Source organism: Chelonia mydas, chromosome 22 (genome assembly GCF_015237465.2).
Source record: "Chelonia mydas isolate rCheMyd1 chromosome 22, rCheMyd1.pri.v2, whole genome shotgun sequence".
Lineage (NCBI taxonomy): Eukaryota > Metazoa > Chordata > Testudines > Cheloniidae > Chelonia > Chelonia mydas.
This window is the reverse complement of record NC_051262.2, coordinates 16,751,072-16,895,250: the sequence shown is the minus strand read 5'-3', so window position 1 is coordinate 16,895,250 and position 144,179 is coordinate 16,751,072. Positions and strand designations below refer to the sequence as shown.

The 144,179-nt window shown below is 45.8% G+C and overlaps 2 long non-coding RNA genes across 3 annotated transcripts; both read right to left on the bottom strand.

Annotated features, from left to right (window-relative positions):
• Positions 1-10,249: 10,249 nt before the first annotated feature.
• Positions 10,250-41,733, bottom strand: LOC122463569. 2 transcript variants are annotated; one of them, XR_006287047.1, is made up of 4 exons: positions 41,222-41,730; positions 27,858-28,024; positions 26,571-26,701; positions 10,250-13,513 (listed from the first exon to the last, which is right to left on the bottom strand). It is a non-coding gene; the product is annotated as an uncharacterized LOC122463569 (long non-coding RNA). The 2 variants fall into 2 exon arrangements; XR_006287046.1 differs by lacking the exon at positions 27,858-28,024 and having other exon boundaries at positions 10,283-13,513; positions 41,222-41,733.
• A 27,672-nt stretch (positions 41,734-69,405) lies between these two features.
• Positions 69,406-134,143, bottom strand: LOC122463568. The gene is made up of 3 exons (XR_006287045.1): positions 133,698-134,143; positions 74,680-74,766; positions 69,406-69,475 (listed from the first exon to the last, which is right to left on the bottom strand). It is a non-coding gene; the product is annotated as an uncharacterized LOC122463568 (long non-coding RNA).
• Positions 134,144-144,179: the final 10,036 nt, after the last annotated feature.

Genomic DNA, 144,179 nt, shown 5'->3' with positions numbered 1-144,179 from the left:
GTGCTTCAAGAGTTGCCTTTGCCCCGGTTAATATCTAGTTAAAGTGGAACACTTGTGAGGCAAGAGATCAAGGGGCCAACCCTTCTCAACAAACAGAAAGGGGGTTTGAGCCAGCAGCTCAGCGGGCAAGTAGCCAACCCATAGGGCTACCAAGGGAGTTACAGAGAGCGACAGGCCCAATTCTCAGGTAATATTTACTGAAGGTGGCCCACCTTCAAAAGAGAGGACAGGGGGAGAGCCCACATCCCACTACCTCCTAGCTAGGCACTGAGGCCCTTCGGTTGAGAGAGAAGTGCTCAACTCCCTTCTCAGCAAGAGGAAATGGGAGGAGAACCATCGGCCTACAGAGGGAACTGTGTCAGCCTGAGGCCCAACAACCATTTAATTAAAGTAGAACAGCTTCCACAGGCAAGAGGGAGGCAACCCCTGCCCTTACACTGCAGAACCCCAAAGATTGGGGAACACCCACCAGGGCTGCATTTGCCACCTGTCCAAATCTCTTCTTAGCACAGGCACAAAGGGGATTTGTGGCAGGGTCCCTCACAGCCCTTGTGAGGACCTTAAGCATTGCACTAAAAGCTACACAGAAGGCCTGTGCCTCCTTCCCCCTCTGCTCACATCTGTTTTGTGGGGTCTTCGGCAGGTACGTATCTATCTCACACGCAATGGTTCATGCACCTACGTCACCTTACTCCAGGAGGGGTTCTTGGCTGCAGATCGCAAGTAGATCTAGATCCGGAGCTGCCGAAAAGGGTCAGGGCTTAGCACCACCCCTCTTCTCAGCATCTCCCAGTGGCTAGCTTAGGCAGTTCCATGCCTGTCATTCTTGTTTTTATGTATCCCATTCTTTGGTACCTGTCTCTGCCCCTTCCTCCAAGACAGAGCCCAAGCCCCTAACTCAGGCATTGGGAATCCCATTGTTGTTCCAATGCTTTTCTAGGCATCTAGAAGCCAGGGCAATGGTGAGATTGCCACATCTATACCCCTTTGTGGGTCTGGTCCACATTGCTGAGACAGAGGGGAGCGGAGACAGGGTATACTTGGCCCATATTACTGGCAAAGAGCACTGTCACTGTAAGGGAGCTGAGAAGAGACATGCCACAATCCTATCGCCCTGAGACCAGAGGAGAGGGGTTGCTGAGAGTGGGCATGCTCAGTTCATACCACAGACACATCACTAAGATGTGTAGCTCGAAAGCGTCTCTCTTTCACCAGGAGAAGTTGGTTCAATAAAAGATAGTACCACACCCACCTGTTATATCCTGTTACGTTGCCTCAACCACACTGCAAACAACATAAAATGTGCAGTCAGGTAATACTTGGTCAGAGCCTTATCGTTTGTGCAAAGATGCTGATGCTTCCCACATTCCTCGTTGAGTGACTACTCCATGGCCATGTCATGCCATACATCACGAAAGGGTCTGGCAGTCTGGTATACTGCACCCTATCAACTAGGGCATAATATATATCTGGCTTCTCCTCCTCCAGAAGTCTGGCTTCTGCTGCGTTTTACACAACCCCATCTAGCATAGTTCACATGACCACACTGCAGTTCAAGTGCAATCATCTCTGCCAGTGTCTCAAACTACATGAACTTGTTATCCTCTCTCTTTGCTGCAGTGTATCCATCAGGAGTTGGGCAACATCCATTACATAGTTTTTCTAGAGCAGAAATTTATCTCAACAGTTTTTCCCTTGGGTAACCTAAGTGTCCATGAGCTGGTGGAGTGATTGGGTTCTGTTCTATTCATGACGTCTGCCAGAGAATTCTGTGCTTCCACGCTCTTTTCTCTGTGTGCCTTGTTCACATCTTCAAACGCTTCCGTGCAAGGTCAAGCTTTCTCCAAGATGCGTCTCTTCTCATCTTCTGGGAGAACATGACTGTTCATGGAACTGCCGAGTGCCCTCCACTTCAAGCAATTCATTGCTTCATTCATAGGGTTGTGGATTCTAACTCCAGGGTTATGTGCTTTCCCTCTTAGAGCAAGGCAGATGACTGAAGCACCACAGATGTTGGCTTCTATAAGGAAGTCTTCAAACTCACTTTCCTGTATCACACTGCCTATGTCACCCAAGAAATTCACTGTACGATGCACGCCTCCCATCTCAAAGGGGTCATTGTCAAATTCGGTTTGATTCCTCAACTGTACTTTGCAATAAATTGCTTCATCATACATGACATAAGTCCAGTCTTGGCCCAGAGAGTGGAACATATCTTGAAAATATTTCGTCCTGGTGTATGCTGTATTAACATCAGTTGCCAGTGCAGGAATCATTGCACAATAGCCAATATTCATAAAATATAACATAGCAGACAGAAAAACTTCTCCAATCAGTCCATTCTACAAATAATGACAGATATTTTTATGTATTACATGGTTCAAACATACTCATACTGTCCTGTGACTACAGACTTCTGTCTTACCCGAAAACAAACAAGGATGGGAAAATACACAAAACATATCACCTGGGGCTAAATATTTCTCACACTTTCCAAAACAGCACTATTTTGATTACATAGTTGCATTATCAATTGTATTTAGAAAATTTTGGCTGATTGCGGTGAAAATTAGACTGTTTCTTAGAGTTATGGCCCTTTCAGTGATTTTATGATTTTTCCAGACTGGATGCCCACTAGCATTTGAACATTACATGATACAGAATAACTGACCCACTTCCTGCATCTGCAAACACCCTCGTGATGACCACCATGTAAGCTTAACGTGCTTAGCAATGAATTTTTTCTAGCTGATGTATTACCTTAATTCATTTATAAGACCCCTTTTTGAATCTGGCTAATGAGCAGAGGTTTTTAGATCCTGTCTTCAGTGCCCAGCCAAAATGGGGCAGCAGTAGGGCAAGGTTGGAGCTGGCATGTCTTTACAGGTTGCTTGTAACGCAGTGTAACTCAGTTCATCATATGCCGGGCCGAGCTTTCTGAGACCCGTCAGCAAGAACAGTGGCAAAATGTCTGGTAAATCACGCCTTACGGCCCCTTGTTGAGTGCAGTTATATTTAGTGCATTTATTTATCCATCGTTAAAACATCGTGTGTTTCTGGGTAGCTGGGAATGACAATAAGAAACAGTGCCCAGATCACTGTCATTGGTCCAGCTGTGCAGGCTACAGCTGCATGTTTAACGTGCTATTCTTTATATCTAACCTCTACCCCCATCTCGTGTTTTGACCAAAACAAGGAGGCAAGCAGCTGAAAGGGGGCTTTTCTTCAAAGCAAAATGTTATAGATTTATCAGCTCCACCCCCCTTCTTTCCCTCTCATCTCCTTTTCCAAAGTGACTTGCAAGAAAAGAGATTCTTTTGCTTCTTGATGACCGAGCTGGAGGGCCTGAAAGTTCCCCTCGTGCCCTCAGAAAATCTCCCTTTTCAGTGTTCTAACTTAAAAATAAAGTCTGGTTTTGGTGGCAATCGCCTTGGAGGAGCAGCAAACTGCAACCTGGGGGACTATTTAGAGACCTTTTCTCCCAACTGTTCAAGTAGCATTTCTGTTCAGTACCTATTACAAAAATCCTTTAATTTGTCTGTTCCTTGGATTTCACTTCCTTGCTGCTTATGATGCTATTATCACATAGTGCTTGTCTGTTTCCAGTCAATTTCACTTGGGCTGGATTAGCTGAGCCCTCTGCTCAATGTATCACATGTATCAGACGAAGTGGGTATTCACCCACGAAAGCTCATGCTCCAATACGTCTGTTAGTCTATAAGGTGCCACAGGACTCTTTACTGCTCAATGTAGAGATTCTTATAGGTCAGGAGATCTGTATAGCAGATTAGAAAACACCATACAAAATTTTTTTAGAAAAGCCTATCAGACTGCCTTTACACATCAGTTAAAAAGAGGGATATTACCTCACCCGTCTCCCTTTGTGGACCAGCATCCACACCCTCCAGTTAGCTCATGTCTGTTCAGTTCCCATAAAATACAGCATCCACCCACTTTCCTCAATACTCAGTTATCCATTAGAACCAATCATCTCAGCCCTCCCTCAGAGCTTTTGATTAGAGAATTGCACCATAGCCCCCCCTCAAAGTCTTCCCATCTCTATCTATACTAATAGTTACCTAAAGCTAGGTGCATTTAAAGCACCAGCTGCTCTAAGGGAGAGGTCATGCTTGGTGTATACTCATCATATCTTTAATAATAGCTCTGATTTCAACAGCTATTTGTACTGTCTGGATTATGAAAGTGAAGTAGTGCTGTCCCATCTCACTGCATCCAGGCCTCTGATTGTTGGCTGGATTTTGATCTTTGCAGGTTACAGGCTGTGACAGGGTGTGCACTAGGCAGGAAAGGGTTAATCCCCCATTATGGACGGAGAAAGCCCCGCCCCTCAGACTGTGCTGGGCATGCTCCAAATGCTGTGCTAGTATAAAAGGAGAGCAGCTCAGCTCAATCTGGTTTGTCTGCCGAGAAGGAAGGATACGTGGTGGATGCTGTAGTGCAGGAGCTGGAGATCCTGTGACCTGGACTGAAGACCTGTTGTCCTGTGGACTGCAGCTTCAGGAGCCTGGTAGGAAGTGACCCAGGGAGGGTGGGTGAGTAAGTGAGTGCTATCTCCCACCCATCTAAGGCTAGCACGTTGAGGTTGGATTCCCTACTGACCCAGTGGTGGATCACTCTGCCATTAAGGCACAAGGTTGGGACCCAGTGGAGTCAGGTGGGCCTGGGTCCCCCTACCCTGGCTACCACCCCATCTGGTGGTGGCCCCTGGATCTAGCTGCCAGGCCATGCTGCCCTGTACCTGAAGGCTGTGGTAGGGATTCTGGCCATTGGACCTCATCATGGTGATGCCCAAGACAGTCTGGTAGACTGTAACTGTGGTCTCAACACACCCACTGTCCACCCTGCCAGGAGATGGGGTGTGCATACACTGCCACACAGACCCAAAGATAAATGTTTTGAAATTACAAAAAACAAAAGCTAGTGTTCCTGGAGCAGCCCATAACAGCCACACGTTTTCCCAAGGCACAAAGGGCAGGTAGGCACCCTACTCCACTTTGTGCCTTTGAAAATGCCCCTGGTCTGCACTGTGAGCTTGGATTATTGTCATTTCCTCCCAGGAAATTTTAGTTGAAAAAAGAAAACCATCCCTTGTACAGTTAATTGTAGCTGCATGAGGTTCAGATGAGCAGGCTCTCTCCCATTGGGGTACTGAAGGTGCTCCAGTCTTCTGCAGGGTCTTGTAAATGTGGGTGGGGGGAAACCAGGTGAGATTAGACAGTAAGGAGGAAAGGTGCATTAGTTATAGTTATAATTATTATAGTATACTCTGTGCATTGGGAAAGAGGGGAAGCATGCCATGTTCTGCTGCTATGCCAACACTTTGGTTTTTGATTGTTCTTCCTTTTGTGTGTTGCAAAATCCTCAGCCTGGTTGCTCTCCCTTGCCCTGCCACACCTCACGTCAGCTATTGCTTCTGAGATAAATTCCTCTAATGTGTGTGTTTTTGTTTGTTAAATGCTCCTATATTCTCTTCCACCATCCTCCTGCAAAACAACTGTCATAACCGTAGGGGTAGCCTAAATTCCCCCTTATCTGTATGGGGTTAAGAAGCTCAAGTAACCTGGTTGGCACCTGACCAAAGGAACCAATGGGGACAAAAGATACTTTCAAATCCGGGGTGTGTGTGGTGGGGGTTGTTTTGGGTTCTTTGTTTTCTGTGGCCATTCGCTCTTGGGACTAAGAGGGACAGGACATCAATCCATGTTCTCCAAATCTCCCTGAACAAGTCTCTCATATTTCAAACTTGTAAGAAACAGCCAGGCAAGGCATATTCGTTTACCTTTGTTTTCTCAACTTGTGAATTTTCCCTTTGCTAGAGGGAGGTTTATTTCTGTTTTGTTGTAACTTTGAAATTAAGGCTAGAGGGGGTTCCTCTGTGCTCTTTGCATTTTCTGCTACTCTGTAAGGTTAACTACCAGCCTAAGTTTACAGAGGTGATTCTTTTACCTTTTTCTCTTTAAATAAAATCTTTCTTTTTAAGAACCTGACTGATTTTTTCATTGTTCTAAGACCCAGGGGTTTGGGTCTTTGATCATGTTGTAACTAATTGGTTAGGATATTCTCAACCTCCCCAGGAAAGGGGGTGTATAGGCTTTGGGGAATATTTTGGGGGAAATAGGATGCCAAGTGGTCCTTTCCCTGATTGTTTTTTAAATCACTTGGTGGTGGCAGTGATCCGAAGGCAAGAATGGGATCTGTGTCTTGGAAGTGTTAACCTAAACTGGTAAGAATAAGCTTAGGGGGTCTTTCATGTGGGTCCCCACATCTGTACCCCAGAGTTCAGAGTGGGGAAGGAACCCTGACAACAACATACCAACAAAGTAAACCAACCTTGCATAAATTGTCCCTATTCCTTACTTCTGAGCAGAGACAGCTGTGACTGATTCAAGCAAAATACCTTTCATCTGGTCTACAAAACCCAGGCTAATCTTCACACTGAACCAAAGCGGGTCCTTCCTGATCACATGCTTGCACTGCTAGAGCAGGGACCGTGGATATAATACTTGGGAGCCACTACAAATGCTTTGGAAAGGGCTCTGCCATGGTAGTAAACAGCTGGTGCATCTAATCCATTTTCCAAGCACATTTGCAAGATACATAATTAAGAGCTCTGCTGAGGGGAAAAGTAAAGCAAACCATTAGATTTGTTTTGAACATTACAGCTACTGTAATGCCCACTCAGGACCTTCTTTCAAGGCAGACAATATTAAGGTGATCCTTAAGAAATGGCCCAGGGACTTCCTGTTGATGACTATTAATATTGATGATATTAATTTTGAGTAAATATTTGCAGTTCCAGTTCCCATAGAATTAAGCACAAAGAATGGATCCTGCAGGTTGTTACACCAATTCAGATGATGATTCCTGTGTGTTCCCTCCTCTGATTTCCAGGTCTACTTTTTAATTCTGTTCTGCTGTATACTGGAAAAATAAAGGGCCATCTCCTCAGCTCTGCATTCAGGTGCTTTGCCAATCTCCGCTAGCTGGACCCAGATCTGTCCAGATAATAACATGAATCATAGGACTTCAAGGTGCAGAGCCAAATTCTGTGGTCCGTTACCCTGGTATGTATGCAGAGCAAGTCCAGTGTTTTATCAGTGTAACTGAGGGAAGGAGCCTGCTCACAAGTCACATTTTGGCTGGAGTAGTATCCTCTCAAAAAAAAATATAAGGAAGGAAAACTTCAGAGGAGAGTTTTAGACTGACAGACTGGCATCGTGAGGTGACTCCACCTTCTTCCAGGGTTAGGGACATGCCAACTCAAGAACAAAGGAGGTAGTTTCTCTTCTGACTTGAATGTGTTCACCTGTTTTTCATAGGTAAACAAACATCTGCTGCACACTGAATATTCACTACAGAAAGGCAGGGTGATGCTCCAACTTTGCCTGGCTAAGGGCTGGGCAAGCAAATTACCAGCAACCTAAGCACCCTTACTATTTTATTATTCTCATAGTGCAAGGCAAGTCGCATCACAAAGAACCATAAACACAGCACACGGGAGCCCTTGGCCTGCTATCATCTTCCACATTTCAGTCTTTACACCACCTTAAGAAGCGCATCACACTGCCCCCTGAACCACATGTGCTGTGGGTGCCCTCTGCCCCTGGCACTTGGCATCAGTCCCTGCAAGACTTGCCTCAGCAATCTTCATTCTGCTCATCGACTCACATCTCCCACAAACTCAAGTTTTCTTCGTCTCATCGTCTTGACACTATGTGGTATCACTCTGGTTAGGCGGTAAAACTGGCTGATTAATTCCTCATTAATTGTGCGGTAGATATAGCTCACATGCAGCAACCACCTGTAACATTTCAGTTCAAAGGCAGAAGCATGTAGCAAGATACTGAAGACGAGAGACTGCAGCAATTTCATTTTACATTCGGTTATACCTTTGCTTCTTCAAATGTGGCTGGTGTTGCTAGACCAGCAGTCACAAGTCCAGTTCTAGCTAACTGATGTGTAACATCTCTTGTAGCCATGCTACCCAATATTTGAAGGGCTCAACACACTCCAGTGCCGCCTCCGATTTGGGCAGGGATGGCTTTGCCTTCTCAACAGACTTAGATGTCCCCATAGTTCTAAAAATCTCATGAAAAGATAAACGCTTCTGCTTCCACCCTTCTTTCTAGCAATTTTTGCACCTCTTCTAGTGACAGTCCAGTCAGGTCAATCTCATCGGGGCCTCACTAAAGCTCCATAAATTGACTTCTGTCCTGCTTGTCCTCAAAATAGAGGTGCAGCCTGGGGAGAGAAAGTATGAGGTTTTCCAAAGCACTCAGCTTTGGCCATAGTCTGCTCCCATTAATGAAGCAAGTGAATGATAAACCCCCATTGACCTCAATGGTAGAAGAGAGGCCAATGCTGAGTTTCAGAAAATCCCTGCCGAAAGGTCGCCGAGAAAGATGGGGCAACTAATTTATACATTTCGATCTTCCTTTCAATCTGTAGGCATTGCAAAATCACACACACTCGGTACACATATGTGGTGCTTTGCAGACATACCTAGGTTCTGTGGCTTGGTTGCCTGGCTCAACATGGAGCATCATACCCTGGGGCCTGTACACTTGGCAAGTCCCAACTCTATAATACAGAGGATGCAAACTGCAGGTTGCACCCTAGCTCTCCCAGTGTTTCCGTTTGTCTGCACCCTCCATTGTAGAATATAGTGGCCACCTCTTTTGCAGGGCTAGCCTCACTGGGAGGGAAGCAGTAAGGCTAACAGGCTGTCTTCTTCCTGGGAGAAGGGGGATGAGTCAGGACTTTGGTTTTAATTAGTTAGTTTTTGATTCTCCAAAAGAGGGTAAAATTTTTTTTACCTGCTCTAGTTACAATGAGCATAGCTGCAAGATTCAGGCTGCTTGTCACAGACAGGCCCTTTGATTCTTTGTCCCTCTAGCTTCTGGATTAGCTAACCACAGCCCATGCTGTCTACTATCACCACACAGGGTCTCCCTGACTCCTGGCCTGGATGGCGCACTCATGGAAGGTACTACTGTATAATGCACCTAGCCCAAAAGGAAGAGACCAACTTCCCCATTAAAATACCCTCAGTACGGCTGTGGGGCTGGCTTGTTCCCTTTTACCGCAGAGGGTGCTCTCGGGGATTCCATTCCCAGGTGATAGAACGAGCACTGCAAAGTTTGGCCCCCGGGAGAGGGATACAGGGTAATGCCATTCTGCAAGCCAGGGGAGGCTAACGTGGTTGCTAGCGATAAGGAGCTGCAGCACTCCATGTGGGGATTCCTTCTCTCCCCCTTCCCTGCTAATGCACCAGGGGTAAGTGCACCAAGGAAAACAGCTGAGTCAGCGAAGCCAGAGGCCCCCTGTGTCTGAAGCCTCCTCAGCAAGCCCATTTCTGAAAATCAAAACACCAGGAAAGCTTTGGGGGGGGTAGGGAGACCCAGAATGAGAGCGCGGGAGAGGCTGGGCAATTTACTGCAGCCCCAGGCAGCGGCAGCAGCTAACGGGGCTGACAAGTTGCGGGTGTTGTACATGCCCATTAACTCAAAAAATGCATCGTTACTGCAGCTTCAACGTGTCACAGCTGCACGTGGCACTTCAGCCACGGGGAGACATTGAGCATCTCCCAAAGAAAGCCACTTACCAGCCTGTCAGGAGAAATGACCACTTTTAAAAGGGTATTCAGGGGGAAATATGGGGAACTGACCCGCTGCAGATTACATGTGCAGCATCAAAATTATACTAGGCCTGTAACCTAGGTATACGTGCATGCTGCCAGCACGGCCCCGCTGTAGTTAACAGCGCAAAGGCATCTCCACTGCAACCCCTATTTTCACAGGCTTCCTTACAAATAAAAAAAATTACCCCTTGGAATGAAATGATCCAGGTTTTGCTCTTGGCCCAGAGATGATTTACAGCTATTTGAGTGTGTAGGATGAAAGAGGGAAACATAAAATAGCCTCTCCTGGAGCTGAAAGAGTCCAACCCCAATTTATTCTTTTTGAAACACATCCAGCGACACACAGCTGCACTCTAACACCTCGAAATTAGGCTCAGGCGAATTACCCAGTGAGGGACAGCGCCTGTGCTGGGCTTCAGGAGGAGGGGGCAGGACAACGGGTTAGAGTTAAGAAAACTCAAACCCAAACTGTTGGGGAACATTGTGTGCGAAGCATGTGCAGAAGGAAATGTAGGTAAATTTGGAGATGCACAATGAAGGTTAGATGCAGAGGGGCCTCTGAGGTTTCTACTTGGCAAAATTCCCATTGACCTAAGTAATGGCTGAGGACTTTGACCATTGGCTCTTAAATTATGATGTAGTATTAACAATAACACCCCCTGTTGCTGTACATATGTGTAGACACACACAATTAAGACAGTCCATGCCCCACACAGCTTACATTAGCAGTACAAAGTGAGAGGCTACCAGTGGATACAACAAACCGGGTGGATGGAGCACATGATGTCAAGAGAGCAATCCTGTGACCAGCAGAGTAATAAGGAGAGTTGTGCTGGCTGGGGGTGGGCACACTCCGGAGCTCAGTGTGACTCACACAACCGGGTATGAGGCAGCAGAGGGGCTCTGGGTGGTGCAGGTAACCAAACTGGGGAGTGCAGTAAGACCATTGTCCTTCCCTCCCCTCCATCCAATAGTCAGGCATGGTGGCTGAACCTAGCTTCCATCTTGCCGGACTTATCTCCTGGGCCAAGCAGGAAGAGGTGGTTTAATTAGCTCCTTCTGCAGCAGTAATCTGAGCGTGAATGTGAGGAGGGCAGTAAAACCCCAGCTGTTAGTGTGATGCCAGCTGGTTGGACTCTGCCAGGGCAGTGCTGCAGCGTCTGTTCCTGTGTGCATGCAGGCCTAGATATGCTCCCCACGTGAGCCCCGGGTGCAAATTCAGGAAAATAGGGTTGATTTTGCCTGGTCTTAGCTCCCTGTCTCTCCCACCACCAGCCTTTAAGCCACCCAGTCTTGGCATGGCCTATTTCTTAATAAATGAATCCAGAGCAGAGTCTGCCCCACCAGCTGCTGTGGTCTGTTTGCAGCCTTCTCAGAGGAAGAACTAGGCAAGGAGCGAGGCCCTGGTCACCAGAGGTTGCAGTGAGAACAGCTGGGGAAGGGGCAGGGATGTCTGTGACGGGGGAGACCTTGGGTGCTATCCTTGATCTCAGATAAAACAAAAGCCGCTACCTCCTCCAGTAGCTCGGAGCCATAGGGAACCCAGACTACCTGGGATACATGAAAATGTGCTGGTTACCTGAACCCATATTGGGCTAGAGAGGAGCTCCATGTAAATGTACCTGGCTCAAGTCAAGCCTATAACCAGTGGAAGGTGAGCAAACTTCCCTCCCCCAGCTGTGCCAGTGTTCCTCAGCCTGTCCGAAGACAGCCCCTGTTACTCCCATCGTGCATCTCTGTCCCCTGCACAATGCAAATCAGTTTTGACCTCCAGCACCCCTGGCTATTGCAGGTCTGAGGCCCCCACCCCCACAGCTCTGCCAACGCACCTCAGTGCCTAGCCCAGCTCCCTCCGTCTCTTCCCTTTCTCCCTTTGCTTGTCAGATTCCCTGACAGTAACTCAAGGGCCCTGTGGCTCTGTAGAGGAATCGCATCGCTGTGCTTCCCCTGCAGTGTGTTCTGAGCCTGCCTGACCTGCATGCAGGGAGCTCAGGGCTTTCCTAATTACAGTGCGAGCAAACCCCAGTGGACAACTCCTTTTCCAGCTGCAGTGGGGCAGAGTTAGTGGGGAGTGAGGCCAAGCTGCAGAAATGAGACAGGAGAAAGGGCATGCAGGATATTTTGTGCCTGGCTTAATCGCAGGATTCACCTGTCTGACACTTTTCACACAGCAAAACGCCACTTCCCCACAGTGGCAGAGAGTACGGTCAGCCTGGATCACCGTGCCTGTGCTCCTCAGGCTGACTTGCCTGCTAGCCTTTGCCTTTCACTTCAGTGGCTCCAGAAAGTGGCAGCCCTCTGGGCCATTAAATCTGGGTCATTTTTAGCCAGGGAAAGAACCTACCTCCTTTACATACACATTTCTTGAGAGAGAGGGGACTCAATTCATCACTCAACCCTCACACCTCACCTCCTCCGGGCTTGGCAGCTGTTGGCATTTATTTTTCTAAAACAGAGATGCCTGCCTTTTACCTGTGGCCAGGATGGTATTTTCCAAAGGGGTCCAGGAATCCTCCATCTAGTGTTTATGCCTGGTTAAAGCTCATTAAAGCCTTTGTTAGTGGAGCTGACTGACAAGGAGAGTGGATTAATATTAGAACACCCTGTCAAAAGTGGTGAAAAGGCTGGATTGATTTTATAGGAAGTTTAGTCAGAGCTCTGTGTAAAGGCCTTGGGGGGTTACACTGCAGTGAATCAATCTCCTACATTAGCAAGTCCCTCCAGGAATAGTCAACTTCAGCGTTTATTACAGCCAAGGCTGCATTTCACAGGTATGGCATTCACTTTCTTCTTTTTAAATAATCTGCTGCTTGAAATTGCAGCTGCATAGACTCAGCTGAGATCATGCTACTGGTGGTGATGGCAGACCATGCAAGTTGGGGGTGAAGGGAATAAAAAGCACGACTTGTTTGCTTAGTGCAGGACTTATGCACTGGATGAAGTGTGGGATTTGCTCTGTCTTACCTGATGCTCAACACTTCTGCTATTCCAGCTGGGGCCTTTACATATCCCTGGCAATACTTTTCTCTCCTATCTTGCAGCAGCAAATTGTGATCCCATAAACAGTTCATCCAATGCACTTCAGTCAGCTCCCCGGTTACTGCAGTCTTTGAGCTCGCCATGCACAGCTTTGCCAGTGTACCTGACTCCTGACCTGAAGCACTTCCTGCTATCTCAGTCCTCAAACCGGTGCCACCAGCAATGAAGCTGGCAAGTGGCTTATCCGAGGTCTAGGCAGGTGCAATGTATGGGCTAAATAATCAGCCAGCTTTACTATGACCAGAGGCACAAAGTACCTTTGTTTCCTGTTTACTGGAGTGCCTGGAACCGTGGTGATGTCACCTGTGGTCATTTGCCAGTGACTGGCAGTGATAGGCAACTTCCCAAACTTCTCTCACCTGAGATTTCACTGGGGTTTTCTGTGCTTGTTTTTCTTACATTTTGGTTTTGTGAGGGTTTTTTTCTGCTCCAGAAATGCGCCACATCCAGCTCCAATAGGCACCAAGGGCTTTCAATTGCTGGTTGAAAGGAAAATAGTTTCTGCTTTTCAAAGTCTTGTCTCCCCCGCCACACAGCATCCGTGGGTTAGACTGCCTTCCACATGGCTGCTCAGACACAGACAGTTGTTTGTCAATCCTCTTGATACTAGTTGTGAGCCCTCTCTTGTGTACCAAGGTTCCCCGCTTCTGATGTTTCTGCTTAGAGATGCAATTTGCAAAAGGGCAGGTTGTCATGTTTCCTTTTTTCTCTTGGTGGAAACCAAACCTTGGGGCCTACTTTTTATTTTGGGGTCATCTCATAATTTACCTTGATAGCTCTCATCCTGGTATCCAGGTGTAGTAAGATGAGTCCCTGAAACATAAACCCTTGTATCAGAGGCCTGGAATGAGGCCTGCAGCCTGAACTAAAGTAATGGTCAAGACGTTGCTAACATAAAGCAAAAGTTATGTTATGAGCCAGAGGCAGGCCCTGCTCACAGAAGTTGGCAAGAAGGCAGCTGCTAAAAGCACATATACACATATAAGCACTAATAAGATAAGCATGTGCCAGGATGGCACCAGAACATCCCGGTATGAACACATCCCACAGAGATAACAAGGAACAGGCAGACCCATCCTAAAGACAGGGTCAAAGGACAATATGATGGATAGACTTGTTGTTTTGAACCAACCTGTACCAGGGGAGAGGCAGCACCCTAATGCGTAGGGGGGCTCTACCTCAATGTATCAGGAGTGATGTGTAACCTATTTGTACTTGTGTATAAGAATGTATCCCTGAATGAAGGGGTATTTGTGGCACCTTAGAGACAAACATTTATTTGAGCATAAGCTTTTGTGAGCTACAGCTCACCTCATCAGATGCATTCAGTGGAAAATACAGTGGGGAGATTTATATACATAGAGAAACAATGGGTGTTACCATACACACTGTAACGAGAGTGATCACTTAAGGTGAGCTATTACCAGCAGGAGAGCGGGGGGGTGGGGGGGGACCTTTTGTAGTGATCAAGGTGGGCCATTTCCAGCAGTTGACAAGAACGTCTGAGGAACAGTGGGGGGAGGGGGGGATAAACATGGGGAAATAGTTTACTTTGTGTAATGACCCATCCACTCCCAGTCTCTATTCAAGCCTAAGTTAATTGTATCCAGTTTGCAAATTAATTCCAATTCAGCAGTCTCTTGTTGGAGTCTGTTTTTGAAGTTTTTGTTGAAGAATTGCAACTTTTAGGTCTGTAGTCAAGTGACCAGAGATTGAAGTGTTCTCTAACTGGTTATTGAATGTTATAATTCTTGATGTCTGATTTGTGTCCATTTATTCTTTTACGTAAAGACTGTCCAGTTTGACCAATTTACATGGCAGAGGGGCATTGCTGGCACATGATGGCATATATCACATTGGTAGATGTGCAGGTGAACGAGCCTCTGATAGTGTGGCTGATGTGATTAGGCCCTATGATGGTGTCCCCTGAATAGATATGTGGGCACAGTTGGCAACGGGCTTTGTTGCAAGGATAGGTTCCTGGGTTAGTGGTTCTGTTGTGTGGTGTGTGGTTGCTGGTGAGTATTTGCTTCAGGTTGTGGGGCTGTGTGTAAGCAAGGACTGGCCTGTCTCCCAAGATCTGAGAGAGTGATGGGTCGTCCTTCAGGATAGGCTGTAGATCTAGGTTGATGATGCGTTGGAGAGGTTTTAGTTGGGGGCTGAAGGTGACGGCTAGTGGCGTTCTATTCTTTTCTTTGTTGGGCCTATCCTGTAGTAGGTGACTTCTGGGTACTCTTCTGGCTCTGTCAATCTGTTTCTTCACTTCAGCAGGTGGGTATTGTAGTTGTAAGAATGCTTGATAGAGAGATCTTGTAGGTGTTTGTCTCCCTCTCTGAGGGGTTGGAGCAAATGCGGTTGTATCGTAGAGCTTGGCTGTAGACAATGGATCGTGTGGTGTGGTCTGGATGAAAGCTGGAGGCATGGCGGTAGGAATAGTGGTCAGTAGGTTTCCGGTATAGGGTGGTGGTTATGTGACCATAGCTTACTAGCACCGTAGTGTCCAGGAAATGGATCTCTTGTGTGGACTGGTCCAGGCTGAGGTTGATGGTGGGATGGAAATTGTTGAAATCGTGGTGGAATTCCTCAAGGACTTCTTTTCCATGGGTCCAGATGATGTCATCAACGTAGCGCAAGTAGAGTAGGGGCGTTAGGGGACGAGAGCTGAGGAAGCGTTGTTCTAAGGCAGCCATAAAAATGTTGGCATCCTGTGGGGCCATGCGGGTACCCATAGCAGTGCTGCTGATTTGAAGGTATACATTGTCCCCAAATGTGAAATAGTTATGGGTGAGGACAAAGTCACAAAGTTCAGCCACCAGGTTTGCTGTGACATTATCAGGGATACTGTTCCTGATGGCTTGTAGTCCATCTTTGTGTGGAATGTTGGTGTAGGGGGGTTCTACATCCATAGTGGCCAGGATGGTGTTTTCAGGAAGATCACCAATGGATTGTAGTTTCCTCAGGAAGTCAGTGGTGTCTCGAAGATAGCTGGGAGTGCTGGTAGCGTAGGGCCTGAGGAGGGAGTCTACAAAGCCAGACAATCCTGCTGTCAGGGTGCCAATGCCTGAGATGATGGGGCATCCAGGATTTCCAGGTTTATGGATCTTGGGTAGCAGATAGAATACCCCAGGTCAGGATTCCAGGGGTGTGTCTGTGCAGATTTGTTCTTGTGCTTTTTCAGGGAGTTTCTTGAGCAAATGGTGTAGTTTCTTTTGGTAACCCTCAGTGGGATCAGAGGGTAATGGCCCACCTGGATTATCACTACAAAAGGCTTTTTCCCCCCTGCTCTCCTGCTGGTAATAGCTCACATTAAGTGATCACTCTCATTAGTGTGTATGGTAACACCCATTGTTTCATGTTCTCTATGTATATAAATCTCCCCATTGTATTTTCCACTGAATGCATCTGATGAAGTGAGCTGTAGTTCACAAAAGCGTATGCTCAAATAAATTTGTTAGTCTCTAAGGTGCCACAAATACTCCTTTTCTTTTTGCGAATACAGACTAACACGGCTGCTACTCTGACACCTATCCCTGAGTGGACGTCTTTGTCTGGCCTAGGGAGCAGTGGCAAATCCCGTCACTGACTGAGCCGGTCCATTGTCAGGGAGCACATACTTACAAGCAGAACTGTAGACATTTGATCCGGGGCACCAGAGACTTTCATTTGACAATAAACCTGGCCGGGTGCCTTTGTATCTTCTTAGAGTCTGTGGGCATTGGGCAGTTTGTTCAAGATCTGCTGTGCCAGCTATCTGTGCAGAGCTAGGATAGCACACAGGGAGAACACACACACACAGCCGACTGGTATCATGGAACAGAGCAGAGCACACACTGGTGGTGTCTGACACCACCAGGTAACAAAAATAATACACGTAGAGAAACATCTTGCATCTGGGGATCTGAGAGCTTTTACCCCATTAATTAAACGAAGTCCCACAATACCCAGGGAGGGAGTTATTGACATCCCTTACGCAGATATGTTAATAGAGAAAGAGGGCCAAGTTCAGAGGTAATGTAGGCTAGACCCCCACTAACCCAGTTAGACCTAATTGCATACACTGATTGACACAGCAGGAAGTGAAAGGGAGACTAAGATGATGTAGGTTACATGCCACCAAGGTGTAAGTTAAAATAGGGTACAGCTTATGTTTGCACACACATTCAGACACCTCCCCCCGTTGTTGGCTTCGCTTGGTATACTCTTCTCTTCTGACATCTTAATGTCTGGATTCACTTACCCTCACTTAACCTCTGTAGGTCAGTTTCCAAGGGGATGGGGATGCATAAGAGCTGGTTTGACTCCCCATGTCCTTCACAACTGAGCACTGTGGATATGAGATGCTAGTGTTGCCTGATCTATTGGTTCAGTATTAATTACTTTGATTATTTAGAATTCCCAATTAACATTCTGAAATTTGGTAGGTTCTTGTCCCTAGATCAGTCCCCAGTGGTACCCAAATTACTGTTCAGCTGGGCATGTCTTTAGCCTATTCAATATATTAACTCATTAGCATATGTCAATTAGTTGTCATAACTACCTGCAGTTAAACATGTGTTGATGTTGTCCTCCAAAAAGACCCTAAAGCTGATACAAACTACCTTCTTGTGGTTACCTGTCAGCACTTGATGCTCAATTTCAACACTTGTGATAATTACAAAACAAGCAAAACAAAATCTTATGACTTAAGGTCATTTTTAGTTTACTTACTTGTGCCAAGCCAGTTCAGCAACTTTAGTCCTACTCAGGCTGTTTGGCTTCATACTTAGGCTAATTGCTTAAGCTACCTCTTACAGGTCTAGGCCTATAGGTCTCTTGTATTTCTGCATTATTATTCTTATCTTCATTTAATAATCAGCACATGGGGTGCACTAGTGCAAGTGAGTGGAGAGTTCTGATTCTGTAGCATTTTACACCCATTTTCCTGCACTTTGCACAGAGCAGGTGAGAACCACACTATGGGGTATAAGCTGCAAGGTGGTAAGTGAGTGATAGTCACCAGATAGTCTAAAGTGGTGGGGTACGGTGTAAGCCAAACAAATTTAGATGCCCTCTAGGCCTATTAGACTCCTTAGACTGACCGCATTTAGAAGATTAAAGATTAAAAGGTAATTATGCTTTGAAAAGCAACTCCGAAATAATGCCTTTTTTACGGACTATGGATCAAATGTGCTCAGTTTGCAAGTAAAAATAATTCTTTTCTTATAGCCAGTGCCCCTGGAAGAGGAGAGTTGGACTGGGCTCTTTTGGGCATCATCACTCGTAATAAAGACCCTGTACTGAAAATCAGTGCACCAGTCTGATAGCGCTGTGCAAGCCAGAATAGAATCCAGCTCACTTACCGGCAATTAGCAGTGGAAGGAAGGTTAGGAAGAGGGGTGTATGAGGCATGTTGACACTTACTTTCCTTAGAATACTTTTGAGAAAAATTGCAAATGTCTCTGCCTACTAAGATCTGTATTTGATTGTATCCCGCTAGCCTTTGTATGTCGCTTTTATTTTTAGATAGCAATTCTCTTCAGACAAGGGATGGGGTCTTGATATGCATTTGCCCAGTGCCTAGCACAGTGGGCTCCCTATCTTGACCAAGGCCTCTGGCCATTATGATCTTAATAAGAATAAGAGGCTCTTCCCGGCTGATAAGTCATTACTACTTTCATCTTCTATGTGTAAAGACTCATTTACTTTACGTTTGTACAGCACCTGCCATGAGGGGATACCACCCTGGTTGAAACCTCTAGACACTAGCACAGTATCAGAGTGTTAAATACGAATGAAGCCAGCAGCTCTGATTTGGAAGACCACAGGGAGCAGCACTGTTGAGTAACAAGGTTACATTTTCACACAGTCACTTCTCTGGACCATAACTATGCTTGAATCAGGATTATAGAAATAGTCAAGAGACCAGCCAGAATCAGAACTCAAGAGTCCTGCCTCCGCTCTGAATAGGAAAATTACACAAGGGGCTGTATCCATCAGCCAGGCAGCCTGAGACTCCATGCACAGTGGAAACGGAAACCACTCAAAAGGCAGTCAGAAAACTAGTACTGAGCTGGTTCCACCTGACCCTAGGCGAGGTCAATGTACAAGTTAACTCTCAGAAGTCACAGCAAGCGACTCAAATCATAAATCCTGCCAGGAATTAGACCAAGTGGCTTTTTCATTCCTCCCCCGTGGTGAAGGACACCTCCATCCCTGGTCTGGCATTGGTTTGGAAGCGACAGAGATGGGAGAGAGATTTAGCAACCACCATGCAGAACAGGCTGGCTCGAAGTGAAGCAAGCTCCCAGGTTAAAAACAGAGCTAGGATCGAGCTGAGGGAGGTGGATGTTTGCTGCTGAAAAGTCACAGAGGAGAGAGAGGGAGCGAGCATGTTCAGGGAGGAATGGGCAGTTCAGGGAGAACTCCCGTAAATGTCACCATCGCTGCTCAGCAGGGGAAAGCCTGGGAAGGTTGGGAGAGGTTCTGGGGTGGAGAAGCCCCAGGCTGCTGGCCCCAGGCTTTGCTGGTGGTGCAGTGATTGGCTGCTTGGTACTGATTTTGGAGGGGGCTGTTGCCATACCATGATCCACTCTTCATGCGCCCAGGCAGTAATTCACAGCCTCATAAATCAAATTAAAGATCAAACTTGTCACACCAGGGTGGCAGCTTGCAGAGCAGATTTAAGGGTGGGGTGAAATCAGATTCAGAAACGAGGAGTCAGACACAGCACGAGGGAGGGATAGAGTGAAATTACAGCAAACAGAGGACAAACAGTCCCTCAGACTATTAGGAGAGTGTTTGTTTTTTATGGGAGGCTCAACGCTGACTGAATCCTCTGTAAACCAAGTACAGAGAGGTTTCAGAGTAACAGCCGTGTTGGTCTGTATTCGCAAAAAGAAAATGAGTACTTGTGGCACCTTAGAGACTAACCAATTTATTTGAGCATAAGCTTTCGTGAGCTACAGCTCACTTCATCCGATGTGTACAGAGAGTTTTTCCTTCTCTGGCCACCTGCCCCTGTGGGTGAGCAGATGCAGATGGGAATGGATTTCATTTACACAACTTCTTGTGACATTATTTGGACCCCATTTTAAAATTTGCCAAGCGCTTGCAGCTCCCCTGGACTTCAGCAGAAGTGATTGGAGCTCAGCACCTCTGAAAGTCAGACCAACGTATCATACATTGCACCCTAAAACAAAGTCACCCAAAATGACTGGTTACTTTTGAACCACTTGGTCTGTCTGTCTGTCAGCAGCCACTCTTGAAAACATGGACAAAATTGCATCTCTCAATGTCTCGCTCTCCTTTTGTCCTCATGCATGTCATATTTGCATGCTGGCTATAACTCCAAGGACATTAATTGGCCAGCTGAAGAAGTTCCAGCTACAGATGAAAAGCTATAAATAAGTATTTTGATATTAAACATCTTTATTAGAAAACATCAATGTTTTATTGGCACGGCTGCTGCCTTCTGGCCATTTGTTTTCCTCCTGGCTCAGCTGTGTCCATTCCCCTCTCCCTCAATCAAGTCAAAAGTCATGTGAAACTACATGGAAGGGCTTTTTCTGCCACTTCCTTTCATTTATTTACTAAATAAAAATAGAACCATAGAAATTTAGGACTGGAAGGGACCTTGATGGGTCATCTAGTCCAGTCCACCCACCCTGTGCTGGGGCAGAATTTAGTATTGTCTAGACCATCCCTGATGACTGTCAAACGTGTTCTAAAAACCTCCAGTGATGGAGATTCCACAACCTCCCTAGGTAATTTGTTGCTGTGCTTAAACTGCCCTGACAGTTAGGGAGTTTTTCCTAATGTCCAACCTAAACCTCCCTTAGTGCAATTTCAGCCCCATTGCTGCTTGTCCTGTTTCTAGTGGATAAGGAGAAAAGTTTATCCTCCTCCTCTGTATAATTACAAAATAGTAGCTCTTGTGCAAACAGAAGGGGAAGGCTCCTCCTAGGAGGTTTAAAATAGCTTCCAAAAAAAAAAAAAATTGCCCCATCTCTGTGAGTCTGAGTGCTGGGAGCTTGGCAGACAGAGCTTATGGGGAGAAAAGACGAAGGGCATGTGTTAGTGTGCTCAATGGCAGCTGGTCAGTCACACCCACAGCCTGGAGAAAGGTCAGTGCTGTGCATGGCCATCTTCCATTTCAGAGACAGATGCATTCCATAGGGTGTGCAGCTGGCAACAAACATGGGGCTGTAAGGTATAATACCGACAGGGACCCACACTGATGCCCTGGGTCCCCCACACCCAAAAGTTGAGGAAGTTTGAATCAGCTTTGTGGCTCAGGCCCATCTCTGCAGCTACAGAAAGCAAAGGGGAGTCTTATGAATGAGCAGTAAATAGCAAATGCCTGTTCACAATGCACAGACCAGCAGGGGTGACTTGGGCACACTTAACAAATGTGCGCTCTTAGACTACCTCTACCAGATGTGCTGGGGTGTGATTCCAGCTTGGGTGCATATCCCCACGTTAGCGGTCACCCAGCTAGTGTGAGTGTACATAGCAGAGCCAGCAATAGTATCCAGGTTTTCTGAATCCCAATCTAGAGTCCTATGCACTAGGCCACACTGCCTCTTTTGGACAAACTTCCGCAAAATAAGTCACCATTAATCCAGAGGGACCCATCCTAAGCAAAAAAGGAGAACTTGGGTTCTGTGATTCATTTAATCCTTGGTCTCTCTTCTGAGACTGACAAAGCTGCAAATTGTGATGGTGCTTTTTCAGATGTGATGTAAGCATTAGTTTATGAGGAACTGCTCATTACACTCAGGATACTGAATACTTGTGATTTATGAGAGCAGAGCTGAGCCTCTGTAGCTCTTCCTGCTACTGGACTGTAGGTGTAAATCAAATCACCTGCAGCACACATTCGTAGATTTGCCCCTGCAGCTAATTTTGAGGGCACACAAGTGTCTGCAAACCATATTCCTGCAAATAAAGGCAGAGATGCTCCAGTCTGTATGCAGCCAGACTCCCCTTAGGGCCAGGTCTCTGAGAAAGGGCTACATAAGTAGCCCAGAATCCAGCGAGAGCACGTCTGCCCCGACTCATATTTTTTTCTGGAGATTAGCCTGAATGGTCCAGTTCTTGTTCCACACGTGAGCTTTGCAGCGATGCTGCTCGTCGTGTGCATGCATCGACTGCGCTAACGCAGCGGGTTTACAAACTGGTCTGTTAAGATTTGCCACGCTGGAGGAAACCAGTTCAGACTGAGGAGGAGGAGGCAGGAAACAGACAGAAAACAGAAACAGTTCACAGCACACCAAGTTGAATTTGAGGGCTCCCCCTCCTCTTATTTGGTCAGTTCAAATTATTTTCCTGCAGCTTGAGATCCTAGATGGTATCCCGCCCACACCCTTAACATTTTGCTGGTCTCCTTTCCATCCTGTCAAGTCCAACCCACCCCTTCTAAAGAGAAAAGAAAAGGAGTATTTGTGGCACCTTAGAGACTAACCAATTTATTTGAGCATCGTCTAAGGTGCCACAAGTACTCCTTTTCTTTTTGCGAATACAGACTAACACGGCTGTTACTCTGAAACCTTCTAAAGAGACAGGATAGAGAGACCAGAGTGGGGGCGGGGGGAGGAAAGAGAACAGATGAATTGACAGGGCAGCAGGGGGTCACCTTATCCAACACCCTTCGCTCCCATCAGTTCATCACATTCACCCCTTGGGACAGAAGTGCCAACCAGCCTGACCTTCAGCAAGATGTGGGGGGAGGGAGGTGCCTGCAGCAGCTGGGTCCTATGAGGGGCGCCCTCCCTCCCACTTACTATAGCAGCAGGGAGAAACCTGAGTGAGACTGAGCCTTTGCCCAGATGCTTCAGGAAACCGGACACAAACCACCTGCTGGACTAAACCACCTTAACAATTTTGTTGAGAACACAACATAAACCCAGCAGTTCAACCCACTAAAATATTTATCCAGGATCTAAAAAATAAACTGATGGTCTCCTCCCCCCCCCCCGAGATGCACACCCCCCCCCTTTTTTTGTGTGTGGCTTCAGAAGCCAGATGCTTTTTATTCCTCCTTGTCCATGGTCATTCCTTTCAGATTTTTGTCCCTGCAACAGAGGCCTCTGCACTTTTCCTTCTCCCCACCCCCCTCACTAATGCTCTTCACTTTAAAATGCTAATAAGCTCCAGTAGTAAAAGGCTTAGAAGTGGTTCTAGAGCGTTTGATCTTTGGCCTGTGATCTGCTTTCATCTTTCAACTTTCAAATGTTACTTTAGATTTACTTTAACCTAGTAACATGCTTGGTATTCATAGGCTTGCACATTTTGTATGGTGTGCACCAAGTCTCCCCAAATTCTAACGAGGCAGGGGAAAGTTAAACTTGTGGCCATTGACTTTTCTGGGTGTATCCATTTATTTATTTTTAACAGCAGCCAGGTTAGAAAAGGGGAGGGTGGAGAGACCCATGCTCAGAACCATCATTGTGAGTGCTCTGCCCCCTGGCTTGCTAGACAAGATTTAAATATCCTACCTCTTCCCCAATGGTGCAGAAATGTTGAATTACTACTTAAGATTTCTTGCTACAGGAGTTGTGCCAGAATGTTTGCCATGTTCATTTCCACAGAACTATGAGTGAGGACTATGGATAGAATCAATCATTGAGACCCCACTGGTAGGGTTCAATTATTTGCAATATGCTGTAGCCTACAAAGGGAGGTTTTTTGCCCCTTGTACTCAGGTGCTTCCAGGAGGTGCAGTCTGGCTTTTCCAGGATAATCAGGGCTATATTTTCCCCAAGTCAGAAGAGAGATGCAGAGGGTGTGGGAATAGCCCTCAAACCAATAATCTCCAGCTGGGATGACCTCACATGGGGGTATCAAAGGTAGGAAGAGAAGACATGCCTCTTTCCCCTATTGTAATTACACTTGTGCAGAAAATGACTTTGAAAACCACCGCTGGTTCAAAAGCTGCTCAGGACTGCCTGGTCTTCAGTTACTGTTGGATGCCTGAGCAGTGGCACAGATGTAATAGCCTGCCAGCCTTTGCTAAGAGGCCAAGGAAGCGAGAACACTAGACAAGTTTCAGACATTAGTGACTATAATAAATCAGAGCAGGAATGATTGGATACTTTGCTAATGGATGCCCCCTCCCACTCATTGCATCCCTGCTCAGGTCACATTGCAGGCACAAAGACTGCCCCCCCAAGGGGAAAGCAAAGGAGGGCTTTGCTGCGTTATGGTCTCCACTGGAAAACGTGCCCATGGAAGGCTAGTGCAGTGAGAGAGCTCCTGTTGGCATCCGAAGGGGAGCAAGGCTAGTTACCAAGCTGTTTGCTGCAGGATGGCCCGCTGCTTGTGGTGCTGGATGATACTCATGAAGTTGGGAGAAGCCTACTCAGAATTAGGAGACAGGCAGACACTGCTGTGTACCTCATGCCGATTGCTCCAGCCACGGAAAATCAACTGCAAACAGGGATATACTCCAAAGACAAGGCCACTTTTCTTTCAGTGCTTCTGGAGACATCCAGCATTGCCAGTTCTCAACACAGGATGTTTTCCACAAAGCCCCAGCTTGTGCCCATAAGGGATTACACATGAAGCTTTTTAATTTTACAAAAGCTTTCGTTTTACAAAACAGGATGTTTGTCAGCTTTGGTGTATGTTTGTACAGCACCTAGCCCAATGGGGTCCTGATCCATGACTCTGGCACCTACACACTATAGAAATACAGAGAATAAGAATAATAGTCCTCGTGCTTGCAGAGAAAAGCTTGAAATTGTGACCCTGAAGCTCAAACTAGAAGGCAAAGAAAAAGAATCCAGTTTTTTTTAAACCCTCAGTATTTTTGAAGATTTGTTCTGGCAGTAATGGGCATCCCACAAGGATGCACCTGGATTTCCTTGCAGGGCTGGTACAGAGTCTGGGGGAGAAGGGACCAGAGCGCAAAACCCGGGGGTTTGGGTGTTGATTGCAATCCAACAGTTGTCGTTTCGGCGCTAATGCATTTTGCAAGGTCTCTCCCTCTCTGCGGGTCAGCTGCCTTTTTGGGAGGCAGACCCAGTGTTGCACCGGTTAATCGTCACAGGGTTTGAGGCCAGAGAATCCCACCCAGCCCTGAGGCCCGTGTTACTGCAGAGAGAGCACGGTGTAAGTCTAGCTCAGGGAGCTGTCTACTCTTCATGTAAATCAAAAACCACTGAGAAAATGCCTTGCTCCCTGCACACAGGGGTGTGCGCACAAAGCGTAACAGGAGTAAAAGGGGAGAGAGGCAGGGTCATGAAGGAGAGAGGGGAACTGGACTCGAAGTGGAGGAGAGGGAAAGGGAAGCAGGTAGGAGGCCGTTGAAGGCTGTCCGAAAGAGCGGATGTAAATGCATGCAAGCAGTAATAGGCTCACTGTAAGTGAACCCTGCGCTCCTCCTGGGAGCTGACATTTTCCCTAGTTTGAACAACATCTGCGCCGCACTGAGCTTCAAGAAAGGTGAATGATGTGCCACTGGCTGCAAGGCTGAGTTTCTGCAGTGCGTTGTCTGAGGAGCAGAAAAGCCCATTGCTGTCAGATCGCATGCACACACAATACACATCTGCCTACACCTACAGATAAACACACATGCACACACAGTTCTCCCCATACACACACCCCCTAGTACTGCTGCAGGGGGAGGGAACATTTCTATATGGGCTAGAGTGATCAGGGAGACTTCTTTTAGCTTCTCCCTAGAGGACCCCAAACCTAGGCCACTCCTGTCCCAAGTAGAAACGTGCTGTTTAATAGTTAAACCCAAATGGCCCAGACAAAGCTGCTTTTCTTTTTTATTCTTTTAATTAAACACCAATTAAGAAGGGAGAGAGGCACTAACCACTTAAACCCACACTACACCCAGGTTGTTTAGTTGGAGCTGTTATGGGCTAATTAGATCCTTAAGTGATCATTTGAAATTCCATATCAAACAATTCATAATCTAGAGCAAAAGGAGAAAAAAACACAACAAAAACTAGACTGCAACAAGAGGAAGGTTCCCTTGCCTGTCTTTGTGTCTGTGCTATTTATAAAACCCCAGACATCGATTGTACTATCTAGGCACAAAAGACAGTTACAAACATAAGCAAAAGAGGCCTCTGCACTTGCTTTTCCTCTAATGTTTATATGCATCCAAAAATCCATCTGGAGATTCCCCTCCCCATTGGGGTAGGGGCATATTTCACTCCTGCTCCCAGCTTTAAATTGCTTCCAGATGACTCAATTATTTTACACATCTGCATGGTAACATGCACAGCATCTCCGCTCTGCAGGGGACAGACCTTGGGCAGCTGTCGGGCAGCTGGAATGTTAGAACCAAAGATCCTGGGTTCTGCCTCCCTGCTGCTTATTAGCTGTGTGAACTGATACTGCCTGGACGCTTGTCCTGACTCTGCAGCTCATCAGAGCCTAGGAATACAGTTCTTTTGTGTGGCTCAGAGGTTCTCTACTACATCTACACATTAACCTGCTCTATACATAGGAGACAGAGCTGGGAAGAAAGCTGTATTTTGTAGAGCTGGTAAAACAAACAAAACTTTCCTCTCCTACACAGAATTCTGAACATTTTGTTCATTTGAAGCTTCTTATTCAAATGTTTGGATTTTTCATGAGAGATTTCTAAGTTAAGTGAAAAACATTTGTTTCATGTCCGTTCAAAACAGGAAATGTTTCAGATTTAATTCAAAAACTGAAATTTTCCATTTCATTTTGGAATTTCCTGTTGAAAGATAAAATGCAAATACATATATAATATAGTAATGCTCCCCCAATGGTTTCCCTGGGGGGAAAAAAAGTTTTTGATAACTCAGTTTTTTAGGTGGGCATTTTTTCAGTGGAAACATTTCAACCAAGCTCTAGTATTCTGTGAAAGGCAGAAACAAGATAATGCGCATTTTTGTGAAATTACCTGCAGCACCTTAAGTGTCAGGGTTTTTTCTTAGTTAGAGCAGGACTCCTGGGTTCAATTCTTGGTTCTGTTCCTCACTCAGCTATGTTGCTTTGGGCGAGTCACTTCACCATAGGATGTCTTAGCTGGATCTTTTGTAAAACAGAGAAAATGATATTCACCAACATGGCAAAGGACTGTGTGGGTTTTAGTAATTTAACTCAGTGTGCTCCTGGCCCATGACTAGGACATCTAGGTACTATGAAAAGGCGTACTTGTGGCACCTTAGAGACTAGCTCTAATAAATTTGTTAGTCTCTAAGGTGCCACAAGTACTCCTGTTCTTTTTTACAGATACAGACTAACACGGCTGCTACTCTGAAATGTAGGTACTATGGTAACGCAAATAAGGATGCTATAATGCATGATGAAGTGTTCTGAGATCCTTGGCTGGAGGTCAGTGCCATACATACCATAACTGCAGTGATGTGACCTCACTGAGCATGACTGGGGAAACTGTAAACCCTGTATTGGTTAAGCTGACTGGCAGCGTATTTCCCTGGAAATGCCCTTCTCTTTTAAAGCCAGGACTTTGCTAGCAATGGTGCTGTAATACACTAAGGCATTGGGGATGGAGATGGGGTTCTTCATTTTGGGGCAAGAATAAATCTTCTGGGTTTCTATGGGCAGGTGCTCTGAGTTAGCCATTTTGGAGCTGAGCTGAGCAATACCAGTGTTTTTCCCTGTTGGCCAATCTCTCAGTAGACTGAGATGGTCCTACAGTAAATTCAGGCCATTTCAACTCCCTATTCAGTCAGACTTCACTCCCCCATCCCTCGCTCCCCCACAGGAAGCAACAGTCATGTGACTGGAGTGGCACAAGGTGTCAGAGTACATGAAGTTCCTTCCTGGGGCAAGGATGGCCCTGGCCATTTTCTGGGACCATTTCAAGCCCATCAAAACTTCATTTACGTTCTCCCTCAAATCACATCTACCATGGGAAAGTGCTGCCCTCCAGCTGAACTCTGAGACTGCACCTCCCCAGGGTCTCTCTCCTGTCACAGCCCAGAGGCCAAGGTAGCTCGGCCACTGGAGCAGGCTTACAACGTTATAGATCAGAACCTGAACGCTCAGGTTTGTGCGCCTTGTCCCCTGTGCTGCAGGAGAGCAGTGTCTGGAGAACAATACATTAATTAGCAGTGGCTGTTCAGCTCTCCCCTGATCAATTCAGCCAGTGCCTCTGATGTCTTAACATTTGACAGGCTATTCTATTCCCCCTCTGCAAGATTGATTAATTATCAATGCCTACCTCTGTGTGGCATGCAAAGGAGGGAGAGGGAGGAAGTGTGTTGTGGGCGAAGGAGATCTGTCTGAAGGGGATTGCCATGCTGTAGCAGATGGACTGGTTTACTGGGAGGTGACTGATGGTGGGGGTGTTCTCTCCTTTTAACTAGCAGAATCTGTCAGGTCCCCTGCCTGGGAGAAAAGGGAAGATGGGTCAGTTTGCCTGAGATAATACACTGTGACCCTAACCAAAGGAGGCCAGTGGCCTGAAGCCTGTTTTTCAGTCACCGGTGCATCTGTACAGCTGCAAGCCACAAGCACAGGCAAATGTCATGACACTTGTACAGAGAACAAACCTGATGCCTCTTAACCCAATGGACTGGCACCTTAGCGCAGCTCCAGATTCATGAGCCTCATTACAGGTGCCAGCCGCTGCAGAGGGACACAGCCGCCATGTTTGTTGTGCCGTACACTGTGAAAGAAAGGCCTGGTTTGCACCCTCACAGCTTGTGCCAACAGCTGTGGAGATGGGGACTAGCTGCAAGTATAAACAAGGCCTAAGAGCAGACTCTGCTTTGGCACTGCTTTTTCAGCAGTAAATCTCAAAGCACTTTACTGAGATGGGCCCCTTGGCCAACCCTAACTGGAGCCCAAAGGTGGGAAGTGATTTGCTCAAGGTCACACATCAGGTCAGTGGCACAGCTGAGCCTAGGACCCGTGTCCAGACTCTCAGCCCACGCTCAAGCCAGCAGAGTGCCAGCATCTCTTTAGCAAGCAAGATCTATTGGGGAAAGGCTGTAGGTGGCATGAAATCATTAGTCAGCATTGACGAGGCTTGTGATTATCACAAGTCTCTCAATCTGGGGCTTTTGTTAAAGACCAGCTCCAGGCATTATAGAATCATAGAAGGTTACAGTTGGAAGGGACCTCAGGAGGTCATCTAGTCCAACCCCCTGCTCAAAGCAGGACCAATCCCCAATTTTTGCCCCAGATCCCTAAATGGCCCCCTCAAGGATTGAACTCACAACCCTGGGTTTAGCAGGCCACTGAGTGCTCAAACCACTGAGATACCATGCTATCCTGTCAGTTTCAACTGTCATTTAAAGTAAAAAGTAAGTTTCTAACCCTTCTGGTTGTGGGGGGAAAAAAACTCTTAAACACAAAAGCTCAGGAACCAAAAGGCAAATCACAAACCCCACATTGTAGTTAAAAAAAAAAAAACAAACAAACGTGACTTTTATAGGTGAGATTGGCAATACTGGCACTGGAAGATGGATTACCAAAGCTTAACAATACCAGTTGGGGGGACTGGAGGAGAACAGGCAGCTCTGATTGCTGGGATACAAATCTTGGATCACGTTCCACGGGCAGCCAGGCTGGTCTCCTTCGCATCAGGATGTTTCAGGGAAGAAAAACCTCCCCTTTTTGTAACCACAGAAAATCCCTTCACCCCTCAGCTTCACAGCCCCCAGCCTGGCTGCAGAAAAACCACCTGGGGCATCCAGTCAAAGCCTACCCTGATATGCCTAACCTTGCCCCTTCTGAGCTGCCAAGGTCCCAGCAACCCCATGACCATGAGGACAGGGCTGTAAGTGCCAGGAGTCTGATCAGTATGCAGTCTTTATTAGTATTGGCTTGAGTATTGATGAGAAAACATTGTTTCAAACTTCAGACCTCATTTGCCTGCTAGGAAACAGCAAAGCAAGTGAGACTCTGAAAGGAGTCAATGCTCTGAGGCACATTTAGAATTCCAAGACACTTGAAAGTGGGGCTGTGGTCCGGGGAAGTCTGTTCTCAGTACAGGTTTGTTTTTGCTGGAATTAGCTGATGCTTATTTTAAGCTCCTGTGGCTCACTGTCATCTCCAAGTCAACCTCAGTTCCCTCCCCCTCCCCTTCCATGAGGAAGCCACAATTCTGCCTCTGTTGCAGAGTGCATCAGATGGGCAGGACAGGCATAGCTCCGCTACGTAATGCGGACAAGATTAAATGCTGACAAGATTACCAGCTGATTGCTGGAGCAACGTTGCTTTCTTTAGTTGCATTTCAACTAAACCCAGGGCAGATGGTGGAGGAAAGCTTTGGAAAGTTGTTGCTAATTTCTAGTGAAGGACAAACCTGACAGGGAGCCGCGGTTCACTATGGCTAAACCTGCAAAAGTTTGGCTTCTCCCCCCCCGACCCCCACCCTTAAAAAAAAAAAAAAAAAAAAAAAGCTTATCTGAATCCTTAGACCACATAGGCAGCAGTCTGTTTCCGGGCTGCTCGTCATATGCCAGCACGTAGAGACCCTGTGCGGTGACCCTGGGCAGCACAGGCTGCATTCGTCAGTCTGGGAGCTCCAGAGCCAGACAAAACTGCAGGGTCTGTCTGTGTCAAACAGCCTTGCTGAGGAATCCTCTTTGTATTGACTGCAACCAAGTCCTGGCACTGCTCTGCTGCCAGGGACCTTTACATCTTGTCTGTGCTGCTTTTCCTTCTCTTCCACCTTCATCATCCCTCCTCCCAAAACCACCAACCCTGCCCCTCTTGGCCTGTTCTGCCTCCTCCAGACTGAGGGACAATGGGAATATATCGGTGCTTGAACTTTCTTCCCAGTACAACACAGGGATGGATATTTGGTGGCCCAAGAGACAGGATTTTGGCACGCCTCATTCCAAGCGTCCACACCACTGGCAGCCTTGTTGGCTGCTCTCAGTAGAGAGGCCAAGAATTAAGTGGACCACTGAGAATGAATTAGTAGAGGAGATGCTTCCAAGTGAGCAGCTGGACCCACCAGCAGGCAGCAGGGTGTGTGGAAAGCCAGCACAGTTCATCCTCCCATGTGGTACCTGTTCTATGGATAAAAGACACCAATCCCCTGGGTTGTTATGCTGGCACCTTTTACCAGCATAAAATTCACTTAAAATAACACAGGTGGCTCATCTGACATGTTCAGCATCCTCTGTGATCTACAAGGGAACTTCTGCCAGGCCTGGCGCAAGATGGAAGGAACAGGTCGTTCTGCTGGGGGGGAAAGGGGGGCTCAAATTGAATCTGGAGCCAGTAGCTGAATGCATAGCTCACCCATTTCTCCCCCCGCCCTGCCCTAGACACCCGCAATGAAACAAGCTGCCAGTTCCCAGGATGAGATACTGATGTTTCAAGTTCCATTGTTCACTCTATCAGCAGTGATTTAAGGCTTCGTCAGATGCGCCCCTCAATTAAAAGGTAGCCAGACAGCAGCAGGCACCAGGAACACAGAATATTAATTCCGGATGCTCCTGGGAGACAAACAGTCAAAATGAGAAATGCCACCGTGAGGGAAATCCATTTCAAAGGGCAGCTCAAGAGGAGGAGAGAGATGTTTTTGCCAGAGTCTTTTACACTTTGTTTCAGAATAATTCCCCTCCGTCCTCAGCCCTTCAGCTGAGTGGGGACTTGATGCATGTGTTCGCATGTTCTTCCACCACTGTAGTAAATCCATTTCTTTGAGATGCTGTACCTAGGTTCGCAGAAGAATTTTTCCATCAACCTAGCACTGTCTACACTGGGCTTAGTCTCTTGGGGGTGTGAATTTTTCATACCCCATGGTGATGTAGTTAGGTCGACCCCCCACTTCCTAGAGTGGACCAGCCCTCGGACACGAATCTTCTAAACAAGAGAATCCTCTTCACTCTTTCCCAGGGCATGACTTGACAGTACATATTAGCTTCAGAGCTGGGTGGAAAATGGTTTTCCCATCCCATGAACATTTTTGAGATCAGTTTTTCTCATTTTTAATCATGACAAAGTCTAAATCTCAAATTTTCAAAAATCTGAAAAATTGGTTTGGGTCAATCAACGCATTTCATTTCAACTGGCCTCAACTTTTGTTTGCCATCATTTGGTTAATTTTAGAAAATTTTGACCTGGAAAATCAATTTTTTTGTTTTGATTATGTTGAAACAAAATGTTTACAATTTTTAAAAACTTTTCAAAAAGTTGAGTCAAATTTTGTCAAAACCAACGCTTTCCTACAAAATTCTCATTTTGATGGATCAATATTTTACCAAAAAAGGTTTTGGTGAAAAACTCCCAACCAGCTCTAATTAGCATCTCTGGGCTCCAGTGCTCAGATCTAGTTTAGGATTCAGGTTCAAAGCAAAAATCTGAACTTAATTTTTCTCTTGCATTTGTCAACACCAAACTGCAGCAATCTCACAGCCAAACATGTCTCCACCATTTTGAATTGTGGAAATCTCAAAAGGCTAGCTCTTCTCATGAGACTTCCACTGACTTGGCCTCAAATTCTGAGAGAACAAATTCTCAGTTAGGCCTTCTCTGATTTTTAAACCAGTATGAAACTCAGTTCAGATGGATTTTGCTCTGGGAATTCAGATCCAACTCCCATCACACATGCTGAGATCCAAAAGGGTTAGGGTAGAAGTTTTGTCCCCTTCCTAGTATATAATATAAATAACCATAGAACCACTGCAAATTCACACTACCTGCTAGGAGAGCCATTGCAATTTGCCAAATTGGGGCCCGGTTCAAAGCCCACCAAAGTCAGTGGGACACTTTCCATTGTCCTTCAATGAGTTTCTGGCTCAAGTCACTTGTGAATTGGTGAGCAAGTATAACGATAAAACTCAGCATTGCTGCTTCCTCTGATATTGTTCATTAACTTAAGCAAGAGCAGTTGACTTGTAAGTGATGATACTTTATCATACACTAGTGAGCGTTCTATGAAAGAGCTTGTAAGTTCTGTAATTGAAAACTCATCACAGCCCCTACTATGAAATCAGAGCTGAGAAGAGGGCTGAGAGCAGGGATGGGTGTCTTTGGGGAGTATAACTGGGCTTGTGGATCAGTGATATGTGAATTAGCAAGGCTCTAATGCATGTCCCCAGAGATGGGAATAGCTCCCTGGCTGTACCTGCAAAGTGGAGAATTGACCCTGCCCCCTTTTGGGTAACCCTAATAATGAATTGCACTACAGACCCCCTGTTTCAGATTTTCATGTGTAACAAATTCAACCAAAATTCACTCGAGAGACTAGGGGTGACTGCTGCTGCCAAGCTTGCTGCGTAAAGTGCTATGGACTTCTCCTGCAAAGCCTCCCCTGGAGGGGGCATTGGGGCAGTGCAAAGCATCGCTATGGTGTTCCTATCTTGATATGAAAGACTCTTCCTGTGCTATTGAGATAACATACCCATAATTTTTCACCTAACCTGCTTTCATTTTTACTATTATAGATTTCTAAGGCACCCACCCTCTAATCCCATGATGTCTGGATGCCAAGAACACTTAGATTCCTAGTCAGCTGTGTGCAGATCTATTCCTGATGAAACATTTCCCATGAGTGTGTGAAATTATGAGGTCATCTTTCTGAGTACTCTGGAAAGGATTAGTTTAGGATGAAAAATATTTAGTAAACCATTCCTGATGCTGAGGGTCTTGTTTCTGGTCATCTTTGGTTATGGGTGCTTCATTGCCTTGTGTCCTTGTGGCCTGGTTACTGTCTTGACGACTGTGCTGATAGATAGCTGGCCCTGATGCAGCCAGCACTCTGATATAAGCTTGTCGATTTAGTTATTGGAGGGGAATTTCTCTTTGATCTCAAGTCACAACTCAAAGTTCTTTGTGTTGGAGGCTGAATTCAGAACACTGACAACACTGGTTGGCACCTCGTTCAGTTTCTTCTGCTTCATGGAAGGAGTTAAGCATCCAGGATTAGGGTTGAAAGAAAAATTTATTCGGATGAGATTCAGTGCTGGGTAAAAGCAAATGCTGACATTTTTCTTCCCTCTTTATTTTGCAAGCAGCCTAGAAGGTGCATATCTTCTGGCCTGGACTCTTGCTTTTTTGGTTTCTCTTCTAATTCTTTAAGTTCGATTTCTAGGGAGCCAATCTTTGCTCGGAGATGGGCCTGAGCACTGCTGAAATCAGCTATCATCTTCTGGATTTCCTTACAATGCTCTTGTTTCAAGATGCCCAGTTCTTTGTGGTGCTTGACTTTGAGGTAGTCTTCCAGTAGCCTGTGTTGTTTCTTCTTGTCCCAAAGCCGTGTAGACTCTTGCTTCTGCAAGTCCATCTCTGGACTGAGCAGCTCCATTGTGTCCTTTAGAAGCGAATTCTCTTTCTTGAGCCCAGCAAATCTCATTCTGACATTTCTCCAGTTCCTCATTTAGAAATTTAATCTGGTTTTGGTTACTTCCTTCCTGTTGCTTCTTCAGTGCTCTCACATTCTTCAGTTCTGTCTGAGGTTCTTCCATTTGTTTTTTGTGACCGGTGCAGGATGCGTATTTCTCAGACAGCTCCATCCTCAGTTTCACACCCAGCTCCGGACTGCTCCAGCCCCAGCTCCACCACTCTGTCTCTGCTGCTCTGCCTCCAGCTCCCTGGGCTGCTGTTTTGGCCCCTCTGGCTCTGGTTGCTGCAGCTCTGCTCCCAGGACAGGTCTGCTCTGCAGGCTGCTTCTGTGACTCTGCTCCCAGCACTGACCTGCTCCCTGGGCTGCTTTTCTGGCCCCTCTGGCTCTGGTTGCTGCAGCTCTGCTCCCAGGGCAAGTCCGCTCTCTCTGGCTTTGGGGCTGCAGCTCTGCTCCCAGCTCAGCTCGGGCCCCTGCTTTCGCCTTTGAGCCGCATGTATAGCCCTATGCATCCGATGAAGTGAGCTGTAGCTCACGAAAGCTCATGCTCAAATAAACTGGTTAGTCTCTAAGGTGCCACAAGTACTCCTTTTCTTTTTACGAATACAGACTAACACGGCTGTTACTCTGAAACATGTATAGCCCTGGAGCCGACAGTTACCCGGGTAAAGGCCTCCTTCTCTCTCTGGCATGTGTGATCAGGTAATTCAAGATTTGTATCGTGATGCATACACACGGGGGGCAAATTAGGAATGGGCAACCTTAATTCTGGCATTTCCTAACTTCTGAGTGCTTGACTTTGAAACCCGAATGCTCTTAAGATGGGGGAAGGTTTTTGGACACATTACATATTTATATGGCCCCAGCAGTGTATTTTATCCAGCAGATCCGACTCTGTTTTCTCATCTCCTACGGGAAGGCCTCTTTCTATACTGTCTATTCCTTCCTATTCTTGTTGGAAATTTCCCTACATTTAACAAAGCAGCTTATTTCTCCCTGCAACGGGATGTACGTGGGGCTCCCGACTCAGCTGAGCTAGAGGGAGCAGCTGCTCCCACCGTGCTCCTCCGCTTGCATCTAGTCTCCACACAGTCTGGAGCCTGGAAATGTCAACTCCTCCTTCAGCCAAAGCCAAAGGCTCTGGGACCACACCGCGCCAGCATCATTACCATAAAGTTAATAAAAATAAGCCCTCAATAATGATGATAAACCCAAAATTAAATGTGGTGCCAGGGGAGTAAAACAGAATGGATCTAGAGCCCTTCTTAAAAACTCTCATTCCCTCCTGTCTCCTTCAGATGGGGGGGAGGGGGAGGGGAGGGAAGGGAATTAGCATCTTAAACATTAGGAAAGGATTTTAACATAAAAAGAGAAGCTATCAGAGTGCAGTCGGAACAGACAGACCTCTCTTGTGGTGTTCAACTCAGCCTTCTACTGGAGACACCGCTTGGGTCTTTAAAGAGACACTCCTGAGCTGCTTACTGCCCGCACATCCCAGGTACTGTCCATCCAGGTAGGCTGCACCTGTTTGCCTCTGAATTGCCAAAAGTACAGTACCAGGTACCATTGGATCTTTCATCTATCTAAGCATTTATATCACACTTACTATTGTGGGGTGACTGACTGCCCTGAACACCCTAAAAGCAGACACCTGGACCCTGTGCATTACACTAGAGTGCCTTGCCACGTTGTGTGGCACATCAATATTGAACTGAATCCTGATGCTCTGTCTCCCTGCACTGTGCTGCCGCAAATCAGTATTAGCGGCATCACCATGCAGCATCTCCTTGCGCTATGCTGGTTCATTTCAGTTTTGTCTCCATCAGAGCGCAGCATGCACTTGCAGCAGGTCGCACCACATTGTTAGTGAAACCTGCAGGGCACCAGGCTCTCCCCGGCACTGTGCTGCAGGTCTCTAGAACTGAAGGATATCCCTGTGCACTCTCCCTCCCTCCTCCCCCCCCCCAGCATACTACAGCAGAAAGGGCACTTACGAGAGATTGAAAGTTTCTAACCTGTCCTTTGTGCCTCAGCGTTTTGCAGGGTTCTGAACTGACACAGCTGGGCTTCATTAGCCAGCAGCTTCAGAACTCCGACTGCTGATCTGTTCTTGAAGCTTTGAAGCAAGCAGCCAGTGCTCAGTGATGGACTGAATGCTCCAAACCTGGGCCAGCTCCCACCAGACATCCCTGAAGTCTCTCACAGCCTCTCTTTGGGACACTGTTCTCTCCTGATGCCCCTTGCAGTGAAAACACCCCACTGACCCCTGCAGAAGGGATGTGGCCATGCTTCAGAGATGGAGGGGGGGGCCTGCCTCTGAGTTTGGCAATATTGCTAGGTCTGTGTTTAGTGGAGACTGCTAAGAAAGCAAACCAGGGGATTCTCCATTTCAGTTTGGTTTTTCTTCAAGAAAGAGTAAATTCCCTTCATGTCTGCACAAACGGGGCCTACAGATTTAACTGCTGACTGGGACAAGCTCCAGGGATGTCAGCCACAGGCTGGGAATACTTTTTTCCTTTCATGTTGTATCGAGAGACTTGGAATCCCATGAAGGAATAACTGTTGCCCCTTTGTGAACTAGTGTCAGGTGTTTAATATCCTCTCAGGAGGCATGTAGCCACCTTAAAGTAGAACAAATGTGGTACTTTCCCCTAAACTACAAGCTGCCAGTACAACTAAAGGATGCTTTCCCAGCTCCTGAGCAGACAAAGTTCAGAGCCTTGGAGTGAGTTAATTCCTTGCTAGGAGTGAAATAAGTGGACACAGACTCCAGAGATTCTTTCCTGCTATAATAAGTAATGTTATGATAGCGTGCATATCCCCATAAGGATCAGGGCCCCAAGGTGGTAGGTGCTGTCCAAACACATAGTAAGAGTGTAGGATTAATCCTGTGGTGAGTTTAGCAGCTACCAGATTCTGGCCTTTCTGGTCACTCTTTCCATCAAAACCAGTTGGCACAGGTGTCTGTCAAAATTACAGACCGAGTTGGGTGCTGAAGTTCTCAATTTTGGACAGTTGTGTCCCTCCCCATCTACAGCTGTTTTACAACACAACCTTTTTTTGGATTCAGTAACCCTTTGGGGATATTTTTTCCTAAGGCCGTGTCTACACTGGTAATTCACCAAATGAAGCTAAATCCGTATCATCCTCTTGCAAAATGATTTAAGTGTGCCTACATATAGGCTTCCAGTGGTTTAACTGAAATCAGGTATTGGACCAATTTAGTGAAACTGGTGCCGGTTTTGCATGCAGACCAGCTCTTAAAAACAAGAAGCAAAATTCTGGCTCCATTGAATTTAATGGGACCTGTGCCATTTACTTCAGTCAGGCCAGGATTTCATCCAAGATCTTCAGAAAGTTGAAATCAGTACAGCTCCATTTAAGTCAACAGGATCTGGCCTAAGAAATGTAATATTAGCCAATTGGTTAATTAGTTATCTGTTGCTAATGAAGAGAAACTTCACAGGCATCTATTGTCAACATTGGTGATCAACCTAATGCTGTGCTATGTGGACCTACAATACAGCTGCAAACAATTTATCTGCCAAGTTCCAAGGCAGATCAGAAGTTCCCCCAGGTGACAGCGATAAGGAAGGCAGGCTCCAAACTCAAGCTCGCTCTTGGAATTCAACAGCTCTTTGGCTCTACTGAGTCTCCTCCTGGCCGAGAGCTAAATAACTTTTGGTCTCCAATTGTCGGCAGCCCCTTAGATTTCAGATCAATCCTTTCTGAAACTCGGAGCTGTAGCTAAAATGCTTTTGGAGTAACAGGATTTTTCACAGCCTACACAGCGGAGGCTAAAGTTGCTCATCACCTGCTGTTGTAATCTGCACCGCTAAGCCTCCAGCTCTATACAGAAAGCTTAACTTTGCTTTGCCTATTTGCGTTCTCTATTCCCTTGCATCCGGCAGCCATGTTTCAGGGAGGAAACGCTAATCTTTTTTCCCCCTGACTCCAGACAAAGGCATTTCAAATGAGACAAATTGCTGATTAAATTATTGGCTTTGAGCCTCATCTAGGAAGAGTCCAATTAAAGAAGAGTCCCTGTTAAAGGGAAGACACACATTTTCTGTGACTCTCACTGAGCACTGTCAAGAAAGAAACACACTCTCCTTTGCTAGGGGACTATATTTGTCTCAAGCCAAGAAACTGACTTGGTGGTCTCCAGTCCGTCCCAGCTAACTTGTCTGCTTCTCATCCTCAACACAAGGCTAAGTGTGTTTTTTGGGAGTGGGGTTAAGGCCCTGAACTGGGACTCTGAATATCTGGGTTCAGTTCCCTGTTCTGCTCATTATTTATTTATTACTATTTTATTTCCATTGCAGTAATAATGGAGATTGGAGACCCATTGGGCTAGGTGCTGTATGAACACATAGTTGGAGACAGTCTCTGCCCCAAAAAGCTTGCAATCTAAATAGAGTGCAGGGGGAGAGGAGGCACAGTGAGGGGAGGGGAATTGCACATGGTTACAGAGCAGGTCAGTTGCTGAGCCCAATATGGTATCTAGGTCTTCCGAATCTGAGTGTCCTAGCCACTAGACCACACTGCGTCCTTCTCAGATTCCCTGAGTGATATGGGGGTAAGTCATTTTACCTCTCAGTGCCTCAATTCCCCATTGGCACAATGTGGACAATAGGCCTGCTTGGTTTTTTATGGGGCAGGGACTGTTTTAGTATGTTTTTGTACAGCACTCAGCACAATAAGGCCCTGATCTTGTTTGGGGGCTCTAAATAATTGAATAAACCTGTTCAAACAAGAAGAGGACAAGTCCTATTCAACCATTGGAACAGAAGGTTTCAAGTAGCCCAATCCATTCTGCACATTCAGCTTTCCTTCAGGAGCTTCCATGCCCAATGCAAGGGAAGCATTAGGGGTAACTGGAGTGATCTTTGATTAGTTGCATAGTGTAAATGCTATGATAGCAAAGCAACTCCCACGTTTCTTCATAAACCCAGTTCTCAGGCTGACTGTGTAGCAGTTCATGCATCTTTCCATGAATCTGCCTCATGTAAGCCTGGGCAGATTGATGGTTCTGCTCAGGGGTGTCAATCCCAAACTTGTCCTTGGTTTCAATTTTTTTTAAATCTGTATTAAACCAGTGAGCCCCAGTAAATCTCTGGGGCTGCAAACCAACACTGGAAACAAGGTTTGTGTGAATGTCCTGACAGCTTGAATCACCACAGACTGACCCCACTGAATAAAAGCCTGCTGCCAACGTATGTCCTCAGGGCTCACCCCCCAAAGTTCTCAGGGAAACTCCTGCTAACTGATATCCCTATGGACAGATGTGCAAAAGTTTGACCTGAACTCCCCAAAGTCTGATTGCCAGACATTTGCACAAGCCCTGGCAAACTGGGATCTGTATTGATATTCCCTGTGGGTTTGCACAAAATCCCTGTCCCTTGCCTGGCTCTGCTCCTGATCCTTTCCAGTGCATCCTTAACAGACTCAAAAAGGTGTCAAAAGGAAAAGAAAATAGACTCTCTAGGGCCTGATTCTTCTCTGCTGTGTCTCTGCAACCCACTTGGAGTCCGTGGAATTGCACCTGCATAAATCTAGTGCAACATGGTGGAAAAGCAGGTTCTCTATCATCTGTACACTGCCAGCTATTTGGGGCAGGTATTGTGATGCTCTCCACCTTTGGAAAACACCCGGCCCTACAATCTAAACAACCAACAATCATTGGATCAAATTCACTTCTGGTGCAACTCCATTGATTTTTCTCCCTGCAAAGCTGTAGATCAAGTCCATCCTCCTGCAATGAAGTTGCTTCAGGGATGAATTTGACCCAGGGCATTCAGACTAGGTAAGCATCCAGGCTGAAGATGCTGGGATAGTGGAGGACTCTGACTTCATTAGATTCTATTATAAAAGGATGATATACCATCTTCACAGATAAACACAACACTTAATGCAGAGGTTTGCTGGGTAGGGAAACTGGAGCGTTCTAGATGTTAGGTTTGTAGCTTTACAAAAGTACTTTCTTATGGAACCCCAAACAGCCATGATTGAATTCATATGAATGGGTGTTTCTTTTAATAAAGACTTCAGCACAAGCATTTCATAAAAATGCAAATCTCAGTTGAGATTTATAATTAGTAAGGATATGTGTGGAGCTAACAAATTATCAGCAAAGCCAAGCTCTCCACAGATAATTGCATAGATCTGAGCTCAGTGTCCCATCAGATCCTCTGAGCCTTACAGATGCCCAGCCTCTTGGAAGGAGTGCCAGGTAGCATGAGTTCAGTGTCTCAGAGCTTTATTCACTATGTAACAAGAGGCAAGACTGGATGGACCACTGGACTTTCCAGCAAGGCAATCCTTCTGTGCCTGCATTTTTCTTTTCATTTATAATATGGTAGCATCTAGGAGCCCTAAAAGGGCTCAGGACCCCATGACACCAGGCACCACACACAGATCTAGCAGAAAGACTGTCTCTGACCCAAAGACTTTACAATCTAGTATAGCATAAGCCATCAGAATTCATTCAGAGTAGCCACACTTTCCATTCAAGGGCTATTGAGTGTCACAGCATTTCTGCCACTGCCTTGGAAATTAAGTCCTGGCATTGGAATACACCCCCCACCCCCACCCCTTCATAGCCTTGCCAGGCCAAACAGAGAACAAGGAGCTCCTGAAATTGCACAGAAGCCCCTCAAGTTTTAAGTGCAGGAACGTAAGAATAAGAGGAGGGGCAGGCAGACCTCAGCTATGGCTACTGGTTCTCCAGACAGCCCTCAATACAGCATACTGAAAAACACCCCTTCTTCCCTTTCACCCAGCCTGGGCCATTACTCCCGAAGGAGACCCTGGTGCTGTATTAGCTCCCTGATCACTGTCACCCCCTGGGAGCTGAGTGGTTATTCATTACTGGCATTGCTCTCAGGTCCTTGGACTCATCTCCCTAGGCCACGTCTGTATGTCCACAGCAGTGCATTGGTGCCAGGACAGCTGTGCCCTTGCAGCACGTGTGGGGAAGACACTCTCTGGTGACGGGTGAAAACTCTCCTGTCAGCACAAGGAAACCCCCTCTGTGAGCAGCTTAAGCTATGTGGGCAGGAGAAGCTCTCCTGCTGACAGAGCACCGTGCACACGAGCACTTATGTCGGTGTAATTTATGGCGCTTGTGGGGTGGAATATTCACACCCCGTGCGACATGAGTTTCGCTGACAGGCTGTAGTGCAGACATAGCCTTAGACTGCAAAGTGTCACAAATACAGTGGAACAGTCCTTTGTACAAGGGGATCTAGTGGCAAACTCTCACAGGGTGCTCCACTCACCGCTGGTCTGGCGCCTGCTCTTGGTCGCTCTGGGGATTAGCTCTTGAGGTAGATTCCCCTTCCACAGTTTGCACACTGTTACACTCCCTCTCAGGGCTGCAGCTCCTTGCTCACTCCAGGACCCTCAGCATCTCCTTTGTGACTTAACCCTCTGGGGTACTCCACTCTGCTCAGCGTTCCCCCTTCTGAGGTACAGTCCCTCAGCAGTCCTCCTATTCACTGCCTCAGTTCCTTGGTGGCTAGTAAGGGAACTCAGGCCTCCTCTGTCCTCCAGGTTCCAGTCCAGGGACCCTCAGTGCCACAGTTCTGGGCTTCCTCTCTCTGCCCCTTCCCCGGACTGCTTCCCACACTGTAGTTCCCCTTCTCCCTCTGGGTGTGCCAGTCGCAAGAACCCTCCATCCAAGGGAGGACTGCAGACTCTCCCTAGGGCCCCCAAACACTCCTCCCTCTTCCTAGGGAGTGACTGCTACATGCATTCCTGCAGCCTGTCCCAGCAGCTTGTCTGTAGCCTGCTACCTGGCTTTATAGACTTGGCCTGTTCCTGCACAGGTGAGCCTCTCTCTAATTAGCTGCCTCCAGCCTAAAGCTCCCCTGTTTGCAGCCTAATTAGTTGATTGGGCCCACCTGGCCCAATTCAGCTCCTGCAGGGCCAATGTGCATAAACTCAAGGGGAAGAAAAGAAATAACAGCTACAATGGAGACAAAGTTCTATTTGCTAGCACCTTAGAGTCCAACTGGACATCTGACCTGAACTAGTCAATTGGAAATACTACATTTTCTGAGTTTCTGATACTGCCAGCCTTTTACTCCACAAATTAAGATGAAAGGTAAGAAAGGCTGGAAGAATTGGGCCCTAAATTGCCATTTAGACCACCAAGATTTATCCAAATCCGCTCTGCAATACAGCTGCTTTAGCATCACTCAAGAAATAGGAAATAGAATGCATCTCTTTGGGTATTTCTACCTTGTTCTTCTTCTGGGTATCTGAGTGCTTTACAAATCAGACATCACATTAAAAAAGATGAGGTAGTGAGGTTCATGGCCACTTGAATCCCTGGTGGAAGAGAGCTCAGCAATTGTGGGTCAGTTGCTGAGAAAGTTGAGTCCACTGCATTCACATGTCTCACCTGCACAATTGTCATTCAAAAGTTTCCAGCCTTAGGATGGTGGAGAAGTTTTGGAAAATCTGCACACTAAAAGCTCAAAACCAGGCAGGAAATTAAAAAAAAAAATTAACTTATGAAAATCTCCTTCTTTCTAAGAAAATCTCAAAGTTTTGGGGGTCTGATGTGATTTTGAATGCTTGGGGGTTGGTTATCTTGAAATCTGATAAGAGGTTTTAAAAATTTCAGCCCAAATGTATAAAGTGATACTTCTGTGCCAATGTTTCCATCTCTAAAACATCCAGTGATGGGGAAGTTTTTACATTCCTCCTATTAGAACAGGCTAGACAAACACAAGCCAGGGACAGTCTAGGTTTCCTTGGTCCTGTCTCAGCACTCAGGGGATGGACTAGATGACCTCTCAAGGTCCCTTCTAGCCCGACATTTGTGATTCTATGCGGAGTCCTATGCCCAACAGGTGCTGGGATATTACAGTGATGAGCATGGTATAAAAACCTCTAGAGAATAGAACAGAACAGAGGATGTCGCACACCATCCATATGGGAAGACAGGGACCATGGCAGAGCTGTCCTGCCCTGTGTTCTGCAGCAGAGAGACATTCAGAGGAATGAGAGAAATGAGCTAATTTAAATGGTATTTGAATCCCCACTGCGGGGCTCTTGTAGAAATGGAATTTGAATGGAGCAGCTGAGTGCAAGGTCGAGAGCTGAGAGCAGCCCAGGAGCTGCTCTCCTCTGGCAGAGTTATTTAAAATTTAAACCCACAAATTAAACAATTCTTTTTTTATGATAAGAGTCCATGTTCCGAGTCCCTGAACACCACTTCGCTCCACGCAGCGATGCTGAGAAGCCCAACGCTGGCTGAAAAACCACTGTTCACAAACGACTTGCGGATTTGAAGAGCAGGTCTGTTCATTCCCAACCAGCCCACATAGCCTCTCAAATCCCCTTTCTGTGCCGAAGCTGCTAGGCCGTGGCACTTGCTACTCCCACAGGACAGTGTTCTGCATGGCCTTGGAGGAGGGAAAGGGCCTGAATCTCTTCTCATTTATGCCAGTTTTACAAGGGGGTAACTCCACTGACTTAATGCTGCAGTTGAGTTCCATTTTGTGTTTGTAGATTCATATTTAAAGCTGTGATTCAGAGCAAAACTCAGGAGAGGAGGTGGGAGGAAAATGAGCCCTGATATTTTTATGCAGGAATTTTTTGTCACCAAATGTAACCTATATTTTTGTTGACTCCTTAAGTGCTTGTTCCTCTCCCATGCCCACCTGCTGCCCAGATGTAATTTGGTTAAATGGAAGCTGGAGCATGAAAGGATAGAGATTCTAACCCATGTGGCTAACCATGGGCAAGAGTAAATGACAAGAACAAGAAATGGAAGTGTTTCACATCAAATAAAATAGAAATCAGACCGTATACAATTTGATGATGCAAAGAAAGATTTCTTTCCCAATGCAAAGCAGAATTGCACTGTTAGTGTGAGGTCATTAGCAGGGATGGTAGGAAATTTTCATTGGAACTTTTTTCCTATGGACAATAAGATTTTTGATTAAACAACTATTTTGGAGGAAAGTCTGCTTTCCTCAAGTTTTTCATTTTGCCCCAAACATTCAAAAACCTTTTTGGCACAAATGTTCAGGTTTTGGTTTTTTGGTGAAGAGTCAAAATTTTCTGGGAGGGGAGGGGGGAAATTCATTTTCTGACCAGTTCTAGTATCTATCTTTAGGCTTCAGGACTTCATCCAGGCTTTAGCTTTTGAGGGCCATGAAGAAGTTCTCTGGGGGCAGGTTATCCCATAACTGCAGGGTTTCTTACACCTTTCTCTGAAGCAGCTGGTGCTGGCGTTGTTGGTGAGAGGGCACTGGATTATGGACAATGGTCTTATACAGGATGGCAATTCCTGTGATGCTCTCTAGCCTGTCTGCACCTGGCACATTTGGCAGCATAGCTAGCCTATTCAATGTGAGTGAACAGTGATTAGTACAAAGAGCAGGAGCAAATCTCTGGCCTGGCAACTGGAGATAGTGTCCATTCCAAGCTAGATTCCTAGGCCTAGTTTGGTTTTCATGGCCCTGTTTAATCAGCTGTTCATTTACTGTATTCAACCAGTCAAAAACCAAGGCAAATCAACTGTTGCTCTTCTGCAATTTGCTTTCCTTGAGGTGGCAGACACCTATGAGAGGCTAATTAACCTTTGGGGTTTAAGGCAGAGAATTGTGTGTGTGTTTGTTAGAACCTGACTAGTTGAAGATTACTGTAAAATTTTAATTAAGTTATGCAAATTGTTTCCCCACTTATGTGCTATAAGATGTCTGGCAGCAGTCTGTGTTTACATCCACGTGCAAACATGCACGCACACTCCACTCAGTCATTGCAGTGAGGGGAGTCGGCTAGTGTGCACTATCTCCAGGACATAACACTCTTGATGCTTTCTGCTTTGATAATGCCATTGCTCCTCCTGCTGTCCCTAACTATGTCTCCTGGTGCCATCGCACAAGGCTGTATCCTCTCCATGTCTTGTGCGCTCACCCTCCTGCAGCCATCCCTCTCCTCCAACTTGCCCTAGCTCTGTATGGTGGTGGCGAGTTGGTGCTGACCCTCTAAGTAGCGCCCTCCGTTGGCGGGGCCCAGGAATGACTGAACAAGAAGAGCCAACTGCCATTGGTAAGGTAGTGGCAGCTCTCTCTGTGGGGCCCAAGCAAATGCACTGAACAGATATGGCAGAGCAGGTTATCAGCCTGGCATGGCCAGGTCCCAAATCTCTCAGGGCTGCCATGTTTGGCACGTGATCAATAATGACAGCAGGAGCAAAATGACCCATGAACAGGAGCAGTGAATTACAGAAACAGCCCTTGCTGTGGCATTCTTAATGGTGCGTCTATGGGCACAGGGTGTCCGTGTGGGTGAGCACCTGTTACTATCTATCTGACCACCTGTCTCAGCTATTTCTCAGGTGCCCATACCAAGGGATCTGAGCACTAGTGTGCAACCCTTGGTTTCTCTGACCCTGCAGGAACAGCTGCTGTTGCTGCTGGGTGTGCTTGCAGGGCGGAGGGGGTTGCCCCATGGTCTGCCCCACCATGATAACACATGGTACTGGAGCCTCATGCCCTGGGCTTCCCATTGTGAGGAATTCCTCTACTGTGCTAGCCAGTCATCACAGTGGAGGACCCTAGATGGTACCTACAGTCACAGCTGGACAAACCATCCTGTGAGCTAACCAAAGCGTGAGAACCTGCCCTGCTCAGCTTCTCGTGGGGGTTTTCAAAAAACCAAACCCTGATCTTTCTTCCGTTTGGCCTGTGCACTTTCAGCAGCTTTTCTCAGCATAGCCCCCCTGCCCCCATACTCCCTCTCCCTCGTAAAAGTGCTGTGCCCCTCTGGTGTCCCAGTGAGGAACAGGGAAAGGGCAGCTGCACTGAAGTTTAAAGGTAGGAGTCCAGCAGCTTCATGGTGTGGATCACTGGAAAAAGAGAGGGATCCACCAATGGACCCAGCTCCTGTCCAATCCCCTGGGCTTATCCTCACAGCTCAGTTCTCCATCTACCAGGAGTGGTGTGTGAACCCCCAACTGTGAAACCATAGGGCAGCATACAGGGATTGAGTATTATCCCTTTAAATAGTTTGGGACCCCTGAGGGCCTCATACAACTGCCTTCTATTGCATGAGCCACCAGAACCTGAGAGAACAGCAGTGCACATATGTAAGTGGCCTTGTGAGTTGGCGTAGTGCTAGGAAACACACTCATCTGGAACCCAACTGTGGTTTTCTCACCTCTTAGAGCTGGGTGGAGAGCACAGACACAACATGCTGGTTAGCCCCCTTGCTGGGGTTAGTGGTGTGTGCAATCAGTGCACTGGTGGGATGGTTGGTAGAGCTGAGAGATGTTACAGGGAATGTTGCAGATAGAAGCATGCCCAAGCAGGTCCCCGTTTCAAAATGGGAGACGTCATAGGAGTCAGGGCTCCTGGGTTCTCTCCTTTGCTCTGCAATTGATGCACCGTGGGGCACTCACTTCTCTGCACTTCAGTTTCCCGCATCGATGAAGTCTAGATTAATATGAACGCCGGGGACTGTGAGGATTCATTCATTAATGGCTGCAGAGTGTTCTGAGCTTCTCCAAGACTCCATGAGATGCTCCGTGAGTGCAGTGCATTATTCGTTATCCTGATGTTAATGAAGATCTGTTTTTGCCAGAAAACATTTTCAAAGGAAGGGGTGCAGACCCTTCCCCCTCTGCAGGTTGGGGTGATCAAACACTTGCTTAATGCCTCTGGTATGATCTAACTTTTTAAAAAGAGAGTGAGCAAGAGAAAGGGAAAGAAAAGCTATTTTATTTCAATCCAAAACTATCTACTTTAAATACCCTTTTTATTACATTATCTGCATAGTAATACTAATAGATCGTGTTGGCAGCTCTAATGAGGCTGGAGAATATAAGATTTCCAATAAAGTTAATTGTTGCCTTTTAATATTCTCATACATTTGTACATTGTTTTTCTCCTTTAAAGATTTACCCTCATTTCTTTCCTATTAAACATTCAAAAATGGCCCAATATCTGATGGGGAAAGAGTACATGCTCCTGTGGGCCACTCGCTCAACAACTAACTTCTGCTTTCTGCCCCACTTTGGGCTAATGAACTTGAAGGGGAGAGACTTTTTCCATTTTCTGAAGAGGGGGCTTGAATCTGACATTACAGCATGTGCAAAATGAGTGAAAGGTCTCCACTGAGGTCAAACAGGACATTTCTGCAACACATAAAAGTACTACATGGTGTGCTCGATAGGCGATTTCTGCATAGGAGAAGCCCAGGAGTGGTATAGCAGTGGGGGGTTGCAGGTCAGGATTGCAGAGCTGGCTAGCGCTGCTCTGCAATCAGAGCTCTGGCCCCGCTGTTGTTTGCATGGCAGAGAAATGTATTAGCAGGCAGGTCTGGCCCTACAGGTAGGCGAGTGCCCAGGACACCATAGTCAGGGGGGCGCTATCGGTGCTTAATTTGGGCCGGGGTTGAACCAGAAGCTGCTGCTTTCCAGCTGCCATGGCCAAGAGGCAAGGAGCAGGGTGGGCCTGGGGTGTGAGGCCACAGAAGGGAGCTCAGGGCAATGGGAGGGGACCGAGGAGTGAAGCGGGTGCTGGGTGTTCTGACAGTAACCAGTGCCAAGTGCCCCAGAGGGAATGAACAGAACAAGTTATCATTAAGTGATCCATTCCCAGCTTCTGGCAAACAGAGGCTAAGGAAACCATCCCTGCCCATCCTGGCTAATAGCCATTGGTGGACCTATCCTCCATGAATTTAAATTTTCAGTGCTCTGAGGTCCCAGATGGCTTATATGTACCACATCCCTGGTCATTTGCTGACCTAACAGAATGAATGCAAGCCCATCATGACCCAACCCCATTTCCTTTCCTGCAGCCTCCTCATGCAGCTCTATCCAGGCTGTTTTTAGTGTTGGCTCTAAACTTCATCCTAGCACAGGAGGAAGATGAGCTAAAATGGCCGTGTCTCCATACCTTGGGGTTGATTTCTCATGGACATCTGCCACAGCTGTGTTAACCAGTAGATAGGTGGGACAACAGGAATCCCAGCTTGAGGTGCTTGCAGCCTAGGTACACAATGTATGAATGGAAGCATGGAGGCCTAGGATGTAACAAACAGTAGTCTAATGGCTGGCAAAGTCTTGTTCACTTCTTGTTAAGTCTGTTAGTTCTATTTGGCACTAGCTTGAGTGTCTGTTAGCACTTCCCTGTAGGGAGGGATGGGGGTCAACAGGCCTTTTGGAAAAGGTGCATGTCAAGTGGGACTGGTGATGGACTAAGTCAGAGATGGAATCTGGATGATACCATGATGGGTGCCAACGTAAGAATTCAGAGGGATGACAAACCGACAGATTCTTGGTGCCTGCAGATGCATAGAAAAGGCCCCAGAAATCAGAGTGTAACACACGCACTTTGAGCCTGGTATGGGTGGAGTGACGAGGATACGCGGTAGGGTGCAGAAAGATGAGAGCATGTTGTCAATAGAGCTAGCACTGAGCTTGGCCAAACTTGCCTCTGAAATCGCTTGTTTCTTAGTTTCAGCTGAGTAGCCACAGAAGTTGGGCAATTCCTTTCCACTGCTCTGTTTTACCCAGGGGGTGTGTCCCTCAATTATTCCTGACCCATCTCCCCCTTTCCCTCACCATGTCGATAACCTACTACTACCGCAGCAGGATAATTTATAAGGGATCCCACTATTGGCTGTGCCTGAATTCATAACAGGTGGTTGGGTAATTAAGTGTGCTTTATGCACACAACACTGTTTTGCTCAATGTAATTGCAGATTCCATATAAATAATTCACAGGGAATTATTATACTGAGGACGTCACCTGCCGCCTCATAATTTGCTTAACTGAAATAGGCTCTTGCATCATTTTGCACTGATTTTCTTTAAGACCATGTACACAGCATCATTTAGAGGCAGGCTTCAGGGAAGATTAAATTTAATTAACTTATGCAAATTATTTGTCCACTATGTGGGGAGCAAGTGTGGACAACACTACAAGATGGAGTTTAAGGGCAGCAAATAGGAGTTTTAAAGCCAGGGCCTTAAACAAAACAACAAGAATATCTTACCTTTCATCCTGAAGGGGGTCCTAGTGCTTTTCACAAACGGAAGATAGGAATCAGTGCATCTGCTGCTGAAATGGATTATTGATTTGCATTATAGTAGTGTCTAGTGACCTTAGCTGAGATCAGGGCCTCATGGTGCTAGGGGCTGTTGCACAGACTTAAGAGTTTACAGGCTACATAAACAAGAGAGAAAAGGCGGGCAGGGGAGAGAAAGGAAGGATTATTCTCCCTGTGGGCAGATGGGGAAACAGGCCCAGAGGCACAGATCCTCCAAGGTACTGAGCCACTTAACTCCCATTGAAATCTGCAGTACTCACCACCAGACTCGTGCTGGAAGGGATAAAGCAGGGGCAGAGCGTGGGAATTTAGCGGCAGGATGTCTGGGTTTTACCGCTAACTCCCTGTGATCTGAGGCAGTCACTGGTCTGTACCTCAGTCCGCAAAGTGAGAAGAACAATACTGCTATTCCCTTTGCGGCCGAGCCCACGCTCTGTAATAGCGCTCAGTACTTTTATTATTAAGTACGAATCCAATGTTTTCTGTTAAGTATTCCTCTTCACTTCCTTCCTTCGACTGTTGTGCGATGCTGCTAAACAGCTGCTGTGTTTCATTTGTTGCATTTCAGCGGCGGGTGAAGTGACCCCTCTGGTAAGTTTAAGTCTGTTGCATGATTTGGGATGAAAGGTGCTGTATAACTGTAAAAAGAAAAGGAGTACTGGTGGCACCTTAGAGACTAACCAATTTATTTGAGCACGAGCTTTCGTGAGCTACAGCTCACTTCATCGGATGCATACTGTGGAAATTGCAGAAGACATTATTATATACACAGACACCATGAAACAATACCTCCTCCCACCCCACTCTCCTGCTGGTAATAGCTTATCTAAAGTGATCATCAAGATGGGCCATTTCCAGCACAAATCCAGGTTTTCTCACCCTCCGCCCCCCCCCCCCCCCCACAGACAAACTCACTCTCTTGCTGGTAATAGCCCATCCAAAGTGACCACTCTCTTCAAAATGTGTATGATAATCAAGGTGGGCCATTTCCTGCAGAAATCCAGGTTCTCACCCCCTCACCCCCCTCCAAAAACCACACACACAAACTCACTCTCCTGCTGGTAATAGCCTATCCAAAGTGACCACTCTCCTTACAACGTGCATGAAAATCAAAATATAACTGTAAGACTCTCACCATCAAATACACAAACAGCAACACCACACAGCAGTTTACGACAGTCCACTGTTAGGTGAAAGCCTCCGTCAGGGTTTAATCTGCTCATTCCCATCTGAATGGGCAACTCGGCCAGACACTCCCCATGCCTCACATGGGAGCACTGGCAGGTGTTTGAGGTTGCCAAGTACTTGCTGTCACCACTGGATTCGGAGCCATGGGGGAAGCTGTGAAAATAGAATCGCTGAGGGAATTTAGGATGGAGGAGGGTAACACTTGTCGCTCTGGGAGAGCTGGCTTTGCACTTCAATTCATAACTAGGCAACACGACTTTACCGGCCACAATCTGTCACTCACTTGGAGGCGTGTTGTAACTATGACTGTCGCGTGGTAGGACTGAGGTGCTGCGGCAGAGCTGTCGGGGGAGCTAGGACTAGACTATTGAAGAAGGGGTTTGCCTCTCAGGACTGAACTCTAGTGGCAGAACAGGTGTGGGATTGGGATTGACAGGAGCACGAGAAGCCTATCCTGGCATGACCCAAAGGCTCTCGCTCCCTTATTTTGAGGAGCACTAAGATTCAGCCCTAGCATTGAATTAGAGGGGTAAAATTTGGCACTGACTACTACTTCTGCCATCGCAATCTCTTTGTCTTGGTTGGAGATATTTCTCCCACACAGCAAGATGCCACAGTGATGCCAGATTCTCATGGAGGCCTGAGTAACCAGCCACCTTATCTTGTTGTAGCAGGCGGGCTTACTTGGACTGGCCCCTTGAGTGTGCCAGCAATTCATTCCCCACAGCTGGATAGCCCCCTCCCCTCACACCCGACTTTCAAGATTGTAGTTGCCATAGCACATTGGCTGCTCGCACTGATAAGGGAGACAAAGAAACTTAAATTGTTCTTTGCTATTTCAGTGGCACTTGCAGAGAAGGGGCTGGCAGCTAGGCAGAAAAGGCCATTCTAGTCCTTTCCTCCTCTTCGTCGTCTCCGTCTCCTATTTCTGTCACTTGGACTTCATCACAGGGCCATGGTACTGACTGTTGGACAACCAGAGCAGGGGTGGGCAAAACCTTCATTGTTCTCAGGGCTGGGGCTAGAATCCCTTGATCCTAGGAGTGGGATCCATGGGTGGGCTGCAGGATCTCAATCTGGGATTCCCTCTGTGAATGTCACCACCAATTTCTTCACTCATGGATCAGGTAAGGAATAGACATTCCTGGTCACCTGTGATGGGGAAGAGGACAAGAAGTGGAACTGGATTGTCCCTCAGGATGGGCAGTGGTCATCCTCGTGGTTTTCAGAGAGCACGTAAGGGGAGGGCATCCAAGAGCGCTAGTCACATCAACCAAAATATGCAAAACTGCATCCCACAAAGATAGCCCCCTTGGCACTGGGTGAAATCCTATCCCATTGAAGTCAAAGGAATTTTGCCACTGAGTTCAGCGGGGCCAGTGTTCCATCCTCTATATCTTGAAAATCACTGGGAGCTGTAGGTGAAGATCAGGCCACTTAGTAAATGCTTAATTATGCATTTAGGTGCCTAACTGTAGGCACCCTTCTCCAAACAGTTTGGGCCATAACCGCTCTGTGTCAGTTTCCCCCTCTGCAAGGCTGATAAATAACAGCAGCTGCCTTGTGGGGTGTTCTGAGAATATGAATATTTGTCTAATGCTTCAAAGGCATAAATTGCTGTGTGAGTGGTAAGTATTATTTTCCCAAACAACCAGTTTCTCATGGGTACTTATTTTGTATCCAGCCTCTAGAATTTGTTATGACTCAAGAACTCATTCCCCGTATCTGACTGGGGGAAGGGGTTCCCTTAAACTCAGCCTGGCCATTCTGACTGTTTTGGAAAAAGGTGAGTGGGGGGGCTAGCTAAAAATCTTCCCCTTTGCCTCTCTTACCATCATCTTCATGCCCCTCCTCCACATGCCCTTTTTTACTACATCTGGTACCATGGCTACTGCCAGCTCCACCTCCATATCCCTGCAGTGGGGTGCAGCAGAGGGTAGGAGGACCCAGGCCCACCGTACTCCACCAGGTCCCAGCCCAGGGCCCTGTTAGTGGCAGGTGGTCCCGCTCCAGGGTCAGCAAGGAAACACATACACGCTGTCTCACTTGCCAGCAGTGCAGCCGGACCAAAGTCTGGTTCCCCACGGCTACTTCCTACCCAACTCTGCCGTTGTTGCTTTGTCGACACCGGGATCCATCTTGCCGCTTGGCAGTCGGATGGCATCCTCTCCAGTAACTCCTCAGAGCCTTCAGCCTCCTCAGGCAGCAGGATGCTAGTCTGCTTGGCCGCTGGTCCACGATCCCAGAGCGGGCTTGGCTTCCTAGAAGAGATGCCTACCTCCTTCCCTGTTCCAGCCCCAACTGAGCTACAGGGTCCTCCTTTTATACTTCCTGTCCTACCCCACTACTTCTGGCAAAGGAGGCTGAGCAGCTTTGGCTCGACCGGACAGGTTTGACTCTGCCCCACCAGGGGGAGGGTAGCAGTCCCTCACTCTTGAGTCCAGAGGAGACCACTCAGCCTCACTAAACACGGTCATGCCCTGATAGTGCTGGCTGAAGCCTGTGGCGGATTTGTAGCTGATCACAGGAGGACTTCACCTGTGTAGGGGACTCTGGAAGTTGCACAGAGCCACCACAACTAGCAGCTCCTATGCAACCCCCCATGGCCAGCAAACATGAGCCAGGCAAGTGGAGAATGGACAGGTTCTGTGTTAGCCTCTCTCCGAACACCCAGAACAATTCCTTTCTCCATCCCAGGTGTTTACAGCCTTCAGGGTGTCTATTTCCTGGCAGGCAGGCTGCTTTCTGGCCTGTTGTGAATCTTTTCGAGTTTCCTCAGTAATTCCCAAGCAGGATCTTTGCCCCCTTCTGAGTCGCTAGGGTTTGTTTTTGTCATTAAGGATCCCTATGTTTCTAATGAGCAGTTAATGAGCTGTCAATTACATACGCAAATCAGGGGAGCAGGCACTGAGAGCACTCTGTCTTGCTGTAAAGTGCAAACCTTTACCCCCAAACATTTGGGAACAACTCCTTCTACTGCTACTGATTCAGCTATCTTTTATTTTATGTTCGTTATCTATGGCATTGCATTGGAAAAGTCCAAGTACGCCGATTAGCTAAAATAATAATAAATAGCAAAAGTTAGCACCTTCCATCCAAGGATCTGAAATCAAGATAATAAAGGTGATAAGTAACAGTCAGCATGGATTTGTCGAGAACAAATCCTGTCAAACCAACCGAATAGCTTTCTTTGACAGTTGCAGTATTGCAAGCAAGATGCAAGAAGTAATTCTTCTGCTCTACTCCATGCTGATTAGGTCTCAGCTGGAGTAGTGTGTCCAGTTGTAGGCACCACATTTCAGGAAAGATGTAGACAAATTGGAGAACATCCAGAGAAAAGCAACAAAAATGATTAAACTTTTAGAAAACATGACCTATGATGAGGGAAGATTGAAAAAAATATGAGTTTGTTTAGTCTGGAGAAGAGAAGATTGAGAGGGGACATAACAGTTTTCAAGTACATAAAAGGCTGTTGCAAGGAGGATGGAGAAAAAAATATTCTTCTTAACTTCTGAGGATAGAACAAGAAGCAATGGGCTTAAATTACAGCAAGGGAGGATTAGGTGGGACATTAGGAAAAACTTCCTGTCAGGGTCATTAAAGCGCTGGAATAAATTGCTTACGGAGGTTGTAGAATCTCCATCATTGGAGATTTTTAAGAGCAGGTTGGACAAACACCTGTCAGGGATGGTCTAGATAATACTTAGTCCTACCTTGAGTGCAGGGGACTGGGTTAGAAGACCTCTTGAGGTCCTTTGCATTCCTACAATTTTATGAATACTCCTCACAAAAAGGGTTACATGAGTTAAACCCAGGAGAATGAGAGTGGCTAGAGAGAACCTCACTGAAGCACTCGGGGAGATCTCTGAAATTTAAATCTACAAGCAGCTCCCCATTCTATCGTTAAAACAAAGGGAGTGATCTTCACGAGAAGAAAAATGACATTCAGTTTTAATCTATCTCTCTATGGAGAACAGGTGCACAGAGCAGTTTTACATCTCTAGGGGTACTCTGATAATAAACGTACTTGGAAGAGTCATATAGACAGTAGTACAAACAAATGTAAGGGTAGAATTGATCTACTTGTAAGTATTGCTGGAATTAATTGGGGAGCAGATAAAGTGCTCATGATGCCATGTAGAGCATTAATAAGATCAGTCATAGATGACAAGAATCAAGTCTTAAGCTCTGCATCCAGATCGGAGCTTAAGAAGTTAGTGAATTCACGCTCAAGCACTATGAATTGCCTGTGGTGCATTCCCTACACCACCAGTGTGTGTAATGCAGGTAGCTATTGGATTAACGCCTATCCGTGTAAGAACGAAAATGTTAGCTCTGATGTTCTGGACTAAAGTCAAGGGAAACGGAGCACAGAAGAATAGTGGACAACTATGAGTAATGTTGGGAATTAAGTAGATGATACAAAGCCCAACACAATAATCTCGCTCATGCTCTTGGGGTTAAAGTGTGGGTAAAAGAGTTGAGCAAAAAGGAAGGACAAGAAGAGAGTAAGATCCATAGTTGTGGGGTTGTAAATTATACCTGGAAAATCATTTCTCCGGATTTTGATTTAGAATTATGTAATCAAATAAAGGGGGAACCTGTCATCGTGTATGACAGATTAAGTTTGAGTTATATATGGCAAATGGAGTTGCCATGGCGAAATGTATAGTGATGGATCTAAAGATAAAAACAATAGTTGAGTTGGAGAAGCTTTTTACATCCCTGAGATTAGAGTTCAATCTAAGAGAATACTTAATTTTGTAGCCGTTATGACAGCGGAATTGGTGGAAATAATGTTAGCATTAAACTGGATAAGGCACATACCGCCTACCGCAGCTGTTCTCTTTTTGGATTCATTATCAGGTATACTGGCAATTCAAAAGAGTACCTCAGAAAGCAAGAATGATCTAAAAAATGAAATATTGTTTTTTGACAGAGTTAGTACGCCTGGGTTAAATATAGTACTAGCATGGATCCCAGCACATGCCGAGATCCCAGGCAATGAAATGGCAGAGAAAGAAGTGGAAAATGGTCTAAAAATGGAGACATTTATATAAAGGTTCCTTTGATTAAACAGGAATTATGCAGGTTAGTTAAAAAAGGAATGGCAAGAATTGTGGACCAAGTAGAAAAGAGATTCTATCGAGTGTGCCCCAAAGTAGAGGATAATGCGCCATTCCAAAGTTCTGAAAAGATCAGTGAAGTGCTCATATTTAGACTGTTAACTGGCCACTGTGGTTTAAATAATAATGGGTATGTACTGAAGAGACACAGAGCTGGGTTGTGTAACACATCAGGTTAAATAAACAGCCAGTCAGCTGATAGAGGAATACAGGGAGCCATCCAGGAAAGACAGGCTCTTTGTGATGAACTCGGACGCTTTACGGTGACAGAATATACTATGAGGGGGTTAGTGAGTGTTGGGAACAGGGGGGTAACAGTAAAAAAGCTCTCCTACATTTTTTAAAGGCAATAGAGCAGGGTAAGAGTGTAACAGCTTGAATGTATAAGTAATAGAGTAGCTGGTGGTTACAGACTTAGTAGGCGAGTCTGCATCACCATAAAGCATAAGACAACACCTCACATCTGCAGGAGGTTCTTAGTACCATTATTCCCACTGTACATGGGGAAACTCCATCAAAGAGAGGGGGAGTGACTCATCCAAGGTCACACAGTGTGTCAGGAGCAGAGATACTTCAAGGAAAAATTATTTTTCAGCTTACCTTTATTTTTTTATTACATTACAAGTAAAACAGAGTTATCAAAGAGTGTAGTTTCTAACTAAATAGATTTTAAACTTGAGCTGGATCCAGATATGCTAAGTGATAAATAGTTATCAGAATAAGCTTTCAACGAAATTTACATCTAGGATTTTTCAATGAGTGTATGTGTGTATACACAGATTAGAGTTATAATGTGTATATAGAAAGGCAAATACTTATGTAACAGCATACTGTCAACTTGTGGAACTTAATGCCCCAGGAAATCAGTAGGGCTAAAAGTGCAATTCAGTTCCTGAAGGAACTTAATATTTGCATCAATGAATCTCACACAGCTACACCTGGTGGGAACTGGAGTAAAAATGTTACCAGGCACATCAGTTGTCATGCTGCAGCATGAGAGAAAGCCCATTAACAAGGGTCAGGAGGGAATCCCATCTTCAACAGAAAAGTATTCTATACGTAAGTACTTCCGTGGAAAATATCCAATTGCAAGTAGCATGTGGCACAGAAAACCAGTGATCTGTGTGGCATGAAAATGTCCATGATCCTGCTATTTGGATAGCCTAATGGGCCATTTTTTACTGTTTATTTGTAATATAAAGCTGCCTCATTTCTGGCATGGGTGCGCATACACAAAAATATGCTCACCAGCCTTTGGCACATAAAGTGTTAAACTCTGCCATGCTAAAGGTTAGCAAGAGACCCGATAAATGCCCAGTTTTACAATGGAGAGAAACATTTTTATCAGTAACCTTTTGAGAAGCTAGTTTAATTGCATGCTAACAGACATTCACAGAGAGCTGCTAGGAGTTACATAGAAGGGAAATGACAAGCATTTGAAGGGTTGTTAAAATTTGAACCTCAGCTTTGTGGGGTTTTACCTGGAGCACTGCCTGGGTGCCTGAAGCCGGCATGTACTCAGCAGCTGTTGGGATGAAAATCTGCTCATGCAGGTGTGATTGTATGGGGCTCAGGTATGTGCCAGGCTGCAGTATTGATGGCTAATGGCTACAGGCTTGGGTTAAAACAGATACACACGTGTGCATCTTAACAGGGGGTTAATGTGGCAGCAGGAGACCTTTAACAGCTGTGTGATGGGAAGACGCTTGCTTAGAAGAATTCCACAAGCCCAGCATATAGACAAGCGAGCTTTTCTTCTCAGTGCTGCAGTTGTTTGACATATGACGTGTGTGACTGTGTGGAATGCAGAAGGGGTGTATCACACGCATGGCACATGTATGACGTGTGTTTGTGAGACTGGTTGCAGAACCAAGGTATGAGAAAGAAAAATAAGATCAAAGCTCTCAACTAGAGACCTCACCAACCAGAAGCCAAACATCCACCAGGTATTGTATAAAAGATCAAGATTGGCTGCAGCTCTCCTCAATACCTGGTCTATCTGCCCAGATTTCATCACCTGCCCCAGCTGGGAGAGTCACAGTAGGGGTAAGGGTGGGGTAAGCATACCCCAAAGGTCTGGTCCAAAACAAGAAAGACTGCCATAACCTGTATGAAAGGGGTCACTTTCACTCTCCTCACACCTGCCATCATCCCTATCTTTAACCCAGGGCTTGAATGCCATGATCATAACCGATTCTTCCAGTGGTACATCGATCATTCAGATGCATTATTTATGAGTTGTGGAGAGAGATGTGCAAAGGCAGGAAAGAACATGTAGCCATTGCTTCATTGATCGTCGTAGCCCATGCCAGAAACCAGCTGCCTTAGATAATTAAATACCAGTGTTGCATTCAGACAATCCCTCTGGGGATTTAATTATGCTAAAGAAAGACTTTATACTAATGCTAAGCGTTGGTGTTGCCAGAGCATCTTTCACCCCAGGATCTCCAAGCCCTTTGCAAACACTCATTAAACCTCAGAACCACCCTGGAAGATGGGTCGCTGTTGTTATCTCCATTTTATGGGGTGTGGGGTACGGGAAGTTACAGTACAGAGAGAGGAACCCCTGAGGGTTAGTGGAAGATGCTCGTGTATAACTCAAGAATCCTGACTCCCATGCTGTGGGTGCGCTGACTGCTCCGCATGTTGCCTGCTGCCGTAAGGCAGCCTAGCATCGGGGTGGGACACCAGTTGTAAAGGCTGACGGGTGAAGGGTTAAATGCTTCCCTATTGTCCGCCTGTGATGAGCTGAGTTGAGAGCTTGTGAAGTGGACAAGGGATTAGCAAGAGGCACAGATGAGAATGTTAGTGGTGATAACAGAAGGCTAATTACATTCCACTGGCAACAGACTACCAGCTAACGTGGGCCATATAAAAGGAGAGGTTAGAGTAGCAAGCAGGGTTGTTCCTCCTAAAGGGTGTGTGTGAAGCATTGTACTTACAGTTTCACTGTAGAGAGGCTGTTTTCTTTAAAGGTTCTTTCCCAGCCTTATTTAGCGAAGTTACCTCATGGGAAGGCCAGGGTGAGTAAAGCAAATCAGGACTGCGATCTGTTTGTGGGAAAACGCTTTCAGTTTGGTTTTCTCAGGGCTTTTTCTCAAGGGGACTGAGTTGAGGGAAACCCTCCAGGTTTGCGACCACCATGCTAGTAAGTGGGTTCTACAAAGCGTCAGCTTCTGAGGCCTGATACAGTCCCACCAACTGAATAGTCTTCCACTCCCAGGCCTCTTTCCCTGCCCCTTTAATTTGTCTTATTTTAAAACTCATCTAGTTTTAGCCTCCTTGCCTCTAAATATCTATTTATTTTCAGCTATTTCCTTTCAGTTGCTGAGTATCTACAGAGCAGAAATTAAACACTCACTGATTTTAATGGCTTAATTTAAAATGTGTGAGCAGATATTTCATTTTATTATTTCTATCGCAGTAGTAGCTAGGGGCCTCCATCGGGGATTTGGGGCTCCATGGTGCTAGGGCTGCACATGCATGACAGGACAAAAGTATTCTGTCTTCAGAGAACTTACAATCGAAGTCATGACTATCCTTTCCTGGGCACAGGCTCAGTCCCACTGCTCTCAGGCTGACCATCTAAGCAAGCACATTCGGCAGAGAGGCCTCAAAATAAGGAAAGGAAGGAATGGTTCACGTGTGTTTGGGAACACAGCTAGAAAGAGGGAGTGTGGTCTAGTGATTAGAGAAGACAATGACTATAAAAATCTCATGGTTCTAGGCATTAGCCACTTGGCTATAGGGGTCGGGGAGGACTTTTCCTCCCCTTTTGCAGAATTGGCCCTTTTTTTTGGCCTTCCTCTGAAGCATCAGAGATTGGCCATAACTGGTGATGGGATCCTGGCTAGGGTGGACCAGTGCTCTGAGGTGGTACAGACATTCCTCTTTCTTATATGCCTGGTTGGTGTGCCCACACGCTAAGGGTCAAGATGATGGCCAGATCTGGGGATGGGAAGGAATTTTCCCTCAGGTTGGATTGGCAGGGACCTTGGGTTTATTTATTTATTTTTTTTACTTCCTCCACAGCAAGGGGCATGGATCACCTGCTGGGATCTTACCTAATCAGTCGTGTGCAGCTGAAGGGGTCTTGTGCAGTAGGGGCACCTCAGTCTCTCCTGTTCTCTACCTCTGGCACACAGTGGTTTAGTGTCCTGAAAAATGAAATGCTTTGGTCTTACTAAGGTCACTGGGCATCGCAAAGGGATATCTGGGTGGAATTGAATGACCTGTGCTATACAAGTGGTCAGACTAGATGACCTGGCCTTAAACTCTATGAAACTGGGTAGGGGAAAGGACATCTGGGTTATGAAGCCTAATGGTTGTGAGCCTTTGATGAAAGGGATGCACGATAGTATTATAACCATGCTAAACTAAACAGGAAAGAATTCCTGGCAATGATGCCAGTCAGGCAAGGGGCAGCCTCCTGCTGGAAGTCAAGGAGGCCCCATCCCTAGAGACATTTCCCAAGACGGTTGTATTTAATGCACAGAGAAGCTGGGAGGAAGAACCCCAGCACTTGTGTAAGGGTGTTGGAGTGAGCAACTCATGGTCCTTTTCCAACCCTAAAACAAACCAGTCTGTTTGAAGCCTGATTGGGCTGACACGGTCTCCCAGCTTCATGCAGGACACTCTCACGCAGACTCAAGCCAAGTGATTTAAATAAAACAGAGAATTAAGTGTAATAGATTCTTTGTAGTCAGAAAATGCCCCTTTCCTCTGCCCCCACTTCTCCATCCCTGATAGTCTAGAGCTCTGAGCAACACCCCATCATACCTAACCCCAGCTACAATGCAACCCTGAAACCAATTTGGGATCTTGAGCCAGCTGGATTCTTGTAAATATTCCATTCCCCCCACTTCTGTTATTTATTTATTTGTATTCTTAACATAATATAAATACAGCACCATTATAAAAATGGCAGCGAAAGTTCAAACCTATTCATTATCCATTTTGCACAGATTAAAATTTCCATCAAAGCTGCTTGGTTTTGACTTGAGTTGCTTTCCTTTTAATGAGCTTGATATAGAAGGCAAAAGATGCTAATTCATCCTTACATCTCTATCATATCTTGGCTTTTGCTATATAAAGCATCAAGGTCGCATTCTGGGGAAATGTCTTTTTACCAAAGGTGCCATAATAATAATGAAGAAGCAATTTGTTTCAGCAAACTGCCTACAGTAATGAAGCTTAATTATAACCGTGTTATTAATACTTCTGCTTAAGGTAATTCACTTCTGAGCGAGGCACAGAACAGTAAACTATAATTTAAACACGAATCGAGACCTAATTTAAATCATCAGATCTGCTATGGAAAAAAGCAAACAGAATGACTGTGATCACATGCAATTCAGAGCTTTCCCTCTGCTCAGCTTCCTGTGAGTTGTCTAGAATTGGAAACGATGCTGCAAAATATCTTCGCTGTGTTACGGTTAATATGCTCCTTTCTGAGGGGTTGGAAGACATAGAATACAAGCTGTCTGTCCTCTGTGTGTGCACAGATTAGTGTGTCAACAAATATATACATGTACAGATGGATACACACACATGCAGACTGAAATCCTGGCCCATTGAAGTCAATAAGAGTTTTGTCATTGACCTCAATGGAGCCAAAATTTCATCTTTTTATTTTTATTATGTGTGTGTGTTGCAGTAATAGTGCCCAGGACCCTACGCCATGGACCAGGACCCCATGGTTCTAGGTGTAGGCACTATACAAACACAGAACAAAGAGACAGTACCTGTCCCAAAGAGCTCACAAACTGTCCCAAACTTCCTGCAGAGAAGGCTTTGTGGCAATTGGTCTGCTTCCTCTTGCACCATTCCTGGACTTCCTGCTATCCAAGGTCCTGAAACACACCCCAGGAAAAGCCTCTGGCACTGGCTTTCACAAAGAAGGTGCACTACTATTGTTACTAGCCCAGAGCTCTAATTTTTTCCCCACTCTGTTTTTAGGGTATATTCTTAGAGGTTGGGGACCAGGGATGTGGGCAGGAGCTTTTGCCTTCTGTGCATTTGCTTCCCCAGTGCAGTCACTCGAGATTTTAGGAAGATCTCTGAAATGTCAGAGGTTTTCTCTAACACAGGTAAAACTTTTAAACTCTAAAGAGATTTTTCCCCCCTCAAAGACTTAGAGATTTTGGGTAAACTAAAATCAATCAATGAGTCAGTCAGTGGATCTAAATAGCTCAGAATGCTCCAAAACACCAGGGCTCTCTCAGACACTTGGCTTCCTGACTCCTTAGAAACCCCACTTTTCTCAACTATTTCTCCTCTCCAAGTGTCTTATCCCAACTCTGGATCACTATCCTCCAAGCTCTAAAGCAGTCTCTGTACTCCATTTCCCTTTTTCTACTCCAGCCTCCTCTCCCCACCACACACGTACACTCTTTCCGGCAGGCTTCTCCTCTCCAGAATGCTCTCTTTCCTCCAGTCCTCCACTTCTCTTTCACTTCTGGGCTCCCTCCTCCCAGTCTAGGCCTCTGTCTTATAACCTCAAGACCTGAAACCGTCTTTTCCCCTCCCCATGCTCCTGGCTATTTCACTTTCTTTCCTGTACTTTCAGCATCTCCAATGACAAGCCACACCCATGCCCTCTTCCAAACACCTCTCCCTCTCCTCTTCAGCACTCACATGGCTATATGAGCTCCGTGAAGCCAAATGACATGAAATGATATTTCTACTTTACTGGTAATAGCATTTCCTTGAAAACCCTGCTTGAGTAGGAAATAGAGTGAGAAACTGAAACACATATTCTGCTTTCCCATTCCTCTTTAGGGCTTGCTATCAAATCTGTATTTCCAAATTCTAGCATGCAAAATTCATTCATCCGTACAGGGTTCAGGCAGCTCAGTTTGCTTGGTGATTATGCCTAAATTCACCCTTGGCACTGCCAGGTGTAGCTCTGCTAGAAATTGTAACAGAGAAGGGGACATGTAGAGGAGGAGTAAATTTATGGAGTGTTTCTTCTGGGGAAGGGGGGGGGAAAAAACCTCCATCACAGTTCCACTTGACTGCAACCTCCTGCAGGCTGTTTCATCTCATATTATATAAGCTCCAAGGGGGTGTCCAATTGAAGGAACAACTATAAAGTCATTTACAGTCCCCTGCTGAGACACAGCATTATGATAGCCTGGGTAAAGCAGCAAACAGACTTGATGGCCCCTTCTGCGGAGCTGGTCCTGAACAGAGTACCTAAACAGGGCAGGTGCGGCAAACCCTCTCCCAGCCAGCGAAGGGAGAAGGAGCAACCTCACATTAGCTCTTCTCAGCAAGTGCCGTGAGCGTACAAATGAGGGAGGCACTCTAACTCTCCACACCCATACCACCATCGAGACAGGTCATTGGGGCAGGGGCATCAGTTTGAACAGAGCTGAGATGCAGCTGCCACATATAAGATATGGGCCTTGCCTACCCTGCATCTTCCTTCCAATTTCCCATTGTCCTGCTCATGTCAGTGCCACTTACTGTGGTGGTAATTTTGGTAACGTGGGCTCTTTTGACTAGCAACTGGAAGAACAGAGAAGTTCAGGCAACCTCAAATAACCCTGCACATTTTGCAACCCGAGATGTGCTCTGCTTGTTTCATCACTGCTCATTCAATCCTCAGCTTGCTCATCTTCAGATGGGTCCAATGCCAAACATCCTCCACCTACCTGTCTCCTGAAGCCCCATCCAAAACCACCTTGGACAGCAGCATGCATCTTCACCAATTCCCACAGCTGCGCTGTCAGAGCTACAGAGTTAATCCGTGGTAAGAGACTGGATCTTAGCAGGACCGAGTCAACGGAAAAGCTCCAGGAGCCATGTAAAATGGCCCAGCAGGACTGACTTCATTAGCTAGAGATTACTTTAAAAAAGGAAAGAAGGGGGGGGGGAAGAGAGAGAAAGAGAGCGTGTAAAGATTTTCTGGGCATGTGTGTCACCTTGTCAAACATCAGTGATTCCCCAAGGCCCCATCGCACTCACATGTATGGTTACAAATCTAATAAGCTCAACAGGTGGCTGGGAGAGAGAAGACTAGCACTCGAGGGCAGCGGGCTGCCCCCATTTTTCTCAGCATGGCAATGAGTCTCTCTTGCCACGAACGGCGAAAGAGATTTGAGAAACCACTGTTAGAGCCTAACGCAAAGTCCTTGGAAGCTAATGGGAAGCCTCCCCTTGGCTCTGAGGCATTTTGGATCAGCCCCTTATTGCACAGTCGCTATGGTCCCTGGCTGCCCACTGCCAGTGATGGCCATTCGGCTGAAAATGGGCATTGGCTTTTAGGCCAGTGGGGTGAGACTGTAAGACCCCCCCAGAAAGCTGTGCCCTTAATGGCAATCCAAGCAGACGGGTGAAGATCTTATTGGTCTTGGGTGGTGAGTACTCCCTTGCCACTAAAGGTGATCTCACAAGGTCAGGAATGGGACAGATTAGCAGGGAGGGGGATGTTTTCTCTGCCATTCCCTACGCTGAGCCTGCTCTGTAGTTAAATACAAGTCCAGTTTCCAAGGATGTCAGTCTAATACTTCTCACTTACAGAAAAACATCCAATAAAAGGGTCGTTCGTGGGTAAGCATTCAATGCATTTGCATGCAAAATGTGCCAGGTTCTTAGCTATGAGTCCCCCTTCTCATGGAGACGGAAGCCTGCACCTTCCCGAGACACCGAGTGCTGCCAAGGCATTCGGTGATTGGCACTTGAAGAGGAATGCTGCTTACCGCTCGGGTTTTCAGAGTATGATGGTGGTACCCAGCAACCTTTTTCACTTAATGTTTCTGTGCATTAAGGATTTGATCCTGCATAGCGTTAGCCTTGTATGCTCAGCCCTCCAGGCTAACACAAACAGAGACCAGCAGGACAAGGAGTTCAGGGCAGCCTGATTTAATGCTAGCCCAGATTCAGACCTACTAGATAAGGCTAATGATGTCAGTAGGCCTAGTCCAGATTGAAACTGGTGCATGTGAGATCAGAATCTAACCCTTCCTGAGATTGCAGTGTTCAGTGCAGAGTCATGCCTAGCAGGTACCCTGATTTCACCTGTGTGTAGCCTTCACTCACCTTCGTACTGAAGTGCAACAAGCTGGAACTCCCTGCTGTGCACCCACAAGGAGTGCAAGGCCAAGGCCCAAAGAAGCTATCTTTCTGCGGAACGCCTCTTTCAGGCCCTGCCATGTCATCATGAATATCTGAAAAAAGAGTGAATAAACCTGTTAAATGGGGCTAGAAAAGCCTCTTTCTGAACCTGAAGCAATACTGCTATTCCTAGGTCTTTTAAAAAAGGAAATTGAATTAATCAGAGAGGCGCTTTATCAATTTGTATGAATGGGCTACGTGATTCAACACTGGGGGGGGGGGGAAGGATGAACCTATTATGGTAATTACGTTATTGCACATCAAAGCAAATGTGCGAAGCAGACTTCTGCTGGGCTGTCGTTTTACTCAGGTTTAGCAAAGAAATAAAAAATCAGGGGAACTAAGGCTGCTGCAGAACTCCAGTTTAGATTTCTTCCTTCCATTGGCTTTACTCAGAATCCATTCCAGATGGGCTGAGAAATCCAGTTCAGATTCCACTGGCCCCCTCTGTGAGATGCCTGAGGGTCCATTCCAAGTGGACAGAGAAATCTAATTTCAGTTCTTCTCCCAGGACCTGCTCTGAGAGTCATTCCAGCTAGGATCAGAAATCCAGAGCATGACTCAGCAATGGGAGTAACAAACCTTTGCTCTTTGGATGACTCACTTGATTTCCAAGAGGACTGGTGGGTCCAAAGGGAAAGGACATCACCAAACCAGGTGTGTTTGATTTGGAGCCAATTTAAAACAAAGGGCAGGAGGGGGAGAAAAAGTAAAAGACAGAAGAGACTTTAGAAGAGTGGAAGTTTTAATTGTGTTTTCTCTGTTAGTTAATCAGGAAGTATCTCAGTGACAGTTAGGTCAAAGTCTCTGGCATATCTGCAAGGCTGCCATCTATCATTAGCCCTACCTGTGCTTGCAAAGTGGTATTTTTCAGCTTCCAACAGGCAAGAAAGCACTCCTCAGAAATTAAAGTGAAGCCCATATTATTGACCAAGGAGGTCAAACAGTCAGCAGTGATTGATGGCCTGGAGCCGGAAAGAACAGCTGTTGGTTAGGTTCAGCTATGTTATAAACATCTTTGCAGGTTAGCAGCAGCTGATTCTTGAATAAGTGGACGTAAGGGCTCGTCTAGACATGGTGAATTTGCATTGGTGTATCCACATGAATGTCACTACACCAGCACAAACTTCTAATGTAGACATGCAGCACCAGGGCAAAATGGGTTTGAAGTGGTGCAACTCACTGGAGTAAGTCACACCCATCCAAGTGCTATCTTACACTGTGCACCGTATCTACAGTGGGGGGTTGCATTGCTGTAGCTAACTCAGTGCAAAAAACCCCAGTATAGACAGGGCTTGAGTTTCTGCTAGGGTCTTGGGAGCCAGAGCTGTGCACGGCTGAGTTCAGATGCGCGTATGTTCATCTACCCAGAGAGCAAGAAAACAACCCAGGCCTCGTGTACAGCTCTGTCAAATGCTAAATACAAAGCAACCGGGCCCCACTTCTCCGGAAAGGGGAGAAGAGATGGGCATTGAATGTTCGCTGTAAGGCAGTCATAAGAAGCAAAGGATGTGGCTGCATCCACAGTGGGCTCCCATGCGCAAAGAAACAATATTTGTTTCTCAAAGCTAGGCAGCCTGTGTCTCCACAGGATGCTATAACCTCATTGCAGCAGTGAGAAAATGTCATTTTCCCTGAGTCAGTGTGTGCACATGCCAGTCCAAATGAATATTATTCACACAGCTCTGTCCAAACATGTTTAAATCCTTTAAACCTGGTTAGGCGCCCAACGCTCTCTCTTTCTCTTGTATAGAGTGAATAAAAAGGGACACTCTCTTGGGACTGCTACTGTCAATCTGGCACTAGGGTGAAGCTCAGTTTAGATAATGTGGGTAATGCTGCTTGACTGGGGGAGAGATGAGGGAAGGAGAAGCAAGGAGGTTGAGAAGCTATCTGAGGTTGGCCAGGAATTTGCAACCATTCTTCTTGGCTACGGCACCTTGGTGTATTTATCCCTTTAGCTCAGATTATTGCAAGGTGTGAGCGACAATCAAAGACCACTCAGAAACTGGTAGACACAGACTGCAGCTCCCCACATAACTAATGGTGCACCTCTCAGAGCAGAGTAGCCCTTGTACACTCTATATGTCACTAGCTCCCAGGTCATGTCTGGGATCTGTAAGGGCCTGCGTGGTGCAGATGCAACTAGTTTCACAATACACCTCTCCCCTTACGTTCTAGCCTGGCAGATGAGTGCCAATGGACAGTCTCAGTTGTCTGTCCCTAGTTTTGTGCGTCTGGGGCTGTGGGAGAGACAGTTTTCAGCAGAGCTGGCCAGGACATTTTTGATGCAGTATTTTTCCATCGCAAAATGCTGATTAGTCAAAACCAGAACTATTTGTGAGAAAGGGTCAGTTCTGGTGAATTTCTCCATTCTCCTGCATTGGCAGGGCATCAGTGGAACAGCCAGGAAGACAAAAGAGCATGTGGCTAAGGCATGGGCATGGGAGATGCAGGTTCAAATCCCGCTATTGCCAAGGTCTTCTCATGTGACCGTTAGCAACTCACTTAACCTTGGGGTGTCTTGGTTCCCCATTTGTAAAAGGGGATTGCTAATCAGATCCCGTTCAAAGGATGAACCCATTCATAATTGTGAAGTGCTCAAACACTACAGTGAAGGGGCCACATAAGTGTTAAGGTTGTATGCACGTGTGGCGTTCAAGCACATGACACAATTCCTGCCCCAAATTCAAAGTTGGATTGGGGTGAATGCAAAGCACCATGGGGAGAGCAAAGAAGATGGTGTGGGGAGCATCTCAGCCCCTCACAATTTTTAGCATGCAGTGGGCATCTCAGCATAGGAACAGGAATAGCAAAGCCAAGGTTGCTGCACCGGAGGGGTTTTCTGGCTGAAGGATTCCCAAGCAATAGGGTGGAAACAATAATAAACTGAACGGGCCCAGTAAGAAAGAAAGAGAGGTTCTGATCAAAGGACGGTTAATTGGGGCTCTTATTCACAATCTGTTTTCAGCCTGTCCAAGTCGTAGGAGAATAGCAAAGAGAGGGGAAAGGGCATCTGCAGCAGTGGAAACTGAATGAGACTCTGCAGTTAAACACTCAGGATGGAGCAATTACTGGAACTTTTTGAGCCAATTCCCATTAGGAAAGTGCCAAGCTGCCTTTGTCCTAGGGAGATGAGGGAAAGGTCAGTGTTATATGCAGAAAAAACATTCGCGGAAAGAGGCCGCTCAAGGGAGCGGAGGGAAAGGAAAAGGTCTCTTCAAAGGTGAAAAATGAGAGAGAGAGCACGAGAGAGCGAGAATGACATTTGGAGATGAAGCTGAACCAGAAGGGAGGAAAAAAATAATCAAAATAAAATCACAAGTGAAGCAGACTTTCCTTTAGGACGGCACCCGCAAGGGAGGCTTTGAGTGAAATGGCACAGACCTCAGGCTGTGAGCGTCAGCACTTTGCTTGCTCTGTTACACAAGGTCCTTCCTTCTAGAGCACACAAACTCAGTGCAAGTTTGCAGAGGGGCCAGCGCAGACTATAGCTCTTGCCTTTTAATTGGCTGTAGTGGAGATGATTCAGTAGCAAATGTATTGAACTGCTGGGAACTCTGGGTATGTCCCTTCTCTGGGTTAAGTGGTAATTAGTCCTAATTAGGAACGAATATATTAGATCATTGGGACTACCACAAGTGACCATTGGAGACCCAGAAGTCGTGGAGAACCTCTCCTAGCTGGCTGTAAATCTTTGACTAGGTTGCCACTTTGTGCCACACTCAGGCTGCTGGAGAGAGGCAGGCAGCTGTTTCAGCTTCCACAACACATTACAAGAAAAGCATCAAATAAAAATTCAGACTCTCAGCAATGTGTACCAGAGCCAGGCATTTGCACCTGCAAAGAACTGTATAATAGCACCCGTGTCCCTAGGAAGGTAAAAAGGCTAGTGTAACGCCGACAGACCCCAGTCATCAGTAGACGGGATCAAACCAGGAACTTTTGCAGCTCAGCGCATGAGCCTTCACCACAGGAGCTAAAAGCCAAACTGCCTATCAGCTAAGGCTGTAGAACAGATAGTTTTCTCTCTCTCAGCGTGGTCTTGGTGCCACTAGATGGGACTGAACACCACACCCAAGGAGGTGTGGGGTTACACTAGCACTGTCCATGCAGCATTCAGTCTGAGGAGAAAAGTGTCCTGAATTATACGAGGAGGAAAAGGCAGTAGAAACCTGCTGAAGCAGATAAGTGTCCCCAAATTGTAACTCCTTTAATAGGCCTGTTTCTTTAAATGGGTGCTGATACCTTTTGCAACCTGACCACAGTCCAGTGATCTATTGCACGCTGCATGTGAATGGATGGATATTTGCCTAAAGACAGATACATATAAAATTGGGGAAATTTTAGTGTCCATCTCAGGAACACATTTAAGGCCAAATTCATTTCTATTGCATTCCACTGAAGTCAAGGGCATTACATGAGGCATGAATTTGGTCCCTTGGTTCTATCTAAAGCTGGCAAAGTGCAGATAGCATTTGTAGGAGTATTCTCCACTCTCAGTGCGGCCAGCGAGTCCTCGTTCTGACTTGCGGAATCATTTTCTGACAACCCTCCCAGCTATTCCACATCCCTGCTGTTCCAGTCCTGCAGTCGTACATAGCTCTGCAAATGTTCCTCAAACTTCACCTGCAGCACTTCCTCCTTTTGTCAGTGGGTCTCCCCACACAATTCTGCCTGTGGACTGGGAGCTCGACCTGCAGATGGCCTTGGCTTTTCTCCTCCTGGGATCCTCTCAGAGCTCAGCTGTTGTCATGGTGTAATACAGACTCCTGAGCGCCAATGCTCGATCTCATACTGACCTGATGGGTGACCTTGGGAAAGTCTCCTCCTCTTTCAGTGCCTCAGTTTCCTCCTTAGTGAAATGAGGAAAACAGTTACCCAGCTCACAGGGATACTGGGAAGCTGAATGAATTAATGTTCATCAAGTGCTCTATAAAATGCTCAGAGTTACTGCTATCATGTTCCTGTGTCACTCAGATTTTTTCTTTCAGCTTTTTAACTGCAGGCCTGATGCAATGTGTCCTATAAGAAAAGATGAAATGCAACTGCAGCTTTGTCTTTCATTACATTTCTACTCTGTAATAAACAGCAGTGGGTATTCATTATTATTTAAACACCCCGTGCTTCTGAAGTCCTATTTAGCTGGCATTTTTCCACAGCACATGTTGGAATTTACAGTAAGTGCATTCCTTCTACAATAAACATTTGATTTCCTTCACCCACAGACTGCAGTGCTAATGAGGGGAGGTTTTCCCTTGTTATCTTGGAGAGGCCAGGCACACAATTAGCATTTTGCAGAGATCTAAGAACAGAAATGGTACAGCTTATCCTGCAGTAAGGTGTGGAATAGAAGCTCTGTACAGTACGAAGGAATGGAACTCCCAGGCACTAGGTAGTACATACCATACATGGGGGCAAAGGCCTGAACAGCAGAGTGAATCTTACTGCTTCCTTATTCATCAAAGCCACAATCTGACGTGCAGCGAAGGCTAACTGGCCTCTCTGAAACGAAGACACGTATGAACTATAAAGGAGAAGGAGGACGTTCTTAATCATAGCTAGCTTCCTCTGCATAGTTCTCCTTTGACGCAGCATCTGCTCCTCTTTCTCATGTCCTCAGGTGGGTTAGCTGAGCGTGTGTGGCTTTCCCAGGCTCAAAACAGTGAGTGGGTGGCAGACTCCTAGTTTTAGAAGCCAGATTTAACATCCCAGAGAGGGGGGCGATCTCTCCACAGCAAAGCTTTGGATCCAAATCCAAACTCCCCCTGACCACATTTGGCCTCACCAAGCATTTAGCAGTGCTCAGACCCGGTGTTCTGGTTCAGACCCCTCTCTGCATTGCAGTAGAATCAGTCCTCAGAAGATCAGACCATTTCTCTTGCTTTTCGGCTTACGGCTGCTCTCTACTATACCAGGACGCATGGGGTCGCAGCTGCATGATGGGGCCAGCACAGGCTGCAATTACTAAGCCTGCAAGTTCCCTTCTTCGTTGAGAGCACCCTCTCACACCCCATTGTCTCTCCTAGACAGTGCCGTCCCAGATGGACTCCCCTCTTTAACTACTCCATGCTGGTTCATGCTTCATTGGAAAACAAGAGGTGGAGGCAAATCGTCATCATTTAATTGCCAAGTGGAAACTAGAGAGGAAAAAATATTTTCAGGTTTTTGCAAAAAGACCAGCTGTGATGAAGAACACAAGCAAAAATCCCATACACAAGGGGGCTTAGATGGGGCAGAAGTCAGTGGAAAGACCCCCGATACCCTGCAGCTGGTGGAGAGTGGGCAGGCAGGAGCCAGGAGTGGGAGGAGCCTTGGCTTCCCTCCAACACACCAGGAACTGCAGGTGAGCTGGTGCACAGGGGATGTATTCTGTGCCAAGCGTAGGGAGGACACAGGGCACGTCACTCTTGAAGCAGGAGATTCGTTCCCTGCTATGCTCTTGGAGCAGCAGAGCAACTCACTACCCCATAGATTGGGCCCATGGCAAAGCCTGTTAACTCATAACAACGGTTTACATTCTGCTGCCCTTAATCACATGGCAGTGCACACTACTCGGCAATTAATCCCACGGGTTTCCACAGGGCCGGCTCACTGAGCAAGATGATACTTGGCGTGAGGAAGGGCATCAGAGTCTGTCCCAAAGCATTTGTGCAGTGCCTGATGCAAGCTTTCCCGGCATGGCTTTGATATTCCAGAATCAATTACACTACTTCCTTCTCAGACCTCTCCTCTACGCCAGCTCTGTGGGATAAAGAGCATTGCAACCTCCAGTCACTGTGCCAGCTCAAGCAATTTCTCCTTTTACACATACACACACACAATCTAACAATAGTGAAATGGGACCCTGCAGGCAAGGAATATCAAGCAAAGCAGCTTTTGTGATTCTGCCTGCAGAGCGGAGCGAGCCCTGCTTCACAGTTCAAGATATTATCGGCAGGCTGCTCTGTGTAACTTTATTTAGATCTTTCTGCATTAATTGTGTGGAGAAGGGCTCAAAAGTTCAGAATGAGAGAGAGGAATCTTTGATGTAGGAGGCTGTTGTCTCTGAATAAAGCTTTATATTATTATGTAAAACATAAAGGGCATTAGTTAGAGTTCTTCAATTAATCAGCACAGTTGGTCTATCATCTTGGGTTCTCCCCTCTCGCCCCCCTTTGTTTAATGAGAGGTGGGAGGTAGAAGCACTTGAAAAATGAACCTTTTACTCCTGGGCTCATTTCAAATGAGGTATCATGCAAGGGAGAGATGAAACTGCAGCATTGCTCCAGTCACAGATCAGCTGTGGAATTTCATGGGCCAATTACAGGGGAACCTGTCAGGATGGGTGAGTGAAGCCTGCAGTTTTGGTTAGTTAGCCATTCTACACCGTTATGGCCAAAGAGTGAAGCATACGATTCATGTTGCACCGTAAGAGAGAGTGGAGAAGTTGTGCTGAAATTCGGAGAAAATTAATAATTATCCCAAGTGCTCAATACAGTTTGCATAAATCCAATGGATGGTCTATTTTAGTGTATAGTATGCGTGTGTGTCTGCAGTATGCTGGAAGGAAGACCCGTCTTCTGGCCTAAGAGCGGGGGCATGCCTTATAGCTGAGAATTCACCTTATACAAGATTACTACATGCTCCTAATGGCTTCTCGCCATGGTGCTTCCCAGTCATCTCTACAGGGTGCTGCTCTGGCAAGGCTGCCTCCGGAGTGGGAGAGCTGGTTGGCCGCCCTTCCCATTCCATTCTTGCCTGGAGGGCAGGAGCACAGAGCAACAAGTTCGACCTGTTGCTGGCATTACAGAGCCACCTGGGGGACCTTGGGCAAGTCTCTCGGAGTAAGACAAGACTGAGGTGGAGTGTAAGTTCTTTGGGGCGGGGACTAGCTCTCATTAGGTGTGTGTCCAGCCCTTAATGCAATGGGGATCAGCTGGGGCACCAAGCGTTACTGTAATATTATAGTAACAGTAGTTATATTAACCCCTTCCCTGCTGACATCTCATGGCTTACCCCAGTGATTACCAAACTGGTTCCGCCGGTTGTGCAGGGAAAGCCCCTGGCGGGCCGGGCCGGGCCGGTTTGTTTACCTGCCGCGTCCGCAGGTTCGGCCGATCGCGGCTCCCAGTGGCCGTGGTTCACCACTCCTGGCCAATGGGAGCTGCTGGAAGCAGTGGCCAGTACATCCCTCAGCCCGCGCCGCTTCCAGCAGCTCCCATTGGCCGGGAGCAGCGAACCGCGGCCACTGGGAGCCGCGATCGGCCGAACCTGCGGACGCGGCAGGTAAACAACCCGGCCCGGCCCGCCAGGGGCTTTCCCTGCACAAGCGGTGGAACAAGTTTGGGAACCACTGGAGCCTTACCCAATATGTTCCTATGCGTTTTCTGGTTCAAAGGAGCAGGGCTGTAGTTCGAGCTGGGTCTGCCTTCTCTCTCTCCTCTCCCCATTGAATCGGGCTGCCTTGCTTGTCACAGACTGGAGAAGTAGGCTGCAAACCCGGCCACTGGGAATGTAACAGCTGTGCGCTGTAATATCTGACGTTTTATCCTTCTGGCTTCACTTACCGCAGCCGCCTCTACCAGACAACAAATTATCCGCGTCCCCTGCCCCGACCTCCCCCCCCCCCAAGATCCTGGAGCTTCCTAAGTGGTCCCCACGACACCTTGTGAGGTTACTGCTCTCACAAGGCGTCCCTCAACCCAGCCTCGACGGCACAGCTACTGAAAGAGTAATGGAAAAGTGACACGCCCTTCCCTTCAAAAAAAATCAGAAGAGGGACCCAGGGGGTGACTTAATTGGATACTACTTTGCCGAGAGGCCATTACAGTATGAAACCCAACCAGACGCTCAGTGGCATCATAAATCATATTCCGAGCCTGGCTCAGCTTTCTCTCTGCCTGAGAGCTTCACTGATTTGATGCTTCAGGTCTCCCCTGCATGAAAGAGCAGCCAGCCAACAAGGAAGTGCCTGATGATCATGTCAGGGAGATCTCGATTGCAGACGGGCATTGTCTGAGCCCTCCGCAGTTCACTGGGAATCAGGGGGCTGCACATGCACAAAACTTATGAGGAGCTTTCTCTGGGGTCTCTTTTTTCCCCTGCTGGTTTTGTGAAAAGTCCACAATAAGTGCTAAAAGAATTCCTGGGTCTGATTCCCCATTGCTCTGCACCTTGTTGTCATTACCCTGTGCAAGATGTGTGTAAAAGGCTACAATTCTGCTTTGGCAGGGTTGTGTACTGATGTGCGAAGCAAAGGGGAATTCTTCTTTCTTTCCCTCCTCCCCAAATCTGAGCCAAGCCTTTGTTTTTGGTTTTGCTTCCAGACAGGACTGGGAGAGCCAAATCCAATGGGAAAAGCTGTTCTTGAGATAATCCTCACCTTACCGAAAACATAGCTCTGTGGTTCCAGCTAGATACAGAACATCCACCAGGGAAAGACTACACCATTGATAAGGGCTTTCTTTTATTTTTATTTTTGTCCACACAGCTAGACCCAGTTTCTTCCACTCTTACTCACACGAAGCCATACCTTCACTTTCCCATTAGCCCCAGTGAACTCAATGGGCAGATCATGGAGTAAGGTAGACAGCAACATGAGTGAGGTGGTAGAATCTGGCCCAGAGTGATTTAGAAATTGCTTTTCCCTTTTTCACCTCCCCCTTGTCTAACACTCTGCAAATGCCTATTCACTAAATCTCCAATATCCAGAAATGTACCTAACTACAGCTCAGAGATGCCCAGGCTACACTAAAGGAAAGGTTCTGCCTGCACAATGGATAAATGTGCATAGCCACAGAACAAACTGCTGAGCAAAGAACAGGAGAATCAACTCACTAGCTCCCATCCCCGGCCTCAACAAGAGAAAACTAATTTGACATGGGCGTATGCTTTGGAATACTCCTTTTGGTCACCTGTCCAGGACTAGGGTAACCATTTTTCAACAAGCAACAGACCACAGAAAGAGACATCCTATTAAAAGAAACTACCCAGCTGTGGTTATGTAAACCTCCTTTCAGCTGTATAGAAATGAGAGCGAAGCCCAAAACTACGAAGTTTGGATTTAAATCTGAACTACTTCAAAATTAGGTGTTTGGATCTGGGGGAGGGGGCATGTCTGGACCCATCTCTGTTATAAAAATGAACTTTCTTTTAGCTGTATTTGTAGGTATATAAGGTTCCTGCAGCCTGCTCCATTGATAATCAGTATTTTCAATAATGTCCTCAGAAAAATGCAGGGAACTTACCCAAGAGCCTCTATGGTCTGCTTCTGTGCTCTATAAGTACACCCAGAAGAATAGCTGTGAGAAGAGCAGGGAATAACCATCACAAACCTGAAAGATAAAATAAAATAATAATAATAATAATCCAAGACAAATCCTAAAAACTCTTCTTTAATCTTTGTGCTTTCAGACCTAGTCTCCCTTTCATCTACGACTTTGCAATTCCGTTGTTATTCCACAGTTATAGAAACCACAAAAGCTATGAGAAAGGGAGAGAGAGAGAGAGAAAGAGAAAAGATTAAATTAATGAGCAGGTAAGCAGGTTTATTATTTTGTCTGATCCTTCCTTCCTTCCTGCTAATTTCTCTGAGCCAATTTGGAAGGTAGAGCCTATAACATTAACTCTGTGACACACTATTGTATCCCTTTTCTTCCTTAAACCATTTATCTGAATGCTATTAAGATCCAATTTGCATAGATACTTTAAGGTATTGTACAATGGGTATGTGTGTGTATCAGCTAAGCTATCGTGCCTGACAAGAGAATATTCGCTCTCTCACACACACAAAAAATCAGTGAAACAGGGACTTTCAACCTGCCTTTTATTATGCTACAGGAAATACTTTGTACTTATATACAAGGCCAAATTCCAATGCCCTTACTCACACGGAATAGTACTTTACGCTGCAAATAGCCAACACATAGGAATAACTGCTCAGTAATTTGAGTAAGGGGTTCACAATTTGGCCATAGTTAATTAAGCCTCATTACATCCCTCTAGCAAATTGATCCATTGAGGTGCTCTTTGAAAGGACTGAAATGACATCCTATGGCAATGAGTTCCCCATGCTGAGGAAGGAATATGGAGGAGTGCCACAAGGATCTATCAACTCCCAGTGGCCACTTCCAGTGGGAGCTCAGAGGATCAAGCCCTTATAGGGATGTGGTGAGGCTTAATTAACGATCAAGGGCAAATGTAGGTGTTTGCATTACAGATTCTGTCAGCAGGTGCAGGTCACTTCTCTACAGGGACCTCTGTGATGTGCCAAGGAGGAAGACGTGCAATTCTCCATGCTCCATGCAATTCTCCATAAAAACCCCACAGATCCAGTGCGGATTTATGGAGAGTTGCCCTATCTGGTAAATAGTCAACTGTCCCACACATTCCCAGTGTAATACTCCTCGACAAACAAACTGCAACCAAGATAACTTGCAAGGAGATGAGGAAATGGAACCCTGTTTGCCCCAACCATGCCCTTATTAACCAAATATCACGCAACTCTTTGTGCTAAAGACGTGCGCCATTTCCTTCTCTGCCCAGTAAAGCAGTACCTGTGAACCTCATTTCTAACCAGCAGCCAGCACCACCCCTGTCTGCAGGTCCCAAGGCTTTGCACTCTCATGCCGCTGGAGCTCCCAATCAGTTTTCACCTTCATAAATATTTAAAGCTTCAGCAGTCTTATTTTGGGGATCTAATGGAAGTATGACACCAAAATCAATTGTTCCTTTCTTTGCAAAAACTTCTGAGCTGCCTGCTTTAATCGGCCCAAGTGTGATGTTTTATCAATCAAGTCTGTTAAGGATCTGTTTCTTTCAGCAATCAAAACTTTGCTTCAGTCTTTTTACCCAACTTGAAATGCCGTCCTTGAGCTGCCAAGGGCCCCACACATTAAATACACTTGGAAACATGAAAGCCGTGCGTGTGCATGCTGCTGAGCGCCGTCCCACGAGAGTGCCTGTGAAATATCTGTGTTTGCTGTCACACAAAGGGACGGTTCATTTCTTGAAGGAGTTCATTTGAGAAACAGGAGGAGTCGGAGGGAGGGGTGAGGAAAAACACATCAAGTCTCATTGTGTTTGTTGTTTGTCTCTAAAATTGGCGAGGACTTGGGCAGAATTCAAGAGAGGACTTGATGGGGGGAAGGTAAGTCTCCAGCAGCCACATGCATCCTGTGGCTACAGCAGTATAGCCTGCTTGTAGGGAGCGAGGAGGAGTGTTTGTGTTATGAAGAGCCAAGCTTTGCATAGGTCTTCCCCACTTCTAGTCAGGAATACAGGAAAGTGCTATAAGGATCTAGTCCACTTCTTGGCCAGAATCTAAGGTCCCCAACCCTTGTTATTACTTTTAGCTCATTAAATGAATAAAAAGGTAAAGTTTTTGGGCCGGATTCTCAGCTGAAATAACTCTGTTGACTCAGGTATGTCAATCTTCACCAGGTGATCCGGCTTCTAAGGAACAACAAGAGTTATTATCAGGCCTTGTTGAAAAAAAATGAAATAATTTTGTCGGGAACATTTTCCAACTTTTTTTGTATTTTTTCTTCAAAATTTCGAAACATTTTCTGGCCAGCTCCAGTTATTAGCAGCTTCCCACCACCCGATCATCTGACACATGCCCTGCTCTGATATGCTATGACTAGCTAAGCAAACAGTCCTAGTCACAAATGTGAATTTGGGTCTATACTGTCTGCCAGGCTCCTATAAGAGGGGAGAGAATGCACACAGACACACAAAAAACAAAACAAACAAAAAATCAATGAAACAGGGATTTTCAACATGTCTTTGAGATATCTTGGGGCCAGTTCATCCCTCCACTGACTTCTCTGGGAGTTATGCAAAGGGTTAACTTTGTTAGTCTCATGAGCTCCACAGTGTCTGGCTGTTTTCTAGTTTCTGTCTGGGGGGCTTCTCTGAAGGTGGGTGTAGTCACAGGACCCAGTTCCTTCCTGCATTAAAGGGCCAGACCATCTTATGCCTTCTTTCCTTGATTCCCAGAGTGTACATGAAACAAGGCTGGGAATTAGATCTTCTACTGACCTGGAAGAGGTGTATTTCAAACACAACACCTGATGAAAGATGATGCAGATTTATGGCACTGTGCAATAAAATAAATAAGAGGCCTGGCTAAACTAGTTCCCTGCATGGCACGTGATTTACAATGAAGTAGCCACAGACCAGATGGAGAGCTCAGGCCACGGTGAGCAACGGCAGCTGGCTACCTGTCACTCTGTTGTTCACATTGTTCATCTCAGAAAGACCAGCGCTGATCTAAGGAGTTCAAAGAGCGCTTTGCGCTTCTCCATGGCTCATAATAAAGTGCTCCCATAGGTGGGAGAGGAGGGCAGGGATTATAAATAAGGGAAATAGCACTGGGAGAAGGCTAACCATTGACCATCACTTGAATGCGGCCTCGCTCTTGGCTTCCCCAGAGGGAAAGCTGAGAGAAGTAGATCTGGAGGGATAGCGGGTGTAAATATAACAAACAGAGTGTTGTCACAGCCAGGATCCCACATTCCATTAATCAAGCAGATGAGTAGCCAAATATGAAGCTAGGTTGACTGGCCTCAATGTAAATTATTTCTGTTTTGGGCTGGCCTTTTGCCAGATGGTAGCAAAAGCAGAAAGAAAACCCACCCCCCACACAGGGATGAGTGCGGGGGGGGGGAGGGGAGACCCAATCATCGTAATTTACAAAGGTTATTTTGCCTGCTGCTGCAGCCTATAATTTCCCATGGCCCATTCAGAAAAAGCAATCGGAGTGATAGATTCTCAAACCATAAGGTTTGTCTTACTTGGTGATAAAGCTTTAAGTGAATGGTTATGAACCGGAAATAGGAAACGCTCCAGTGCAATATGCTCCATGCAGATGGCTTATTTTTAAAAGCCTTATTGTTTTAGAGCAAGGGACTACGTTAACTCCCCCCACACAAACACACACATTGCTAGCTAGGAGCCCACACCATGGCCCGTTGAAGTCAATGGGAGCATTGGACCAGCCCCAATGGATCGACTCAGATGTCTTGCTGCTGGCAAATTAAAAGTGGCTTCTCTGCACTTGGCTGGCTGGGGCTTAGCCCCTTGGATTGTGCCTCACTCAGCCATGCCTTCAGCTGTCCCTCGTGGCTGTTGATCTGCATCTGCCTCATCACAAGGGCTTCCCACCATGAGCCACAGTCATAACATGAGGCTCAGTGAAGGGCTGCACAAAAGGGAGACCAGCTCTGGCACCAGCAGTCCCCATGGGCTGCACAAAGCAGAGGGCAGCCACAGGACACCTTTCTCCCCTCTCCACATCTCATTAGCTCCCTCTTTTATCCCTTCCTAGGACTGGGTTTGTCTTACTCCCCTTCTCTCTACCTCCTGGGCTACAGTCTCAGTTACCGTGAGCGAGCTAAAGGACCGAAAACACCTTGCAACCAGCCAGGTTGGCTCAACTCTCTGCCATAGGAGAGAAATACACACACTCTTGCTCCATATGATTTGCTTTACATTGTAGTGCAGCAGCCTCTGCATTAAGACCCTGCAAGAAGAGGGCACGGAAATGAAGCCTCCTGAGCTCTTTCTCCATAGGCAAATCCTGCCAACCAACCAACCACAAAGGGAAGCTTTACACATTTCCAAGGACAGTCCCGCATTTTTTTGTTTAGTCTGACCTCACATCACAAGCCGCTGAGATTCTCCTTGAAAGGAGAATTGCCTCAGGCCTGGTATGGTCCTAGTGCTGATTACTTGTTAAATATCCTTGTCCAAGCCGTGGAGGTCTCTCCAGTAGCAAAAACAGCCAGAATAATTGTCACAGTTCAGGCCAACTGTACCTGTATTTCCCCCTCTGTGGTTCATCAAGGGCCTGCACTCTAGGCTCCTCAGCCATCACCTCTTTTTGGGAGAGACCCACCTCTCTGTCTCCCTCCTGACCAGGCTTTTTCAGGCTTCACAATTCCTTGCCGACACGGATATGCCGAGCAAGCCTGACTGCTCAAACAAGCCAGCATCTGTGCTTTGCTTTCTCTCTGACGGCTATGAACATCTATAATTGCCTGTAGGTTACCACAGAGCTCTGTAAAAGCAAGTACATTTATTCTTACGGTAAAAGCATTACAGAGAAAACACATTAAAAGCAATAACAGAACCTACATGTATGCTACAAAGCTTGCCAGAGGTCACTCCCAAATCCAGTCTCAGGCTCTGAGTTTTCTGCTTGGTTACAGGTTCACAGCTATCTCAGATTCAGAACCAGAATAGCCATGAATAGCTCAGTCTTTCTTTTATACAGCTTGGGGCCTTTGATCTTGAGACTTCAGAAACCCCACAGATTACAGTGAAAATTTATGGAGAGTAGCACTATCTGATAAATAGCAGACAATGATACTCTCCCTGGGGCTTACCTGCAAAAGGCTGGGGTTTTGCATAAGCAGAGGTGGGAAATTTGCATTCACTTCCCCAGGCAAACCACTTGCCACTGTTTGTCCCAAAAGTCTATTCTTGTCTGGCACATCATTCAGTACAGTCCTTTGAAGTTCAGGATTCACATCCCCTCTGCCCCCTAGAGTAGTCACATCTCGACCCACAATAATACAAAACCTTTGCATTTAATTGACTCCAAAGACACAAACTTAATTCAACACTTTTTCCAAGGATGTTGCAGGAAATTGACATATTTATCACAATGAGTCCTGAATGTCCTGGGCCAAATTGATCACTGTGTTGTTAACTGCCCCCATGTGAAGGGGGTGTGGAATGCAAGCATTGTGGTTTGATAGAACTTTATACCTGCTTTGCACAGGTGTATATGAATGTGTATTGCTCTCTGGCCTTCTCCTATTCAACAGTTTCTATGGAGAGCCCATCCCCAGAACCAATTTCCACAAGGAATCAGCAGAGAGGGGCTAATGTGTGACTTGGTCCACCCGTAAATTCCAAAACCTTCCACCCTGCAAGTCACGAATGGGGTCACCATCTTTTTATCTCCTGCACCAATGCTTGGTGCTTTTTCTTCCCCAAACTTTTGTTTTTAAATTATGCTTGTCCCAAAGATGTTTTCCTGCTTTGTTTCTTTCCATCTGTCTCCTCCTTTCAGTGCAATTAGTGCCTTGTTGATAGTTCCTCGAATCTGAGTGATCTCTTTCATCTGACCTTTGACTTTCAGGTTTCTCTTTCATGCTCATATAAGGAGCTATCTGACAAGTTTGTTCATTTCATCTTCATTCACGGCCGGAGCCGTCTGGAGTTCTCTGAAGTGTTGTTGCTATCTCCAAAGTAAAAAGCTTTTTAATTAAGGAACTTATTTTTTATAGAGCTCATTAAAAAAAAAGAAAGTTTTTTTCTTTTTGGGTAATTATTATTAATAGGCTTCTTTTTTCTGAGTTTGTTACACTCACCAGTAAGGTGGGGAATGCAGGTAGAATCCTGATTTTTGGGGTCATAAGAGCGGACCTGTAGAACAACAGCTGTTGTGATATTATATCTGATGCACAGAACAGACTGTCTAATAGAATCTGTGAAGGGGAAAATACAGGGTCTGATTCACCACAGCCTTGCAGCTGGTGACGTAATTCATGGCACAAAACATTACTACCCGAATGGTAATGAGAGACACCCATTTTGTAAAGGTGGCAGTGACAACACAAGGTGCAGGCCAATGGAGAAACAGGCCCAGGGGTCAGTTCTCCTGTGGCATCTTCTCTCTTCTTGCCATTATCTCCCCTGCTACAGCTAAGAAAACCTTGCCTGTGCGTAAAGCTCCTTTTATTTAAGGATCCCAAACAGAGGAAAGGCAGGCATGGCTTGGGTGATACAGGAAAAGAAAGGCCCAGAGAAAATACAGAGTGACCGAGCTGGAGACACCACATTCGACTACATTCTCCTGCCACAGCCACTCTGCCTTGACTCCAGGTTCCCCCCAGCTGGCCCTGTCATTCCTCTGTCACAAGTTGTGCAGTGGTGCAGCCACCAGTAATTGCTGTAACACAGAAAGAAGTCAGGGAATCAGTACAGAGCAGCTACTGCGCCAGGTCAAACTCCCAGCACTGCATGAGTAAAATCAGTTCAGTTGGACAGGTGCTCACTGGCATTTGAATAGTACCAGCAAGTTCCCCAATCCTCCTTCTCTTTCTTTACACATCAAAGCATCTCCAGCACACCACTGTACATGACCCACTTTTGAATCAGAAGCATGCACTATTGTTTGAAAGCTCATAATGCCCACTGAAATCCCAGATGATCCAAGAGTCCCACATTCACCTCAGGGTATAAAATAGAGATAGCTAGCTACGAAACAAACCCTGAGTGAGGTTGATAGGGAAAGGTGCTTTGGGCAGGGAACAGTATAATGAAGCCCTGTCCAAAGAGGATCGGGAACTCGTTATTGCTTTGTCCAAGATTCACAATATGGGAAAAATTCCCCCCACAACGTCTGAGTCATTCTGAGGACCTCAGCTCGAGTGAGATGAGAGCCCATCAGAAGAAACTCCTCCACTCTCACAGCCACACAAAAAGGATGTGGACTTTTCCACAAGTGAGGAAGGTACATCTTGTCTCAGTTCCCTGCTGACATGATGCTGGTGAGGAGTTTGGAAAAGGAGGGCTGGCCTCCAAGGAACCTTCCCACAGTGACCTTGGGCTTTTGTTCAGTTATAGAGAGGTTAGTTTCCAAAGGCTGCTGGAGTCCAGGAAGTGGGGGAGAAGGAGGCGGTGGGCAAAATAGAAATATTGAGCTATCATGTGTAGGATAGAAAAGCATGATGTGTCAGAAGGAGGGAGGGGATCCCGAATAGACCATCCAGAGCTTCCCAGCTGGGTTGAAATTAAGGATTGCTTTCAAACTAGCACTGTTGTTCCTGAGCCAACCTTACCAGGAACCATACTGTAGTGAAATGAGACAAGTATTGGGCCAGATTCTCAACTGGAGTAAACTGGCATCACTCCCCTGAAGGTCATGCAGCTATGCCATTTTATACCAGCTGAGGAGCTGGCCTACTGAATGTTTAGTAGACCAAGGGATTGAATGGCTCAGGAGACTGACACTTGGACTGTCTTCCGCCCCCCCACCCCACTTTCAAATCTAGCCCAGCCAACCAAGCTGACAATGTTCAAAAGTAGTTCCTCTCTAACAGCTGTCCAGTGGCTTGCCTGAGATGAGTTAGTGAATGTCAGTCCACTGCATAATGCAAAATTTCCCTAACTTTCAAAAGCTGAGCCCACACTTCAGGAAAATGGAAGCAATTTTCCCTTCCTTCCCACTCCCCTCCAACCCCAGCAGGTATTGTTATTGGCTCACATCTCAACACTCGCGTAGAGCTTCAGACTAGGATCCTTCTCCTTTCTTACATGCTTTGGTGAACAGTGATGCCGTTCACAATACTGACATTTAAAGTATCATTAGCATTGGAAACAAATGGGACAATTCACATCTCAGGGATACTGTTTCAGGCTTTCTGCAAACCCAGGCAGACACTTCTGCATCCGTTACATTTGCTTTGTATTATGAAGGTGGTTTTTTGTTGTTGGTTGTTTGTTTGTTTTAACTCCAGTAACAGGTAGACACTTTTTTTTTTTTAATTACCGACAAAACTCTAGAGAACAATGGAGGCCTTTCTGTGACTCCCAGGTAGTTGTCCAGCACCCTTCCCCTAGAGCAGGGGACAGCCCAGATTTCAATACACACTGGCCTAACGGACAGGTTTCTGTATCATAAAGACTAGTATCCCAAGTGGCACTGATTGTCCTCCTTGCCACTAATCTTAGCAGAGCGATGAAGAATTTGGTTTTAATGGAGGCCAACCTCCCCGTCACCCTTCTAAGTCAGGGTAGTAGTAGTCCCTCTAAGTCAGGGTTGAGCCACATGGGCAGGGCACAGTGTGTGGGGAAAACTACCACTTAGCTGTTCCTTCTGCTTGGTGGATGAACAAAGGACTCCAGACCAATTTCTGAATTTCTCCTTCTAGGCATATTTTCTCTGCCTAATTCAATTTGTTCCCATTAGCAGCAATAATATTTAACCTTTTCCATAATTTATGGAAAAGTGAGCACTCGACAGAATTAAAAGGCAATACATTTAAAATGAATAAAAGGAAACACTTATTACAATAAATAATTAACCTGTGAAACTCACTGGTGCAGGATATTATTCTGGCAATTAGTTTAGTAAGAATCAAGAAAGGACTGTGCATAATAATAAGAGTAGCATCTGGAGTTACTCTCAGAAGGATACAAACTAGATGGCCTAGCAGGCCAGAGACTGGCCTGAGACATAGTGTTCAAGATGTGGATGTAGATTTAAACTTTCCCGAAGTTTGAGGACTTGTTTGGCTGCTAGATTTCATTTTGAGGCTCATCTCTACTCACTCGAAATTAAAAATGTTGAGTAAGTAACAATGGATCAAATCATGAAGTCCTTAGCTGAAGTAAAAAACTAATGCATACAAGGCATAGCACCCTACCTACTACTGCCAATCTGTCCCACCGATGTCAGTGAGATCATACACATTAGCCAACAAAGCGTTGGCAGGATTGGTTCCTTAACTCTCTCAGACTAAACTCCCACCCATTGATTTCAAAGGGAGTTTTGCCCGAGTAAAAAATGTGAAAAAACAAAACTAAACAAAAGCCCCTTTGCAAAGGTAACATCAACTATCTAATTAATGCAACATGCCCACACTGACCAGAGTGAAGAAACCTTCAAGCCAAAATTTGATGAGGATGTCCCAGCGATAGGAGGTTAGTGAGAATCTGGACCATGATTGGCTCTCTGATTTTCTTCGGAGCTCTTATATGAGTACAGCGACTAGATTTAAAAAAAAAAATCTATTTCTTACCTACCTTCTTCTCTGCATTATTTTCAGTTTTGGTTTTTCCCCCCAGGATAATGTGTTACTTTGTGATGTGACTAGAATAGAATATAATAGCAATTGCCTATATTTGTGTAGTGCTTTTCATGCCAAAGTGCCCCAAAGTGTTTTCTAAACATAAAACAATACACAGAGATGATCTCACCTAGTCTTGGGTGAAGGTGGCAGCTCATTAGAAGCTTACAACATTGCATTATATTGTCATTATATTTATTATGCCATCATTATTTGAAACTGCGGGGGTCATTTAGGTGGGAAGCACATAAATGACCCCAGATGGAAGTTCATTGATGAAGTTTTGTTGATGTGTTCTGAATTCAGGGAAAGTGTAGGTTTCTGTTCCATACACAGGGGCTAGGGCTTAAGTTCATATACTAAATTGGCAGTGTAACTCCATTATCTTCTACGGAGCTGCACCATTTATACCTGCTGAGGATCTGACCGCTACTGTACATACATATCCACACATACATAGACATCTTCTACCCTTTGTCCATCCATGTCTTGACCATTGTAGGGCCTCAGAGGCATGGGCTGTTTCCGTTCTATGTCCAGCACTTAACACAATCCCAACAGGAACCTTTAGGGGGGATCCATTGCAATATCAGCAGTAACTACTGAAAATAAAGGACACACACGCTCCTGTGTATGGTACAGAGTTTGACCACAAGCTGGTTATTGCTTCACACTGCGCAAGTTAAGTGGATTCCAAAATGGGCAGTAAATTGGCCCAAAATGAAGCCTTGAGAATTGGCTCATTGAGCGTATGATAAAATCTGCCATGGAGAAAGAGATTTGACTGCATTGCTTCTCCACCCTCCGCCCCACTACCCCTAATTTGGATTCATTTCCCCTTAAAGAATGATCACGTTATTATATTATCACATTATGCAAACCAAATATCACAAAAAGACTGATAGTTAACAAACAGAGTGCTAGATTAGGGCTTGCCTGTGGGATTCAGCCTCATCAGCCAGTCTACTTATCTGCCTCTGATCAGGGCAACATATCTTTATCATTCAGCAGAGTGAAGCAACATACTAGAGTCCCACAGGAACCCAGCAGCATTTCAATTACCTCTCTATTTTTTTTTTATTGCTTTGCTGAAGTAATGTGGGTCCCAAGCTCCAAACTGCTAAATATTAGTTGAAGTCAGAGACAAATATGGGCTAATTACAGAGTAAAGCGGACTCCAAATGTACATTCCAGCATCAGAGCACAACTTCTCAGTTGTGAAACCTTGGTAAGTATTCAGAGACAATATTTTCCTCCGGACTTTTCCTAATTGCTGTGCACTTTTTATCATGATGGGATATAAAACAATCCTGCTTACAACGCACAGGGGGCTTTTAGAGATGAAGAGCATTAGCCAACAACATGGGCATGCTTTTGTATAGAACAATAAGATTCATGGCCTGGGAGGAACAGCTCAGTCTGTTCCTCCACTGAAGGCAGAAGCTGAATCACATGTTTGTGCCCACGTACAGTGGAATCGGGCTGCACGCTCTGGGTGGAGGAGAACTACATCTGGATTGGTGTGCCGAGCTGGAGTGGATTCTGAGCACAGACCTGCAGACGTATGTAAGAATTATTGTCTGTTTTGCTTTCCTAAGTCATGGCCCTTCCTGAGTGCACAGTAACGCGACTGCTCCTGGTGCCCCAATTTACTGAAGTCCCAAAAGCAGAAACCCAGGCCACGTTGCTACATTTGCAACTGACTGAAGTATTTGCATCAGGTGCAAGGAGGAGTCCATGGCAGATGCCCTTAGGCAAGGGATAGGGTCAGAGGAATTCATTCCCGAGCTCTGTCCACAGTGCATGTCACACACACATTTGTTTCACTCACTCACCCACTCCCCTGCTCTTTGTTTGTAGTTACAGCTGATCCTTGACAGATCATCACACACGCTTCCTGCTGTGCACCCATAATATACAGATTGGAAGTAACTTTACTCCAGAGAGCCAATTAGTGCAAATATAGGCCTGGTAATTAAAATTGGATAAGATCCTTGCTGCTGATATCCCTGGGCAGATAAGGCACCAGGAAGCGCTCTCTCAACACCACCTCAGTGGGAAGTTATCACCACATTCCCCTAAGCCTCCAGCACAGTGCCCATAGTAACTAGGCAAACTGGATGAAAGAACCCCAGCCGTGCCATGGCTGCCTACCTCCCGACAATGCAAGATCCTTGGGCACACCTGTGATGGTCCTGCATTGGATAGCTCCATTCCCATCCTTCGGTGCTGACCACTGCGTGGGCCCAGGAACTCTCCTGCCTGGCTTATCCTCTGCCGTGTCCTGATCAGCGATGAGCAGGCCTGAGTGGGCTTGTTTGCTGGTCTGTTTGGGTATGTGCTATGATCTTTGGGAATTTAAAAGTGAATCAGGCTGATTCGTATTATGTCCGTAACTCTAGCAGTGACAAAGGCTATGTCTACACCACCACTTATGTTGGCAAAATGTATGTTGCTCAAGGGTGTGAATATTCCACCCCCCCGAGCGACATAAATTTCACTGGCATAAATGAAGCGAGAGCTTCTTCCATCGCTGGTTGAGGGTGGATGAAGGATGTCTATGGGAGTGCTCTCTCCCATCGGCCCAGAGCGAGAGATCTTACGGTGGTGTAGCTGCATCCCTCCAGGCATGCCGCTGTAAGCTCTCTAGTGTAGACATAGCCTAAGGCGAGGCCTACGTTACAGCCGCGTGTAGAATACAGACACTGCACGCCCAGCCAGCACGGGTGTAAACAGCAGCCAAGACAGCGAGGTGCTGCTTAGGCAAGTAGCGTACAGCCACGCCAGAACCCCAGGGGACATACCCTGCACAGCTCTACACACACACACACACACACACACAGCCTTGCCCCTCTCCACTACTATTTTTAGCAGTGTAGCATCCTGCTGTCTCCCCTCTGCCGCATGTGTACACACCGGAGTGTGGACGCAGCCTGCCTTTCCCTGCAGCGTGTCACACAGACCCTGCTCCATACTGCATGTGTAGACAAGGACTAAGAGTGGAGACGTTATGGGCTTGATTCTTGGGGACTCCATTGCTGGGTGTGGGGCAGGACACAGTGTGGGGGACTGGGGTTGCTTTAAACCACCTTTGCAGTTCTCATATTTTAGGGCCATGCCTAGCAAGATAGGGCTGTTCTAACTTATATTGTTTGCCCCCTATGCAGGGTTTGGAACAGGGGGTCCAGAGCCCTTGTGGCAGACTAAACCAGATGGGGGGCCCTCTGCATGGACGTGATCCCCACTCCCAGCCCCCTGTAAGCTGCCAGAGTGAGCATAGTGTCACTGAGAATCAAGCCCTAGACACACTGTGACATTATTGCCCCTAGGACGGCATACATAGGTGACAGCATACTCTGAGCACATTCCCTTATAGCAAAAATAAGGTTTTCTTCCTGTCCGAGGATCTCAAAGTCCTTGGCAAGGCTTAACAGATGTCTACTCACCGCAGCCTTGGGTGGCAAGGGGAGATGGTTATCCCCACATTACAGTCACAGGAATGTAACCCAACTTGGTTAAGGAAACATAAGGGGGCTGAAGCCCTTTATCACACACCAACATAAGTCAGGAGTAAGTCGACTGAGGTTAATCAGTGTAAAATCAGCATGCGTCAGAGTGGGGACAGCCTCAAGAAACCTAAGCATGAACTCAGGTAGATGACCGCCTGTCCTGGAGCTTGCCTTTAAGGCCCCGTCCTGTCCCTGCCAAAGGGCTGATTACACACCTGTCGAGACAACGCTGACTAAAGATCAGGTCTGGGCAGTGGTTTCCCTGGAGAAGGATCTTGAGTTCTAATCCTGGCTGAACCACCAATTCCCCAATTTGGCCTTAGGGAGGTTGGGACCACTTCCTGTGTGGAATCACACTCACCCACAAAACTGATCAAGGCCCTGATTGGACATCCATGGATGGCTGTGGGAAGGATGCCATTGATTTCACTAGAGAGGTAGGACTGGCTTTCACCCTGGATTGTTAGTGATCACGAGTGGTTAGTGCAGTGGGCTGCTGGCACTCAGAAGTCCTGAGTTCTATTCCTGGCTTTGACAACAGTGATGTCCCGAAATAGTGAGGCGTAATTCCTGAACAATTATTAACGCGTTAGCTACATTATTTTTCACCTGAGGCTCTCCAAGGACAGCTCACTCCAATGCCTTGTTGGGCTCTGCTGTTATTAATAATAAACAACAAAGTGCAGAGAGTGATGTGACTGCTGCATGCTATTTCAATGATTTTTTTAAAATTAGAATTAAAAAAAAGTGAGCCCCTGAGAACTTGTAATCTGAACACGGCAAACCTAGAACATGAAGCAAAACAAAAGAAAGGAGATAGAGTCCTAGTCTATAGCAAGAGGTCATCTGCACTGGGATATTTTACAGTAGAGCAAAGGAGCAGAAGTCATGGGTGATGAAGCGCTCAGCTGCATCCCTATCCTTGCTCTTCTCAAGCACGATGGTTTGTGTTTTCAGTATGCTTGAAGTGTGTGGATCTAGCCAACTTGTTAGAGTAATTGTTATAAAATTAGAAGCTGTGTAATGCTAGGAACATATTAGTAAAAGATCCTAAACCTCCCTGACGGTTCTGGTTGTTAATGTCTGCCTATGGTTTAATTACATCATCAATTCCATTAAATAATGCAGTAACTAACCAGGATTTAATGAATACATAGCAAAGAATAAATTGAACTTAAAGTGTAACTTATATCCCTTTACAGACAGAAAAAGGGGAACAAAGATTCAATTTCTATAGCAACAGATTCCTCATGAATGAAACAAAATTTCAGTGCTGTTTAAGGAGAATGCAGTAGCTTTTCAGCAAGGGAGACAAGGGCAGCACACACAGCTCCCAGCAATCACCAGTAATAAACCAGGCACATGCCTGAGATTCCTGGGACATCACTCCACATTGCCCCAATAAACAGACTGTGGGGATGTAAAGAGACGAGATCCTGGACCCACCACCCCAATGAAGTCACCCGGGCTGCAGAATCTCTGAAAAAACAGGCCCAAGGGGTCTCCAGCTGGGCCCCTAAAAATCGAGACACCTGCAATCAGTGGGCCCTTTTGGAAATTATTAGTAACGTTATGGTAGTACTCGTGCTTAGAGATCAGGACCACACTGTGTTGGGTGCTACACGGACACATAGCAAGAGACAGTTCGTCAGGGCAGGAACTTTCTCCTACCATTTGCCTGCATCGACTCTAAAGAGGCAAAATGACTTCTTGGAGGTCAGAGCAGAGGCAGGAATAGACTCCAAGTATCCTGAGTCCCAATCAAGGGCACGCTCCACTAGACCCTGCTGCTTCTCTCTGCTTTAGTTCTTTGGGCTTTAATCCAGGGCTAGGAATTTCTTGTCCGAGGGGTGGCTCTTTTGGAGCTGGGTTCCCCAGCCTGTGATCCTCCTGCAGAGTGTGCTCGAAATAGCTTTTTTAAGCTCAGTGAAGCAAGTGGGTGGCGGGCAAAGCAGCACAGAATGACTCATGAGCAGCTGAAAGGCAGCAAGGAGGAAGAGATGGAGGAAAGGCAGAGGCTGTAAAGGAAAGAATAGCGGTTAGTCATTATGGACGAGAGACTAGAAAGAGCAGGTCGAACGATAGGCAGGAGAGGGAAAAGTTCCAGCACCCTGTCATCCCAGGGCTTTCAGTAAGAAGCTGTCAAGTGGAGGCACACACACAATTCAAACGTTTGTCCCCACTTGTTATTCGGTGGGACTGCGCCTGAATGAACAGGCACTGCCCTGCCCAGCGGGCCTGGGGCTCCAGGAAGGGGACCAATAACAGTCTCCCTCTCCTTTGAGCCATAGGGCCCAGTTAAGAGCTTCCCACATTTACATAAACTGCTTGTTGGTTCCCACCAACCCTGTGGCCTTTTGGCTCAGCTCCATGGGATATGGGGTGCTGGAGCCATCTGTTTCACGTGCACCCAGCGGATGCAGCCCCGGGATCCCTGTATGACATAAGCTCTCCTGCCTCTCCATGGACCCAAGGGAGGCCAAAAGCACTTAACCAGATATAGAGTGAAGGGTGCAGCACACGAGGCCTGGCATCTGCGCAGCAGTCTCTGGAGACGTTCTGCTTGCAAGTTGCTGATCTAGGCAGGGCATCCATAGGGATGCAAGGAAGCATCTTTAGCTACCTGTTGGAAGTACGGCACGTGTTTCCCCCCAGGTTAGCCTTGGGCTTCCAGCTACTATGCACCCATGTTCCCACCCACGCCAGCAATCCCCCTGCAGCTGCGCCATCCCACCCGTCTACCTGCCCAATCTAGGGTCAGGATTCTTGCTGCCTCTGCACCTTCTCCCACAGTCACGCACCCTTCAAGAACAGCAGAAGTCAGGCTCATGGAAGTCCAGCCAGACATTGCTGAATGTTAATCATTTTACTGCAGTGGTCTGATTATCTCCTCAACCAAATAATCCCAATGGCCCTGCATGGTAAGCACTGCCCCACAGTCCCTCCTGGGTTTGTCCCTTTTCTCAGGACCTGGAAGGTCAGTTGTGCACGCACCTCACCAACAAGGTAATAGATTCAGAGCCTAGCAACTCACGGCCACATCTGGAAATGCTCCGAGTCACAGAAGGATAAGGAATTTAAGGCAGTGTGGGTTTCTCATTTGTCTGTCTGTAGTCTTCCCCCACCCCCTTTATTGCAGAGCCACTAACACATCTCATTTCAAACCGCCAGCCAGCCAGCCCATGCATGGTGCTATTGGGGAGTTTGAATCATTATCAACCGTAATGGGGCAAACTGACAACCCAGAGTGGTCTGCCTGCCTGGCACCTGTTCAAATGCAGGTCTAGTCAGACTCAGTAGTGACCAAAAGCCAGGCCACTGAACAACCAGATGGTAATTTTTGAAATAGAAGGTTTCAGAGTAGCAGTTAGTCTGTATTCGCAAAAAGAAAGAGAGGACTTGTGGCACCTTAAAGGCTCAAATAAATTGGTTAGTCTCTAAGGTGCCACAAGTACTCCTTTTCTTTTTGAAATACAAGGGTGGTTCAGTACAACTCCATGTCAAACACCATTAGCACAATCGGCCCCGTTGTTGGCCATACATAAGGTAGCAGCATATCCCAGCTTTACCAGGACAGTCTTGATGCCCTGGGATCTTCTTTCAGGACATCTGGACTGTCCCATTTCACTCAGATATTTGTTTTAAACTACAAAATGTTACTTCGAGAGGCTTAGTGGCACTGAGCGAAGTTTGCTTTGTGTTTATCAGGAGCAAACAGACCAGTGGAATGAGAGTCCACTGTAATAAACGGTGTTTGGCATGAAAAAGCCAGAGAGTCAGCACTGTCAGAGCGGGTACTTTGCTCAGAGCGAACAATGGCAACACTTGATTAGTGTTCTCCAATAAACTCATTCACACACCTGGGGCTTGTCTACATGAGACCATTGCACTGGTATAACTTAAGGTGGGTATTTAAACTGATAGTTACCTTGGTGCAAAAGGCCACACAGACACTTATTTTGGTGTAAGTGGATTATTTTAGCTTACTTTGATTCGGAACATGTTTAATTAAACCAAAATATAAGCCACTCATACACAAGTCAGAGCCTCCTGCCACGTTTGCACTGGTTTAACTATATCAGTTTTAAAAATTGATTCAACTGCAACTTTCTCATGTAGACAAACCTATGCAACTAAAAACTATTCTCCACTCCAAGAAATAAGTTCACTGTTGAGTCAGAAATGACAAAACAGTCTTTTGAATGATTTCGTGATCTTAAAATGTCACCACAAAATTGTCCTTTTCAAAAAAATGTTGAAAACGCTTTAGTCACCCAGCTTGGATTGGATGAGTCATGAAGACCAAACCCCTGCCCCCCTTTGAGGCTATCACCACTAACACACAGTAACAACAGTGCTCGTAGGGCAGCATGTTGACAGCCTCACTCTCGGGGGCTGTCAATCCCGTATCTTTCACTAGTACTTAACATGCCTTAAATGATAATAAAGCATAAGCAGAGCTAATGAAGCTGCGGTGCTGGGAAGCAGGCTCAGCTGAAGTCTTCAGTTCGCGAAGCTCCAAACCCACATAAGTTTGCAAATGCTCATGTTTTACTGCTCATTCATCCCCTCCATGTCGGTCATTTCCACAGTCCTCCATCTGTTGGCCTCTTAAACTCCATTCTGCCTACTCCCAGGCTCTTTCAGAACAGACGACACAATATTTTTTCCCTCTAAACCAAGTTCAAATAATTGGCTCTCATTTGTTGACCACTACGAATCCCAGAGACAGCTGAGTGCACCACATCGGCACATGCAGAAAAACTCACTCAGCCCCCTGCTCTGCCTCTGCTCCCTCCAAAAAGTAAGCCAGGCTTGGGGACAGCCCAGAGTCTTTGGGGAATTGGATCAAGAGCAAGGCTGATTTAAACCAAAGTTCTTATATCTCAAATTTTAATCATGACTTAAAACAAGCAGGAAAACTTGATTTAAATAATCAATTTTAATCTTGTTTTGCATTGTATTTTCTAGTTATTTTCCTAAAAGAAAAGTTGATTCTCCTTAAAATATGTAGATTTGCAACTAAATATAGCCTTTCCACTAAATTTAGGACTTTTTGCCAATCAGAAGATTACAATGTCTATATACATTAATGTAAGCAATTATATAGCTTAATATGCATTTATTCATATTCTTTTTTATATTTGTATTATCCTAGAAAATGACGATTAATTACTTATTTACTAGACAATTTTTACTTGTGATTTATGTCAATCTCTAAATGAAAATTGAAATTCAATGAAAGATGCATAACTAGAACTACCTTAAATGTGCTGGGTAAATAAAAAAAGTTTAATAACTGACTTTTAAATACAAAATGTTCTCTAAAACAACTATTATCCGTACTTAGTGATTTGAACTGATTTTACTGGTCTCCATGTGCTTCAAGATTTTAGAACGAGTAGAGCTCATCCTTTCACACTTCATTTTTATTCATAGATTGGAAGAGGAAAGCAAGCTTTCCAGCTTCAACTCCCAATTGGCTGCTTAACTTTGAATAACTAATCATTACAGTGAACTATCTGAATAAACTGAAATGAAAAATATTCCCTCAACCTGCAGAAGCAGCTACTATCGAAAGCTGGTTTAGTACTTCAACAAATGGATTCCAGGTGCTTAGACAGGGACTTTCACCCATTCCATGGCCTGGTTTTGTTTAGAACTTCAGCGGCAAAAACGTGTTGCTTACCTTTTTTTGTTTAATTTAAATGAGGGTAAATCGATTATAGTAAGTTTAGGCCTTAATATTAGTTATAATTTCAAAATTGGTTTTAAATGAGTTTATTTTAAAAGAGAAGTGTATTTAAATTAAAAAAAGGGGATTTTGATTGATTTTTATCCACCCTGCTCAAGGGGCTAGAATTAGCAACTCTCTTCCCACCCTCACTGCTCTACTCTCCAAAATGTGGATCTTGGAAACTGGGGAGCTACAAGGGTGAGAGAAGAAACGTAACTGCATCTATGTTCTGATTACATTCCAACCCTCGCGGAAATGCACTGCATGTAACCCCTCCAAAAACACAATCCAGAGACACAGCTGGAAGTTAGAAGGCTCTGACAATTTCTGTATTTATTTCTGAACTCCCTAATATGCCCATTGCACAGGAAACCAAACTGCCTCTTAGCCTCTCTCCACATCTTCCAAACTTTTTCCCACTAAGCACTGCTGCTGTAGGTGACTTGCTAGTGAACACAGAGGCCCAGATCACTCCCTCATTCAAGGAATCCCACAGGAGGGAGCTATGGGAGAAAAACCTTAACATGGCTCCCCTTTGGAAAGTGTTTTCTTGATTCTGCCAGGAGCAGGACATGCACCCCTTTAGAAAGCCATCCATCTGTCCCTCAAACCCTGTGGCTCTCTCAAGATATGCCACAGGCCCCATGAGCAGGGAGAGATCCACCCGCAGATTGGCGGATACTAGAGCCCAGAACTAGGAAGGTAAATCCCCCAATTATTCTTGCAGAGCAGCCCCAGCAGGGTTTTGGCTTCCAAGACAATCACTCTAGGAGCAAGGAAAAGATAAGGCCCCATATACAGAGGGTGAAGCTTAGTCACAATGAAGAGGAGGGATTTGCACTGCAAGTCAATGGCAGAGTCAGGAATAGAACCCAAGGCTCAGAATACTAATCCAGTGCCCTGTCCCCTAGACCATACTCCCTCCCATGCCAGCCTAAGCAAGAGCTAGTGCAAGCTCAACCCCGTATGGTGGGCTTCTCAGAAAAGCAGTGTTATGACAACGCTGACACTCCCTAAATGGCCTGGACAGGAGCATTCCACCCACCCTGCTGTTTCTATATGATAGAATATCCTTCTTTAAATGCATCCCTATAATAAGCTGGAGAGGTGGCAAGCAAACAGCAGTGACTGACATGAGGGACTGATTGCTTGTATGGAGCTACTGAAAGGGGTCCTGGCATTCTAAATGCTCATCACAGTGAAGGATGACAGTCTGAGACACTTCCTTTCCCCTGCTCTCCAGCTATTAACAAGTGCTTGGGAGTCCAAAGCTGCTGCATCCTTGTTTTGTCATCCATCCTCCCCCTCCCCATTATATGTTTATTTGGTTTCTCTCTCTTTGGGGGTGGTGGGAGAAGAAGGGGGCATGCTTCTGCAGCTATTTACATTGGGCCCTATGCAGTTTGCACTCTGAACATCTGTTGGACTACGTACTCCTAGCCCTGGTAGGGGTTGTGCCCCCATGGCTTTCTCCCTGGAGACTCTTCACCCATTCTGGTCTGTTCTGGCCCCAGCTGGGCCTCTTAACAGTTCAGATCCCTTTCTGGTGGTTTATCACTGTCCAATTGCACACTACTTCTGCAGTGGCCTGTGGGGAGAGACCCAGGCCCCACCCCAGGGACCCTAAGAATAGCAGCCATGTGCTACAGCCCCAGCCTTCAGCAATATTTCACCCTTACCTCAGGGCTCTTCTGTGCTCAGGCCCAGCAGCAAGCCAGGAGCTCTCATTCCTTGCTAGCACTGAGCTGCCTATGGTGCTACAGTTCCCTTGGCCAGTCAGGCACCCTATCTGTACTCCTGTAGCTCCAGCACTGCAGCTCCTTTTATACGTGCCCGAACCCACTGATTGGCTGCTTTCCTGCACAGTCTCTCTAGGCTGTTTGGAGGACTTAGCTCCATTGCGTCTTTCCTAGGATGGGTGTGGAAGGACCCTGAGGCATACAGCAGAGGGCCTCTGGGTGCAGTCCACTCTGTTACAGGCTATGTGAGCAGGGTTTGGTTAGGGCAGCTCTCAGGTTGCTCTAACTTTGTCCAGTGGTTGATCCAGTCCCCATGGTCCCTAGCATAGGAGAGGTGCAAACCCTAGTCCCTGTGCCAGGCTTTGCGCCAGTGCAGGGATGAATTGCCTACTAAAGCCTTGAAATAACCTGGGACAAGACCTAGTCAATAGTGGATACTTTGGGGAACTAACCAGCCCTGGCTGGTATGGAGGCAGGGACAGATGATATTTTCCAAGTGGATACAAGGCTCCTGATATGGCTCAGGTTCTGATCTGAGCCCCGGTCAACCTTCTCCCCTCCTGTGTCCCTCATGGCAAAGTCATGTAACTTGAGAACAATGCTTTGCTCTCCTCTCTGCCACCATTAGTCCAGGCTCCCAAAGCACTTTATCAGCTTCCTGGGTTAATTAAGCTTTAAGATCAGTGTATGATAGGCACTGCTTAGACCTCATTTACAAATGGACAAAGTGAGGCATAGACAGGTGAACTGACCAGCACAAGATCACCCATCGAGGCAGTGACAGAGCTGGGAATAGAACCCAGGAGTTCTGGGATCCCACCTCACTGCTTTAAATAGTAGGAGAGATTTGAGTAGGAGCACATGGTGAATGTTCTCCTAATTCCATGCCCCTGGCTGCAAACATTAGACTACATGGCTCAGTGATTCATTTGAATTCATGAGTCAAAAGCTAATGCACTGACCTACATTAAGCCAAGCAAGGAGACAAACAAAAAGTGCACTTACACAGCATCTCAAAGCACCTTACCAGTCTCTCTTCTGCTAGTAGCGCCCCTGTGAGATAGACAAGCATTGTCACAGCTGTATTACAGAAGGGACCTGCCAAAGGTCACCTGAGTCCAGTAGGAAAGCCTGAGAATAGGACCCAGGATGACTCCTGGCTCCCAAACCTCTGCTCTAACCACAACACAAACTTACTTCCAAAGCTAGGGTTGGAACTCAAGACTCCAGAATCCCTGGCACTTGCTCTAATGACTTAGAATACCTCCTTGGGCCAGGTGGAAAATCTAGGACTTTTGCTCAAAGAGCCTTGCTCTAACCACTATGCTTTGACAGAGATAGAAACTGGTGTTACACATACACCTGGTCTCACCTCCTCTGCCTTTTCAAGTCAGGCTCCATCAGTTTATCTCCACAGTTTTATCCCTGCCCTGCAGCAATTGGCTGGATCTTTTTACTCTGATTCAATTACACATACAATAAGGGCACTGCAAACAGAAAATTACACACTGCTGTAATTGAATTCTTCTTTAGAGGTTCTCTTTCTAAAACCTTGCAGTGGCAGTGAAAGATTGTCCTGCATCAAAGCCAGATCCAAAAATCCATGCAGTGCCCCCACTGAGTGTTGGCCCTATCCTAAACACCTGCTGCCAACTCCTGCAAAGGGCTCTGCTCCGGGTTTCCATGGTGTAAAGCCTCAGAGTGCACTGAATTTCACCCACCTTTGGGACAAGTGGGGTCCTCTTTCTAACTCCCTAACTGAGCATCTCCTCTTCTTTTCACTCAGCTAGAGCAGTAGCACTCACTGAGAGCAGTTTTGACTCTGATTCCCAAAATATGCCAACCAATGAGCCTGGGCTAACTCCAGTGATTGGAGACCAAAGACCATTCAAACAAATACAAGGGGAAGATGAAATTGTTCTCTCTCTGTCAACTAGATATATATATATATATTAGTTTCTGATGACTTTCAAAAATAAGCTTTATCTGGCTTTGAAGGTCTTATTCTGGCGACATTTCCTTTTTAAAATAAATAAATAATCTATGCCATCTTTTCCTAGTCTCAGGGTGACATGAATGACTGATTTCTATGCAATGTTGCAAGTGCCTTTCAGGAACACAATGGCAGGTTCTTTGACAATGTCATACATCTATTCAAAACAACCCGCACGCCACTCAGAGACCCACACATTTGCACAGTGCTTGTTCTCCTTGCGATAAGCCATGTTAGATTTTTTTCCCATTCTATTTGAAAAATAATACTGGTCTTTTAAGTCCCTGGCTTTTTTATTTTTTCTTCTTCTTTCCAGACAATAGGACCGGTCCCGCTTTGATTCATTATGTGATCTTGTGTTATAACAATTCAACAGACAGAGAAGGGGGTGAGGGAGTAGGTATCAGAAAGAGGTTTGGGGTTGGAGATGCTACTGCTTCATGGCCTAGAAAACAAGCGAGCTGTAAAAGTGGAAGATGCTGAGAAATCCCAGCTTAATGGTTCCACAAAGACTTTTTTCTGACCTCTTTTGAACTTTAGGAACCTTTGGATTCTGATCAGCATTTAATTCTAAAATGTGCATCTCCGGGGTGAAGCCCAAACCATGATGCAGAATCTGAGGAAACCCCATGAGCTTGGAAAATACATGAATTCATATCCAGTGCTAAACTTGATGGCTCAAGCCCAAGTCTACTTCGACACAGATACATCCCTCCAGGAAAGGATGTAACAGTACCTGGAAGCCCACAGTGGCTGGTGCTGGGATGGTGTCATTTCCAGAAGCACCACCTACGTCGAATCGGAGGATTTTGGATGCATAACTGAGTGCAGGCATGCAACATTTATTTCACTCCCTTAGTGGAGCCTGATTTTATGTAGTAAATAACAATGAAACCAAATCAGCCTCAGCTTTATTTTCTATTAAACGAGTACATGCTTGAAGAACTGCAAGTACAGTGTTACACTGACATTACTACATAAAGAGCTGGAAGAATGAGCAGATACTAATAAATTACTTAGAGAATTGACAGGTGGGGTTTTATCCTACTTTAAAATAAGTTAAAAATAGGCCAGCCTCTTTCTTCGCTCTTGTTCTGTCTCTTTCTCTCTCTCTCTCTTTTTTTTTAATTATTAAAGGAAGTAGATGCAGAGACTCCAGCGTGAATAAAAACTCAGATTTATTGGCCCATCAGTGGGATCCTTAAACTTCCTCAGTGCTTAAAATGTATACATTTTAACTTGAAAAATTACCAGGTTTATCCAAAGGAAAATTTCTAACATAAAACATGAAACTCATTTGAAGGGAGAAATTCTCCAATGAAGCCAACCCAGGCAGTCATAAAAAAGTTAAACCAGGCAGAAAGGGAAATGTCAAACGTGTGGGAGAGCCAGCTGTCTCTCTGTTCTTTTATATATATATTTTTATAACCAAGATCAGGTTATAGAAGAATATATGACTGTCTCAAGCAGGGAGGGGTGAGAAGAGAGGAAGGAATTTTGCTTCTAGCCTGTGACTTGATGTAAAGCAGAGCATTCTACAAAAAAATACATTTTTTACTTCTAAATAAAGCACTTTAGAGTGACACATTTATTGCTAGCAAAGAATTACTCAAATAAGAGACATTGTCAGCTATTTATTTAAAAGCTTTTTAATAATAATAATAAAGCAACTCCCCCCTTCAATGCTCCATTAGAAGCTTCAAGATAAAGTGCTTTTTCCCCTTCTGATTTCCTGTTCTTCCATTTAACCATGTTCCACCAGGCAGTGTGCCTCTCCTGTGCTTTGCTCGGGTTGCTTTGCCATTTGTTTCCTTCCCCCTCTCTGCACTTCCGCCTCCCCCTCAATGTGGAAAGGAAATGCAACAGCCCCTGCCCCTTGAGCTAAGATTCCCAAGAACTTCACTCCAAACCTACTGGTTTAGATTAAAACTTAAAATACGTTTATTAACTACAAAAAAATAGAGCTTAAGTGATAGCAAACAGATCAAAGCAGATTACCTAGTAAATAAACAAAAATGCAAACTAAGCCTAAAATACTAGATAGATATGAATTAGTAGTTTCTCACCCTGAGCGATGGTACAAGCAGATTCAAGGCCCAAGCTGCACTTGCTTTGCAGCTTGGAATCCCCAGGTTTTTAATACACAGCCTAGAAACCCCTTTAGCCTGGGTCCAGCACTTCCCCCAGTTCAGTCTTTATTCTTCAGGTGTTTCCAGCAGTTTTCTTGTATGGGGCCTGAAGAACAAGAGATGATGTCACTCCCTGCCTTAAATAGCTGTAGCATATGGCGGGAACCCTTTGTTCCAAAACCAGTTCCCCGACCAGTTTGTGGAAAAATACAAACACCCCAAAATGGAGTCCAGAGTCTTATGGCCTGGTCACATGCCCTTGTGGTGTCACAGCAGCCATTACTTACACACTGGCTGGAGCGTTCTCAGGGAGGCTCACCAGGTGGAGGATAAGCTTCTCCTAAGGCCTATTGTTTTCCCCAATGGCTCATTGCCCTGAATAGGCTCTTCCCAACCAGCTATCTAGACGGAAAGCATCTTGCCTAGTGGGAGTTACCCAGGTGTAACTACATTTGAAATACAGATACATAATCATATTCATAACTTCAGATACAAAAATGATATGCATACAAATAGGACAATCATATTCAGCAAATCAGAACTTTTCCACTGACACCTCACATGACCCGTTTTGGACAAAATGCATCATAATTATGCTATAATCATATTACAATATCACGATGAAGAATATGGGGTTCAGTATCACAGGGGGTAAAGGTAGTTTCAGACCTGTCTTCTCAGGTCATCTGAGGGCCCCTGAAGCATCTGACATCAATCACAGCAGGGCTCCTCTAATTTACACAGAAGGGCTTTGCTGTGCTTCTGCCATTCCTCCCTCCTCACACCTCCAGCCACATCCCCTACACTAGTGGCTGGGAGGAGGCTGCCACTGAGCCATTTACTCCCGCAGTTCTGCACCAGCCGGGGAGCCCCTGGACATGGGTAGCTTATAGTCCTAGAATGCTGGTCTGCTGCCTGATTGTGCACGGGCAGGAAGGATTTGAAGAATGCCTTTGAAATTCTCCCATCCTGTGCTATCATCTTCAAATCTGTTTGTGAGGTGCAAAAGGGCCCATTTAGGCCCTATGCATACCCAGCCCAACCCCATAGAATTGAATAGGGTTGTGCATGGTAAGTCAAAATCTGGCCCCAGGGGTTTTCAAAGGCGGCGATTATCAAAGGGCCCTTTAGGTTGGGTGCCTAGTTCTCTAAGCACTCTTCAAAAATCCTAGCCTTATCTTTAGCTCTCCAGAGAATCACAGATTCCCAGATTCCCAAGCCAGAAGGGACCATTGCCACGATCTAGGTGACTTCCTGTGTAATGCAGGCCAGCGAACGTCTTCAAATAATTTGTGTTTGAACTAGAGCAGATCTTTTTTAAAAAAAATAAATCCACTCCTGACTTAAAACTTGATGGACCATTCCTTGCACTTCACTGGAGTTAGGGCGGGAGTTCTCAGCACCCCTGGGAGATGGGCAGTGGATGCCCATACCATCGGGGACAGCTCCAAAAATAGCCTTGCCCTTTTTTCTGACCAGGACTTTTGCTCTCAGCTGTCAAAATCCTCCCTGTGCTCTGTTACTCATTGCCGCCAGAGGCCTCAAGTAGCCTCCAGAGAGGGAGAGAGAAATACAGGCTCCAAGGCTGAGAACCTGGCAACCTGTAAATTACAGGGGTGTTCGAGTTGAGCTAAATGGTACAAGCTGTGCCATTCTCTCTGACTTTAAAATATTAAAAGCGGAGCGGGTAGTACATCTGTTTGTCCAAAGCAATTTGAGTCTCAAGTGCCTGTCACTAAAGTCTGGCACTCTAATCTGTTTCTACTGGAATGGGAATAAAGGGAGGAAGAAGAATGACTGGCAATCAGACATTGTGTGAGCTCCTTTCTGAGGAGTGCCTGGACCAAAGATACAGAGGAAGTGAAATCTCTCTTTGCTCAGCCCACACTATTTTTGTCAGCATCCTCAGCTTCCATTGGCTTCAGTGACAGAGTCCAGCACCTCTGAAAGATCTGACCTTACACTAGAGACGGCCAAACTTCACATTGCTTAATATGGATGCGGCACCTCCCAAGCATGATTTGTTCTGGGGACACATTCTCCTTTGGTTCTCGGCACCTGATCCTTTTGAGACCCCTTTCTCTGCCTTCCCTCTATCGTCCATTCAATCCATTCCAGACTCCTTCGTGACAGGGGAGACGGTCTCAGGCCAGTGTGTGAGCTCAGCATCTCCTGCACAGGCTGGGAGTGGCATTGTGGGACCTTCCTTCAGGAAAAATAATGCTGTCTCCCTTCCCTTTAAGACAATAAGCCAGGGGTGGGCAAACTTTTTCGGCCGAGGGCCACATCTGGGTGGGGAAATTGTATGCAGGGCTGGGGCAGGGGGTTGGGGTGCAGGAGGGAGCGTGGGAGGGAGTGCGGTGTGCAGGAATGGGCTCAGGGCAAGGGATTGGGGCAGAGGAGGGGTGTGGGGTGTTTGAGGGGGGCTCAGGGAAGGGGGTCGGGGTGAAGGAAGGGTGCAAAGTGCAGGAGGGGGCTCAGGGCAGGGAGTTGGGGTGCAGGGTGCAGCAGGGGTCTTAGGGCAGGGAGTTGGGGGACAGGGTGCAGGAGGGGTTCGGGTTCCGTCCTGGTGCCGCTTACCTAAAGCGGCTCCAGGGTGGCAGCGGTGCACACCGGGGCCAGGGCAGGCTCCCTGCCTGCCCACCCTGGCCCCACGCCACACCACTCCAGGAAGCATCTGGCACCACGTCACTGTGTGGCCCCTGGGGGGGCCCACAGGGCTCCACTAGCTGCCCTTGCCACACCTCCAGGTACCTCCCCCAAAACTCCCACTGGCCGCGGTTCCCTGTTCCCAGCCAACGGGAGCTGCAGGAGGCGGTGCCTTGAGGTAAGGGCATGCACAGAGCCCTCTGCCCCCCTCCCCCCAGGCCACAGGGACATGGTGCCGGCCGCTTATGAGAGCGGCGCAGGGCCTGCGGCACCATGGGGGGCAATCCCATGGGCCAGGTCCAAAGCCCTGAGGGGCTGGATCCAGCCCACGGGCCGTAGTTTACCCACCCCTGCAAAAAGTCATACTCTCTGGCACCACCCAATTAACGCTAGCAGCCCAGCTTAGACATCCTACTGGGGCAGACCACTGAAATGCTTTCCACAACGCAATATAGCATATCACAGTGCAGCGACAGCCATACCTCCTCACCGCCTTTCACTTTGCCATCACTGAGACCAGTGCAAAGAAAGCGTGAAACACTATCACCGCTGGGAGTGGGGAGTTCTGATTTGGTCGTGCTTTACAATTTCTTTGCAGAGGTGTGAATGAAGGCACAAGGTCTAGGGCATGGAGAATCAGGCTACTGGTCATAAGTGATTGTAACAATGACTACGTAGAACTGCATAATTATTCTCTCACTTTGAGATTCCAGACCCCAATTTGTGCCCAATTTACAATCCAAAGATGTTTTTCCTACCTGCCTTGCAAATTCCACCTGGAATGTAAAAGTTAAGCAGGGTTCTTTCTGCCTCTCAAACAATCAAGATTTTGCCATCAGAACTTAACTGGCAGTTTCACAGCCGTTGGAGCAAGCCGGAGCAGAATCCAGCTCACTCTTCCATGGCAGGGCTGGATCAGCAGGAGTACCGCTATTATCTGTCAGCAAAGTGAGGAGCTATGACTCAAAGATGCCCGAGGAGCAGATATGTCAAGTAGTAGAGCTGATTAGGAATTCTTCAACAACCCTTTTCTTGTCAGAAAATGCCAATTTGTTGAAACCAAAACTGTTGGCGAGAAAGAAGACTTGTTCAAGCCAAGCCTGTTACAATAAAAATGGGGGGAAAAGGTTCTGAAATTGTTGAAACGTCCATTTTGACTTTTCTGAAATTAAAAGAATGCATTGTTTGCTTCGAAATTCCCTTTGTTTTGAAATTTAAGATAATTTGTACTAAAAATATTTAAAAATATAAATAAAAAGGTAGATATTGAAACTTTCTGAAATGATCAGAACAAAATATTTTGATTGACCTAATCTGAATTTTTTCATATTTTTGGTTTTTCAAGATTTCCATTATTGGTCCTGATTTGGGATGAGAAATTTTTTTTTTAAATCTCAAATTCTTGTGGAATGAGAAAACCACTTCCCTCCCAGTTCTACTGAGTGTTAGAAGGCACCATTTTTTCCATACCATGCACACTTTTTAATCACAGCAGCGCCTCTGGAGAAATAGTGGTGACCCCCAGGGGTCTGTGCTATTCCACATATTCATAAACGATCTGGAAAAAGGGGTAAGCAGTGAGGTGGCAAAATTTGCAGATGATACAAAACTACTCAAGATAGTTATGTTCCAAGCAGACTGCAAAGAGCTACAAAAGGATCTCACAAAACTGGGTGACTGAGCACCAAAATGGCAGATGAAATTCAAGGTTGATAAATGCAAAGTAATGCACATTGGAAAACATAATCCCAACTATACGTGTAAAATGATGGGGCCTAAATTAGCTGTTACCACTCAAGAAAGAGATCTTGGAGTCATAGAATATCAGGGTTGGAAGGGACCTCAGGAGGTCATCTAGTCCAACCCCCTGCTCAAAGCAGGACCAATCCCCAACTAAATCATCCCAGCCAGGGCTTTGCCAAGCCTGATCTTAAAAACCTCTAGGGAAGAAGATTCCACCACCTCCTTAGGTAACGCATTCCAGTGTTTCACCACCCTCCTAGTGAAAAAGTTTTTCCTAATATCCAACCTAAACCTCCCCCACTGCAACTTGAGACCATTACTCCTTGTTCTGTCATCAGCTACTATTGAGAACAGTCAAGATCCATCCTCTTTGGAACCCCCTTTCAGGTAGATGAAAGCAGCTATCAAATCCCCCCTCATTCTTCTCTTCCGCAGACTAAACAACCCCAGTTCCCTCAGCCTCTCCTCATAAGTCATGCGTTCCAGTCCCCTTATCATTTTTGTTGCCCTCCGCTGGACTCTTTCCAATTTTTCCACATCCTTCTTGTAGTGTGGGGCCCAAAACTGGACACAGTCCTCCAGATGAGGCCTCACCAATGTCGAATAGAGGGGAACAATCACGTCCCTCGATCTGCTGGCAATGCCGCTACATATATATCCCAAAATGCCATTGGCCTTCTTGGCAACAAGGGCACACTGTTGACTCATATCCAGCTTCTCGTCCACTGTAACCCCTAGGTCCTTTTCTGCAGAACTGCTGCCGAGCCATTCGGTCCCTAGTCTGTAGCGGTGCATGGGATTCTTCCGTCCTAAGTGCAGGACTCTGCACTTGTCCTTGTTGAACCTCATCAGATTTCTTTTGGCCCAATCCTCTAATTTGTCTAGGACCCTCTGTATCCTATCCCTACCCTCCAGCGTATCTACCTCTCCTCCCAGTTTAGTGTCATCTGCAAACTTGCTGAGGGTGCAGTCCACACCATCCTCCAGATCATTTATGAAGATATTGAACAAAACCGGCCCGAGGACCGACCCTTGGGGCACTTGATACCAGCTGCCAACTAAACGTGGAGCCATTGATCCCTATCCGTTGAGCCCGACAATCTAGCCAACTTTCTATCCACCTTATAGTCCATTCATCCAGCCCATACTTCTTTAACTTGCTCGCAAGAATACTGTGGGAGACCGTGTCAAAAGCTTTGCTAAAGTCAAGGAACAACACATCCACCACGACTGGGGGGGAGGGGGGTTATGTAAGAGGTCTATGAAATCATGACTGTTATGGAGAAAGTAAATAAGGAAGTGTTATTTACTCCTTCTCACAACACAAGAACTAGAGGTCACCAAATGAAATTAATAGGTAGCAGGTTTAAACCAATGCACAATCAGCCTTGCCAGAGGATGTTGTGAAGGCCAAGACTATAATAGGGTTCATCATGGATGGATCACTTTTTGATTCCCTGTTCTGTTCATTCCTCTGGGGCACCTGGCATTGGCCACTGTCGGAAGACAGGATACTGGGCTAGGTGGACCTTTGGTCTGACCCAGTATGGCCGTTCTTATGCTTGCTTGAGATGTGCCTGGCCCCTCAAAGACATTACTGAGTGTTCGACTAGTAGTAAGACCAGATGTCGGACCAAATGGCCAACACAACCAGCAACATTCAGAAAGCCATGATACTTCCTACAGGGTCGGTATGTGTGTCACACCTCATTAAATTGCTCAAACAATGAGCCACATCTTTAACCAAGACCCCTCAATGTCATTTTCGACAGACTAAATAGCAGAGTATTAGCATAGCTGTCAAGGCTTCCCAGTTAACCTCTGTAGCAAGTGAGGTTTAAAGTGCCTCTCTCAGTCCACAGCACATTCCTCTATTTTTATTTTTTTTTAAAGAGAGAAAGATAAAGAGAGGAAAGAGATATCTCCACAAAAAGCTCTGAATATTTTACCAGGTCAAATTCTGATCTGGTTTACCCTACTGACACCTTTTAACACAGTGGGATTGCACGGGCATAACAAAGCTGAATCTGGCTCATGATCTTTCAACACCCAGGGCAAAATTGCTTTCTTGTATTAGTCTTTTAAACCCTCTATGGGCTCAGGAGGTAGAGAGGACAGATGATTTTGTGGCTCAGACTGCGCTTTGGGAGTTGGAAGCTGCGGGGTCAATTTCTGGCTCTGGTATGGATTCCTATAACCCTCTGTCTTCCCCGTAAATATCAACCTCATCTCCATCCTTTTAACACGAACAAATTACATTTGCCATTTCCCTGACTCTGCTGTGTAGTTTGTCTCTTTCCCCCAGACAGTACACCTCTGCATTTCTCTTTGCCTGTAGTATCCGTTTACTTTGTCCCTGGACCACATTTGTCTCTGCGACATTTTCTAAGAGTGAACGTACAGGAGAGAAGAAATACAAACTGGTATCACGGACCTCCAGCATCAAATAATCATGAGTCAGGCCCCAAAAATTAGGAGACAGGCTTAAAAATCATGAGCTTTTTAAAATAATATATTGTGGGTTCTTTCCTTTGCCTTCTGATTTCGGACCCCCGAGGGAGTACTTGCTTCATGGGCTCAAGCTTTTCTCTGCAACCATGCTGACTAAAAACTAATTTATTTTTTAAATGTAACTGGACATCCTCGTGCAACCTATTGATTCCCCCAGCTGGGGCTTTATGGAACACAAATATTTCAAGTCTTCTGATAAACTCAGGAGAGGTGGCAACAATGGCAGATTCCCTCCCACTCGTTTCCTTGTGTGCAGGGAAAGCCATGGCAGTCCTAAAATTCTTGACAGTGTCCCTTTAAGGGAGCAACCATTCTCTGGAACAAAATTAATGTGTTGTTTTTCCGTGCAAAATATTTCTCCTCTGAGTGAGTAGCTTGTTACTAATTGGGCAATGTCTTTGCTGCATGGGACTGTGCTGAACAAAACACTTAGGCCTACTTTTAGCAATGTAAGAGCTATAAGGACATCCACATCTGTAATTACTGAATTTCATTTACTAAGAAACTGAGTCACTCCCATTATGACTGTACTGTTTGCTCCAAGAATTAGATTTTTTTTTAAGTGAGATGTTTATTTTACTGAAATCAAATACACCTGTTCATTTATCAAAAAAAAAAAAAAAAAAAAAAAAATATCCTGCAGTACCAGGAAGCATGGATCCAAAACTGCAGTGATGCTATTGGACCCTATCCTTCATTGCCCTTTACACAAGGCATGGGGCAAGGGTAATACACCCAGAGAAGGGGGCGGTTCCATTCAGGCACAGGACTGGTTCTGCCAGTTCTGCATTACCCCAGTGCAAAGGGAACGGTCAATGGTCTGCACTGCAGTAGAGGTGAGGTGAGGTGGATGGGCTAGGAAGGGCCATGGCTGGGAAGACCCTCACAGTCCCCGATTAGGAGAGATGCAAATTCTCCCCTCTATCCCTGTTTAGGTGATGACACAGGGCTATGACTGGCCCGTTGCATTTTGAACGATTATTGGATAATACTGTAGTATTTTTACAAGGTTTCCTCTTTTGGTGATGGACTAATTCAGAAGTTTAAGTCCTAGCAGCATCCAAACGATGGTAGTTTGTTTCTTTTAAAAAAAGAAATGTGGCTAGAGGCTGCAAAATTCCATGAGAAAAAAGGAAGATTTCGCTCCCAGTTGTAATGGCACAGAACAGCCTCTCATAGTGCATATCCTTCTGTTTGTTTTTGGCTGGAGTATGGAAGAGAAGAGTTAGGATGCAACTGAATTAATAATGAACAGAAGGGTCTGATAAACTTTTCTGAAGGTCAACAAAAGATTCACACTGGGTGGACCTGAGTTTGGGGCAATCATTCTGCAATGGGTTAGCAAAGTTCCAACCAGTTAGTATTGGACCTAAGCCAATCCATCCCTCTCTTACAAATTACCCTCAACAGAGCCTTCCTCTTAGTAACATAACTAATTATTGTAATCAACTTTCATAAATAAAATTAGTTGAGGGTTTGTTTTTTTCCAGTACATTCTAGTTTTAAATAAATTACCAGAGTCAAAGCTAACTTCTAAACAGAGTAATTCTAGACATTCGTCAGACTCCAAAAAATGCTTTAATTAGTGCCAGCTAATGAAGTCCTTGGGTAATTAGGAGAACATTTGTCCCGCCTGCATATTTTTTTTCTTGTTTACAACAATTTTAAAAAAATACTGAGAGTCTAGACTTCAAGAACTGTATGCTTTTCTTAGTTACTCCGTAATAAAGTACTTGTGTAATTATTAATAATTACTAACTGAAATAACATTTTACTGATCAAGTTAAAAAGTTCCTTTTTTTTTTTTTCCAGCACAGGGAGAACTGGTGGGAGGTTGAGTTTCTCAGTCTCCAGGGGTAGATCAAATAGCAGCAGAAGCAGTCTATTCCCTCTTGGGTGCTGTGAGTGATGCCCTTTGGGAGTATCTCCTGTCTACAGTAGACATGTTGGTGTCAATGACGTTCCTTTCTTATCCTACTCCAGGGCTGAGAAGGCAGGAGTCACACTTCACTTCCAGCTCAGAGACCTGTCACTCAGCCAGAAATCAGCATTTAAAAATCTGCCCCCCCCCCAACATTCCCTTTGACAGCTGCTGTGCGTGGCTGCTGGTCTGTGGTATATACTGCAGTATCCACACAGCACTTGTTCTTAGGTTAGGTTTAGATGGATGCCTATGTCCATAAACCAGTGCCAGACCCCAAACCAATCAGTTTCAGTGTCTGATTTCTCCATTGGGTGAAATTCTGCACTTTCCCCAGTCCAGGAAGTAGTAACTCCCCAAACACCCGATTCCCCACCTCTTCTAATTCAGCTGCTCTTTAATTTTGCTTTTTGTATCCAAGTTACGCAGGTGAACTTGAAGACATTCTCAAGGGAAGGATGGAGTCAGAGGACCACTAGTACTGGGAGGGGTTATAGAGACAGATCCTGTCCAATGGTTGGCTGGGAAGGCGTTAGCCATGCCTTTGGCTAGAGGAAGCAGCACATCTGATTGCCCTGAACGCAAGAATTTGCGGGACCGCCTGTTGGGAATTAAGTCCTCCATCTCATTGTAGTAGGCATGGTGCTGGGTAGGACTGGGGGGATGAACTGAGCAGTGAGAGGTTCTTTAGGAAGAGGGATGGAATTGAGAGGAAAACACTATTATTAAACAGGTGTACTATGGTAATACTTAAGAACCAAGAGTGGGGCCCTATTGTGCTCGATGCTGTACAAACAGAGAGTCTCAGGTTGTCCTTGCCCTGAAGAGTGGACCATCTAAATAGACAAGACAGACACAAGCTAGGGGAAAGGAATAGAACACACAGGCAGCGTGAACAGTGTCGACAACATGGTTGTGAACATTCTTCTCGGGAGCTTGGCTGCAATGAGCCACGCTCCAGCCCTCTGCTTTGCACTTTGATTGCAGGAAGCTCTGCTGTGTTTGTATTTTGTCTTTAAAGGGGCAGCAGCACATTCTTTACACTTTAACACTTTTATGGGAAAGCTTTATCTTTACTCCCTTATGTGGAGGTTAGCTTCTTTTCCAGCTCCAAGCAGCTTGTCAGAAGCAGTTCAGTTTGTAAGAGGTTCCTTAGGGGTTGATGATCAGATGTGTCTGAAAAAAGTTAATTACGTCTCAGAGGAAATTTGAAAAATATTTGGTTTGTATTTTTTAAAATTTCCCATGAAATTTGTTCAGCTTTTCAAAAATAAATGAAATGTTTTCATGTTTGAATACCATTTTAGTAACAAACAAAAATCAAAACCCCACCCACCCACCTCTTTTAACAAAAAACCTGAATTCCAAAATCCCAAAATTTAAACTAAAAACTAATTGTTTTTAATTGAGGAAAAACAAAACAAAAAACACTTGTTTTCAGATTTTTTGCCAAGAAACAAGAAAATTTTGACTAAAAATCACAAACCCACATTTTCTCAAAAAGTTTTTCAATGAAAAAATTTCAACCAGCTCAGCAGCTGAAACGTGATGTCTCAGTTTCATTTCCAAACAGCTAGGCAGACAGCATCTTTGGTGCTGCTACTGCTGTTTTCCATTTTTCCCCCCCGATATGCTGGGTTCCCAACTGACTATTAAAGCACAAATTTTCTAATCAATTTATTAAATGCTTCAAGAACGTGTTTGTTTATCTTAAAGAGAGGTGCTCATGCTGTAACATGCAGATCCACACGTCAAACACTCCAGTTTTAGGCGTGGTTTGGATCTGGGGTTCTGGTTCAACCTGTTATGAAAATAGCATCCATCTGCAAAATTCAGAAGCTGCTTTGGGTTTCAAACACCTCTCCCCTGGGGACTGTCTGGGTCGGTTTCCATTCAGCCAGACACCCTAGTATGAAATAAGTGAGTTGCACATGAAATGAGCTCAGCATGTCTCCTACTGGCCTTCTCCACTCAACAGTGAGGGCAGTGCACCAGGAAACTCCTTGGCTGTAGTATTGTACAAGTGCACACAGTGAAACTAGCTGCTGAATGGGTGAATATTCCCATTGGGAAAGTCCATTCCAGCGCCTGGCCCACCTGTTGGCAGATTCACAAGCCTTGCATCTTGTGTGCTCAATGCCCTGGTGGGTTTGCATTTTGCAGAAACACCGGACGTCAGCACTGTGTGGCTCATGCTCAGCCATCAAAAGCACTATCATTCAGTCCTCCCTGAGAAGGGCAAGTTAGAACTCTCAGCCCCCACATCAGCTCAGCAACAAATACAACCACCTGGGGAATAAAACCCAGCACTTTCCAGTCCTTTAACCCATGGCAATGTGTCACTGATCAGCACAATTGGTTCTAATAGCTCCCCAGGTAGATTCAAGAGAGCAACGAGTTGAACATAAAAATCCCTTTATTATTGCCATTTCGCTTTTATATACCCATCAAGCTTTCATATTTAATCTCCTACATCACAATAGCTGATCATTTTTAACATTTGACATTGATAAAGTGCCCGCTGCTATTATTCTGACATACCATAAAACATGACCCATTTGCAATAGAAAAGGCAAAGAATCAATACTCAGCCCCATTTTCCAGTGCAGCAGTAAATCACAGAGACCGTAACAAATTGTTTTAAATATAAGCACCTTCAGAACCGATAAAGAACCCAACTGATCCATGCCTATTGTCATATCGGTCAAATATCTTTTCTTTTAAATGGGGGGGGGGGTATTTAAAAAAAAATCCCCTCTCTGCACCATGCTTTTCTCCTAGAAGGACATCCTTCTGAGTGAGGTCTGACATTCTCAGGACATCTATCCTGAGAATCTTTGTTGCTGGCGATATCATGAGTGTCTCTGGGTATCTGATTTTGCTGTCTGAGACTCTGAATCAAAGCCCATTAAACTCAATAAGGATATCACAATTGTCTTCAAATTGGCTTTAGCCCATGCTCTGGGAGTCAGCTAGCATTAAGCTTAGCACACAGCATTATCAAGATGGGAAAGTCAGAGTTAAGGCTGCTACCTTGTTCCATTCTGGTGCTTTTACCATACTACTTTGTACTTGTTTAAGGCAAACATCTCAAATCGTTCTAAGCCTCCCAGCATCCCTGCGATGTAGGTAAACATGACTAGATCAGTGTGTTAACCAAGTCTCAGAGAGTTGAGGTAGTTCACCCAAGGCCTCACGGAAAATCAATGGCAGATTCATGAACAGAACCAAGAGGTCCAGACTAGTCACCTGCTCCATGACTCCTCCTTTATAGTCAGGTATCAGAGTGAGTGAACTCACATGCCATGGTTTATATTTTCATTTAAATATATATATCTCCCTATCACTCATCTCCGACACTAAATGAGTGCACCTGTGCGTCTCTTATGTATCAGTTCGCAAGATTATCTTTTCTGCATTCAAGAGGCAGGAGGGTCCCAGAACCCGGGCTCCAGCCGAAGTGTCTACATTGCAATTGGATAGCCTTGCAGCCCAAGCCCTGCAAACCCAAGTCAACTGACATGGGCCAGCCAAAAGTGTTTCACTGCGATGTAGACATACCCTAAGTGACTTTGGAGCCTAAGTCCCATTTTCAAAGCACCTAAGTCTTCAGGAGACAGAGTTCCATTGAATCATTTACTTCAGTTTTTTAACCCACTCAGATTTCCTTGTCAATTTCACAGATTATTAGTGTGGAGTTTAAGTGGTGCATTACCTCAGGCATGGGTCATGTATGCCCTTGTTAACCTCTGCAGAGCCACCTTCCTCTTTTATGTGTCTCTGGGTACAATCACTCCATTGTGATTAATCTGTAGGATAAACCTGAAACACAACACAACATCAGCATCATTTAAAAGTCTGAGATACTGTGAATCTTGTGTGCATTGTTTAAAAATGTTTTCAGCTTGTCCGCTGTCAAAAAGCTCCTAAATAATACAGTTTACCTGAGGTGATTGATTTATAGGAATCCTGCTCATAGACCCAAAGGATGACATTTTAAACATGCCTTCCTTGCTTTTATAGGGAATTAAATGATCATGTTTTGACAGGATTGATCATATAGAGGTTGAGATTGATTCTCTCGGTGGTTTCAACCTATAGCTCCTAGAGCCGATAGAATAATATTCTGTCTCTTTAAAATAACGCATAGCTGACTATTGCTGCTGCATGCAAGAAAACAAACACTCAGGAGGAATTCCCAGAATAGCATCTCTCTGTCAATGCTACACCCGGGCGAGTCCAGGTCTCTGGAATTCATCCCCATCCCAGGAATGTTTGCAGATATGTACTGGAAATTCAGGGTGCTTGCATGTCACCCAGTCACAGGCGGTAAGGTGTGCCCTTGTATTGGCATTAGTGGCGGAGCAATTTTGATTCTACTTTTAGGCCCTGATCCTGCAAAATGTTCTGCATGGGAGGACATGGGGGCTCCCTCAGGTGCCAGGCTCTGCACCCACACAGAGGAGCTGGCATGGTTGGGGCCTTGGAGCACTCACTCGGGTAATGAGACCAGCACAATAGCAATAGGCTTTTACACTCTCTACTGAACTGGTAGTGTGATCATGAGGCCAGATTTTGTTTTCTGGGCTGTGGTGAGTGTGCATGCAGCAGGCATCTTGGAAGCCAGAAGCATTGAAAGAATCTAAAAGTTGATGTGCACTTATTCCTGCCTTAACAATATTTTCGCCATCCAGTTCCTGGAGCACAGTGAGTTGTAAATCCCCTTGACAAGGAAGAGGTTAAACAGCTGGTATGAACTACTCTGTATTACATGCTGGTTGTTTAGATGGGGGCTCTTGGAATGCATGGTTTGAATCTAAGCAACAGCTCTCCCCTGGCACAGGTCATTTTTTTCCCTTCCAAAACAGGGGATGTAAAAATGAATTTCATCTCAGCCTGACCTTTGCAGGCTAGCTCAGCACTGCAGACCATCACTAAGTTGATCAGAGCTGTTGGGGGTGAAAGGAGGGAGGAAACTGTGGAAGTCAATGACTCTTGCTCTGAGATGCTTAATATGCTAGCTAGCAGGACTACAACCACTGGGTTTACAAGGGCAGGGGAAAAAACATTCCACTTGGAAAAAAGCCTTGAGATGCCTCCTGTGATGTTTAAAGGGAATTTAGCTTCATCAGCCTCCTTTTGTAGACAGGAGATCAGCCGCTGGCCCCAAATTTTTGGAAAGGTCTCTTCCAGGGAGGAAAGGGGGTGTCCCTCTACTGATGTTAAATATTACTTAGTTCCTGCCCTCAGAAAATGAAGTCTTCTTCAAGGAGGAAAAAAAAAACCCAGCTCTTCTTCAGAGCTGCAAAGTACTTGACAAAGGCCCATTCTCCAGCTGGTTTTGTGCAAGGTGAAAGGGAAACCGCCTCTGGAGAGGTCAAGACAACATTCTCCTCATCAAGTTTAGTTAGGAACCTCTCCCTGTTGGGACTTCGACATGGGAACAATCAGTGCTCAAAGCTGCGGCAGCCCTACAGCTGTGGGAAAGGAGACTCTGCAAAAACCAGCAAAATTACTGGGGCTTTAAAGCTTTTGTGCATGTTTCCAGCCACTAGAGAGAGAGGCCCTATTAAAAGCAAGGAGTGGAAGCATCCTTAGGTATGTCTACATTGCACACTAAGCCCAGGTCTGTGGGACCCAGGCTTGTGGACTTGGTTTCTACTTGAGCAGCCACACTGCATTGTGAGCCTGGATTTACAATGGATGGCCCTGGGTCTCACAGCCATGCTCACACATCCGTACTGGACTACACAGGCCTTCTGACTTGGGATTGTTGCCTGACCTGCATCCACACTGTAAAATGAAAGGGCTTGGGCCCAACTCTCCGAAGACTCCCAGGACCCAGGTCCTGAGTGTTTGCTGACCCAAGTCAAACTGATTTGTGTGTGGAAGGAAAGAAAGGTTGGGGTTAAACCTGCGACAAAGCCCAGGTGTAGAGCACTGTGTAGATACAACCTTAGACCCCACCACTTAGATAATAGCACCTTGGCCTTGCCTACGTTGCAAGTTGTGCCCGTTTAACTAGCTAGTTAGTTGCACCAGTTTAATTTTTTAATTGGATTAGCTAAACCAGTGCAGACCCTGTGTGGACAATCTTAAATCTTTAAGATTTACACTGGTTTGGCCAGATTGAAATAAAACACCCCTTTAGTTAAACCCATGCATGTACCACAGACCAGGGCTCCGATGCTGGACCTTAGATCTCAAGTGATAGGCCCCTTAGAAGTAATTAAGATAAATAGAAACAGAGGCTTAAATAAGAAGTGGGGAGAAGGGACAGAAGAACTGCTCTCTAGGGTGACGGTCAGCCTGGTGGGAAAGCAGGCACAAAGCCTCGCACCATTTTGCTCCCAACTAAGCCCTTTTTGAGGACGTAAGTGGTGCCTTGGCCTTGTGCTGGACCTTTCTGTAGAGGAATTGGCATCTGCTAGAGAGTCTGGAAGTGCTGGAGGGACGTTGGTGGCATGCTACCGACTCAGAGTCTGGAAGCTTCAATCAGTTGCAGATAATGGCTAGGCAAGGGGCAAGCAGGGATTCTGGATATTGCAGTGTTATTTATACTGAAGGCAGGGGAAAGAATTTACTTGCAACCCATACATACAGTTCACCTATGCAGCCATGTGCTTCCATCACTGGTACCCTCACCCTACTTCACTTCTCACATTTGGACCTAAGCTCTTCAGTGCAGTAACTATCTCTTCCTATGTAGCTGTACAGCGCTTAACACAATGGGGGCCTGATCCCAAAGGGGGCACTTGGGCACTACGACAATCTCTGGCAGCTGGTGGCTACACTAACTACTCTCTTGACTAACCCTGCTTCCCATTTCCTTTCAGACCTTTGTCCAATTCACATGGATCTTTCCTACAGCTCACTTGTCGCCAAAAACTGCCCTATCCTCTCTTATGTTCACAACACACAGAGGAAGTTCAATAAAAACATCAAATACTCTTGCTGGAAGGCTGGAACATAACATTACCTTATTTCTTAAAATCCAAAACCCTAGCACACAAGAAGCTAAAGCCAGAGAGTGACAAATCAGGCTGCTCCCTGAGGCAATGAGGCACAACTCACGCTGCTTTGCTCTAGGGTGACTTTTCACAGACTTGACCGCAGAGCGCCCATATCACACACTTCCCTACAGAGACTCGTAGCCTGCAAGTAGGACCAGGAAGCCCTTTACTCTTAAAGTGATAACTTATCATTTTAACCCAGTTTTCAATACACCACAGCTTCACCCTGGAAAGATAAGTTGCACTCCTTCTGCTAGCTGGATTTATAGTTACTGAGGGCTTTGAGAGGCTGGTTTAGTACCAATTCATCTCACATGCCCTGTGCTTTTCTCAATAATTTAATCAAGGCAATTTATTATGTTGCCCTGAGGCAAGTAGGCAAATAAGAACAGACTATGATGTTCCCTGCACAGTTCTCAGCTTGTGGAGATGAGAGAGCTTCCCCTAGCATGGGTCAGTCCTGAGGAGCTTTTTCCCCAGCATGCTGGGGGAAGACAGATGTTTCTGAGGTGTTTGCCTGCAATTTGGATTACTGAACAATGCAGGAGACAAAAAATTAAAAAAAATAAAGCACAGGGAACAGAAAATCATTGTGGGTTTTTAATGTGAAAGGTGAGATCGAATTGCTGTTTGTATTCTCCCTTTAATGGGCCCTCAATTGATAATTAGTGTTATATTATCACACATCTTTAATAGAATATTGATGCCTTTGGTAGAGATATAATCCCACTGTCAAGAGTAATTCCCCTCTTTCCAGCGTGTTGCACTTATTACACGCAGGCACGGCAGAGACAGTCACAAGGCTTGGCTGGTGCATCTCAAATCAATTAGATGCAGCACCTCACACAAGTGACTTACAGCACGTCAGAGAAATGCATATTAATGCTTTGCCTTGGGAGCGCAAACTGACCGAAGAAAAGCTGGCTTTGTTTGACTTTCTTACTCTTGTCCTTTTGGTCCAAGGGAACCCTCTGGGATAGCAGTCTGCGTTCTGGAACGCATCCCAGCCTTGCTTGGAGCCCTTGACATCCACGGGTGGAAGGCTGCAGGTGTGGCACAGCCCTTTGTGACTCTGATGGGAAGACGACGAGTTCCCCGGTGTCGTGTTGCCGTAGGATGTGATGAGCTATCTGATGCAACTCACTGACGAGTGTTACTGCAAGACGTCTCCAGGGATTTTCTTGCTCCAGTCAAGCTAGCAAATGGCTGCTCCTTACTAGTCCCGTCATGGAGGAAACTCATCCCAGTACCGAGGGGCAACTCAAGCCCTATGCACCACCTAAATCCATCCTAAACCTGAAGTTGCAATTTCCTCGGAACTCGTCACTGTCAGCAGGATCTTTCTGCAGATAGCTAACACTGACCCATGCACCACTTGAGTGCACTGGGGAGCACTTCACCCTCCATGAACCTGCCTGCACTGGAGGACCAGGCTAGACCCTAGACAGTGAGGTCTGCAAAAGGATGCAGAAGCACTCGCAAGAGTTCCAGTGAAGCCAGACAAACCCCTGGGCTCATTTATCAAAGTGCTTTCAGGTCCCATCTGAAGGCAGGTGAAACAATAATAAATACCAAGCAAAGCAGGTTAATCTCAATCCAGGGAGGCCCTGCTAGCCCTGGGTTCCTTGCAAAGCTTAACTCAGTAATGGTGGGTGTCAGACTGGACCAGAAGTCTGTTCCAGCTCGGCATGGAAAGCCTCTTCTGGATCTTCTCCCAAGACAGTGGGAGTCACACTGGTCCCATGTCTCAGGCCCTGATTCTTATTCACACTCATTTACACGGCTAGAGCCTGGGGCCTTTGTTATAAAATGAGACTCAGGCTCTCAAACTTCCACAGCATTCAGTGGGGATCATTGTACTTGGTTTGGTCCAAGACTGTTATTATAAGAATCAGTTAATGAATCGCACACACCAGCTCTCTTATGCACACGCACACACACACCAGATAGGAGAATCCTCACAAGCAATCATCTCACATATGACAGCATAGGGAAGCTCGGATATTTACATCCCGTTATCTTACTCTGCTAAAGGCTTATTTGGGGTCTGTCGGAATTGTGTTCCCAGTGGAAAGCTCCGCTTCTCATTTCTCCTCTCCCCCTCATTGTTCACCGGAATGAAAGCCGAGCGTGCCAAAGCTCTGGTCTTTCTCTTGCTTTCTTTGAGGATTTCTCAGTTGTCTTTCAAGGACACTCAAGCCTAAAGGGTGGTAGATTACGAACGTTTCCCCTCAGCATGTCTTTCTGACCACAACGATACCACAAGCCATGACATTCTATGAAGGGCTTTACATGGGGTATATTTCTAACATGAATTGTGTTTAGCTTGCCGTGTCTCCCTGTGTCTCTTAAATCCACAGCCATGCACTGTGCTTGAGAATGGCGCTGGAGTCTGGATTTCTCCATCAAGCTGTTGCCTCGGCAGCACAACCCAACGGATGAGTTTGCAGGAATAAATGTTGCATCAAGATGGAATGATGTTGTGCCTGTTCCAGAATGTCGCTGTCAGTCATGGGGTGATGCACGTGGTATTAAAGCAAACAAGTGAGAAAAAAGGGATTTCAGGGCTTGTTCAGATCCCACAACCTCTGGTGGGGCAACAGGAGTTCCTCTCCAGAAAAGCTGGGTAACCCCGGAAAATCCAAATCAGGAGGCCACCCACAGGGGATTTGTGGGAGGGCTGTTTTTAGTCATTATTACTTTGTGTAAAATAATTTGGTGCCAGTAAAAGATGCCAGATTGAGAAACCTAGAGACCAGGGGTTGGATGAACTCCACAAACTTCAGAGCTCAGGGTCGGCTCAGCTTTCCCAAACACTCTCAACTTCTGGATCTGTAAAACCAGTACTGGGAAGTTTATGAAACCAGGGTCCCCCTCTCCACCTCATAAATCTCCTGGTGTTTCCTGATTCTAGTCCTGCTCACTTCCCTCACCCCCTTCAGAGCTGCTAATGCACCTTAAGAGGAAAATCACTGCAAACATGGGTGCTAGTGTAGGCCTCAGGAGACATGAAGTCAATCCCGCTATGCTAGGTAATCCCAGTGTGACCTTTGGCAAGTCTGTGTCTCAGTGCCCCTTGCGTAAGGTGGGGATAATAGCACTGCCTGACCTCACCGGGGTGTTCTGACAATAGATACAGTAAAGATGGTGAGGTGCTTAGGTACCATGGTGATGGGCACCAGATAAGTACTTAGATATCTAGGTCTAAGTAGAATCAGAATTTCTTCAGCACCATGCTTCAAGTCTTGGCTACTCCTTGCTGATAGCCGTGCTGCTGAAATCCAATGCAGGCCAGTGGCTTGGATTTAGTGTCTTCTACTCCTCCACAAAAAAGACATTAGCTTCAAAGATGATGCTTGGGAGCATTTGCTATTTCTTCCCAGCCTGCATGGCAGACACACACAAAAATTCCATGTGCTATAACACATGTACTGAGTTTGCTAGTGCTCAGCTGCTTGCGTTTCCAAGTCAGTATGGGGTGGATGCCTCCTGATATTACTCCCACAAAAATCATGCTGGCACTTAATCTGTGCGTGTGTGTGTGTGATTAAGAGCCTGCCCACCTACACAGAAAGCTGCTGTTGAGATCACATTTGTCACCTGTGTTCATTGCCAAGCACTGGGATGTTTCACCCAATTTCCAAATATGGCTGAAGAAAAAAAAAAAAACACACTAAAATTGATTAAAACTCCTAAATATGCAGCTAAACAGCCAGGGCAGTTGTCAGCAGACAATATGCATCTCTGCTATTGCCTAATGGCCAGGGCACTTAAAAGGCAGTTGGCTGCAATGAGCAGCATGCAGCCATTCTGCCTCGAGAGCTGTGAAAAATTAGTGGGATATTGTTCTCAAAGCTTTTTGCGTGATTCATCTGGGGGAAGTTCACCTCCCCTCAGACAACCGATTTTCTACAAAACAGCTGCTCTGAATTGAAAAACGGAGTGTCCAGCAGCCTTGTGCATAGAACAGATGATGCCCATGCAGAAATGGGCTCTTTTTAATGACAAAGCCGGCCTTTTTTAAAGTGAAAATGTCATCACTTTGGGTGGGGAGGGGTTTTTTTTTTTGGCAGGGGGGAGGGCAGGGTGTGCAAACTAAAGGAATTTTCCTCTGTCACCAGTACAAAACTAAATAAAAATGCAGATTTCACCTAGTCTCACCTTTATTTGAAAAGTATTTTGCCTCAGCTCCAAGCACCTCCCATGCTATCACAGCTTCATGGCTATTTTTAGCAAGCCAGCTCAATCCAAGCTAGCTCAGGTACACTCACATATGCTGCAGTTACTCCTCTGACTGCAGTGTCGACATTCACCCAGAGACAGCTGACTGGGTAGCTGTGTTGACACCTGATGGTGAGGGTGCATGGGCGGCTGTTGACTCCACATGGTTGAGTAACCAGTCTTCAGTAACTCTATTGCAAATGCAGCCTGGCAGTAAATGCTCCCATCACTTTTCCCCTGATTTCTGAAACATTTCTGAGCTCCAATGCCAGGAAATGGAGGTAGCTCAAATGATACACTGCTGAACACTCAGGGGAAGGTGGGCTTGTGGATAAGGGAAAAGCCTGAGTCAGGAGACCTGGGTTCTGTCCTAGCTGTGCCACACGCTCCCTGGGTAACCTTAGCTAGTCCTTTAGTGGCTTTGGTTCCTCATCTGTAGAATGGGATAATCACTTTATATTTCAGTGGGGCTGTGTGGCCTAATGCGTTAGCGTTTTGAGCTGTTCAGCTGCTATGGACATACAAATAAACAAATGAATTAAATCAGGGCAAGGACGGCCTTTTTTTTTTTTACATATCTGTACAGGGCCTAGCACAATGGGGCTGAGTTGCCTACGTTCTATCACTATACGAATTCATAAATAGATACAACAATAATAAAAACTTCTGCTTCATTAAGAGAGGTCACACGGAGAGACCTTAAGAGAGCTGTTCTTAGGGGTATCTACTCTCCCTTTCCAGCGTACGGAGTATTGCCCCTAAATAGCCTATCCAGAAGGCCAAATCCAGCCATGGCATAGGCAGGCAGTGAAGTGAACAGCTGTGAATCTGCTCCATTGGATCAGAAGTGCCTAAGCAGGTCAGGCACCTAGCTCCCATTAACTTCCAGTGAGACTTAGGCTCTTAGGTCAGTTTTGACAATAGGACGGATGCTCTCAAGTCACTTATGAAAATTTGATTCAGTCTCTAAATAAACCCTGGAGCTGGGACCCACTGGATTGGAGTCGCCACTCGAGTTTATCTTTAAAAAAATTTCTTGTGAACTACAAAGACTGGATGTATTTAACATTTAGCAAAACACTAGCAATCAGCAATCTTTTCTTCATAGACACAAAAGCATCTGCACCTAGGTCTCCCAAATAATGATGGCAATACATATTAGTACATATATTTCCTTGAGAACTGAACTTTCATAGGGCTAGCGTTGAAAGCAATTCAGAGTATTTACAGCTTTTATGAAGCCCCCAGGAGAGGATAATCTTAAAGTGCTGCAAACACCGCATGGAAAAATAGGAAAAACATTCAATTTAGGAACAATTTTGCCATCATCTTTGGGAGTGTTTTTTGTTTTTTTAAGTGTTTGCTCCCACTGCAGGTTATTTCCCCAACCTGAGGCCTGAACCGTCTCGGACATTGCAGCAGGTCACTTGGAGCTCACAGGCAGGGGGATTAAGTGTTCAGGTGGGGAAGGAGCTGCAGTAGGCGAAAACAGAATTGTTTTCATGCAAATATCTCTGTAGAAATAGAGACAGGGAAGAAGAAAACACAGGAAACTGAGCAGCAGATTTGTCTCTTAGTAAAGTGTTTTTCATAGTTGTCCCAAGAGTCAGTGGGTTTTTAAGACTACAATGCGAGCATCGTGTCCTGCAATTCTGTAACCATGTCCAGTGGAAAACAAACACACGCAGAGATACACATTCTCACATGCAAACACTCACATGTGCACTGACACACATGCTTATATGCACAGTCTCACACACACCTGTGACAGAGTTCACTCACCACGGCAGCGCCTCCCACTGGCCATCATAGGCATTAGCTTCGCCAGCTGCTGCGCCCTCTCCAGGTGGTGCCTCTCCCATTGTCTCTGCCTGCAGACCCACCCCAGTCCAAAGTCCCACAGTGTCCTCTTCAAGACTCAGCCCACCAGCCATGTCACCATCCACGTTCTCTCCCTTCCAGGCAGGAGGGAATATCTCCCAGTTCTATAGTCCAGACTTTTCCCAGTGGCAGAGACCCGTGGCACTAGCAGCCTCCTGGTGCCCTCCTTAACTTCTCTGCCAGATCGGCTTCAATTCCCTGCGCCACTTCCCCACGGCCCCAGCACCTTCTTCGCTCTTCTCTCAGGGCCTCCAGCCAGCACATCCCAGCAGCCAGTCAGGAGCTCCCTCTTGCTCTCCCAGTCCTTGTCAGCAACTGCTCTGCCCAAGATGCTACCATCATGCAATCCATTAGGAACACAATCCTCTCTCCTGGGACTTCCTGGACCCCTACTCTGCCCTGTAAGTCCCTTTTATGTGAGCCTACTGAGCCTGATTGGTTGCTCTGTGCAGCCTGTCCCCAATTGGCTGCCCCCTGCACAGCCTCCTTAGACTCTTTTTAACCCCTTCCTTTCCAGTGGAGAGTGAATACCCCCATCGCAACACCAAACCCCTACAGTTTCTTCAGAGGCAGTACACCAGAGCTGTTGTCAAACAGTGCAAGAATTATGATTCACAAAAAATTTTCCAAACAAAAATACCATGTTCAGTATGTTAAAAGTCAGGGGGCAATATTATTCATGAGTATATGGTCCACTAACAGATATTCACACACTTACAGATCCAAAAAGTTTAATTAATTGATTATTCTACCAAAAATTCATTATGAATGTTGCTTGTCATTCATTATTCTAAAGTTAAAAAACTTTGAGCCAGCCAAAGAGAGTAGAAATAATACGTGACTATGCACACCACAGGTACTGAATATTGCAAATTCAAACTATTCTGAGCGAACAAGTTGGCTAAAATAGAATAGGCAGATAATTATTCAGAGAAACTATGTGGTGAATAATTACAAACAGCAACAGCATTCTTGGAAATGAGGATTGGTTCACAAGGGTCTGAATTTATACAAACATTGTACCTAAAAAATAGTTTGAACACTCAAACAATTCAATCATACACTGAGTTGCATGCTGCAAGCAGGGAATAAACCTTCAACTGTTCCCTGCCTTGTTTTCTGCTGTTGACTCACCTAAGCCTGTGAAATTATAAACCAGCAATTTGAGTATGACAAATAGGGAATGTGGACTCAGAAGAAGTAATCCTCATGAAGTTCTACTGTGCATGTTTGATAGCTATCCCTTTAAATCTCCTTACGTCTGCTTCATGTTAAGAATTAAATCATCTCTCACAAGTCCCTGTGTTTGAGGATGCACGTTAAAGCGATAAGAATGTCATGTTATTCATGGTGTGGGTGCCAGTATTTACATCAGCCTCCTTGTACCTCTCATGCTGTTGATCAGAAGTACTTTAAAATAGAGATTTTAATTCCTGTGTATGAAACTTTGTCCAAAATTCAAACTCAAGCACAAAAGAAGTTTGGTAACTGCCCTTCACCCCCCTGCCCCCCCCCCACTTACTTATACATTAATTATATATCTCATGTTGCCCTGCACGTCCTGATGCAGTGCCATAATACCCGAGAGAAGTTATTGGTTCGAGCAGTCTGAGCTAGAGATGATTCAGAGCCAAAACCTTTCCAACTGTGGTGGTAACAGGATTTTAATTGAATAATGAAAGTGTGTCCAGGAGCTATTCAGTGTATTTACCTTTACCTCTAAAAAGGTTGCTTTCTGGAGTTGAGGTTTTGAGAGTGTAACCAGTTGAGTGTATTTTTATGGGTTGATTAAAAGAATAAGCAAACAAATATGAAGGTTAGCAAATATGTCACTAGCTAATTGTACTTCTAATTTCCCGTAACTAATCAAATATAACACAATGCAATAATCAAATCCAGGTTGCAACTGAAAGTCAATCAATAGAGCAATGGTTCAATTTATCAGGCTCCCAATTACTACAATGAATAAGTAAATCAATATATAAGGTTAACCTAAGAATTACTTCAATCCTTTACGGGAAGTAAAGAAACACCTTTATTTCAATCCCAACAACTGAGCTCAGAATCTACCAAAAACAGAAGCTGACTTTTGCCTTTGTTTTAAGAAGTAGAACTCTTTAAATGATTTCTTTGTACCTTCCCACTTTGCTGCTCTACCTGAATTTTCTCTGAACATACCACCCAGGTTAGATGTTATTTACTCGGCTTATTCTCTGTCCCACATTAATACAGTGTCTGCATCTTTCTGACACTTTTACACAGATGTAGAAATGATTCTTAAATCAGGCACTTAGCAGCTTTGGAATAACATGCTGTTAACCCAGAACACTTTCCTATTAATTAGGTAACAGATCAGGGGGGTTAGTGTCTATCTGGGGGAATAGTTCAGTGACACACACACACACAGAGCTGGAATGTTGGAGGACTCACATCTCTGGATTCTATACAAAAGCACTCTCATGCCTCCTTACAGTCTCTCACTCACGTGATTTGTCTTAGCTGAGAACTAGTTCTGATGCTGCAAACAAGTTGAGCTTCTTTCACATGCAGGGAGGTGGTTGGTCTCCTCTCTCTCTTACAGATGGATTTCAGGCTTGGCTTAGCTGGTGGACAGAGTCTTTGTCTTCTCTGGATGGCCTGTCCAGGGAAGAAGCAGGAGACAGCTCCAGGTGTCATCGGTGGGAGAATCTTTTGTAGGGTTCAGTGTCCCCTGGCTTTGCCTCAGGTTCCACTCTTGTGCAGTTAGGTGTACCAGGATGTTGGCTATAGCTCAATGTGGACAAATATCATAATCTGAGGTCAGAGGCGAGAGTACCAGTCTAAGGTGGACATTTTCTTGCCAAATCTATTGGTAACCAAAAGCAGATGTCCCCTTCATAAGCAGGACATTGAGGGGCCCATGTAAGAAGGAGCTTGAAGCAGACTTCCATGTGAGAAGGCCCATTCCCACTTTGCTAAATATAATTAGCAATTCATTGTCAATTACCCTCTCACACATTTCCACTTCTTCCTTGTGACAAGGGAAGATGGACTCAGAGGGTGATCATGCCCAGGGATAGTGCATGGCCTATTCCAGTGCCCTGTCACCTAAAATCAAAGCATAGTAGTCCTTACAAATACTAATCATCATTTAGTTTGACCAAATAAAGTACTCCAGGTCCAAACTCAAATCTGGCCAGTGTTCCTACAAACTTTCAGAAACTCCGTAACCACATTTTCATCAGCTTGCGAATGGTTCTAATCAATCAACTACGGGTTGGGGTACAGAAATGATCGCGTCTCTAGCAGATATCATGATCTGATTCACAAGGTTCCTGGTGCTTCCCCCAACCCTTCCACCCTGCTACACACAGAAATCAACAGAAATCTGCTAGAAAAATCCTGTTTCTCCATTGTAAACTCTGCAGGGAAGGGATTATGTCTTCACATTTGTTTGTATCGTGCCCTGATCAGACCCTCTGTGTGCTACTGTATTATAAATAATAATAAAGCAATATAGACCAGTTGAACTATTACAAGAAGAGATACAGAAACTATTCCTCTTTGTAAGAATTTGTCAAAAACAAGCACATGGGTAATAAGAAAAAGAAACAAGATAATTTTTGGAGCTCCTGTTCTGGGTGCAGCAGAATAAAAGGCATTTTATTCATTGAGGAGCAGCTGCATTAACCTGGAGCAGAAATTCAGCTTGTTGAGCCCTAAACTAGGTAGATGGCTGAAGCATTAGAGAGCCTAAACAGTAAGCGGAAGAGCTTTCTTCTCTTTCAAGCAACAGGCCTGCCCGGGGTGTGGGTAGGGTGTTGTAGACCTTCCACACGTGTCTCTCCCAAGTAGTTTCAGGTATCAGGCACAAATGTAAACCTTCCAATGTGGTGTGGATTGTATAACACTGAGTCTCAGGTGCTAACTTTCAGCTGCAGCAGCTTCTTAAACCTGACCTTGCAGTGCCTGGGCATGTCGGCACTCAAGAATCCTTGGGGCATTCCAGTACTATAGCCTGGCAGAAACTGGGGGGGGGAAACCAGTCAGTGTATTAAAGGGCTGGCTTACAAAAGGGACACTTTTAGAATTAGATCTAGGGTAAATGCTGACTAAGTGAAGCTCTGGTAACCATCTACAAGTATTTGGGGACTGCAAATACCAAGGAAGGGGAGGAATTATTGAGCACAGCAATTCAAGGTCCAGGACCCACTTCCAGCAACAGGACCAAGCAAAATCCAAGCAGGTGTATGCTGCGGATGCTTTGCTTGTGGGTCTCCTTCTTACCATCCACAAATAAAGGTCCAGTTCATCCCCAACCCTTCTAGATACAGGATAAGTGGGGGAGAGAGTGTCCACAAACACATGCGAGATGAGTGACTGCAGCACTATCCTTCTGGGGCCCTGCTGTGTAACATAAGGTCTGGATTCTTCCTGGGGCTCCATCAACATGAAAGCTGAGTGTACTGGAACAGCCCCTCCAACATCCCAGGGGACAGTCCAACATACAACAGGAAAAATACAAGATTAATTCGGAGGCTAAAGTGTCCCTCGCTGATTTATGTCAGAGATGAAGCCATTATAAGTGCTTTCTTCTGCAGTGCTGGGATCCAGGAAATAAACCTTTAAAATTCCTCCTGTTTGGGCCAAACTGCAGCACTTGCAAAGGTTAGAGTCTGACAGAAACTCTGCAGAATTCCTAGAACACCAGCCCCCAGGATCCTCCTGTATTTCCCTGGAAGGAGTCAGGTGAGACCTCCGTGCAGCTTGGAGTCTTTACACACAGGCTGCTTCCCACCCTCTGTTGAAACCCCCTGTCAATTATTCAAGGCCCATGTTTATTTTACTTGCCTAAGTCGTGTAGGTGGTGGGTCGTGTAAATCCTTTCACGCTAGCCATCCCCAATGCCTAAGGAATTAAAAGTAGAACATGAAGGAATGAAAAATTCATTCTGCTCACTGCTTGGAACTGAATGGGCTGTGCAGGTCTGAGGCACAGGAGTGATTCTCAGAGATGAGCCACCAGTGCATTGGCAGCTGGCTTCTGACAAAGCCTGGCTCTGTTGTGCTGCATAAGAGATACCTGGAGTGGGGCAGGTGAATGCTGGCTGTGGAATCGGATCTTACACGCCTGCGTGACAGTGCAACGTAGCGAAGGCTGGCCCACTGGAGAATGGTCTGCACTGCTGAGCTGTAGCCTTTGCCCCTGGGTGTGCCACAGATGCTCCTGGAACCAGTCAAGCGGTGACTCAGTCCTACCAGCAAGGTATGTTATTTCCATGGGCTGAGAGTACAGAGAAGATGCTGGAGGCCCATGCCCTTGAGGGAGACAGCTGGGACGGAGGCTGTTCTTGCAGGGTAGGTAGCTGGTATGGGAGGAAGAGGTACTGGGAATCTCACAAGGGGACTTGTTCGCACAAGGTGCCCAGGTCAAAGAGGTCTGGTATGGCCTGGAGCTCCAGAGACTCATTTCGAATCTTACAAGGTTTGCTGACGGCCAAGCCATGCGAGATAATGTGATCATGTATGGCTGGCAGGTGTGAGGCTTTGCTCCAGGGTGTCTCTAGAAAATCCAGGTCACTGGGGAACGACACTCACATGGCCTGACAAATAAATTACATGACCCGTCAGGCCAGATGGGTCTGGACAATACTGCTTGTGGCAGCACTGTTCATGTGGAGAAATCACACGCGCACACCCACACACACGCACACATTCATGTATGTACACCTCCCCCGCCCCCCCAAGAACAAGAGGTTAGCACATAGATGCTAAATATCCCAGAAAATGACTATAATGTTTGAGAGGATCCAGGAGATTTCAAGTCACAGATTATAGGGAAATCCTTCTGTAATTTCGAGCTGATGGGATTATGGGGATCCCACTTTGGCTTTAGAGTATGCATCAGCAAAGAGAATCCCCCTCTTCCCCACCTGTCACGACACTGGAAACACAAGAACTCCCTGCTATATTAGCTCCCTCTTATCCAAATAAATATAAAAAAGTGTGGCAGATCCACCCTTCTAGTTCTTCCTCAAACCCCCAAAGCACCGACAACTCCATTCTGAGCTGTCTCTTCAATATTTCGTATTAAACACACACACAGCCTACAGTTTCTCTTTGCACTTTTCATCTGACTTTCTATTTTTAAGCTACATTTATGTCAGCCGAGGATCAGTGCACACAGTTTGAACCTGCAATTCCAACACAGTATGTGAGAGCACAGCACAGCGAGCAGAGCCCGTTACAAACATACCAATACACACTTTTCCAGCTAACATGCACCTTTTAATCTGGAAGTCTCGGAGCTGCTGGCCCTTTAAAACAGTAATCAACACAGTGCAAGCTACCCAGACCCCGGTTGATTTGTTCCCTTTTCTTGCCCTCCTACAACATAATTCAGAGGCTGTCAAAACAAATCTGTACATTGCTTACATTTGTGCTAAGCCATGTCTCTTGCATTTACATGGGGTGCATAGATACCTTGGAGCATTAAGGAGGACTTGTGTGCATTGGATGGGAAGCTTTCACCACAGCAGTGCGATGATTCAGACTCCGTTACAGAGCAGCATATGGGAAACCAGGCTGTGTCATCCTGTGACTAGTCCTAGGTAGCCCCCACTGAGCCTTCCAGGCTGGGATTTCTCATCGATCTAGACTCCTGAGATGGCTGTTGAAACCATAGCGAGGGAAAGTGAGGGTCGGGAGCTGGAGAGGGATTTGGTCAGAAGAGGGGCTGAGACAGTGAGTTTGGCCTCAGATGCTTTAAGATGTGGAAAAGGCAGCTGCACGCTCCAGGTCTCCATTCAGATGCAGTTACTTTGGCAGGTGATGAACTGAAGTGGATTATGCCTTAGCAAGGAAATCTTCCCATTCTTTTGGCTTCTCCTTAGATTACCAGCTTCCAACGTCACTCCCCTCTACTCATACAATGTGTGCACACCTCCATGCCACCTGACTGGGGAACGGAGTGACTGCAGGAGATGTGGACAGCCCACACAGACTGATCCCATTCTGCTCAGACTGCCGTTTGGTGCTGTGTTGGCGACAGGGCTTTAGAGACAAAGCACACAGTGTCTTCTCAGCTGGGCCCGCATTCCATGAGAATAATTATTGTTACTTGCTAAACCCTGGCAGTGGGCTTGTCCCTGTTCCAGGCATGGGCCCTGCCCCAAGGAATTCAGTTACACTTGGAGTTCTATCCTGTGACCCAGTATCATAATAACATAGAAATGGCCAGCCAGGATCAGAACCAAGGTCCATCTAGCCCAGTCTCTGACAATGGCCAATGCCAGATGTTTCAGAGGAAGATGTAAGAACTCTGAAGTAACAGATGTGGGATAATCCACCGCCATTAGGTCTCATCCTGGTCTCCTAATAGCTAGAGACTGGCTTGACCCCAGAAGCAGGGTTCAATCCTCTGCCTGAATTTTGGTTGGCACTAACCATCATTGTTTGCGCCATCAGTTTGGCCTTGTGAGTGTTCATGAACATTTTGTTTGTGGGGTGGATTTTTTGCCATTTTCAGCAATTTTTCTAGCTTTCTAGGGCAAAAATGATGGTGGGGGTTGCCTCCACCCTGGCCCCATGGTAGGAATTACCACCTTCAGGAGATAGGACGTGTGGGAATAATAGTACAAAAGCAATATATGGCAGTAACTCCACCACCCTGCTCCATGTGTTGCTTCTGAATTCCACTGGGTGCCCGGGCATTGGGAAGATTGCCACATGAGCGGACATATATCCCTTTCCACATGTGGTGAGCTTACCGTGGACAGAACAAACTGATCCCATGCAGCGAAAGGGCACCAAATTCCTGGGTTCAGGCCCAGCTGAGCCCTATACTCTGGTATTTAGCTGCCGTGCCCTGCCCCCTGAGTGCCACAAGATGCTCTGGCTGAGAGTGGTCTGCTGGAACATGTGGCTTTGTCCATTTAGCAACCTCTCAGAAGCATCTGTCCACGCCTTCCATACATCGACAGTGGGCCAATGACTGAGGCTCACAGGAACTTCCATTGCTTGGAGTGTTTAAAACAAGAGGACCAAGCAGCATAAAATGGACTGTAGGCACAAATCATACTCTAGTCCCCAGGGGCAAGACTAATGGGACCAGACAGACGTTTTCTGTTTCTAATGTCAATGGCTCCTTTCACACCAGGATGCGTGGATAATGCACAATGCCCTGAGCTGCTGGGATCAAGAGAATACACCTGATTAGAACCACAAAATCAAGTCTATTTTGAATCACACTCTCCTCCCTGCTTGTGGGCTCTTGGTTTGCGAACAGTTCGGTAAAGGCAGCGGTCTGGTTAGTTACCAAGAGACACCAGGAGGCTTCAGACCTTAAAATGGATTCCTCTTCTTCACCTAATTAGCCAGATCTAATTTGCAATACAGAAAAGCTAATGTGGCACTACAGCAAAATGCAAGCCTCCCCGACTGGGGAAATACAACATGTCAGGCAGAGGAGAATGCGCCGCTCATTCTCTTACTCAGCGGACTGTAACAACAAACGCTGGCTTCTGGGGTCAAGCCAGTCTCTAGCTATTAGGAGACCAGGATGAGACCTAATGGCGGTGGATTATCCCACATCTGTTACTGCAGAGTTCTTACATCTTCCTCTGAAACATCCGGCACTGGCCACTGTCGGAGCCTCTTCAGGCACCTGCTTTGTGTTTTCCTTACATATCCCTTATGAAAAGAACAATCTGCCCCTCAAAGGGAATTCACATGCAGGTGGTGGTGAAAATGCACGGAATGGATCCTCAGCAATACAGAGATCTCTGCGATGCTTTCCACAGCTGGTAATAGACTACTGGCCCTGCTGTGGGAAATAAGCCTCCGAAAGAGCCGGACAGGCATCTGTCTGTTAGCACCACCTGGCTGGCATCACCGCCAGAGCCCTACAGAATATGGGAAGTAACAGCCTAGTGCTCCCATCCAAATCTAACCAAATGTGCAGCGTGATATGAAGAGGTTGGGTGGGGGAGAAGAGCCATTGTTAGCACAGTTGTAAAGCAGCTTAGTGGAACTACTAGGCAGCTTTGGCTGTTAACATCCTTATTCCCAGTCCTCTCTCCCTTGCACGCACACACACACCCATCGGAATACTTACACAAGAGGCGTCTAATTTTGTGCTGTCATGTGTCTATGTAAATCCAGAGCAGTCCCACTGCATTTGTTCCAGTCCAGACATGATTCTAAATTGCCCTTAGCTTGAAGGTCTTTGGATCTGAGCTTTCTGGTTCAGACTCCCAGCTCTTGTTAAAAGCAGCTTCTCTCTGTGCTTTTCCATCCTATCTTGTTGCCAAGTTCCCTGTTACTGGACAGAATTGAACAATCCAGGAGGGACAGTTCTGCAGCTATCTATTTATCTACCTACCTACTTTAACAAAAAGAGGCATAGCCTTTTGAGGAGAACCCTAATTGTCCCAGCTTATCATACTTTCACTGGAGATGTGCATTGCAAACAGAGAAGGGCCCTCCAGTGTGCAAAACAAATGGCTCCCAGTGTGAAAAATGATTTAAGGGAGAAGGTTTAAAAATTGAGATGATTAATGTATATGACTTAGCTGGCACGCTGGAAATGATAAATCAAGAAGGAATGGGAAAGCAGTGCATAAATTCAGAGCCGGGCTGCTCAGGACTTGAATGGTAGAAACTTGAGGCCTGCTGCCAATGCAACTCTCAAGTTGGGTGGCATCCAGCATTCAAATATCAACTGATTGAGATTTCTTAATAGAGAGGCTAGGGTGGGGGACCGGGGGAGGAACATGCTCCATTTGGACCTGTGTGTGTGCACGCGTGCGTGCCTGGAAGCCCTTAATAAATGTTCCACCCTTCTTTCTAATAGAAGATCGTTCCTTGAACAGGCCTCACTCCCCCAGTCCAAACCTGATTCTTCATCATTACATCTTTAAATTGGCGCATATTAAATTAGCTGCAGTGAAAAGATTTAGGAGACATCTTGAAGCCTCTTCAAGGAACCCAAGAATAGCCTTAGAAGATTAAGAAAGCAAGAGGGCCTGAACAGGAAAGGAGAAAGGGAATGGGGAAAAAAAAAAAGATTTTATGACTAAAATTGCCAGCAAGATTCTTTAGTAACGTCATTCATTTTTCTATCAATAGATCACATTAATGTAGTGAAAAGGGATTTAGAGAAGATGAATTAAGACTTAAATGCACTAAAATGACTTTAGGAATATTTAAATACAATACAATTTATTTTTGTATCGTGTCATTCAATGCAAAACTCCCACTGATGTTCCAGGGGCCAGCACAGACCCTGTGAAGCTCATGGGGCTGTGCATAAGCAATGTCGCTTCCAACAGAAACAAGAGTTAAACTGGTCTTTTCTTTGGTCCAGAAATAAACTACATGGATTGCGCCTGTACGGAATAACCACCCGCCCTGAAATGCAAAAGGTGAAGAACCCACTAAACTTCTGAGCTCCCCCTTCCACGCTCTCCTCCCCCCCCCCCCCCCCGCCCCCCGCCCCAACACACACACAGTGGGGAACTAAAATAGGGAATTAGCCTACTTCCAGGTGGGTTAACTTTAAAATCCAATCATTGTATCCTTAAAATATCCTGTGTGTGGCTGTCTGCTGGTAGCCCTCACCTGAGCATTTCTACAGCTCTTCATCCCACCAACAGACACACCTGCTGCTTCTTCTGCCGTAGTAGGTATTAAAATGGAAATTATGTTAGCATGCTAAAAACACCCCCCTGCGCTGCTGTGTTCTAAGAACAGGAACAACTCTCACCTTCTTGTGATGCTGTGATACAGCAAGAGGATAAACGCCTGCTTTGCCGAGCGGCTCTAGTAACAATATCCAGGATGGGCCTTAGAGACAGCACACAACGCTCAGAATTCTCGGGCAGACCTTATTCCAGGCTCTGTCAGAGGCCTGGTCTCGGTGTGCTCTGGTGCAATAAAGGCCAAGCAAGGAGAGGAGATTTAGAGGTGCACCAAAGGGGTGTAAGTAGGAACGCTGAAATGACACTGAGTGAGGTTCGGAGCTGCAGAGCAAGAAATGTTATTTTATTATTATTGATTTGCATTATGGTAGCACCTAGAGTCTCACACTGAGATCAGTTCCCGTTGTGTTTGGTGCTGTATACACACAATAAATAACTGTCCCTGCCCCAAAGAGATTACAATCCAAACAGACAAGATAGTTGAAGAGTGGCAGAAAAGAAGAATTCTGATCCCCATTCTACAGAGGGGGTGCTGAGGCAGAGAGTTTAAATGACTGAGTCACACAGGGGATTGGGGGTGGTCCTGGGAACTGAGCCTAGACCTCCTGAGCCCCAGTCTGATGCTTTAACCCCAAGATCATTGTTCCTTTGTTACCACAGTGAAGCCTGTTGGACTTTTGCAGGACACCATGCTACTGAAGCAGTGGAAGGCACATGGCATAGGCCCTTCATGAGTAGGTTAGACGATGCAGTCTAATCAGCGGAATAAACACTTGGCAGTGGGATTGGCGAAATGGGATTTAACAGATTTGTTTCCATCTGTATTTTCTACAGTGCTGGAGGCGTCAGCAGCAACAGGAGTGGGCTGAGTTCTTGAAAGCAACACGGCGTCTGGTCAAATATGTCAGCTGAGCCACATCGACCCTGACAAATGCCCAGAATAATTCATGTACCTCAGCCTGTGCCAGTCCCAACATGGACCCCACAGACACTGGGGGAGCTTGGGTTTCTGGACCACTCGCTACTGACTGGGGCTTGTGCAGCATCCACATCTAAAGAGGCAGAGCCACAGAGTGAGAGGTGTCTGTGAAGGTAACTGGATCCTTGGATAGTCAGAGTAAAGACACCCACTCTCCTTCTCTTGCTCCTACCCCATCTCCTGGAACTCCAGGCTGGGGGTGCGTTGAAAGAGCGATGTGAGAATATCTGGCTGCTTCAGGCCTGCAGGGTGCTCATTTCCAGCCAGCAGTAAGCTCTTCCCTTCACACCCAAACAGATCTAATCGCTGTGCCAGCAAGCACTGAAGAGATAAGAAAATCCCCTCTCTGCTTCCAAAATATCACTCTAGTTCTGCCTATGAATCAACAAATTCAAAACAAAACCACCAAAACCCAACAAATTGCCTGGAGCTGTCTTTTGTGCTGCTGTGTGGGTTAAGGCTTTCTGACCATCATCACTGCCCGGAAAAGGCTCCTTCTTTATTTCAGATGAGATAAAAAATAGTCCCTGCTCTACCGATTGATAGATTACAAGAGTCTTTGGTCAGATTTTAATAACTTCTCCTTTCCCACCTTACCTGCTTTGTTAGAGACAAACCACAAAAGCACAGAGAGCAATTCAACGTCTAGAGGAACGGAGGAGGGCAAAACACAAAAACAAAAACAAAAAAAACTCACCAAGGCACAAAGCTCAGTCCATGCAGAGAACGCGATGCTGCAAAATTGAAGTTTTCCTGCCTCACAGTGTTCTTTGAAAGCATTCAATTATCTGTCTGCACCTACAGAAAATGCTGGAACTGCTTCCCAGAGCTTTTAAAGGGCTCTCTCTACAAAAGACACCGCACACCAGCTCAGCAGCTGCAGGAGGGGAAAAACACCAATCTATTTGTTTACCTTTGAAGAACCAAAAGTGATACAAATTCAGGCTGGAAATCTGTGTTGATGTCTGCGTGTGCATCCCTTTCTCCCTCTTTCTTTGCTTACCTGCAGAAGCAGACAATGGGGTGATTTTCAGACAGGCCTTCAGACTTAGGGGCATGATTTTCCAAATAAAAAGCAGCTGCAATGAACTGCGGGCATGGCTGGTAGCACTTAGACAACTAACCTCCTGATTTGTTGGTGCAATGCAGTAGTAAGATGTCTAAGGACTCCCAGTTTCACCTGTTATTCATTGTAGGTGCAAAAATTGTTGGCACAAAATTAAGCCTGCATAATACGCAGTATGATAGAACCTATATACGAACTGGGATTATTTAGCCTGGCAAGGAGAAGGGCTAGAAAGCATTCAATATGAAGTATTAAGGTTATGAAGAGTAGAATGAAAACTGATCAGTCCCTAGTTTGCTATACTGAAGTAAGAGAACAAGGACCCGTTCACTGCAGTTAATAGGTAAATCTAGAATAAATAGAAGTCATTGTTTCCTCACCCAGTATGTTGGCAGCCTGTGGAATTAGCATCCATAGGAGGTCATAAAGTTAAATGTAGCTGGATTTAAAAAGAAGCTGCATAATTTTACAATCAATAGTAACATTTTTAGTGATGCAAGGAAAAGAGAGGGCTAATCCAAGCTCATGCTGAAGATAATGTCTGAAGAGGTCCGGCAGGAATTTTTCCCCAGCCAGGTACACTTATGAGTGGTTACATTTCCACCTTTCTTTGAAGCACCAGGCATTGTGAGGTGAGATGGTGGAGTAGATGGACCAATTGCCTAGTCCTATTTGTCAAATCTCATGTTCCCATATAATTAAATTCAACAGAAGTCCCCCTTAATTGGATGCCATCTTGGAAGTGCTGGGATGTAATAAAGCCGTGAGATATGCGGTACTAACAGCCTTTAACAATGCTTTCTCCCCTGGTTCCTCCTGGGTCTGGAGGGAGAGTGCAAGGACTGCTCCTTTGTGAGCCCCCAAAGTGTCACCTTGCCCCTAACGTGTCAGGAACAGGTACTGGGGAGGCAGAGCCATGGTCTTTCCTGCCTCTGCACTGGCCTGCTACCCCAGGCATGGCAAAACCCCTCACCATTCCCCCCCATTAAAATCTGCCCAGCCCAACCCTTATTTTTAGGCTCAAAGGACTGTAGGATTGAGGGTTCATAGGAGAACTAATTCCCCACAGCTCCTGACTCCCAGGTGGATCTGAAAAGCATTTTCTGGGCCAGCCTTCCTATCCCTAATACCAGGCTGAACTGATGGAGGACACTGAAATTTCAATGTAGCCATAGCACACAGTGATGCTCTCGGTCAGAGTGACTGTCTCACGGTCAGAAAATGCATCTTTTCTGAGAGTCTCCCTGTTGCAGGCATCACCCACAGCTGAGACAAGAAGCTTTCAAACCTTATGGCTAATGTTCCAAGGGCAAACTGAATTTTCCAGCAGCACAGTTCTCCAACTATTAACCGGCAGGTTTGACTCTTTTCCAAAAGCTGGCTACCCTACAATACATTCTCATCATTATCCTGTACGGCATATTGTCCGAGTCTTTCCCCACACATAATACATGGCAAAATGTAGAGATACACTGTTGCTATATGGCATATTTATTTATGTTGCATTAGCCTGGGGTATTCCTTTGCAGGGATACGAATTCAGGCACTCCCCAAACCTCATCCCTCTTCCTGTTGACCTGCCGCACTTCCTTATTAATGGCTCATCTTTAGACATAGCCTCATGCTTGAAATGGAAACTGATGAGCTAATCGGTGTGACAAATAACTGGAATATAATTGATGTAACTTGTCAGAAGTATTCTGGCATCCTCTGGTTTGTGCGTGCAGCAGTCATGCTGCATTTTAGTCTCCCTGATCTTGACTCCCATCTCCATGGACTATACACAGAGAAGTTTGCACGTGTCTTTACATTCTTAATCAGGATGTGTTACCCTCATGCCAGCCCAAGCTGTGCTGAAGTTTGGGACAACATGACATAACACAATGTGGCAAGGCAACATCACATAAAGGAGTCCTGCTGGTTTTAGATGTGATGTCCATTGTTTCCTGAAATTTGATCCAACATTTGGTGAAGAGCTAGCAGATTAGCCACTAAGTAAAAGGAAATTACTCAAAATAGCCGTGAACAGTTCCCTGCAAATCTCCAGTTATATGCAACCTGGCACACTAGGCCACTTCCATAGTGAGAAGAAAGCTTTATGCATGCCCAAACTAGCCATGCAGAAATGCTTTTTCCCCTGCCAAGGCAGTTTCATGCTAAAGGTTTAGGGCTATTGTGTATAATGAGCTAACAGGAGACTTATCTCCAGTAGTTACTTCTGGGCAGAAACGAGCAAAGACGAACCTTTCCCTCAGAGCAGGTTGTCCCATAACTGCAGAGTTCCTTGCACCTTCCTAGGAAGCAGCTGGTCCTGGCCACTATCAGAGAGAGGACAGTAAGCTAGAGCGACCCTAGGTCAGATCAGCCATGGCAGTTCCTATACCCCCCAATGGCAAACACAGTATCTGCAAATACTTACGTTTCCAGGCCCAGAACCTGGCTGAGCATGGGAGAGTTTCTTCTCACTGGCTCCTCCAGACACCGGGCTGACGTAGGCTCTGTACTGCATGCCCCATTTGCAGGGTGACATTGGCAAGTTACCCACATAGCCGTGGCCGTCCTGCCCTTTCTCCACTCCATAGCCAGCCACTCGGCACCACACAGGGAATACCCATGCAGCTGGAGTCGGTGTCATGTTGGGGGGACAACACTCTCTAGGATGAAGTTCTCTCCTCATGCTTCAGGTCAAGACTTGATCAGTAGCGGGGGGGGGGGGGGGGAAGAGGCAGGAGGAACCTTCCTCCGGCAGTATAGTGGCACCTGGCACAGTGATGCACTTTTAGGAGGCAGAGAGGAGACGAGGGGGTGAAACCTGCTCTTGGAGTTGGGACTCCGAGTGAGCTGGACTATTGGTCTGTTTGGAGAGGTGACAATCCTTATGTTTAGTTTTGTGTCTTCCACGTAAACAAGAAGAGCGGGCACAGGTCTGCAAGGCTGCTTACCTACTGCATCCCAGCTCCATCAACAGACTTGTGGTGAGCTACTTTTCAAAGACGAAAGTTCTGAGTCACCAGCACTGGGCTTTAGACAGAACTCAGGTGTTTGTCTCTTTGCTTCTCACTGTCCATGCTGTGATCACAGACCTCGGGAATGGCTCTGGACTTCAGATTCAACCACCTGCTCACGCCATTGTTATCTGAGTGTGTGGTATGACCTCTTTGCGAGGACGTCCAATGTTGTTGCCCCACCATGCCCACTCTCGGTAGAGCTCTCACTGCCCATGTGCTCTCCCTGCTAGGATGTTTTCCCTTACATCTAATCTAAACTTGGCCTTTTCCAAGTGCAAAGCCATTAATGCCTGAGATATAGCCTCAATCAACTTCAAATATGTTTCCCCCCTTTGCCTTTATTTTATTTCCTTTCCAGGATTTCGTGGGCTTTTTAGTACATTGTTTGCTTTTTACATTGTGCATTTTATGATGTTTTAATTATTATTGTTTATTATTATTGTGTTTTAATTGTCTGCCTGGGCCACTGTGTGTCTTGGAGTGGAGCAGTTTATAAATAAAATTATTATTCTTTGTATAGCTCTGTCTTATTCTTCCCAACTCCCTTATGCCCCTTTATTTCTTTAAAGCTTCATAAGTTAAGTTCCTTTATCTTTTTCTCACATCAGACCTTCCAACCCTCTTCTTTTTTTTTTTTTTTTTTTGGGGGGGGGGGGGGAGATGCCACTAACTGTAAACAGTATTTTCCGTACCAGCTCACCAGGGCTGTGTACAGAGGAAATACTACCTGGTGTAATCCTAAAGCAGTGAAATGACTAGCCAACAATACCAGGCCATACTCCATTTGTCACTCGATCCTTGAAAAGCTGGGATGGATTATGATCATCAGTTTGTGAAACCAGCAACTCACTTTTATTATGGGTAAAAGTTAAGGAATTGCACACAGCTGCTCTCAAAAGAGATACAAGCTACCCATTGTGTCGAGAGCCAGCCAAGGAGGCAAAGCGCTAATGATTAGTGTGGGACAACCAGAGAGATGCTTATATGATAAACAAATACCTGGATACCTCAGACAACTTCTGTCACAGGTTCATAGGGATTTGCAGGAAGTGAAAAAAAAAATGCAGCTGTCTCTGCCATTTCATCCCAGGGGCTCCACTCTGACCTGCAGGGTGTACAGATCTCTAGAGTTTCACAGTGTCAGGGCCAGGGGGAATTAACTCCTGCAATACATGAAGAGGTCAGTGATGGAATACAAGAATGGGTGAAATGCCAATGTACTACTTAAATACCTGACATTTGGTGCAATCAAAGAACTTAATTGGGACATGAGAGATGTCTAGGCCAGGTGCATAGGGGGTAACCTGACTTTGGAGCTGGCCCGCCCATTGCAAGGGGGAGGTGCATGCTCCTTTGAATTTCTTTCATTCTGCTGTTAGGTGAAAATCATCCACTCGGCTCCAAACCAATGAGAGCAGCCACTTTAACAATGAATGGGTGTCCAATGCTGGTGTGATTCCCATTGGATAGCCTCAACCAAATGAATTTCATGCTTGCATTGGGGCTGGAAATAAGGCTAAGCTTTGTAGCTGAGGCTGAAAAGCCTGCAAGATCAGCAGTTTTCTGGGGGAAGCTTAGGAATGTCTATATCCAGCTCCTGATGAAACTAAGAAACTGAGAGGAGCAAGGATTTATTTTTTTTTTTTTTTAATAAAAAGCCTTTTGGTATCAGATTATTCTTCACTCTTGAGGCAGCGGAAGGGATATACTGTCAATAGTGTTCGGGTGGCTGTGTTTGCCCCTCCCTTTGGTCTCTGAATATCTTTTGTGTTTGGCCTCTGAATATCTTTGCTAATAAGGTTGCTGGTGGGACCTTTTACAGGGACAGCAATTCTTAAGCTAGTGCCCGTGGGAAATTAATTTTAGACTCAAATACAAATATTTGCACCAGTAACCTGATTGTAAGTGTCACTCATCCAATTAGGGAAGAGAAACAATGCCATGAGATGGGTGAATCCAATCAAATTAGCCAAGATATTTTGAATTTTGAAATTTTGAATAGAACCAATATTTATAACAAAGAGGTTGTGAGCCTTGGTTGGACCAAAATGATCCGTGGAGATTGTTAGCTAAACAATGACAATGACAAATTAATTTAGAACATTAGAAAACTTTGCTCACTGACAATTTGGAAACAGAAAAGGGGCAGGGGGAGAGAGAATTCACCTTGCCCTTTGCTGGGAATTAATTGTAGAGCTGTATTTGCAAATATTACACATGAGGCTCCACTCATTCTGTAAAAAACCCCCAAGCTCCCCAGGAGGTCATGAACAACTGGGGAAACTATTAATTTCCTTTTCCAATATATTTTTTTAAAGCTTTTTCTAACTATAATCAAGGGAGCAGTGAATCCAACTCGGCAAACAAGCTTATATTAATGCTCCTGCTGGAAACGTGTATTAGCAATGACTGAAATATTGTCGTGGAAATATTTGGGGTGGGGAAGGTGGATTTTTCTTTTTAATAAACAGAAGAATGTTTCAGTAATTTTATTTACCAACAATTGGCCTTTTTTTTAAAAAAAGAAAACAATTCTTGGAAACTGAAAACTTTAGATGTGTTTTGTTTTTTCAATAAAAAACAAAAAATATTCACAGGAACTTTAGAAAAAACAAAAAACAATTAAAACCATAATTTACTAGAAAATAAAACTGGCATTTTCCAAGTAGCTCTAAAGTTTACACTGCAACTGATACGGAGCAAGACTCCCACTGACATTCAAGGGGCAGGATCAGACCTCGTCTAGACAGATTGGCCCAGGAATCAGTGTGTGTCATTAGAATTGGGGAGCTTTTTCAAAGGCTATGGCAATGCTTTGCAACGACATGACATTTGTAGTAAACCGGCCCATTCCAAAGGCAAATGCTTCACCCCTAATCTCTGGCAGGCATGAATTAGCAGCATGCAATGGGGGGGGGGGTGACATCAGTGGCAGGGAAATCACCCCAATACTCAGTGCAGTTTGGGGCCAGAATTTCAACAAGGAGCTTTCCAGATCCCCCTGTGGATCTGTTAAAGCAGAAGCAGAAAATGTAAGGGGAGCAGTGGGGGGAGGATGGGGAAGAAACAAACAAGAGAGTGGGGAAGAAACATTAAAATAACCCAACAACTTTCCAGGAGTTACAGGGACTAAAACAGAAAGGAAATGTGGAACTGCAGGTCAGGGAGAGCAAGGCGAACGCCAGACACGAATGTACCACGTTGAGAAGGAAAGCGAGTGGAAAAGCAAGGGCTGGGGGTGAATGAAAGGCAGCCTGGAAGAGGAGATATTTGGGGAGGATGGGAGAAGGGAGGTTTCCAGGAGATGAAGAGTGGAGGTCAAGGAAGAGGAAAAACAGGGCCACAACTGGGTCATTTCAAGCAAAACCTGTCACCTAAGTATGTACCTCTTTCCCAAGCCTCATCCTGTTTATTTTAGTCTCCTGAGTGGAGTGACCACACAAAAGGCTAGGAGATTGCAATGGGCTAAAGCAGCCAGGGAGAGGATAAGGGCTACCTGCCTGTCCCACAAGCTACCAAGGGATTTAAGAAAAAGGAGAGACCCCCTTCCCTGGGCTGGGACTCTGAGTACAGCAGGCTATGTGAGGCAGGGGGAAATCACTGTGTTTGGTGTTACTCATGAGATTTGTGTTTACACTAAGCTGTGCCTGGAGGCAGGGGTGTGAAATAGGCCAGGAACAGAAGGAACCAGGGCCACCCTGGAATCTATGAGAGGGTCCAGGAGCATCTTTTCTCTTATTAGACTGTCTTCAGGTGGCAGCACTTTCAGGCCTGCTGTCCGTCCTGTGCTCTGTGTGATGCTTCCCTAGGTAGCAGGTAAGAGTGCAAGCGTCCCCTGTGATGTCAGGTACTGTCTCAGAGGGTCACCTCCGCAGGATGAGAGGGTAACTCATTTTCTACACCTTGTTTTTGGCCTCTCCGCTGACTCTGCTAGCAAGGACACCAATACATGCCATTTGCATTTGGTGGCTTGGTGGCCATGGACCCTTGTCCCATTCAGGACATGCACCGAACACCCACCCTTCCCAAGTTATTGTGCATAAGGCCCTGAACAGTTAGAAGCTTGATCACAGGGCTGGATTTGTGCCAGCATCTTAGATTTTGTATATCAAAGGTGTTTTAATCCACCCTACCACATGCAAGCCATACCCAGGATTTTAAACTCAAGCTGCTGAATGCAAGACCAACCAACAAGCAGTTCTGCTATCCATGACCTGATCTCAGATGAGACTCCAGACATAGCCTGCGTCAGTAAAGCAGAACATCACAATCCCGCCTGTGAGGGTTTAGTAGCCAGACGGCTCCCTTCGTACCTCAAATGCAAAGGAAGATTCTCTTAGAAAAACAACTCTCTGAACACACACACAGGAGCCAGCCAGAATCTGCTCCTAACTATGGACCTGAAGCAGTGAAAAGACACCCCCCCTTGAGCTCAGTGATTTTGAATCAGGTCCATCAATCTTGTGTCTCTGCAGGGCTCTCACTTCGCTCGGAGGACGATGGCAACAAGTGAGCCAGAGCAGCTCCAGAAAAAGTGGTGTTTCCCAGAGCCTTTCCAGAAACAGGGCTAGGCACTTGTAACCAAAGAGTTCTCCTGGGTTCCTTTCTTGGAGCTCAGAGGGGATTTTTAGCCTGGTTAAAAAAATCAGCACCTTTCATCCATGCAGGCAGTGAGTATGCTGCAGCTGGTCAGAATCCCTTCACTGGGGGAACAGCGTCCATGTCCTGCCATGCTGGCTGGAAATCTTTCTTCTGCTTGGTGAAGCCTCTGATTTTCATCCCATTGCCAAGGGACAATAATCTGCAAAGTATAAGGTCACTCCCAGTTCCAATCCAGATGAGAAGGATGAAGGAGAAAATATATCACTGTTCTGTACTTATTCTCATCCGAGCACAGGCTGGAGTCCAGCTCTTTGGCTGAAATCATCAATGCAGAGCCTGCAGCTACTAATCTATACCTTGAGCAGCATTAATAAAAACAATGGTGGGTTCTGGGGGATTGAGAGGTATAACTCAGCCAGAGAGTATATTGGTCATGCTAACAAAACAAATGCAAACGTAAAAATAACTCAAAATCCAACCAGCTGGCTCAACTAATTAAATGTTTAAAAAAAAGCAAAATAAGAGTTCCAAAAAAATCAGACACTACAGCCAGGACACAAAATAAGAAACCTGTATATTTTCCTGTTTGTGAAGGCATGTGTATGTAAGCACATGTATATATGCATATGCATTTGTGTATCTGTGTGCACATGTATTTGTGTGTCTGTACTCATGTGCATCTCTGTATGTGAATTTGTGTGCCTTGTGCAGTGTTTACATGCATGAGGTGGTATGTTGGGTGGCGGTGTGTGCATGTGTATATACTGTGTTGTGCATGTGTGTGTCTGTTTCAGTGCATATGTATTTGTGTGTCTTTTGTGGTGTCCGTGATTGTGTGTATTTGTGTGTGCATGGGTGTGGTGCCTGTTAAGTACATGCGTGTATTTGGGTCTGTATGTGCGTATGGGCACCTATGCAGTGTGTATTCCTGTATATGTGCTTGCTTTCATTTCCATAAGCCTTTCTTTAGCGTGTTTTTAAAAAATATTTGTTGGCAATGCCTTTGCAAATCCACACATTGCAGAGAGGAAATAAGACCCATCCATTTGTGCTGGCACTGTTAAAGATTTTCTATAAAGTGCCTACATTTCCAGTACAGCCGAATGGATTTCATTGCAGGAAAAATATTAAGACAGAAAAGTGCAGTGAGGGAAAATATTGTGTACAATAATGATTCACAAAAGCATAAAAATACCATCCCCAGTCTGTCTATTCTCTCACCACATGCTTGACTCATGCTCGAATGTATGGCTGGGTTTAAAAAATGAAAGTTGTGTATGCACATTATTCATAACTTGGATTAGTTCATTTGGCTTCCAAGAGCTAACATGCCAGTTCAGGATAGAACAAATTTTAAGCCTGTCTTTCTCTCAAGTAAGCCCATACACCTACCTTCATTTTTACACTGATGTTCTGCCCTCAACATTTAAAAAAGAAAAAAAAAAGGGATGTTTCTGCATAGAATCCACCAGAGATTTCAACACTGGGAACACAAAGTCAACCTTCTTCCTCTTGGCATGAGCGGTTAACGCCAAGTACAATAGCTCTGATGGACAGCCAGATTACTGAGTTTTGAGGCTACAAAATGGGTTGCAGGCTATTTTCTGTAGAGCGGCTGCAATTCAAATGCCTTGCAGCAGAGAGGAGGAGGAGGAATCAAGGTATTAAGAAAGGCAGTACAATGATTCGCAATCAGACATTAATATGGAGATTCTTTTTTTATGAACACAGTAATTCACTCCCTATGCAGAATAGTGAATGCAAAGTTGCATTAGCTATTCCAGTAGGTACAGAGTGTGTCACCCAAACAAACAGTGAAGGGTGTTATAATGGCAACAGACCTATGGATTAATTATAAGGTTCTTTTAAGAGGGGACTGTGGTGTTCACTGAAGTACCTGAAGGGCTTGCAAGAGAGGTCTTGGTTATTCTAGGTCTTGTTCTAAGAGCCTGTGCATAACAAGTTCTTCCCTGACTCACTGGGAAGCTCAACCATCAAGGGTTTGTCTACTCTGCACACTAGTCAGGGCTCTAATGCAGATTTGAGCCTAAGCCCCAGTTCTGTCCACACACAAATCAGTCTGACTTGGGTCAGCAAACACTCAGGACCTGGATCCTTGCACCCTGCTGGGTGATGGGTCAGAGCTTGAGTCCCACTGTGACTTGGGTCCAAGCCCTGTCATTTTCCAGTATGGACACAGCTCAAACCTCAGATTCAAGTCAGAGTGTCTGAGTAGTGAAGAATGAAAGCGTTTAGCATAGCTGCAAGACCCGGGTTCTGCCATTGTAAACCCAGGTTTCCCATGCAGTGCAGATACTTAAGTGTGGACTTGGAGCACCGAGTCCACAAGCCTGGGTTTACAGTGCAATGTAGATGTACCCAAAAAGGCACAGTCCCCAATACCACAGGGACAGATGAACCAGTCCCAATAATAATAATAAAAACAATTCAAACATGACTGAAGCTTATTAAGAATCAAAATCATCGTGTTTTTTCCTGTGTG